At 36.9% G+C, this 121,896-nt stretch overlaps 1 long non-coding RNA gene across 1 annotated transcript; it reads right to left on the reverse strand.

Moving 5' to 3' along the window:
* Positions 1-64,242: 64,242 nt before the first annotated feature.
* LOC144456713 (uncharacterized) lies at positions 64,243-103,108 on the reverse strand. Its single transcript, XR_013485743.1, has 4 exons — positions 102,984-103,108; positions 97,134-97,197; positions 66,874-66,970; positions 64,243-64,284 (listed from the first exon to the last, which is right to left on the reverse strand). It is a non-coding gene; the product is annotated as an uncharacterized LOC144456713 (long non-coding RNA).
* Positions 103,109-121,896: the final 18,788 nt, after the last annotated feature.

The raw sequence follows: 121,896 nt of genomic DNA on the forward strand, positions 1-121,896 counted from the left end.
GACAACACTACAAATGATCATCTTTGTTTTGTTGTCATTGTTGTTGTTTCCATTTCTCTGTGCTATACAACAGTGAAAAGAATTGCTATGTATTTATAGAGGTTGCAGCATAGTGGAGGTTAAAGAGAACCTCAGAAACAAATTGAGATTAGAACTTAGTACTTGAATCTTCAACTAGTACTTAGTAGGCTAGAAATCAGACAGCCCCTCTTCTTTATTTTTAAATCAGGATTACCTGAGTGCTTTATAAACTCTGTGCTGTTTACAATTGGCTCCAGTGGAGATAAAGCTTCTAAATATTTTATTCTCTGGCAAATGATGTTGGGGGTCAGGGGAGACATTTTCCTTATGTCTCCATTTTTCAAAGGATGGCACCACTAATGTATTTATTAAAGTGAAGTCTCTATTTCCAGCTCACTTTCCAGAGCTTTGCTGGCAATGGCCTCCTTGTTGCATGAGTCTGGACTAATACATTTTACAGAATCAGAGATGGCAGGGTCTTGGCAGTGCTACTGTCTATTGTGGAAACTGCTGCCTGTGACGCAGCGATATTTCTGAACTTTCCATTTCACAAAAATACACACAAAATGTAAAATTGGCTGGGATGTCTGAGATAGCCACATGTTCTAGGTAAGAATCTAAAGGGTTTAAAGTTAATATCACCAAAAATCCTGGACTGCAGGGAAGCCACACTTTCTTTCCCTTTCACTTCCTTACACAGACACAAGGGAAATGAAAGCTATGCTTCTAAGGGTGGTTGTGAACATACTGTTTGACCCAGTGAACAAGACTCAGTGACAACCTACATACAAGATGTAGACACAAAAACAAAGGAATCAGTATATACTAGTCAAGAAAGAGTATGGGGGTAGTGGATATAGTTCTGGACTTGACATCAGAAGGTTCAAATCCCACCTGAGATACATAGTACCTATGTAACCCTGGGCAAGCCATTAACCTCTTTGGCCCTTAATTTTTTTACCTACAAAATGAAGGGGTTGGGCTCAGTAACCTCTTCCAACTCCAAATTATAATTAATATATTGCCTTAGGAAAAAAAGGATATATAATATCTATATAATAGTGAAGGTCCAATTGAAATTAAATAATATGTTGGGAATAGACCTGTTTGATTGCTCTACATGTTCCAGCAATACTTAGCAAGGCAAGAGTAGGAAAAGAAAAAGTCAATGGTCATCCAGAGTTGAGGTTTCCCAAGGTATAATTAGAACAAGGATAAAAGAGATAAGGATTTAAAGATAAAAAAGAGTATGTAGTTTAGCTGGTCAACCATAGGGTCAAGACTGGGATGAGATGAAAATGAAACCAGAGCAAGATGAATAGATGTAATAGTGAAAATGAAGAATAGGTTTGGGAGGTGTGAAGGAGAGGGAAAAATGGAGCTTGTGGTCGGATGGAATATAACATTCAGACTCAGGGAGGTCCAACAGACATGTGTTGACATAATCTAATATATGGCTATCCCTATAATATTACTGAGTTGGAGTGAAGACATAGGTTATTAGAGTTGAAGAAATTAACAAAGTAGGAAGCCAGGATGTTTGAGGTGACATCAATTTATATATTGACATCCTTGAATATAAGAGGACTGATTAGGGGTGAGAAGAAGACACTCAGGACTCCTTGAAAAGGGCCACCTACATTGCGGTATTAAGAGGAAAAAGAATCTGAATGCTGTGATATAATCTCACGGAGTGATGAATGATGGTATCAAATAGACAGTCTGGAAGCCATCACAGTACAATTTAAAGGCCTCAATCTTTGGAATTAGAGAAGTTGGGTTCAAATTCTGACTCTTCTATTTACAGTGTGACCTTGGACCAGACACTTACTCTCTCTGGGCTTCAGTTTCCGCAACTGTAAAATTTGGGTGGAAGTGAGAAGGGGATTGGTCAGCTGAGGTCCTTTTTAGATACTGAAACATTATCTTGTCAGTGAGGGATATATCTCCTCCTCCTCCCAATCTAGTGGGGCCTGTGACTGCAGAACCCGGTAATGGAGAGGGTAGTCACGGATGACATGTCTTCTAGAAACAACTCAGTTTCTCTAGTACCAGAAAATTGAAAAAGTCTGTTATGAAGAGATCTAGGAGGAAGTTTACAGTTTGTAAACAGTAGAATCTGTGTCCTAGAGGATATAACTGAGTTGTTGTTTGTCCCTCATTTTCAAAGTGGGTGAAGGACATCATAGGTGATGTCTTGACTTGTACATGAATTGGATTCAAGTGAGGCAAAGTTGCACAAAGTTGTAAGCCTCACTCTCTATTCCTGAGTCATCAAAGTCCAATGGCAGGACAAAAATAAATATAATTGGCCATAGCCCAAGATGTAATGGATGACCTTGGCATCTTTGATATCTGACCAACCTTTAAGCACTCTATAGTGCCTACTTCAGCCATCTTTATGGTCATTGGAACAAATTGTTCTCATCTGCCCTTTCTTTTGGGAAAGTCTTCACAGGCTTAGGGTAGATATCCCTCTCACTCACCAATGGGTTTGAGGCTTGTTGTTCACCCTCAGCCTGGTTTAACCAATCTGCCAAGATGGCTTGCCAGGGTATAGCCACTGCACATGCTACAGCTTCTTAGAGCCACAGGTGAGGGTTGAGTGAATCAAGTGGACACCAAAGTTAGATGAACAGCCCTGAAAAAGGCTTGTCCAGCCCTCATACCAAAGGTGCTAGTCCTCCTGCATACCCCATACACCCTACGCCACTGAGTGGGAATAAAGAGAAGGATATGTAGAATTGGAGATTAAAGCTGAGATCTCTAGAGAGAGGAGCATAGTGATGGGTGGCACACTGAAGGGGTGTGTGTGTGTGTGTGTGTGTGTGTGTGTGTGTGTGTGTGTGTGTGTATACTGACAGAAATGCAGAATCAAAGGAATATAGAGAATAGTTGTTAATAGTTTTTAGCCTTATATGAATGAAGAAAGAGCCAAGAGTTTAGGGCCACTAATACTCTGGACTACAGTGATGACTGAGTATGACAACAGTGAGGAGAATCAGGATGTCAGCTTATAAAACTGATAACTCTAGATGCAAGTGGTATTAGGAGTAGAAGAAACACAAAGCAATTGAACATGGTTTGATATTCATTTCATGATGCAGAATTAGTCACCAGAACTTAAGGTCAAAAATTTAAATGAGCCAATGAACCTAGATGGGAAAAAAGTCTGAACTTTACGTAATTATTCCAGTCTCTGACTTACCTGCTGAGATACAGTGAAGAACCAGTGAGGTCATTGTTACATGAATTGCTATTTAAACATTTCCTTTTAGGTAAACTCATTGGTTTTAGATAAGTTAATCAAAGCCTTAGAAGGTTAAACTGATGTTTCTTGTCTTTCTGTCTAAGATGGAAGATGGATGGGGAGTGAATGCCAACTGAGATTATCCTGAAGTGTAGTTAAGGCTTATATTAGAGGAGTCCCTCTCTCATACAGAATCACAAAATTACAGAATTTACAGAATGGAAGTATCCTTAAAGACTATCAGTTCAACTCATCCCTAACCAAGAATCCCTTCTATGACACTGCTAATAAGTGGTCATTTGGCCTCTTCTGAAGACCTCTTATGAGGAGGTCCTCCTGAGATAGTTCATTTCACTTCTTCACAACTCTAATTATTAGGAAGATTTTCCTTAGATCAAAACGAAATCTCTCTTTGCAATTTCCATCCATCATCCTTGTTATAATTAATCAATAAATAAACATTTATTAACCTATAGGGGAAGATGATACTTGCAACCCGTAAGAACTTTATCATTATAGGGCAGTTAGAAGGCATATACATAGACAGATGGCACAGGTGTGAGTTGACTATGATGGGATGATTTCAAAAAATAATATTGAGCAGTGAGAAAACAGGATGCACTGGGAGAAAGGAGAAGGGAAAGGAAGAATGGGAGAAAGTATCTCACATTGAAGAGACGTGAAAAGAAAAGTTTTTATAGTAAAGGAGAAAATAGGAGAGGAGGAAATGCTTGAACCTTAATCTCATTGGAACTGGCCCACTCATTTGGGTATAAAAATTGACTTTACCCTACAGAAAAGTAGGAGAGGAAAAGCATGGTGGAGAGGGGCAGGGAAGTGCTGATAGAAAGGAGGGTAGAATAAGAGAGGTGGTGCTCAGAATCAAAACAGACTTTTGAGGAGGGGTAGGGTAAAAAGAAAGAGAGAAAAGGATTAAAAGAAAAAATAGGATAGAGGGAAATACATAGTAATCATAACTGTGAATGTGAATGGTATAAACTCACCCATAAAACAGAAACGGATATCTGAATGGATTAAAAATCAGGATCCAGCAATATGCTGCTCACAAGAAACACACCTGAAATAGAAAAATATACAAATTTTTTAAAAAAGCAGGAGTAGGAATCATGGTCTCAGACAAAGCAAAAACAAAAATAGACCTAGTTAAAAGGGAAATTAAAAGGAATAATTTGGGAAACTACATTTTGCTAAAAGATATATATACAATGAAGTAATATCAGTACTAAACATATATGCAGCAAATGACATAGCATTCAAATTCTTAAAGGAAAATGAGTTAAAGGAGGAAATAGTAAAACTATACTACTTCAGGACATCAACTTTCCCCTCTAAGAATTAGATAAATCTAACCATAAAACAGACAAGAAGTTGAGGTGAATAGAATTTTAGAAAAGTTAGATATGATAGATCTCTGCAGAAAATTGAGAGAGAAGAGAAAGGAATATACCTTTTTTCTCAGTTGTACATGGCAATTTCACAAGAATTGACCATGTATTAGGGCATAAATACCTCACAACCAAATGCAGAGAACCAGAAATATTAAATGCACCCTTTTAAGACCATATTGTAATAAAAATTACATTACATTCAATAAAGGTCATGAAAACAGATTAAAAATTAATTGGAAACTAAATTATCTAACCCTAAAGAATGAGTGGGTCAAAGAACAAATCACAGAAACAATAAGTAATTTCATTAAAGAGAATGACAACAATGAGATAACATACCAAAATTTATGGGATGCAGCCAAAGAAGTACTTAAGGGAAAATTTATATCTCTAAATGCTTACATCAGTAAGATAGAGAAAGAGCATATCAATTAATTGGGCATGCAATTTTTAAAAAATCAGAAAAAGAACAAATTAAAAATCTACCAATTAAATACCAAATTAGAAATCCTGAAAATCAAAGAGAAATTAATGAAATTAAAAGCAAGAAAACCATTGAACTAATAAATAAAACTAGGAGCTGATTTTGTGAAAAAACTAACAAAATATGTAAAACAGTGATTAATTTGATTTTAGGAAGGAAGAAAGCCAAATTATTAGTATTAGAAATAAAAAGAATGAACTCAACATCAAGAAATTAAAGTAATTATTAGAAGCTATTTTGTCCAACTATATGCCAATGAATCTAACAATCTAAATGAAATGGATGAATATTTACAAAAATATGAATTGCCCAGATTAACAGAAGAAGAAATAGAAAACTTAAATAATCATATCTTAGAAAAAGAAATTGAACAAGCCATCAATGAGCTTCCTAAGAAAAAATCCCCAGGGTCAGATGGCTTTACAAGTCAATTTTACTGACCATTTAAAGAACAATTCATTCCAATACTATATATAAACTATTTGGGAAAATGACAAAGTTCAACCAAATTCCTTTTACAACATAAATATGGTGCTGATATCTAAACCAGGAAGAGCAAAAACAGAGAAATAAAGCTACAGACAAATTTCCCTAATGAATACTGATGGAAAATTTTTAAATAAAATACTAACAAGGAGATTACAACAATATGTCACCAAGATCAGACTTTATGTTCAGGTGGGATCTATATCAAGAATGCAGGGCTGGTGCAATAATAGGAAAACTAGCAACATAATTGACCATATCAATAACAATAGCAACAAAAATCATATGATTATCTCAATGCAGAAAATCTCTTTTTACAAAATACAATACTCATTCCTATAAAAATAACACTAGGAGTAAATGGAGCTTTCCTTAAAATGATAAGTAATATCTATCTAAAACCCTTAGCAAGCATTACCTATAATGGGGATAAGCTAAAAGCTTTCTCAATAAGATCAGAGGTGAAGGAAGGATGCCCATTATGACCACTAGTATTTAATATGTAGTAGAAATGCTGGGTAGTAGCAATAAGACAAGAAAAAGAAATGGAAGTAATTAGAATAGGCACTGAGGAAATACAATTATTACTTTTTGCAGATTATATGATAGTATACTCAAAGAACCCTAGAGAATCAACAAAAAAAAAACCAACCTAGTTGAAATAATTAACAACTTCAGCAAAGTTGCAAGCTATAAAAATAAATCCATATAAATCATCAGCATTTCTGTATATTGCCAAGAAAGTCCAACATCAAGAGATTAAAATAAATACAGACAATATAAAATATTTGGGAGTCTACCTGCCAAGACAAACCCAGGAACTATATGAACACAATTATAAAACAATTTTCACACAAATAAAGTCAGATTTAAACAGTTGGAGAAATATTAAGTGTTCATGGGTAAGCCAAGCCAATATAATAAAAATGACAATTCTACCTTAATTAATTTATTTATTCAGTGCCCTATCAAACTACCAAAAGTTATTTTATAGAGCTAGAAAAAAAAATAACAAAATATATCTGGAAGAATGAAAGATCAAGAATATCAAGGGCATTAAATGAAAAAAATGAAGGAAGGGGGCCTACCAGTACCAGATTTAAAATTGTATTATGAAGCAATAATCATCAAAACACTTTGGTACTGGCTAAGCTATAGAGTGGTGGAACAGTGGAATAGATTAGGTACACAATACACAGTAGTAAATGACCATAATAATCTATTCTTTGATAAACCCAGAGATCTAAGTTTTTTTGACAAAAATTGCTGGGATAACTGGAAAACAGTTTGGCAGAAACTAGATATAGACCAAAATCTCAAGATAAGTTCAAAATGGTTACATGATTTAGACATAAAGGGTGATATCATAAGCAAATTAGAGGAGCATGGAAAATTTTATCTGTCAGATGTATGGTTAAGGGAAGAATTTATGACCAAATAAGAAATAGATAGAATTATAGGATGTAAGATGGATGATTTTGATTACATTAAATTTAAAAAGGGTTTGCACAAATAAAGTCAATATAGCCAATATTAGAAGAAAGACAGGAAACTTGAAGGGGGAAGAATTTACAACATTTCTCTGATAAAGGCCTCATTTCTCAAATATATAGAGAGCTGAGTCAAATGCATAAGAACATGAGACATTGTCCAACTGATAAACAGTCAAAGGATATAAACAGGACAGTTTCAGACAGAGAAATTCAAGCTATTTATATTCATTAAAATGCTCTAAATCTTTTGTTGACTAGAGAAATGCACATCAAAACAACTCTGAGGTACCACCTCAAATCTATCAAATTGATTTATATGACAGAAAAGGAAAATGACAAACTCCAGAGGTGTGGGAAAATAGGGGTACTAATACTCTGCTGGTGGAGTTGTGAACTGATCCAACCATTTTGGACAACAATTTGGAACTATGCCTAAAGGGCTATAAAACTGCATATGCCCTTTAACCTAGCAATACCACTGTTAGATCTATATCACAATGAGATCAAAGGAAAAGAAAAAGGACTTATATGTACAAAAAATATTTATAGCTGCTCTTTTTTGTGGTGGCAAAGAATTGGAAATTAAGGAGCTGCCTATTAATTGGGAAATGGCTGAATATTGTGCTATATGATTGTGATAGAATACTATCATGCTATAAAAAATGATGAGTAGGATGGTTCCATAAAAAACCAGGGAATACTTATTTGAAGTGTTGCAAAGTGAAATAAGCAGAACCAAGAGAACATCATACATAATAATAGCAACATTGTACAATGATCAACTGTGGATGACTTAGCTATTCTCAGTAATACAATGATTTAAGACAATTCTGAAGTACCTAATGAGGGGAAAAAAACCCTCCAGTGAAAGACCTGATGGAGTCTTATAGCACAATAGTTTCTATCACAATCATATAGCACAAATACGTTTTGTAGAACTGCACATGTATAATCTATATCAAACTGTTTGCCTTCAAATGTTTTACATGATTGCACATCCTCATCTTTTACTAGAGAAGCTAAACTGCTGAACCCACACATCGAATTTTTTGTTTATACCTACCAGATTCAGTTAAGTTCGAGCTACTTAAGGTGTTTTTTTTTAATTCAAATTTTCTCTTCCACCATATTTGCTATCCTTCCCAGGTTCACAACATCTTAAAGCTATATAAGGATACCATTTCTGCTTTCACTCAAGTCACTGATTAGATATTAAACAGCATACCTGAGCACATCCCTAAAGATATCCCTTCAAGCTGACATGAACCAATTAAGACTACTCTTTGGATATGTCTAGTCAAACAGTTCTGAATCCACCCAGTTCTATCAGCTAGATTGCATCTTTCTCCCTTGATCACATGCATTAGCCATACTATCATCATTACCATTGCTATCTTCATATCATATAATAGTAAGGCTCACTTTGTTCTGCCAATCTAGATGCTTGAACCAACTCTGCTTTTAAAAAAAATGAAGCAAGATGAGCTGGTATGACCTGTTTTTAATGAAACAATACCAACCCTGAATCTTAACGATCACCTCTTCCTTCTATAAGTGCTGACAAATCATCCTTTTTATAATATATTCTAGAGTGTTGCCAATAATTGAGGGGAAGCTTATCAGCCTATACCATTTACCAACTCCAACCTCTCCCCTTTTCTGAAAATGTAGATATTTTCTTTTTTCTAGTCGTGGAACACATTTCTTGATTTTTATATTTCCAAGATCAGAGAACAGGTCAATGATCACTTATCCTTTCAACATCCTGGGTTGTAGTTCATTTTGTTGTAGTGACTGAGAGTCATTGAAGACAAATAGATTCTCTCTTGATGTCTCCTTATTTACCTCTGGTTTCAATTCCCTATTAACCACTTTTTATCTAGCCTTTCGAGTCCAAAGATCTATTGTTAGCATAGAAGCCAGCATCTAAATAAGAATTTCACAGAGTAGCCTTCACTTTATCCTGTTATTCCTATCCTATCTATTCCCAATTAGTGGCATTATCCCTTTCTTCCGTTTTTCTCTTGCTTACATAAGTGAAAAAGTCATTCTTCTTGTCCTCATTTATCATCAGTCTTAGCACATTCTAACCAATAGCACTTTCAGGTTTGCAAAGCATTGTAGATGGTATTTCATTTGATCCTCGCAACAATCCTGGAAGATATATATTCTCCTTATCCACATTTTAAGGATGAGTAATCTGAAGCTGAGAGAGATTAAATGACTTGCTCAGGATCACATAAATATGAAGTGTCTGAGTCAGGATTTGAACTCAGGTCTTTCAGACTCCATATTCAGGATTCTTATATGCTGCACCACGAGGAAAGAAAGAACAGGGCCAGAAAGATGCATGGTCCTTTTAATTGCTGTGCAGTCATTTCAGTCATGTCCAACTCTTTGTGACCCCAGTTGGCGTTTTCTTAGCAAATATACTGCGATGGTTTGCCATGGCCTTCTCTGGCTCATTTTACAGATGAGTAAACTGAGGCAAACAGGGTTAAATGACTTGCCTAGGGTCATATAACTAGTAAATGTCTAAGGTCAGATTTGAACTCAGGTCTTCCCAATCCCGGGCTCAGCACTCTAGCCACTATGCCACCTAGCTGCCCATAGAGTAGGACTATAGAGCCCCTTGAAGTGTAAGGGAACGAATTTGAACTTTATTGGCTAGACAATAGTAAACCACTGAAAATTTTTGAGCAAAAGAATGATTCAGAGGACTTTAAAAAAATCTGACATGGAAACAGGAAGACTGGAGTTCAAATCCAGCTTCAAACATTTATTAGCTGTGTGATCCTGGGAAAGTCATTTAACCTCTGTTTGACTCAGTTTCCTCATCTGTGAAATGGGAATCAGAAGAGCACCTACCCCCCCCAGGTTGTTTGAAGATCAAATGAGATAATATTCATAATGTGCTTAGCACAGTGCATATAGTAGGCACTATATAAATATTCATTATTGTTATTATTACTGCCACTATTACATACTGAAAGCAATAGAGAAGTTTAATCTAATGGAATCAGGAGGATATTGATAAACTGAAGAGTGTCCACAGGAGAACAACCAGGATGATAAAGACCCTGAGTCCATGGCAGATAAAGATCAGCTGAAAAAAATTAGGCATTTTTATCCTGAAGAAAAGAAGATGGGGGTTGGGGAGGTACCCAAAAAGGACAAAATAACCACCTTCAAAAATTTAAATGGCTGTCATATGCAAGAGAGATTAGGTTTGTTCTATCTGGCCCTAGAGAGCAAAACTAAGGATAACTGGTAGAAGTTGAAAGTGGCCAATTTCAAACTAAATCAGTAAAAACTTCCTAAGAATTCAAACTACCCAAAATTGAATTGGGCTGCCTCAAGAGGGAGTAGGTTCCTTCACCTTGGAGGTTTTGGGGACAAGGTTGGACAACCATTTGTAAGCATACTATAGTGGGGATTCCTATCGTTTACGAATCGGACAAGATGGCTGCCCACAGTACTTCAGGCTCTCAAAGTCTGTAATGCTGTGATTCTGTGAATAAGGTTATAATAAATGTATTGGAAGTATGTTAAGTGATAAGTTTTCTGAAAAAGAAATGGCCCTTGTACAGGATGCTTCACACTGGAAATTTATCACATTTTTGAATACTTTCTTTGTGACTCACCAGTAGAGTTTTTAATAAGGTCAGGGAGAAATCGTAGATGAGTAATGCTGTGAGTCAGAGGTTATTAAGTTATTTTTAAGAAAGGTGATATTAGATTGTAGAGTTTTGGAGGCCTTTAACATTTTTAATACCTGATACTCCAAAATTGCCGTGAGGAAATTAACAGGGTTTAAGAGAAGTTGGCTGCATCACATTAAGATTATTATTATGAAACAAAAGATGGCAGATGGTTTAGGTGTCTTAAAGAGACTTGCAACCATGAAAAGGTCAGAGCTTATCAGGATTTATTTTGCTAAGTTTAGGTCACTAAATTAATATTCTGAATAGAACTGCTTCTTAAAAGTGCTATGAGCATCTGGCATATGTTATCTCCCATGATTAACTGGGTCATAATACTCCTGTCTGAGGTTTAATCTATGTACTTTTTCTTTGTAAAACTCAATGTCTTACTTCAGGATAACTGTAAACAAAATGGTACATGTATAAATATGTATCTGTGGAAATATACATGCATACCTAAATTAACGAGAAGACCCTTTTTCCAATTGTGCTAGTGATTTTTGTTTTATTTGTTCTTTTTTAATATCTTTCCACATCTATTTTACTTTTTTTGAGCCAGGCTTATGATTTCATTGTGTAGGACACTCCCAGTAAGATGACTTCATGCACCAAAGTAGATAGGCAAATGTTTTGAAGCTTACAGACTTGGAGTTGCCTAGTTCAGAGTTCCAAAGACTTATTTAAGGTCACACAACCAGTACACTTCAGTTGTGGGACTGGAAATGAGGTATTTCTGACTCTTAGGTCCACTATGCCATACTTCCTCTGGCACTATGAATAATGATGCCCTCTACTAGAGAATGGGCAGCTAAGTGGCAAAGTGGATAGAGCGCCAGGCCTGGAGTCAAGAAGACTCATCTTCCTGAGTTCAAATCTGGCCTCAGACACTTAGCCAGTTGTATGACCCTGGGAAAGCCACTTAACACTGTTTGCCCCAGTTTCCTAATCTGTAAAATGAGCTAGAGGAGGAAACAGCATACCCCAAATGGTATTACAAAGAGTCAGACACTATTGAATATCTACCAAACAACAACTGAACTACTAGAGGATGTCCCAAAGGGTTATTATGGAATCCACACAAAGTAGAGACCACAATGGCCTAAGTGATGTTGGGATCCTCTTTTTTTAATTTTTTATTAATTTATTTTTAATTTATCAACAATCACTTCCATAAGTATTTGAGTTTTAAATTTTTCTCCCTCTCCCTCCCTACCTCCCTTTCTAAGACAGTGCACAACCTGATATAGGCTATACATATACATTCCTTTTAAACACATTTTCACATTAGTCATGTTGTCAGTAGGAATTAGAACCAATAGGAAGAACCACCAGAAGTAGGAAACAAAACAAAACAGAAGGGAGCAAATAGTATGCTTCAATCTGCATTCAAACTCCATAGTTCTTTCTTTGGATGTGGACCTTTGGAGAAGTCTTAGACCATTGCATTGCTGAGAAGGGTTAAGTCTATCAACATTAGTCATTGCACAACGTGGCTGTTACTGCGCACAAAGTTCTCCTGGTTCTGCTCACTTCACTCAGCATCACTCCATACAAGTCTTTCCAGGTTTTTCTGCCTGCTCATCATTTCTTATAGGACAATAGTATTCCATTACATTAATATACCTCAACTTGTTCAGCCATTCCCCAATTGATGGGCATTCCCACAATTTCCAGTTCTTTGCCACCACAAAAAGAGCTGCTATAAATATTTTTCTACATGTGGGTCCTTTTCCCATCTGTATGATCTCTTTGGGATACAGCCCTAGAAGTGCTATTGCTGAGTCAAAGGGTATGCACATTTTTATAGCCCTTTGGACATAGTTCCAAATTGCTCTCCAAAATGGCTGCATCATTTCACAACTCCACCCACAATGCATTAGTGTTCCAATTTTCCCACATCTTCTCCAACATTTATCATTTTCCTGTTTTGTCATGTTGATCCTCTTTTTTAAATTCATTGTTGTTGTTTTTAATTACACTCCTGCATATTCTGTATTTGTTACAAATCAGCAGAGATTTCAATTCTTTGTTTTCTTTGAAGACAGTTAATAGGATAAGGAATTTATTTGTATGTATTTGGCTCAGAACCGTAACCAGGAATTTTTGGGACCTGAGCCAAATTCAATTTAGTGGATCTGGTTCAAGAGGTAAAGGTTATTAATAATACTTTTTCTTTTATTGAAGAGCTGATAGTAAAGTGAGTGCCCATTAATTGGTAAATGACTGAATAAGTTAAAGTTTGTTACACGGAATATTACAGACACATAAATAAATTACAAAAGGGATTCATGGACATATATGAACAGATGCAGATTTAAGCAAGCACAACCAGTAGTACAATGGCTACAGCAGTGAAAAGGAAAACAACCCTAGAAGATTTAAGAACTCAGGTCGATAGAATAATTAATCATGACTCCAGAAGACTAATATTGAAGCATGCGTCCCACCCCTTTCCAGAGAGGTAACAGGCTAAAGGTGTAGAATGAGACATGCATTCTCAGACATGACCAATGTGTGTATTTGTTTGGAGGACAGGGGAAGGGACATGCATTTATTAAGTACCTACTATGTGCCAGTCATTACTAGGCATTATACAAATATCTCATTTGGACCTCACAACCATCCTAGGAAGCAGGTGCTATTTTTATTCTCAACTTACAGATGAGGAAACTGAGGCAAATAGGTTTTTTGAGTTACTATACTCATCTGTTATAAGGGAAGGCTTATCTTTGGTCAAGTGGAGTTATAGGCAGAGTGGGTAGTGATAGTAATACAAAAAAAAAAGACAGAAAGCATCAATAAAAAATTTTCTAAAAGAATGGAAAGAAACTCAAAAGGGAACATGCACACAAGCTGGGACATTTTATTGCTATTGTGTTAAACTTAAGATGTGTTTAAAAAAACTAAATTGGGGGATTTTGTATTTCATACAAAATCCTGTTTTTTGTACATCTTTGGTACACAGAAAATTTAATTTGTTTATGTTTGCTAATTTCAAAATAAAAAGTAACATTTAAATTTTTTTTAAAAAGAAAGTTGGGAGTTCAAGAGATTGAAGAACATATAGATCAATGTTTGAAGGGGTCAGGAGTTAGAGTTAAGATTGTGAGCCAGGTGCTTATTTTGCTGGGGGAGAAAGTACAGTCAGCTGAAGGTCTATAGATGATAGTAACAAGGATCACAATAGCATGGCAGATGGCAGGTGGCTTAGGTGTCTTAAGGAAAATTTTGAAGATAAGTTGAACTTTTCAGGAGGAGATGTGGTTGCTAAGTGATGGTGGAAGAGGGATGGTCTGATATTTACACTGAGAAATACAGTATGTCAACTCTTCCTCTTTTTCCCATATGCTGGGGAAATAAGGGGCAGCCAACTTTGGAAATGGGCCCAAGAGATGTGCTTTGGGAAGATGAGTTTTCAGTGAGTACCAGAAGATAAAAAGGAATGTAAGAGGAAGAGATCTAAGATAAAAGGGAGTCTGCTGAGTGTTCCAGAAGGTACAGTGGAAATGGGAGGCAAAGGAGGATCTGGAGTGTGGAAGGTGAGGATTGAGCTGGATGGGGATGAGAGTATGGGAAGACATTGCAGTGTAAAGAGATTTAGCTTAGGCACATGGCAGAACTGAACCACAGGAATGAAAATTTCCCATTTGGCATTTAAAGCTCTTCACAGCCTGGCCTCATCCCACCTTTCAAGTTTACTTATGCTTGATTCCCTACAATCTAGTGACACTGGCCTATTTGCTGTTTCTCACACACAGCACCCCATTTCCCATCTCTGTCCCGTCACATTGGCTATCCTCCGTGCCTGTAATGTTCTCCTCACCTTCACTTCCAACTCCTGGCTTCCTTCAAGACTAGCTCACATTACACATTCTGTGGCAGGCCTTTGGCAGGCCTCCTATTATTCCCACTTTAACTGATAACCTTCCACTTACACTTATTTATCTTGTAGGTGCACTTTTTTCTACCTTTGTTCCCCCATTAGATTGTGAGCTCCTTGAAGGCAAGTTCTGTGCCCCCTTTCTTTGTATTCCCAGAACTCATCGCAGTACCTGGTACATAGTAGATGCTTAATAATTGTTTGTTGAGTAACAAGAGGTAGGAGTTTACTAGCCAAATGGCTAGTAAGAAACTAAATCAACTCCAAGATGCCAATTAGAATTATATGACTGTGGATATTGACTCTGTAATGAATCTCCTTCATTTGATTTAAGCAAGATGGAGTGGTGGAGGTTGTTCATCACCCACTAACATTTATTCAGTATTTATTCTGTGCAAGGTACTGTGTCTGATACTTGAGAGACCAAGGAAGAAGTGTGAGATTCAGTGCCAGCTCTCGAAGAGGAAGTAACCTGTATATATAACAATCAATAAGCATTTTTAAATGCCTACTACAGCCAGATATGGGGCTAGGGACTGGCAGGTTGATCCAGTTTTAAAGCATTTCAGCACTTCAAAATGGATAGATTAATTTTAAATAATAATCATGTTGACTTGAAAAGCAATGTGTCAAATCAAATAATCAAGTTAATAAAGTAATCTCATTCCTTTTTAATTCAAAAGATTAATTAATGTCAGTATTTTATAACTCACTGGGTAATGATTCAATAAAGGTGTTTTTAATTACTTTTCATTGTATTCACCGTTTCTTAAGAGAATAAAAATGCTTTGAAATTCACCCATATCATGGAATAAGTCCTGCATAAAATCTAAATGAATTTTTTTTCCATTAGCAGCAGATTCTTCCTGCAGTCTCTTGGGACAGAGAAGACAACCCTTACCCTGTTAGAAGCGGAAAAAAACTAAAGGACAAGTGAGACTGAAGACAGTGAGTCAATGTCTCAGGTGGCCCTCCCATTCCCTCTCCAAGACAAGTCTGTTTCAGAGAGGTTAAATAACTTACTAAGGGTAAGGCAGCTGTTCTTGTCCCAGCACCTAATCTTCTCTTCATCACTATATGGTGCCCACAGTTATCATATGAGGAAAAAGAGCAATTTTAGCTTTCAGTCATCACCAAAATTCTAAGAATATGGGGGAGGGGAGTACCTTGAGCAAGGAGAAAAAAAACACTACTATTACTATAACATTGCTTCCTAGGCCTCAGCATTGATGAGGGATCCTCTCTGGTCCTCACTGATACTGTAACAGAGAGGGACATTGAAGTAACCTGACTGATTGAGTGCTACCTGGATCCAGAAGCCTCTCTTTCACTTTAAAACCTCCTTAGTCCCTCTTAAGGGTTGTGATGGAAATCAAAAGACAGAAAAAAGGTGTCTTAGCCATTTACTGCCAGGAATTAGATGCCCCTCTCACAACAGAACTTTCTAGACTACCATTGCCATCAGTGTTTAAGTCTCCAGCTCTGATAAGTTAAAAACCAATCAGTTGGCCCTGACCCTTTCTATGGCTAGAAACTCCCCACTGCTTGCTCCTCTAATCCTCACGAATTATAGCTAGTCTGTGAAGCAAAAACTCCTTTCCCCGCTACTTGTAGTCTCATCCTTACATCTGCCTTCTCTGCCTCTACCCATGCACTCTAAACTCTACTACAGAAAGCCACATAACTGTTCATATTGTCTAATCACAATTGGGCACTCACTGCTCTACAGCAATGCTTTTATTTTTCCCTGATTCACTAGCACACCATCTGCTTCAGCTGTTCCAAATCTTATTACTGTCTTCAAATATCCAACTGGAACCCCAATTCCTATCTCTTAGTGATGACCTCAGCTCCAAATTTACCAATGTAGGGATGCATAGATGTATAGACTCCATTTTCTCACAGTGATTGGGACCAAGAGAGGGTTTTCATTATGGAGGGGGAGGAGGAGGCAATGGAGAGATAGAAAGAATTCTCTAGAATACATTTCCCAGCGTATTCTATATAAGTTTGTATCACAGCAGCTTGAATTTTCAGTAAGGACCATTTAAAACAATACATGAAAGATGAAGATAGCAAGGTTAAAGGGGTTATGGGAACCCAGACATACTAATTTACCATTGGTGAAGTTGTGAGTTGGCCAGTCTAGAAAATAATTTTGAATTATGTTAAGAAAATTCATTAAATTGTTCATACCTTTTGACTCAGTGATCCTATTATTGGGCAGTCCCACCAAGGAGATCAGAGGAAAAGATCCCATTTAAACCACATTATTCATAATCCTCTGCAGCAGCAAAAAAAAAAACTACTGGGAAATGGGTGAGTGAATTACATTCAAAACAAGCAATACAGAATCCAGAGAACCATGAGAAGATTCCGATGAACTGATATAAAGTGAAGAAAGCAAAACCAAGAGGATAATATAAATGATGGCTGTAATAAGGTAAATGCAAACATTGCTAAAAGGTAATTAAGCTCAGATTAAAAGCAACAAACAATGTTGGTTCCAAAGCAGGAATCATAAAACATGACTCCTTCTGGGGAGGGGTGGGGGATAGACTGTGGATTGCAAAAATTAGTATCTATACTGTTACTGTGTTGACTGGTTTTATTTCAATGTTTTTTTATTTCTTATGAGTGAGGTTTCTACTGGACAGAGATGGCTGTGATGTAAAAACCACAAGGTATGAATAAACCTAAATTAAATAATCAAAAAGAAAATCAATTTAATTGATTAATTGAAAGAGACTGCAAGAGTTTCACCATGGTGGTAGTGAGATGCTGCTGCTGACAGTCAAAATGTTTGGTTGCAGGACAGAGTAAGACAAGAGAGAGATTAGAAGAAATGGAAGCCATATCTAGACCATGATGAGAGCAAACACTAAAGCTGTGGAGGCCAAGCTGGAGCAGGAGGAGATATCAGAGATATCTGACAGGCACCTGGGCTAAACATACTGAAGCTTCAGTTCCTGAACTCTCAAGGCTTTCAAGCTACTGAGCTTAGATAGAAAGAGGACAGTGACTAAACAGAGAATGGAATAGATACTAATTCCTAACACCTCCTCTGGGGTGATTTTGCTATGTCCCTTTGAAGGGGATGTTGACAAGTAGGGATGTTTAAGTACCACTAAATCATATAGATATAGATATAGATAATCATGTATATCTATATACATATAGATATATTATATATATATATATATATATATATGGCTGGGTGTGTATGGATATATGTGCATGTATGTGTATGTCTACATGTATGTGTGTGATGTGTGTATATTTATATATGCATATACACATTTATTTATATGCATATATGTGCATATACATATTAATGCATGCATATGTATGCATATATATCTTTTAGCAAGGTATATGTAACAGAAAAACTAATGATATGTTCTAGAATTGTCAGTAAATTGAAGTTAAGGTTTAGGAGTATTTTTTTCTGGCAGCTTCTATCATTTTCCATCTCTCAAAAAATCTTGAATAGCACTCGCCCTTCCCTGGTGCCAAGATACCTCTCCTATTCTCCATGATCTTTCCAATACTACTGACAGTGGTTCAATAATCACATCTACTAGATTCATTCGCTACCTGAGGATATAGTTCATCTGGGTCAGGCAACCCGAATTCATTAAGGCAGCCAGGGGCTCCACAGCAGTCTGAGCCCTGTTGAGATTAGATAACATGATTTTATAGTGGACCCAGTTGGCACAATGGTGCACCCACCCCCAGCATTTCAGGAATAGAACCACAGAAAGAAAACAGTGCTGGTAACCCAGTTCAGAGTGTTGGTAGGGCATGAACTGTAGTAGGACAAGGAGGAAAAGGATTCAAGGGAAAAGGATAGACTTATGATTCCTGTAGGGCCTGTGGAGACAATGGGGAAGGAAGGAGAGTGCATATAATAAGGGACTAATCAGCAATGGCCAAAGATAACTCGCTGGGCAGGCTCCTATCAAAACCTCCTAAATAGGAGTATGGAGGAGATGGTAACAAAGAGACTAAGTTCTGTCAATTCTACTTCTATCACTTTCCTGCAGCACCTCTCGCCCTTTCCTTTTTATTGCTATCATCTTCATCTCACTCATACCGAGACAGCTCCATTGCAGATGCCTATATGTTATATAAGTGGGAAAGCTGTCTGAGTTCTGTGTTGGAAACAGAACCTTCTCCCTGAGCTCTGGAACAGTTGCTACATAAGAGGGACTGAAAAATGTTTCTGCCAGATTTCAGGGAGGGGCAAGGGAAAGGGAAAAACATTTTTAAATACCATTTGCCAGGCACTGTCCTAAGCATTTTCTGAATTAGGGCCCCCAAAAAACATCATTTTCAGTGCATAAATGACATCTCCCTTCTATTTCTCAGTTCATATTTAGAAGATAGGAACAAAGGTATCTCACGTCAGTCACTCATACTAAGGTGATAATTGTTTTCTTCCTTCCATCTTCAGGGGGTCAGCTCTACAGAGGAAAAGCAGAGAGGAAGTTTGAGCAGTTTCCTTTTGAATTTAAATGGTATAAATAACCAAAGCCGGAAAAAGCCTCCACAAAAGTCCTGCTCTGATAATTCAAGCACATCATGGGGGTGACCCCAGGCTCTCAAAGGCCTTGCCAGGAAAGTTGTGACAAGATTTGCCAAGCTGGAAAGGCTTCATTCACCCAACACAGAGCAAAACATAGGGACTAGACCTATCATTTCATCATTGTAGTAAACTCCCAGATGAGAGACTTCCTTCTTCTAATGTAGCTGAGCACTTTCTCTACAATCTATAGTTGGTCAGTAAATATTTCTTAAGAGCCTACTCTGTGCCAGGCCCAGGGAATGCAAAAAGAAGTGAAAGACAGTCCTTGCCCTCAAGGAGATAATGAACAAATAAGTTACGTACAAACAAGCTATGTATAGGATAAATGGCAAATAACTAAAAGAGGGACCACACTAGAATTAAGAGAGGTTGGAGAAGGCTTTCTGTAGAAGATCAGATTTTAGTTGCAAATTAGGATTTTGATTATTATAAATGCCCAGATTAACTACAAAGGACCTATGAAGGAAGATGCTATCTGCATCTAGAGAAAGAACTGGTAAATAGAAGTATGTATAGAATGATTTTACATATATATATATATATATATATATATATATATATACATACATATATGTGTGTGTGTGTGTGTGTGTGTGTGTGTGTATACTTATTTGTATCTAATGGTAGCTATCCCTAGGGTGGAGAGTGGGGGGAGGGGAAAAAAAGGAAAAAATGTTACATAATAACTTTAATTATACATTTAACAAGAACAGCAAGTTCTACATAATAGATTTACAGTTTCATGTGCAATCTTTTTTTTTCATTCCACTGTTATAGAAATGCTTGTTTTATTCCTTAAGTTCAGAATAAAATTTTTAAAAACATGAAGGAAAGGAAACTTTCTTTTTTTCCCTAATAATATTTTATTTTTTTCCAATTACATATAAAGATAGTTTTCAACATTCATTTTTGTAAAATTTGGGTTCCAATTTTTTCTCCTTCCCTCCATCCCCTTCCCCCTCCCCAAGACAGCAAGCAATCTGATATAGGTTATACATGTACAATCATGTTAAACATATTTACACATTAGTCATGTTGTGAAAGAAGAATCAGAACAAAAGGGGAAAACCACAAGAAAGAAAAAAACAAAAAAAGTGAAAATATTATGCTTTAATCTGCATTCAAACTCCATAGTTCTCTCTCTAGATATGGTTAGCATTTCCCACCACAAGTCTTTGGAATTGTCTTGGATCTCTGTATGGAAAGGAAACTTTCAAAAAAGATTTTTTTAAGATTTACCGAGAGCACTGAGAGGTTAAGCAATTTGTCCAGGGTCACATAGCCAATATGAGTCAGAGGCAGAACTTAAACCAGGCCTTCCTGCTTTCAAGACCTGCTCTATCCATTATACCATGCTTTTGTTCATAATACATTAATGGCTCGTTGAATGATTAATCCATGTCATGGTCTCTTGTCCTAGACCCATCTAGCTAAGTTTAGGCTGTCTCCAGGGTGATAATAATTATGGCCACACCAGTTATCAAAAACCATCTACTAAACCACAGAGAAGCTGTGAACCACCTCAGTGGAGAGAGTAGTACAAATACCCAGTAAATGACAGATCCCTGAAGTAGTGAAATATTGAAACTGTCAGAAAGCTTGCATGTTCTTAACAAGGACTTTCCTATTGCTACCAGAAGTGTATGGTCTTGATCCACCTTCTTTTTCCCCTCTGTTTCAGAAGAAAATGCATTCCTCTGCTAGGCCAAGTCCACCCTCTTGATGTAAACAGTATGTCTTTGCTCTACCACCTGACACCTTCATCAAGGACCCAAACAGGTCTGCTTTGCTCCTGGGGCAAAACTGGCAGCAATGGGTAGAAGTAGCAGGGGTAAATTTAGGCCAGATATAGGGGAAAACTTCCCAAAACACGTTAGAGTTATCAAAAGACAGCATGGACAACCTCTGGAGGTGATAGATGTCCCCCTTCCTTGAGGTCTAAAAGCAGAGACTCAACGATGACTTGCTGGACATGCTATCTAGACCAGGGAGGGGTGAGGGTGGGGGGAACTAACCTGAGAGCCAAATCCAATGAGCTAAGAATGGTTTTTCAGCAATCCCCAAATCTGGCCCACCACCTGTTTTACATAAAAATTCAAAAACCATTCTTTGCTTGAAGGCCATAGCAAAACAAGTAGTATGCCAGATTTGGGCTGTAGTTTGGCAACCCCTAATCTAGATGATCCCAGACCAAGCTTCACATTCTCTCTATTCACCACCAGGATACAGGGATGCTGGGATATTTCCTTGTTGCCATGGGGTGTCTACTCTCTATCCCCCTACTGTATCTTGTGTCTCCACTCATAGTCCCTGAGACTGACTAGGCCAGCTCCTAGCCACTACTCCCCACATGAACCGATTATCCCTGTTAGAATCTTGAAGGCAGTGACTATCTCACCTTGGGATAGAATAATATATAGTATTATTAATAATTAATATATTATTGTTAATTAATATTAATAATTAATATAACAATAGCTAACACTTATATAGCACTTACTTATATTCCAGGCACTGGACAAAGTGCTTTACAATTATTATGTCATTTGCATAATCCTGGCAGGTAGGTGCTATTATCATCCCCATTTTACAGATGAGAAAACTGAGAAAATCAGAGGTGAATGACTTGAAAGGTCACACAGCTAATAAGTGTCTGAGACTAGATTTGAACATAGGTCTGTCCTGACTCCAGACCTGGCCCTCTAACCACTGGGCCACCTAACTGTCCCAAGTTCCTGCCTCAGACAAGCTTGCCAATTAATTGACATAAAGAGGCTCTTGTTTAGATTCAGGTTGAACAAGATGGCCTTCAAGGTCCTAACCAGCTCTCTAATTCACTGATGCTCTTCTGTTTTACCCCATGTGGAGTGACTAGAAACAAACTGGCCTTGGAATTAGATCTTAACTCAGATCCTACTTCAGCTATGTGACCTTGGACAAGTTCTGAGCTTCAATTTCTTCATCTTAAAAAAAAGATAATAGAGGCAGCTAGGTGGCACAGTGGATAGAGCACCGGCCCTGGAGTCAGTAGGACCTGAGTTCAAATCTGGCCTCAGACACATAACACTCACTAGCTGTGTGACTCTGGGCAAGTCACTTAACCTCAATTGCTTCACATGCAAAAAAAAAAAAAGATAATGACATCTTCCCTGACTCACTCTCAGATTGAGAATTAAATGGGCTAGTAGACATAAAAAATATTTTTTATTTTAAAATGCTATGTAAATATGAGGGATACCCAAGTTAGAGATATCCCTTACCAAGGTAGGTATAAAGGAGTAGTGGGGATGACTATTCTATGATTTTAACTCACAGAATAATTTTTTTTAATTTTATAATTAACAGCATCTCCTAAATTGTGTCATATCTATAATATTATTGCATTTTTCCTTCCATTTGCTATCAATTAAAAGAAGCATAGAGATATAAACAGACTAATAACTTATTACATAAATATCATTATATAGATACACAAATGCATGTATATATATATGTTTGTGTGTATGTGCGTGTATGTGACATTGTGTGTGTTTTGTTAGAGAAAACAAATCCTAAATCCACAGGGATTATTCTCATATGAAACCATAGTAACTTTATCCTAGTCCTCTAAACGTTTCCTGTAATTAAGACAACAAATTGTATCGCCAAAATTGGACAATGATGTTTTCACTTATTGGCATTTTTTCACCTGTGGTATGCCAGTAAAATTGGACTACCTCTGACAAGCAGCCACATAAATTCCTTGGCCTCTGAGCAGAACTTTTGATGGTGACAGACCAGTGTTGTCCTCTCCCACCATCTATAAAAAATGTTAAAAGTTCATAACACACCATAGTTGCCTTAGTGTCATGTTTTAGCAAGAGGTCTATTCTAGGTAGGAGTCAGAAGACCTGAGTTCTTGTCCTAGTTAGATTCATTTCTAGCTATGAACCTTGGGAAAGACACTTAACCTCTCAGAGCCTCATTCTTCTTATCTGTAAAATGGGGTTAAGGCTGAGTAATTTACAGGTGTGTTGTGAGTATCAAATCAGATAATGAATACAAAAATATTTTGGATGTTATACAGCACAATACAGATGTGAGGTGCTATCCACTTTACTTAATATGTGCTTAATGCAAGTTTTGTTGAATAATTCCATATTTCAGGGATTTATCATTTCACCAGTTTGATTTCACTCCTTCCAATACCAACCAACACAGATCACAACCCATCCAAAACTTAGGAAATTAACGTCAAATGTTGCCTTGCCTCAAGGAAGCTAGGTGGCACAATGGATGGGACAGCTAGGTGGTACAGTGGATAGAGCACCAGCCCTGGAGTCAGGAGGACCTGAGTTCAAATCCGACCTCAGACACATAATTCTTCCTAGCTATGTGACTCTGGGCAAGTCACTTAACCCCAACTGCCTCACTAAAACAAAAAAAAAGAAAAAGAAAAGAAAAAAAAAGTTGCCTTGCCTGGAAAACCCATCATTCTGCAGCCAGTCTGGTACAGAACCCTTCAAAACTCAGCTATGTTGGCCCTTGGATGACAGATACAATATGTCTTCACCAGGCCCACATTCTTTTCACTTTGTTGAAAGTGAAAGTATACTTCACTGGCATTGATGCCATAATGAGAGGCAATTAGGTGTTGATTTCAAAGTTACAAATTTTGAAAGTAATAAATTATATTTCTTATATCAAATTACTTTACGAAGTTTATACATATTACTTTACAAAGTTTATAAATATGAAACATGAAAAACATGAAAAGCAAGGATGATGAGATAAATGAGAAAGTGACTAAAGATGTGTTAATTTTATAAAACACAATAATCAAGCCAAGAAGCATTTATTAGGCACTACTTTGTGCCAGGTAATGTATAAAGAAAGGCAAAAAACAAAATCCCTGCCCTCAAGGAGGTCACAATCTAACAGGAAGAGACAACATGCAAACAACTATGTACAAACAGATATAGACAGGATAAACTGGAAATGACTAAGAGGGAAGATACCAGAATTAAGGGGGATCACAAAAGGTTTCTCAAAAAAGAGGTGATTTTAGCTGGGACTTGAAGGAAGCTAGGTAAGACAGAAGATGGAAATTAGAAGAGAAAATATTCCAGGCATGGAAGAGTTTCAATAAATAAAGAAATAGTCAAATCCCAAACTCTGGAAGTCACAATTTTAAGAAATCATGGCTGAAAAGGCTGTTGCACTTGGAACTGGGACTGTCCTCTATCAGAATTGAGCTAATTTATAAACGCGATCCTCTTCCTCTCCCTAGAGATTGAAGTGGTACAAAGAGCAGATTAAGCCTCTCAAATGATGGGTGTGGGAGGAGGGGAATAAATTTGTATATTTGTGTGTGCATTCTGAAGCAAATATTTATGTGTAAAAAGTAAAAATTAAGAATAAATAAATAAATTATGGCATTCTCCTAAAGTGTCAAGCTTAGTTTATACTAGAAAAACCAACACGGTTTGGTCTCTTGACCCCCTGTTTGAGGCATCCTTATTGCAAAGTTGTGATATGCTGGAGCATAGCACAGTTGAATCATTTGTTTCCTCGTTTTAATTTAGAAACGACAGTAATAGAAGCCTGGCTGCAAAACCCATTTGGAGATAATCGGACCTTGATTACAAGTACTTAAGGTCTCATATGCATGCAGGTTCATCAGAGATGCCACCAAATATTTCAGTGTCTGAAATTTATCATTCTGGGCCCAATTACTATTTCATCATAGTAGCACCAATGTCATAACAAAGGTGCTATATTTTACCTTCATCCGTGGAAAGCTCATGTGGGTACTGACACATAGTTTTCTTATCAATGTAAGCCTGAAGTTAACATCTTTCTTTTAAGAATTCATTATATATGTTTTGCATTTTTTCTCATGCATAACTGATTTATTGGTTGCCTTCTCAATGGGTGGAGGAGGGGCAGGAAAAAAGGAAAGAATTAGGAACTTAAAATTTCTGTAAAAATAAATGTTAAAATGAATTAGGAATTCTTAAAAATTATGTATCAGTGGTGACTTTGGTAATATTATAAGCTCTCCATGTTCCTCAGACCTTCTAAAACCTAATTTTGGCCCAAGAAAGAATGAGGATCATTATGGATATCCTTATCCCTTTTCTAGACCAAAATGTTATGCAATGAAATCTATCTTTCATAGTCAATTGGAGGAAGTTTGTTTGTTTATATGAGGGTTTGTTTGGTTTTTTCCCCATAGAAGTGACACTAACATATGACGTCTTCATTTTGAAATGAATTGACTTTTTTTTTAAGCATACCTGCGGGCAATAGCTATTTTCATCTTTTCCCATTACCTTGTGATTACGTAGTAATGAATACTGATCAGCTTAGTAAGCACCAAAAGAATTTTCTAAATTAAATCCCTCTGGGTAGATGAATCATATTTTGGTGGAAACATCAATCACGATCTGACCTTCTCCCACACTGCTGTTTATAGACTATATCCACCTTCCAAATATGCATAAAGAATAACTTATTCTTAAATTGTCTCATATCAGTGAAGTATGTGGAATGTATTTCTGCTCAGAGAGAGTCTATTTTGAAAGAATCCATGATGGATTATTAGTTTATAGAATCTATCTTTACAAATGAGAAGAATAACTCACAAGTGACATGACCATGAAGATAAATGCCATAATACTCCATTTTATATATATTAGGAACCTTGTATTAAATTTCAACATTCAGTTTTAGAATTCTTTCCTATTGAAAAATTTTCCATTTATGCACCAAGACAGTGAAACAAACAGGATCTGCCTAAGAGAGGACAGAATGCTGATGAAGGAAGGAAATAAAGGAAATAAACATGTGCTAGAGCCACCATCAACACTTTGCCTTCTTGTGTATAAAGCTGTCACAACTAAATTAATAGTCCTAGAGGTCAGTCATTTTATAGTCCGTGTGACCAGGTCTGCCAATTTGAGAACTTTGGAATTAGGTTCCATTAAAAAAAAAACAACTATTTTGCATATGATTTACCATAGATTGATTTCAAATGGATTTAGTACTTCAAAATAAAGCTCTGATTTTCAGGAAACGTGTTCATGGAAATGTGAGGGAAATGTCCCTTGCTAGCAGCTTCCTCATAAAACATTGTTTTTCTCCTGACAAAAACTTTGACCCATTGCATAGTATTGTGCTTTATTTTTCATAGGCTGTCAAGTATTTCCTGCCAAAAAATTACTAAGGATGAACTTAAAAGAGTAATTTTCCAAACAAAACCATCAGTTCTGCTCAGAACAGGGCATTATGTTCTCCTACTACTATACCTTAACCATTTCATGAGTCTGGAGTCCAAATTTTGACTATTTTTTTTTCAAAATCAAACCAATATATCTTGCAAAGTCATGATAGCACTACTGTCAAAGGTCCAGGACATGATGAAATAACCTCTTCATAAGATGATTTTGGAATTTAAATAACCAAACATTTTTGGATGGGGCCCATGGCAGGATCTCTTCACATCTAATTCTATTCTATAGCAAAGAGTATAACTAAGCTGCATATGACCAAGATAGAACCTAGTCCAGATGTTACAGGAGCTAAAATGTGGCCATTTGCAAACCTAGATATAAAGAAGCTTCTACTAACCAGAATCCTCCTACTGAATGCTCTCATTGAATGTTATATTTAATTATAAAAAATATTTTTGTTCCAACCTTTGTCAGAATTTTTCTGAAATTTATGGATACACTTCCTCTTCAAATCTTTTTCCTCCTTAATAAAATAAGGGGGTTATACTAGGTGTTTTAGCTCCATTCTTATTTTAAGATTCTAAGATTCCAAGAGTGACAAGATTGTTGAGCATAATTGACTAAGTCAGTTCTTGTAATCCCTATAAAGTACACTTCTGAAAATCAGTTTTCATCATACAGCATTATCTGCATATATATATATATATATGTATATATATATATATATGTATATATATATATATATATAATATGCATATATGTATGTAAGTATATGTATATATGAATATGTACACATATACAGATGCAGATAAAGATGAAGGTATAGGTATAGATGTGGATATGGAAGGTATAAGAGACTGCAATGACTACATATTAAGCAACAGGGCATTCTCAATTTCTAAACACTGAAGACCTAAACTAACTATAAATAACTGAGTTAATAAAGTTGGAAAGAGTGAAGTTCTTTGAGCAATTGAATGGAATCAGATCATCAGATATATTAGGATTGGTTGAAAGAATTAGACATATTTCTGAGCCTGCATGTACCAGATAAGGTGGTTCCAGCAGAAATACTTCCCCAAATGCTTTGGGAGAGTTTGAAGGAAACAAATCTTTGCACCTGTAATCAGAAGACAGTGGGGAAGGGAAGAAGAGAACCCAGAAGGAATGTCACACTCATCTTCCCTTTGTCATTGATCATATCATTGTAGATAATGGAACGGTAAGAAGCAATGTATCTAGAGACAGATCAAACTAGAAAAGCTGAAAAAAGGCAGCATCAGGTAGCATGACTTCTTCAGGGTAAAGATAACTGCAGCTTCAAGATTCTACAAGTGCCCCAACTCTAGGAACTCAGAAGAAAGCTACAACTTGGAGGACTTTCATTAGAACTTCAGAAAGGGAGAAATGAAATTCTATCCTTACAGGAGCTGATAGTTACCACTTGTGACGTGTTTTCTAATCTTAAACTCACTTTTTCCTGGATTCTGTATGTACTTATGACAGAATGACCAGCACTTGCAGGGAGGAGTGGAGTAGGTTGGAAGTGGAAAAAAGGAAATGTTTTATACCAACTATTCCTACTATACTACTTAAGTAAATTTGTTCAGCCATTTTGTCATGTGTGACTTTTTGTGACTCCATTTGGGGTTTTCTCGGCAACAATACTGGAGTGGCTTGCCATTTCCTTCTCCAGCTCATTTTACAGATAAGGAAACTGAGGCAAACAGAGTTAAGTGACTTGCCTAGGATCACATAGCTAGTAAGTGTCTGAGGCTAGATTTGAATTCAAGAAGATAAGTCTTACTGACTCCAGGCCTGTGCCCTCTATCCACTGTACCACCTAGCTGCCTCACCTAAGTAAATACCCCTAATTAAAAATAAACTCTGAATGGCTAATTGATATCCACTGAATATTGGAAAGCGCCTAGTGTGGGCTCATGAGCCCTAACATTTGAAACCATTCTCAGCCCCTCAAAATTATCTATAGAACATTGAGAAAAGAATTAGTTAGCCACCCTTTGTGATTTAACTTGTCAATTCACATGAGAGTTAGGAAAGTGAGAGGAGTACTGCACTGGAATGCATTCCCTTTTCATCTCCACCCCTCAGAATCCTCAACTTTCTTCAAGGTCCAGCTTATGCACCATATCCTTTATTAATCTTTCTCTGATTATCCAAATTTCAGTGCTTTCTTCTTCTTCTTCAATTTACCTTTTATTTTATTTATTTAAACATATGTTTTGTCACCTTCCCCAGTCATATATATGCTCCTTGAAGGACAAGAACCATTTCCATTCTGTATCCCTAGTATCTTTGAATGAATAACTTAAGGATGATGGGCATTTATTATATGTTTTTCTCTCTTGTTTTATTTATTTCTCAATTGAATATTAAAAAAATTTAACATCCACTTTTTAAAATTTTGAGTTCTAAATTGTCTTCATCTTTCCCTCCCTCTATTCATCCCTCCCTGAGAAAGCAAGCAATTTTATACAGATTATACATGTATTGTCCTGCAAAATATCTCCACACATTGGCCATGTTGCAAAAGAAAACACAGACCAAAACAACAACAACAAAAGTGGAAAAAAGTATGCTTTGTGATCTGCATTCGTATTCCATCAGCGCTTTCTCTGGAGGTGGATGACTCCTTTAGAACTGTCTTGGGTCATTGTATTGCTGAGAATAGCTACATCATTTACATGGATTGTCGTATACTATTGCTGTGACTGTGTACACTGTTCTCCTGGTTCTACTCACTTCACTTTGCATCAGTTCATATAAGTTTTCCCAAGTTTTTTCTGAAACCATCCTGTTTATTTCTAATAGCAAAATAGTATTCCATCACAATCATATACCACAACATATTCAGCCATTCCCCCAATTGATCCGCATCTCCTCAATTGCCAATTGTTGGCCACCACACAAAGAACAGCTATAAGTGTTTTTGTGCATATAGGTCTTTTCCTATTTCACCGATCTTTCTGAGATACAGATAGAGCAGTGGCATTGCTGGGTCAAAGGGTATGCACAGTTTTATAGCCCCTTGGGTATAGTTGCAAATTGTTCTCCAGAATAAGTTGGATCATTTCACAACTCCGTGTCCAGTTTTTCCATATCCCTTCCAACATTTGTCATTTTCTTTTTCTTCATATTAGCTAATCTGATAGGTGTGAGGTGGTACCTCAGAGCTGTTTGAATTTGTATTTCTCTAATTGATAGTGATTTGATGCATTTTTTCATATGACTGTAGATAGTTTTGATTTCTTCTTCTAAACACTGACTGTTCATATCCTTTGACCATTTATCAATTGGTGAATGACTTGTATTATAAATTTGACTCAGTTCTCTGTTAATTTGAGAAATGAGGCCTTTATCAGAGAAACTTGCTGTAAACATTTTCCCAGTTTTCAGCTTTCCTTCTAATCTTGGCTGCATTGATTTTGTTTGTGTAAAACCTTTTTTTAAATTTAATGTAATAAAAATTATACATTTTACATCCCATAATGGTCTCTATCTCTTGTTTAGCCACAAATTCTTCTTTTATTCATAGATCTGAAAAGTCAATTTTTTCATGGTCCTCTAAGTTGCCTATGATGTCACCCTTTATGTCTAAGTCATGAAACATTTTGACCTTATCTTGGTATATGGTATAAGATGTTGGTCTAAAACTAGTTTCTTCCAAATTGCTTTTCGGTTTTCTTTTTTTTTTTTGGGGGGGGGACTAGGCAATGGGGTTAAGTGACTTACCCAGGGTCACACAGTTGGTAAGTGTTATGTATTTGAACTTAGGTTCTCCTGAATCCAGGGTCGGTGCTCTTTATGCCACTTAGCTGCCCCTGCTTTCCAGTTTTCCTAGAAATATTTGTCAACTAGTGAGTTCTTTTCCCAAAAGCTTGGATCTTTATGTTTACTGAATACTATATTACTATGGTCATTTACTACTGTGTTATTACATGTTTTTCATGGAATTCTAAAATGATGCCCACTGGTATGCCATTTAGGCTACACTTATTTAACATTTTCCTCTTCTTTCACCTTGGTTTCACATAAAGAAGTGACTCTTTGATTTGCCAAGGCAAACCCATCTACATGCACCCTTGATTTCATTCTATACCATCTTCTCCAGCAGATTTCCCACTCAGTCATCCCTACTGTCTCATTAATCTTCAATCTATGTCTACTGGCAACTTTCCTGCTGTCTACAAACATGTCCTTGTCTCCCCAATCATTTAAAACTGCTCCCTTGATCTGTCCATTCCCAGTGGCAGTCATCTAATATCCCTCCCCCCTTTCATGAATAAAGTCTCCGAGCAAGCAGAACACTTCTACTTCCTCACCTCTCACCTCTCATTCTCTTATAAACTGGCTGCAAGGGACCTTAGAAGCCATTGAATCCAACCCTTTCCTTTTACAGATGAGGAAACTGACATCCAAAAAGGTTAAGTGACTTGCCAGAGTCAACCACCTAGCAGTGTCTAAGGCAGGATTTGAATTCAGATTTTCCTGACTCTCTCCCCCTCCCACCCAGTGTTCAAACCACTATACTATATTGACTCTCTGCTATGAGTTCAATTTAATAAAATTGTGAGAAGACACCAATTCCTCTGTCTTAACTTATTGCCATTTCTAACGGTCTTTTATCAACTCTAATCCTTTTTTTTTTACCTCTAGGCAGCTTTTGACACTACAAATCTTTTTTCTTCTCTTACTTCTTTAGGTTTTCACAACACTGCTCTTTCCTGGTTCTCCTCTTAACTGTCTGACTGATCCTACTCAGTCTCCTTCAATAGGTCTTCATCTAGATTGCCCTTTGGATGTTTCCCAGGCTCTATCTGGGCCCTTTCCTCTTTTTCTATATTATTTTGCTTGGTTATCTCATCAGCTGTCATACATTCAATTACCATCTGTATTAAGATGATTCTTAGATCCAACTATCCAGCCTTGACTTTCAGTATCATATCTCTAGCCACCTATTGGGCTTCTCTAACTGAATGTTCATCAGACATTTTAAATTTAGTAAGCCCAATTCTGAACTCATTACCTCTTCCCAAACCTTCTCCTCTACCAAACCTCTCTATTGTCATGGAGGACACCACCATACTCCCAATCAGGCTCACAATTTAGGTGTCATCCTTGACTCCTTATTCTCATCCCCTTATATCAAACCTGCTGCCAAGTACCATCATTTCTACCTTCATATCATTCTCACTGTGATAGCACTCACTTGTATTCTCTGACACAGCCAGAACCATTGAACCAGGCCCTCATCACTTCACAACTGAACTACTGTACTAGCCTGCAGGTTGATCTACCTGCCTCAAGGCTCCCATTCTAGTCCATTCTCCATTCAGTTGCCAAAATGATGATCCTAACACTCAGTTCTGACTGTCATTCCCCTACTCAATGAACTTTAATGGTTCCCTGTTGATTCCAGGATCAAATATAAAATCCTCTGTTTGGCTTTTAAAGTCCTTCACAGCCTAGCCCCTTCCTATATTTCCAATCTCCTTATACCCAACTCCTCTCCACATATGCTATGATCCAGCAATGCTAGCTTTCCTGTTCTTCCTGACCTCCTTCAAGTCTCCCCTCAAATGCTGCCTTCTGCAAGGAGTCTTTCCTGGTCCCTATCACTATTAATGCCTTTTCTCTGAGATAACCTCCAATTTGCCCTACACATCTCTGGTATGTGTGTAGGTTGTTTATATTTCTCCCCCATTACAATATGAGATCTTTGTGGGCAAAAACAGTTTGCCTTTCTTTGAATCCTCAGTACTTACACAGGGCCTTGCACATACTAACCACTTAATAAATGCTTGTTGACTTGAGAATCCTTCAGTTGTTTTTTTTAATATCACTCAAAATCTAATTCTCTCTATGTGATAGCACAGTTCAAGTATAATTCAATAATGCTGTAGTAATAACAAAACAAACCATTTTAATACATATTTAGGAATGTAATCAGGGCCTGAATTACTCCTTCTTTCATCCCTCAGTAAGAGAATGATCCAAGCTCTTATTACATTTCTTCTCCTATTTTAGATGTGGGTTGTTGGACAAAATCATAAATGATGAAATTTTTTCACCTTAGAAAATGTTATTGGGGCCAAAGATACAGCTCTTCATTAGATAGATAGGTAGATAGATAGATAGATAGATAGATAGATAGATAGATAGATATAGATAGATAGATATAGATATATAGATATGTGTGTGTGTGTACACACACACACACATACGTAGACATATATAGTTCTTTATATATATATACATATATAGTTCTTTATATATATATATATACATATATATATGTGTATGTGTGTATGTATACATGTATATATGGCCCTTTATTTAACATGTGATATGGGGCAGCTAGGGTAGAGCACTGGCCCTGGATTCAGGAGGACCTGAGTTCAAATTCGGCCTCAGACACATAACACTAGCTGTGTGACCCTGAGCAAGTCACTTAAACCCATTGCCTAACCAAAAAAAAAAAAAAGATTAACTATTTAAGGTATGATGTGCAGTGCTTCAGATAAGACTTAACTCATTGTGTTCTTCATTAGGAAGTGATAGAGTAATAAAAGAGCCAAAGTGCTTAATTATAAGGGATAGATTTAGTTGAGAGAGAAAATAGGCTACATTAAACCTGTAGTTATGACATAAAAACTTAGATCACTTTATCTTGTTTTTGTTTTTGTTCTGTTTTGTTTTTTTTCAGAATTGTCTCCGGTTAGTAAAACTTAACTTGGTGACCTGAAAAAAAAAAAAAAAACTCAACTGTCAATATGACAAATCCAAGTTCTCTGTTTTGTACTGAAAATTACTCATCTGTAATGGGAATAATGGCCAATGAAGGTCTGATCCTTGAAATATGAGTTTCATTATTCTGCCTCTTATCTATAGGGAGGCTTGGGAAGGCTGCTTCTGGAAATGTATAATGGTACTTAATGGTTGTCCCTCATCTCCACTGCACATGCAAGTATTAAGTGAATTTTTTTCTACCTGATTACTATGTGGTAATGAAAAAGCCTTTTATTTTTGGCTGCTGACCTAGAACTGAGGGCACATACAAAAGGAGGTACATACAATGGAGGAATTAAATATCTCTCTTCCTGGTGACTTGAGAGTGAGGAGGAAGAAATGCTGTAAGCCTCCAGATAGACACAGACCTTCTCCCACCTGGTCAGCAGTGGCCATGGACACATGACATGTGTTTCTTCTGTCTCTTTTGTTTATATTCATTCCTGGTCTTAGATGAATGTATATCAGAGATGGAACAAATCAGGCTATGTCCTTGTAAACTCTGAAAGGTCAGGAGAGGCACCAAAGATTCAGTGATGAGAGTACATAGTACTGAGTGCTTGGCAGCAGAAACTGGCAAGGCAGTGTAACACTGAGATGTGAAATGTTTGATCCGGACCAGCCTAGACACCATAAGTATAGGAAAAACTCATCCATCAGCTATGCTGAACCCAGAAGAGAACCCAGTGAGAGTCATACATCACAGTTACTACTTTGAGTCCATTCTCCTCAGGAATCAGTGTGGTCTAGGAGTGTGCCCCAATTTAGGGGGAATATTTTGAAGGCTCTACTTTGATGGCAGAGGGTGGGGGAGTGAGTAGAGGTAAGGGTGATACTTTCATTATATCTTTTCAGTAAATATTCCTTTGTAAGAAGGACAAAATTTAGTCACATTTTCAGTTATTTCAGTTACGTGAAAATCATCAACAGGTCTGAAAGTAAATGAACTAAAAATTCCTATTTATATATTGACATACATTTTTAAATGGTATTTTCCTGCCACAGAAGCTGAAGAATAAAGGTTTTCTCAAATAATTCTATGGTCCCTTCTGTTGTCTGTTGCTATTGGATTTTAAGAAGTCCTTCATTTGTAAATTTCACTAGCTTAGGGTCTAATTATTGTGCCTATTATTCCCACTAATTACTTTCCAGTTCTATGATCTGTAAATACTGAGATTGGTGTTCATCATTCAATACTATTGTCCCATGAGAAGAAATTCTAAGAGTTTGATGAATTATTTTTATTTATTTAACTAAGCCTAAATGTTTTAAAGGAAAAAAAGATCCTTGTTAATTTGGGATGTTTGAGTCTTTATTGGAGGGTATGGTTGTTTAAAGGATTAAGAATTAATAAAAATTTTAAATGACTTTTAAAATGTTAATGCTATGAGATGCTTTAGTTAGTTCTGATCCCTATATGATAATTTTGAATTATAATCACATTACCAAAGTAATCTTGTGATTTTTTTTACCTTTTTTTTTTTAATTTTCAGAAGACTATCTGTGGATCTTCATAAGGTGTTGAATTCTGGGGTCTAGCAAATTCCCAGATGCAAACACCAGACTGACATTTAAAAAGCACAATTGGCTAACTCTTGTTAAGTAAGTGATTTATTAGATCACTTGTTACATGCTGTAAGGATTTATTTCCCAAGTCTTTAATTAGTTGGACTATAAAGTGCCACACCACAGTCAGTTGAGTTATTCAATTGAATGGCCCCTGGGTTAATCACATAGCAGTGGTAGATTTGGATGGAAAGGGAAGAGAATAATGTATCAAGCCTCATGATGTGGTATGGAGCCCAGTGAAGGAACAAGATGGATCATTTGGACAGGTTGCAAAGTGAAAGGAGAATAAAGCAGGAGAAATGATGCTTACATTTTCTATCATTATTAAATCAAAAGGTAGAAGGGCAAGTGGTCAAAGAACATGAACAGACATTTCTCAAAAGAAGAATTTCAGACTATTAGCAATCACCAAAAAAAATGCTCAAAATCACTAATAATATGAGAAATGCAAATCAAAATAATTCTGAGTTTCCAGTTATCCCCAAGCCAATTGACAAGGATAGGAAACAATGGTAACAACCATGTTGGATAGGAAGCAGAAAGATAGACCCACTTATACATTGTCAGAGAAGCTGTAAGTCAGTCAAACCAACTAGACTGAAAAAAAAGTAACTAATTACGATGGACATAGAATGCTATCTCTATACCTACAAGGAGCTTAATTCAGAAAGACTCCACTTACACCAAATTTTCATAGTAGTTCTTTTTGTATGGAAAACCTAAAGGCAAAGTAGATGCCTTTTCATTATGGAATTAAGAAATTACAGCATATATATGTAATAGAATATTACCAAACCATAAGAAATTCTAGCAAATGTGAAAAATTCAAAAAAGCAATGGAATACTTGTAGTGACTGATACATAGGTTATTAAGCATAATCAGAAAAAAAATCATATATATTGACTACAACAATGTAAATGAAAAAGACCCCCAAAAAAATGAATTAAACTCTTTAACTGTAATGGCCAAGCATTAGCCTTGAAAAGGCTTCACTTCTGTGCAGAGTTGAAGAACCATCGATTTGAAATACACATGCATCGAATGCATAGCAGCACATACAAAAGGAAGGAAACAAGAATTTATTAAGTACCTACTATGTACCAGACACTGTTCTAAGAGCTTTATCAGAGGGTAGGTGCTATTGTTATTCCTATTTTTGCATATTGAAAAAAAATGAGGGAAAATAGATATTAAGTTAGTTACCCAAGGTCACGCAGTTAGTAAGTGTCTGAGACCAGACTTGAACTTAGGTCTTCCTGAGTCCAGACCTAGTATCCCCTTCACTGTGCCATCTAGCTGACTTTGTCTATAAGAGGTGGTTGATCATGGGATCATAGATAGAGTCTTGGAAGGCTGTTTAACACAACTGCATTACTTCATAGGCAAAGAAATTAAGTCTGAGGGAAGTTAATTGACTGATCCAAGATCCATGGGTAGTAAAGAGCAAAGGTGGGATCCAAAGCTATTATTCTTTCCACTATACCACACTGCCTTTCGTGTGATGGTTGGTTTTGTTCAATTGCTTTTTTTCTTTTCTTTTTTTCTTCTTATAGTGTGTGTCTTTCTCAATAGCAGAGGGAAGAGGTATATATTTGCAAGTGAATATGATTTAAAAACAAAAGGAATCCATAAAATAAGACTTAAAGAATAGGTAAACCACTTGGTGGGGAATGAATAAAATCAAATTGAATTGCATTTTATTTAAAAAAATCAGAAGATGGGCATTGAAGTATTCTTTGTGGTGTATAAATGCACACAAACACATACAAAAAAAATGTATTATACACATATAAATGTACACACATTTGAACCCATCAGGGACACGGAACTATTTAATTTAAACTTTTTAAAAGAAAAAGTGGGGCCACCAGTAAGAAGGGAGAGAAAAATAAAAGGGAGAAAAGAAGGGAAATAAACAAAGAAGCATGTATATATGGGGGGAGAGGGAGAGAGAGACAGAGACAGAGAGAGAGACAGAGAATTTTTTCTAACCTACTGATTAGAGAATGAATGCCTTTTGCTAAATTTAAACACATTCAGTGCCTGAAGGTTCTCACAGGTTGATGAGCACCTAGCAACAGCGTAGGGTAATTCATCAATGTTACAGAGCACAAGTCACAAGCCAGGCAAACAGCTGTTAACAAATGTGCTGCATTTTAAACCACCATTTGGGTTCTAGTCTTATTTCTTATGGCATGTCACTTAATCTTCTTTTGGGTTTTTGTTCCTTTCAGCCAACAAAAGCCCATAATGTTTCAGAAAGTGGAAATCAAAATAGAGAATTTTCTGTTTAATAAAGCCTGCCACCTGAGAAAGAGAGAGAGAGAGAGAGAGAGAGAGAGAGAGAGAGAGAGAGAGAATGCAGTAGCAGGAGAAAAGTGTTGAGAGTTCATAGAATACTGGAAAGGTTAATGTTAAAAAGCTCAAAACAAAATTAAGTTCTGAGATGCCTGTGACTGGTCATGACACAAGGCACACCGATAACACAATCATACTCTATATCTTAGATCAAATTGCTCTATTAGTGTTCTTTTTTTCCCATTCCTTCATTCAACTATTTTTAAGTGCTTACTCTGTATATATAAAGCACTGTGCTAGGTACTGGGGGAGATTCAGAAATTAAGGACAAGTTTGCAAAATGACATTGTATTTGGGTGTCAATGGCTGAATTTAATTATTGTGCAACTATTTTGAGTAAAATACCTAGAAAATCTTTAAAGTACACAATTAAAGGTACTCAAAAGGATTGTTAAAATCAAGATTTATGGGGGAGTAGCAACTTATATCGAATCTTAGTGCTCCTTGAAGTGTGCAAATCACATACTTCTCCATTTGCTAACATCAATTTTTGACCAGCAGAAGGATACCCTTTGCTGAAATGGTCTCAGTGTTATCCTCGTGATATAGAAATAGCAGATGACCTTGAATTCAAAATTGATGGGGTTTTTTTAAACATGGAACAAACATCACTAAAGATTGGGGGTGGGGTGGGATTTGGGACTCAGAGCACCATAAGGCCACCATTGGTTAGGCTACAAGGGCTGAGGCCTGGAAGGATAGAGAAAAACTCACCTGAAGTGCAGTTGCTGGGAAGGAATTAATATTTTTGAGGCGACCTGCTGAGGAGAGCCCCCCCCCCCCAGGAGGCCACTGGGAATATATTCATTTGAAGTATGACCACAAGGGAGAGGAGGTTCCTGGTGTTTTCCATTTTAGTTATTATTGCTAACTAAATGCTAAGCTTAGCTGTTTCTATGCTGCTGGACAGCTAGCCAGTGTTGCCAGCATCCTCTAAATCTTAGCACCATGGGACAAAGACCCCTGTCATTCTCTGTTTATAGCTCTGGGCAACTTCATTTCAGCCTTTGTAATGGCAAGAGAAGAATGTTTGGCAACTTCACATTCTAGCTCTGGTGGGCCCACCTCTTCCCCCAAAAACAAAGAAATCAAAAACCCCACTCAAAGTTGTTCATTTTTACAGCTTTGTTGTCAGAGTATAAATTGATCTCAAGATCAATTCAATAAACCACCATGAATCTAGGGGACTGATGCTGAAGAATGCTACCTACCTATCTTGTACAGAGACAGAGGTATTGATTGGCTCAAGATGCTGACTGAGACACACATTTTTGGACATGACCAATGTGGGAATTTGTTTTCTTTACCTGTGCATATTTGTTTCAAGGGTTTTTGTTTTTCTTCTCTTTTTTTCCAATGGTATAGGGAAAGTTGGAGAGGGAGAAAAAGAAATCAAAACTAACCCTAGATGGTTCCAATAATGTTAAATCACCCGTGGGAAGGTCATTTCCATATTTCATTGACATGTCAATATCACTTGTCCATCCATGCCCTAGAGATCTTTTATTTCCTATCCTGCCTCTGATATCGACTTAACAATGATTCTGAAAGAGTCACAACTTCTCAGAGCCTCAGTTACCTCGTGTATAAAATGGAGATTATAATACCAGCCTTTCATAATTGTTGTGAGGATGACATGGTATAATGTAGATAAAGTGCTTTGTAAAACTTTAAAGCACTGTATACATTTCAAATGCCATTGCTGCTGAGTACAAGCTTTGTTGGCTGAATTATACTAACTGGAAGGCTACTTCTATTATAACCTCAGGTTTAGCTCCATAATTACTTATGAAGACTACTGTAATTCATAGTAAAAATTAGCAAATAATTGATGTAGACAGAGAGATATTCAGAATATCTTTTTGTTTGTTTTCTCTATATATGCCTAGAAGAATACAGTCAATGAGTTTGCCTCAGTAGTAATTTACCAGGAGTGGTTCCCATTGTTGAAAAGAAATTTGCTTGTTAAGGAATGAGGATACTGATATGTCTCATGGGCCAGTCTCCTTTGACAATCTTCTTCAGGGCATCCTTTGTAATCTGACTCACCCTTTGAGTCACACCATTTTATTGAGGGCAATGTGGCACAACAGTGACAGTTTGGATAACTATAATACCCACAAATTCCTTAAGCTCAACGGACACAACAGTAGTCAGAAATAAGTCACTAATCATCTCCGACAATCCATCTGTATCAAATATCTGGTGTAGAACACTGAACATAGCAAAGGAGATTTAAGGTGGAAGAAGGAGCATTTCTTGTCACTTTGAGAAATCTAATATAATTATAAGTTCCTCCCCCAGAACTATCCAGTAAAACCAATATGGATTTTTTATCAAGGCTCTTAGATCCCATGGAAACTCATGCCTTCATCATGGCTCAACTTGCCTGCTACAAAATTACTCTAGGCAAAACCTTATCTTAGAAAAAAAACTAACCCTATAGCAATACAAAATGAACAGGAAAGTAAAGAATTCAAAGGAAAACTGATTTTGTATGATAGTGCACCCTAGCATAAATATGTAAGTTATAAATCCTGTTTCTTGCTGAGACCAATAGAAGTTACAGGCCCAGAGAATTTCTCAAGTATTCATAAACTTATAAATTATTTGTTCATTGTTCTTATAGCTACAGGGAAATTTTAATTGTGAGCAAAATCAGTTAAATTTTTACTTTAAATTTTTTTAATTTTTTTTTAAAGTACAGATTTTTCTTAATTCCTTTTTTAGTTTCAAATTGTCTCTCTTCTCATACCCCCTCCCCCACCCGATGATAAAGCAAAGAAAAACAAAGCCTATTACAGATATGTATAATTGTACAAAAAAAGTTTCCACATTAGCTATGTTAAGGAACAAAAGAAGGAAGACAGAAAGAGAGAAAAGGGGAGGGAGGGAGGGAGGGAGGGAGGGGGAGAGAGGGAGAGAGAGAGAGAGAGAGAGAGAGAGAGAGAGAGAGAGAGAAGAGAGAGAGAGAGATATTGAGAGAAGGAAAGAAGGAAGGAAGGAAGGAAGGAAGGAAGGAAGGAAGGAAGGAAGGAAGGAAGGAAGGAAGGAAGGAAGGAAGGAAGGAAGGAAGGAAGGAAGGAAGGAAGGAAGGAAGGAAGGAAGGAAGGAAGGAAGGAAAGAAGGAAGGAAGGAAGGAAGGAGGGAGTGAGGGAGGGAGGGAGTGAGGGAGGGAGGGAGGGAGGGAGGGAGGAAGGGAGGAAGGAAGGGAGGAAGGGAGGGAGGAAGGGAGGGAGGAAGGGAGGGAGGAAGGAAGGGAGGGAGGGAGGGAGGGAGGAAGGAAGGGATGGAGGGAGGGAGGAAGGAACGGATGGAGGGAAGGAGGGAAGGAGGAAGGGAGGGAAGGAGGGAAGGAGGGAAGGAGGGAAGGAGGGAAGGAGGAAAGGAGGGAAGGAGGGAAGGAGGGAAGGAGGGAAGGAGGGAAGGAGGGAAGGAGGGAAGGAGGGAAGGAAGAAGGGAAGAAGGGAAGGAGGGAAGGAGGGAAGGAGGGAAGGAGGGAAGGAGGGAAGGAAGGAAGGAGGGAAGGAGGAAGGAAGGAGGGAAGGAAGGAGGGAAGGAAGGAGGGAAGGAAGGGAGAGGAAGGAGGGAAGGAAGGAAGGAAGGAAGGAAGGAAGGAAGGAAGGAGGAAGGAAGGAAGGAAGGAAGGAAGGGGAAGGAAGGAAGGAAGGAAGGAAGGAAAGAAATTAGACAAATTTTCAATCTGAATCAGTTCTCTGTCTGGTGGTTGATAGTATATTTCATCATGAGTCCTTTGGAATTGTGCTGGGTTATTTTATTGATGAGAATTACTGTCTTTCAATGTTGATTATCTTGACAATGTTGCTGTTACTGTATAGATTATTCTGTTTCTGTTCACTTGACTTTGCATCAATTTACATAGGTATTCCCAGGTGTTTTTTTTTCCGAAACCACCCCCTTAATCTTTTCTTAAATCATAACAGTATTCCTTCAATTTATATACTTCTCAAATATTCCACAATTGATGAGCATCCACTCAGTTTCCAATTCTTTGCCACCACAAACAAAAAGAAGCTTGCTAAAAATATTTTTGTACATCAGGTCCCTTTCCTCTTTCTTTGATCTCCTTGGGATAGAGCTCTAATAGGAGCATTGCTGGGTCAACAAGTATGCACAGTTCAATATCCTTTTAGACATAATTCTAAATAGTCTTCCAGAAAGTCCAGACTAATTCACAGTTCCACCAACAGTGTAGCTTTTTTTCACATCCCTTCTAGCATTTTTCATTTTCCTTTTTTGTTATCTTAGCCAATCTGATGGTTATGGTATCATTTGAATTTGTATTTGCCTATTTATTAGTGATTTAGAGCATTTTTCATATGGCTATTGATAGCTTTGATGTTCCTCTGAAAACTGCCTATTCATATCCTTTCTTTGACCACTTATCAGTTGGGGAAAATCAGTTAATTTCAGAAGACAATACTTATAAAAGCCATGCCTGAGTTTAGTGTTAATGTAGAAGGAGAACAGTTTCTAAAGGTTAACACATTTCCTGATAAGGTGACACTTTCACACAATTTCAAGAGTTGGAATCACAAGAAGAATTCTGAAATGATTCAAGTGATATTTTACATTTATATATTGCTTTCCTTCCCATAGGATCCTGAGCCATTTAAAATGAACTCAACACATTAATATGTAGCTATACAACTAAAAGAGGGAGAAACGGCATCTTAGGTCCAAGTATTTTGAAGACTTGCAGGAAGAGAGATATTAAGTGTTATGTGAATTCAAATAACCTTCAAAAGAATATGAATAATCAGGTAATGCAAATCATTAAAATGCATTCAGACTTTTATTTAAGAGGGTAATGGTATCCTTTCTAAGGATTTCAGAAGCATGAGAAGTTCAGTTTGAAATAAGTTTTTGAAAACTCCCCTGATCATCAAAGATTTCCATTTCTCCTACCTTTATACCTTTATCTTACTTTTTCTAAACCATCAACATCAGCATCAGCATCTTCATCAACATCTTTATTTTTTTAAGAACACTAAAGACAAAAAGGCACAACTTTATTTTGGTGGACATCTCTTTTATTTGCTAGATTATTAAATACGCACTTAGCTGTGTTTAATTTCCTAGCTTAAGAACAGAAGCAATGTAAAATATAAATTTAGCACATTGATAAATTATAATTAAGAGTTGCAAAACTATGTCATAATTACATGGAGACTTTCATTGCATAATTTTTCATCTTAAATATGAAAATACCTGAATATCTTATTATTTTATAAATAATGCTGTTTTTTAGGGCTTATCCTACACTTTCATTGTAGTTACAATAAGGTCTTCTCAAAGAGAGTGTTTCCAAATGATTCTGTGTAGTTTGTTCTAAATGGATTTTCTCTTATACTGCATGTCTAAACATATATAATAAGTATTTTTATATAATCCACATATAAGTCCCTTGAAGGAAAAAAATCATGCATTATTTTATTCATCTTTTGTAATTGGCAGTACCTAATAAGAGACTTTCATGATATAGGAGTTTAATCAATGATTGCTGAATTGAACAGAAAATAAAGCAAAATGGAAACCTGACCCATTCATCAATAATTAGAAGGTTTTCCTCAACTTCCTCCCTTGGAATCAGCTGAAAAATGTGTAGAATTCCTTCCCATTTTTCTGTTCTTGAGAGATAATGTTATAGTGCCCAGTCATTGAAAGCAAGTCTCAGTTTGCTCCTCTAAAAAATGAAGGGGTTGGAGTAAATTATCTCTAAGGTCCCTCCTAGCTCTAAATCTACAATCTTAGGATTTCAAAATATGTTCATTAAAAATAAAAATCTTTCTTGTTTACTCAGTTATCCTAAATCTCCTTTAAAGGCTAGATTATAGAGATTAGTTGTCAACTTTACTTAATTCATTAGGTGATCTGTCCTGTGCATCTATGTATTTTTTTTTAAAAGATAGCTAGGTGGCACAGTAGAGTGCCAGGCCTGGAGTTAGGAACACTTGAGTTCAAATCCTGCCTCAGACACTTACTAGCTGTGTGACCCTGGGCAAGTCACTTAACTCAGTCTGCTTCAGATTCCTCATCTGTAAAATGAGGTGGAGAAGGAAATGACAAATACTCCAATACCTTTGCCAAGAAATATACAAAATGGGGTCACAAAGAGTTGCACATGACTGAACAAGGATGTTAAAAATTAAAATGGGATTTCCCAAAAGCTAAAACACGGGCTTTCATGCAGAAGGAGATTTAAACTTTGTTCTCAGATCCAGAAAAAACTATAACCAATTCAATTCAACAAGCATTTATGTGGCATCTGCTATGTACAAAGCACTGTGGTAGGCACTGAGGGAGATCCAAAATTTAAATAAGACAAGGCCCTTGCCATCATAGAGTCTCCCTTCTTGTGGACCCTTCAGTGGAAGATAAAAAGAGGAAGATTTCAGTTTGAAATATGAAAAACTTCTTTAAAACTATCCAAAACTAAAAGCAGCCTCAAGGTTCAATGAATTCCCCATCACTGGAGTTCTTTTAGTCGGGGATGGATGACCACTCACTCTTCAAAGGGTTTCAGATGGGTTTCCTTCTAACAGCAAGAGTTAGATGAAATGGCCTTCAAAATCTTATCTAGAACTGGGATTCTATGTTCTCTGAAATTTATTTAAAATCTTATCACAGACTTATTTTACAGATCAAATTATAATATTCAAAGAAGTGAATCTTCAAACCTGATAAACTAATTCATATTATCAATAATGCTTGATTGCCATAGAAGTATTGCAAAAGAGATGAAATTTCAATTTCCATAATAACATCATTGCCATGAACCAGCCTCCAAAGGTTTCATTCATTAGGTCAGCATTTTAAAAGTTGTATCTTTAAAGAAAGAAGCAGTTTTTGTCTAGTTATCCTTATTTCTCGTTACTGAGTACATATGCATATTTTAACCAGTGATAGTTCACTATTTATCTGCCTGGATTTTTGTGTTCCTTCTTAAAAATCATTGAGTTCTTTCCCCATATGTCAGTGGGACATTTCACAGTCCTTCTGCTTTGAGGTAAAATTATTTCCTTCTCAAAAATACTTTGGGTAATAGCCATCATTTTTGGATAAGTTTCAGCAGGATGCACTTCTCATGGTTTCTGTTCTCAGATTAATTACTGAAATATTAATTAAACTTCCTGTAGTGGGTGCTTGCTGTGTTATTGTTAGTTTACTGTTAAATTAATCTGCCAGAGTGACATGCAAGTCCAGAAAACATAATTTCATGTATTATTATGTTTCCTGATTTCATATTTTCAGAAAGCAATATACTGACTGATTAGGAATTTAGTCAGGTAATTGGAAAATTATTTCTTTTTAAAATAGACTTGTTAACATGCTTATGGGAGGCAATGCTCTTGAGACTAAAGAGTTGTGTTATAGGAACATGTAATTATTACATTTTTATCTAGGGTCTTCCCATGCTTCATAACTAGAGGAGGGCATGTTGCTTTAATTGAGACATTTCTTGATATATCTCAGTGAAACTCCAAATTAAGAAATCTCTTCAATGTCAAATGTAAGTTGAGGTCAAAGATTCTTAATCTTCTAAAAAGAGCCCATAGACAATTTGATTCTGACAAGTGCAAACATAGTGAACAGGTTGGGATGGTGGTCATTAGAGCAGATAAATTCCATGATAGTTGTGTTCTCCCCAAACCCTCCTTTCCATCCCCCTCTAACAGAAAAGCATTACTTTCCCTGGTAGAAAGGGGTTTTGCTTCTTTTAGTCTGTTCTTTCACAAGTATAGTGGCCATGTCTCTCCTTTAAACAAGAGTATTTCTTGTAGACACAAAGAAAGGGTCTTGACAACCTGTTCCTGAACTAAGGAAAAATGAAAGAAAAAAGAAAGCATTTATGCAAAACTAATGCTTCAACCAACTCTGATAGTATATTCAATGTTCTACTCTCATATTCCCCTGCCTCTGCAAAGAAGAAAAAGATGTACATTTTCTTAACTTTCTCTTGAGTTAAGGTTGGTCATCATAATTATAAAACATTCAGTTTCCTTTTTTGCTCTTTTCATGTACACTGTTGTAGTCACAGACTCATTAGTTTTCTGTTTCCTCTTATTTCATTCTGACTTGGTTCACAGAAGTCTTCCAATGCTTGTCTCAATTCTTTGTATGCCTCATTTCTTATGGTGCAGTATAATTACATTACAGTCAAGTACCCCAATTTGTTTAGCTATTTCCAGTTGGCAAGGACAATGCCCTCACTTTTGCCTGAGGTTGCATAATCCCTTCTAACCCATGTATCTAAGCTCTGATGTAGTAGATCTAAAATGAAAAGATCTGATGACCAAATGGAGTTTACAAAAACCTACAAGTATCATTTTAAAGTTCTGATAGACAAGAGCCTTAATATTTATTTTTTCTCAAAGCATCCATACAACCAAATGGCAAATACAAATCTCTAATATACACGTGGAACATTTTAAAACACTCATGACTCTCTGACTGTGGTCATCCAGAAAAGAACAATATATTCAGTTATTAAACCAGACATCCTGGCAATGCCTGAGAAGTGATTTCCTAAATTATAAAATTACCAGCTGTCATTTTACTTTTTTATTAGCCTTCCAAACAAAAAGAAAAATATGGTTCATAATCTTAGGTATCTCATGGCCTTGTCTAGACTAAATATTTTGAGGGCATGGGGATAAAAAAAATTGAAGTCAAATACAATGATCTAAATATCTTTCATCTGTACTCTCATAACCGACGAACGAATAAACTGACCTTGGGCAAAAAGACCACCAGAAGAGGAAAAAAACTGTCAGTTTTCCAAAACCAATTAAAAGGTTAAAAGGGAACAGAAATTAGATAGATAGATAGATAGATAGATAGATGATAGATAGATAGATAGATGATAGATATTCACAAATCACCTACCAACATAAGTAGACTTTAAGTTCATCATAAAATTTGTGAATTCACATTATGTTAAAAAAAAAAAAGTACTCTCTATTTGCTATGGAGAATTTCACGGAGACCATCATATGAATGTAGGCATTACTTTATTCTTTTTATTATAGAAGCCTAAGTTCAAGCCAGTTCAACAAAAATTTAATGAACACCTACTATATGTTATATACTTACACTAGACGCTTAATAAATGGTCATTAAATTATTTGCCTAAAAGACTCAAATAAAAGTTTAGCCCTATGCTGAGCTGTTGGTATATTGAGACACTTATCGGTACTAGATATTAGAACTCTGTGAGAAGCCATTTTTATTTGGTCCTACAAGGACAGAATGTACCCAGCATGCCCATTTGTGCTTCATCTTAACACTTACATCTTTCAAATACCCAATAGTAAAACATACTTTGGAAATAATTGATGTGTTCAGAGCATCATCCAAGGGCCATTTACTTTTATCGATATAAAATCTTTCCCTGACCCCACTAAAAATGTAGTCACCAGGACTTACTCTGAAATCCAAATATGTACTTTAAAAGCATGTTATTTCTCCATCAAACTGCCTTATGAAATATCTTCCATTTTGCACTCTGGTAACTCAAAATGAATAAGCTGACCTCGGGACAAATAGTCACCAAAGGGAAAAAAATATATTTATGTCTGAAGTTGTCAGTCTCCCATAACCAGTTAAAAGAGATCTAATGGGGGGGGGGGGAATATGCAAGTTCACCTACCAAAATAAGAAGACTGGAAGTTCATTATAAATTTTGTGAATTTACATTTTATGGCACATCTTAAAAGCTCTTTACTAATTAAAGCAAAGTGATTGCAGAATTGAAATTCATTTGCATTACTAAAACTGTTAGCCAGGAAAAAAAGCATTTCAAAAGCTTTTCTATTCCCCTTTGCTCAAGCCATTGTTAGGAAAGCAGCACAGTTTATTTACTATAAGCAATCATGACTAATAGTGTACGCACTTGTTTCGTTATTTTGTTCTCTTCCACATTCTGCAAATTTATCAGTCACTCTCACACCTCATTACCTGGAAAGATACACGTTGGAATACATAATAAAGTATCTCTCAAAGGTCCCTGACTTTGACAGAAAGCAAGGTGCTGTTTTTCTATTTCAAATGGAAATCAGCACTATGTTAAGTGACGCCGGACAACATTGTCACTTGTCATCATTCTTGACAACATTCTAGACCAAATGAGAATTTGTCCTTGCCTGGGTAGACTTGTCTTGATTCTGAAAGTACTGTTTGAAGAAATGGTGCTTGTGTGGGCTTTTTGGTTAATGCTTTCTCTCTCCCTTTTGAGCATCAGGTACCTGTTGGCCCTGTGTTATAAAAGAATATACTAAACGGAATCATAATGCTCAGGCTTGCCCCCAAGAAGACTTTTATCCCTTCTCATTCATCATGAAATCCTTCTTCCCACATTTACCTCCTTTAGCAATTGCTTGGGTAATCTGACCTTTCGGGAAGTCCTTGGTATTAATTTACTGAAGACATCTGTCATCCACATTCATTTCAGTTTGGAATAGATAGTCTTTCTCAAGTCTCTCATTTATCTTTGAGAAGGGAAATTGCCTTGTCTTTAAAAACTATGAATTATCAAATAAAGATTTCTATATATATTTTGGAGGTGCCATTCGCTTTTGTAGAAGTGAGCCTGGTACTAAAGTTTAACCGAAGATTTAGCTCTCCTTCATTTATTCATGCATTTCCTAATTTCCTAAATTTGATCTTAACCCTAGAGAAGGATATCTCCTTGTGCTTTGAAGTAAAGAAAATCAATGTGCATTAGTGTGTACTAGAGCAGGAGTGAAAGGGACCTAGTGCCTTAGGTTTTTTCTATTATTATTGGTTGATTTATGCCTTTTGTTTTTTGCATCACATTCGTTTCCAAGTATATCCCTCTCCCCCTCCCTCCTCCACCCAATACAACCTTCCCTTGTAACAAAGATTAAAAAAGAAATAACACTTCAGCAAAACTGCCAGGGTCTGACAGCCTATGTAACCTTTCATTCCTGTAGTTCCCTACCTTTACATTAAAATGATATAGTGCATTTTCTCATCTCTTCTTCAGGCTCAGCTCAGTCATTATAATTATACAGAGTTCAGCTTTGTTTTCTTTTTTTCCTGTGTGCTTTGTTGTAATCATTCTATGCTTTTGTTTTCTCAGCTCAGCTTAAATTGTCTCCTAGAGTTCCCTAGTTTTTAAACCTTTAGACTATTTTTTTTAATAACAGGGACTCAGAAAGTAAACTGACTCATTGAGGAGGAGTTGGAAGAAGGTACTGAATTACATTTTTCCTTTTATCAGGAAACAGGGTAGAGGTTTTGTTTTTTTTTTAAGTGAGTAGTTTCAAAAAGTTTCATAGGATAGGGAGATAGAGTAGGGAGGGTGAACAGACCATACAAATGGCCACATAAAATTTCTGCAAAAGGAAATGTACTACAGTCAAAAGGCATTAATATTTTTTAAAGGATGAAATACGCCAATTTGCTAGTCTATAAGATAAAGATAAATTCTGTCTTTCAACCTTAAACAATCAATTAACAGGCATGTATTAAGCACTTAAGAAGTGCCCAGCATTGTAATTGGTGTTGGGGATATGAGACCTCTCCAAAAAAAATAGTTGCTGCTCTCAAGGAGTCTATATTCTCCCAAAGGAGACAACAGCCATGCTGTCTACTCAGTTCATCATCTCCACCAGAGCATTGGACTCTGCCCTTGGAACCACCTGAGGCCTTGATAGGCCAGCTTTGACTTTATCTTGCCCATATCTAGGCTTCCACAGCACTTCTCTGTCATCTCCATGCCATGCCTCAGGATGTGTCCCTCTCCCCAGTTTGGTTTTCCGACTCACTTTTATGTACTGCCTTTTCCTAATAGAATGTAAACTCCTTGAGGACAGGAACTGTCTTGCTTACTTGTATTTGTATCCCTGCACTTAGTAAAGTCCCTGGAACATGATAAGAACTTTATAAGTAATTTCCTACCTATTTATCCACGTATAAATAAATGTAAAATAAATACAGTACAGTTAGAGAGGGCACTAGCCATTGAAGGGGATCAGGAAAGGCTTCTTTTAGAGGGTTGTGTTCAAACTGAGTCCTGAAAGAAATGAGGGATTCAATGAGGCCGAGGGAAGGAGGGGGCATATTTGCAGCATGAGGAAAGGTCAATGCCACTGTGATGCAGCCAAATTAATTGATTAACCATTTGTTGCTGCTGTTGTTACTAAGAATGCCTTAGATTTGCATTGCACTTTACAAAAGCACTTTTCATGCACATTATTTCTTTTGAACCTCACTGCAACTCTGTGAGATATCATCAATTCCTCCACCCCTACCTAATTTGTCAGTTAACTTGTTTAAAAGGGCATTTTGGAGCTGTTGGCACTTCATTCAAGCATCTTCTCATCTTTACCTTTTCTTCTAATTTGTAGTGATATTGACCTTTGCTTTAAGTAGTCACAGTCTAACTGCACACAGAGAGCTGATTATGAAAGAGTCCTACAATAGTCACCAGCTTCTTTTTTTCCCACATACAGTGATATAATATAGAGAATACAAGCTACTTCTAGGGAATTTATTGTTTATTAATTTTTTTAAGTATTTGATTAAGAAGAGCAAAATTAACCCTCAAAGACTCTCCTTCAATGAGATGTCTTCTAACCAAATATTAAGAACTTAAATGATTCCTAGATAGATGAAACTGCAAAGCTAACTTTGTTCAATGATCCTCTGAGAATATAGATATCTAGAAAAGCATAAAATTGGGAGCTATTTGCTAAGTAAAGGTGTTCTCTTGGCATGGAAAATGCCCTATTCAAAATCCAAACAGTAAAGGGAATTCCCTATGGATGAGGTTCTCTAGATGTTCTCATTTGCAAATGACAATACGAATTATATGTAGCCCTGGAACACTGCAGGGTCCTCTTAATGGAATCCATGATGCAGCCACTCAGAAGGAATTGATCTAACAACCCATACAAGAAAAATCAAATAGATAAAAGAGTGCATTTGCCCAGCTTATGAAATATAGACAGATGGGCAGTTCATCAAATTAGTCTCACATTCTAAATAGGATCATAACTGTAGAAAGACAATGGGCTGGGACCAGAATTGAATAGAAAATTATGCAACGATCCTAAGCTCCTCCCTGCTACAATAGCCCATCTTTTTAACCTAAATATTCTCCCAGATTTTATATAGTAAATCACGGAGTATCACCACCTTAGAAAAGTAAAAATTTAAGGTGACTCAAGGAATAGAAAGACATATGGCAGGTACAAGGAGGATGCAGTATGTTACCAATTAGCATACACTAAAAGCATATCACGAAGATCAAGTAGGATAGGAAACAATAAGCAGCAGTCATGGAGTGAATGATGGACAAAAGATAGCACCTCAAATGTTGAACATGTAATGTTAGAAGACCAAAAGAAGGTTGGACTAGTCCAAGTACAAGTCTCAATCACTCAATTAGATCTCTTTAGACTAAGTACAAAATGTCCTTAGAATAACTAGAATAACATCAGTGAGTGTTCAGACTGGAAACTTAGCTATGTCCTGTAGGCCATTTATAAGTCAGAAGAAAAGTTCAAAATCTGATTATCTGGGCTATTTTAGCATGTGGCAGACATTCAGATTCTAGGGAGCAGCAAACTTAGGAAGAACATTCCAACCAAATCCCTTGAAGTATCACTTGGGGAGAGGAGGAGAACACTTCAGCTTGGTCTCTTTCTCCTGTCTCCTCCCACCACCACCCTCCAAGACTTTGTAAACTCCAAAGGATCTAAAGGATTTTGGATTCTCGTCATCTTCCCATTGGGTCCTAGCATCATGCCCTAGTCTTGACTTGTACAGTGATAGCACTGGGAATCAATAGCAGGCTGGATGCAGAGTCTCATCTCTACAAAGAACCCAGCAAATAAGGTTAATGCCGAATATAAACTTCTTGAGCATGCCATACATACTATTCTTTTTTATATGACTTCCTAAATAAGTAGGGTTTTTTTTCTTTCACCCTTCCTCCTCTGGTTTTAGTATAAATGCACATCAAATCTTCATCAATAGATATAATCCTTGTTGAATAGAATACAAAATAATTTGTCTTCAATATAAATGTAATATATATATATGCACAGAAAGATAGATAATTACATTAATCTTCATCAAATCCACAAGTCTCCTGGCAAATGTAATATTGAGAGAGCCTTCACTAGATGTCTCCCATCCCTGGCCAAAAGCCCATATTGCTACATCTTCTGACTCAAATCATGGTCCAGAAATCCAAATTTCATTCTCAGACACCAAGAGGCAGTGAGGTCAAACTCAAATAAATACAAATCCCTGCTGGCTGCATACTTAATTAGAAAACCTCAAATTAACTTTATCTATGTCATCTTGTATTTTCATTTATTTTGTCAAATATCTCCTAACTGCATTTTAATTTGGTTCTGGCTATACTCAGGAGTTTTACAGGCTGCTACAAATTTGATTCCTCTGGCCTAGTGGAAAGTGAACTTGGACATCTGAGTTCAAATCCTGCCCCTGAAACTTACTAGTTACTCAAAGGTAAGCAAGAAATGTCACCTCTCTGAATCTCAGGTTCTTCACATGCAAAATAATAATAATAAACCCCAAAGTAATAAGAATTAACTGAGAAAGTGTAAAATACCCTGCAAATCTTAAAGTGTGTACATGTAATCTATTGTTACTGTTCACAAATTTTCCTTTATTTTCTGAAGCCATCACCTGTAAATAGGCAACAGCGATCAAAATAATCAAAATAATCAATAATCAAAATCTATGCCTAGATTACTGAAATAGACTTCTTATAGGCCCCCTGCCTCTAATCTCTTTCTGTGGGGTATTCTTTACACTGTTGTCAAAAAGTTCTCCTAAATATATAGTTCTAAGTGTGTCACTACTCTGCTTTACTAGAAACTCATTGACTATGAATAAAATGGAAAATCTTTACCATGGAATTGTAGATTTAAGGATAGAAGGCACATTAAAGTCAACCTAGTCCCACCCACTCATTCTATTGATGAAAGGAAGGGAATAAGCATTTATATAGTGCCAATTATGTACCAGGGCACTTTAAAAATATTATCTGATTTGATCTTCACAATAATCTGGGAGATAGGTACTATTATTATCCCCTTTTTAAAGTTGAAGAAACTAAGGCAAACAGAAGTTAAGTGACTAACACAGGATCATACAGTTCCTAAGTGTCTGAGGCTGGTTTTGAACTCAGGTATTCCTGACTGCAGGCCCAGAGCTCCATCTACTGGGCTACTTAGCTGCTGATAGGATCTAGAGATAGATCTAGAGAGACTGACAAATGACTTGTTCAAGATCATATAAGTAGCAAGTAAGAAAATCAGGATTCAAACTCAAATCCTCTAACCCCTAATTTAACAGTCTTTCCACTGCACCATGTTGCTTATGACTTAATCCCTTATAAAACGTGGTTCTAATTTACACATGCAATCCTTTTTCCTTCTACCATGAAATATGACTAATACACTTAACAGTACACAGCACATTGTAAGCATCTAATAAATGTTTGGTGGCTTGGGGCAGCTAGGTGGTACAGTGAATAGGCTCTGGCCTTGAAGTCAGAAGGATCTGAGTTCAAATCCAGCTTCAGACACAACACTTACTAGCTGTGTGACCCTGGGCAAGTCATTTAACTCCAATTGCCTCACCAAAAAGAAAAAAGAAGTTTGGTGGCTTGGTGACAACTCATGTATGTGAACAAGATCCCTAGGAAGTGGTTGTCCAGCCTTTGGTCAAAGGCCTCAGGTAAGGGAGAAGTGTATTACTTTCCTTAGGTTGGTCTGAAATCTGTCTTCCTGTAACCTCTACCTATTATTGCTCCTAGTTCTGCCCTGTAGGGCAAAACAGAACAAACCTCTTCTCTCTTCCACACAGTAGCCCTCCAAATACTTGAAGACAACTATTGATCACCTCCTTCTGCCAAGTCTTCTCTTTGCCATCTCTAATCTTTCTAACAATCTTCATGTGACACAGATTTCCACCCTTGGGACTTCGGTTGCTCCCTTTTTCAACACTTCCATATATATATATATATCAATGCCCATCCTAAACTACATAATCTAAATGTGATACAACAAGAATAAAATGACAATGATCAATCACCTCCCTTCTGGATGCTATGCCTCTTTTAACGTAGTCTAACATCACGTTTACTTTTTTTTTTACCTACCATTTTGTTCAGTTCAACTTTTTTGAATTTAAAGTCCACTAAGACCAACAGATCATTTTCAGATAATTTATCTGTCCACATCTTCTGTATCTTGTACTTGTGAAGTAATTCTTGTTAAGACAAATGCAGGACTGAATATTAATTCTTTTTAAAAGCAAATGTAGAACTTAAATTCAACACAAATGAAGGACTGAATTTCATTTTATTATATATCTATCATATCATTCTAAGTAGTTAAGATCTCTATTGATCCTGACAATGTAACCCAATATATTAGCTATTCCTCCCTTCTTTGTGTCAACAGCAAATTTGATAATTATGTCAGCTATGCCTTCAAGACATTGATTAAAAAAAATTAAACAATACAGTAAAGTATATATCCCTGTTTGAGGATCAAAGGAGGCAATGTGTGTAAAATGTTTTGTAAGCTTTAAAGGGCTCTATAAATGTTGTTATTGTTGTTCTACACTAGTGAATACTCTCCTTTTTGAAAATGAGTCATTAATAACTACCTTTCGGGGCAGATCATTTGGTCAGTTCTTAATTCACCTTATTAAATGACTACCTAACCTGTATTTCTCCATCCTGTTCACACAGAAAACAAAGAACCACAGGATCATAAACAAAGAAATTTAATCCAATCCACTCATTTTCCAATTGAGAAATCTGAGACTCATGGAAGTTAAGCAACTTGTTCAAGGTTACACAGGGAATAAATGTCAAAGGCAGAATTTGAACCCATTTTTCTAGTGTACGTGTTTCATGAGAGACTTTTTTCCCATGAAACATGTTATATTTCCCCTCACTTTTGCTCTAACCAAACTTAACTATTTACCACTTCCTGTTATTCTGCTCTGTCTTTCCTACAAGTATTTGCATATTTCATCCTTCATGTCTGGAATGGATCTCTCACATTTCTTTTTGCTGAAATCTCTATTCTTCCTCAAGGTTCAGCTCATGTATTACCTCCCTAAATCGTCCTCCCTCCCCCATATAGTCTCTCCTTCATTAAATCTCTCCTGGTACTGTTTGACCTTTCTTATTCTCTTATTCATACTAATTTGTATTATAATCATTTGCTTATTTGTCTAATGTCCCCATTAGGTCTTAAGCTCCTGGAGAGCAAGGTCAATGTCATTTTCCATTTTTGTATGTCTAGAATGCAAGCATTGCACATCACATAATAAATGTTTGTTAAATTGAACTGTTCATCAAGCTTTAACTTGAAGACCTCCAGTGCTAGGGAATTTGCTATCACGTGCAGCTATCCATTCTACTTGATGGTTCTAATTGTTCAGAAGGACTTTTTTTTCCTTGTATTGAGATCATGATCATCGTCTATATAGTACTTTAATATAAAACACTTCACAAATCTTCCTCCGCATAACCAATTCCTACTATTCTGAAATCTGCCTTCTGGGACCAAGCAAAATAAATCTAATCCTTTTTGCTTTCCAGTGATATGCTTAGAAATTACTTTTTTTAGATAAGGCTTTTCTGTCTGTATGTGAGAATTGGTCTACTCTCCAATATAGCAGTAGGTGGCTGAAATTTAGGATCACAGAGACTTTGAAGGACTTCCTCAGCATCATAAAATATCCTTGGGATAGAGAGTTCCCAAGGGAGTGTGTGATGGGTAGTTTAGGAACCACCAAGTTTGGGGGCTCCAGACAGGGAAGGCTAGAATAAGGCAGAGCCAACAACAAGAGAGAAGACAGGAGTATGGCAGAAGTAGGCTGGAGTTGAGAGCAAGCCAAGACAGTAGCTGTGGCAGCTGAGTAAGAGGGAAATCCTGCCAACAGCTCCTTTTCAGTCTCCTGTTTCCCCAGAGCACAGAGATGGGGAAATTTTCATCCAAAGTTTAAATCTACACTTCACCCATCACTAATTTCCTATCCATACACTTAGGGTGGGGTGGGGAATTGTGATTCTACCCTTGAGACTGATCACAGCTTTCTCTATCTTGTTTGAAGAGGTATTTGTGTTCACATAGCTAGTAAAGTACATAGACATCAGTGGTGCTTTTGTTAAAGCCTTTAAGTACATGGTTTGAGATTAAGAAAAGGGACACTAGCCCATGATATCAACAACAAGAATAACTAACATTTATATATCACTTTAAGTGATATATAAATAATATATAGAAATATAAATAATACATAAATAAATATGTATAAAAAATAACACTATATATGTGTGTGTATATATGTATATGTGTTTATATACGTATATATGTGTATCTGTGGTGGGTATGTGTATGTGTGTATATATGTGTGTATATATGTATAGTATGTATATAGATATAGATATATATTCCCCTTTGATCCTGTGAGATAGGTGCTATCATTATCCCTATCTTGTAGATGGAGAAACTGAGCCTGAGAATAGTTAAGTGATTTATCCAACCAGTATGCGAGGTGAGAATTGGACTCATGTCTTCTAATTCCAGAGCACTATCCATGGTGCCACCTAACAGCCCAATCGCCCTGGTTCTCTCTTAGGTAGTAGTTGAGCAGTATAGTTTTGACAATTTTGGTAATTCACTGAGAATATTCCAGAGCATATTCACCAGATTGCCTTTGAACCTGAAGGAGAATTAACAAGCAGACGAGCACAGTGGTGGAGAGGGGTGGGGGTTTGTCCCTAAGTCTCCTGAATCACAATTGTTATCACTCCACAGAGCTTATGTCACTAATTCACTCTCAGTCTGTGTTGTTTGTGGCAGTCATGGTTTGTGCAGCACCATCAACATTTCCCAGCAGCATAATGGGATGCAGAGGGCTGGAATTGGAGCCCAGAAAATTTGTGATTTGAAAATCCTGCCTCAAACATCTACTAGCTGTAGGACCCGGGAAAAATCACCTTAATTAACATCTATCAGTGCCAGTTTCCTCTTCAGTAAAATGAGGATAATAATAGCACTTACATCACATGGTTGTTGTAAGGATCAAATGAAATAATGACTATATGAAATAATACATGCAAAGTATTTTGTTAACCTCATATTCTTGCATAAATGTACTCTCATTGAAAGTAAGTTGCAAAAAGTAATTTCCATGAATAGTGTTAGTAGCTTCCACATGGAACTCAATATTACATGATTGTTTAGGCTTGGGGTACCAAAATATAACATTTGTAGCTTTTGCTGTAAGTCTTTTCTCTCTTTCTACCAACTAGCTGAGATCCCAACCAGTTTTTTGATAGTCTAAGGAGAGTCATAAGAGAAATTTAAAATAAAAACTGAAGTCCTCTTAAAAATGTAAAATATTGAATCATCTTTCACTTCTAAGAAGGTTCCAGTTACCAGTTAGTCGTCCTCTTCATGCCCTCTTCAAGGAAACAGAATTTTCTTGAGTGCTTTCAGAATGGATCTAATAGCAGCACCATTTAACACCTACATTTCTCCCCTTGCTTTGGTACATAGTCTGCATGAAACTGCTTTGAAAGCTTAGAAAACTTTGTACTCCTTGTACTCTAATTAAAGTACACGACACATCAGGCCCTCCAGTCACGAGTGTGGGCACACCAAATTGCTATTTGATCTCAGGCACTGAGTACTTGGGTGTCAGAATGAGTGCTTCTAGTATTAAACAGCACAGTATATATGTGAAGGAGTTAAGAAAAAAAGGTCAGGGCTCAACAAAGTACATGTCGGGAATGAAGAAAAGTCTGACAGTGTCAGAGAAATAAACGTCACTGAAGGATTATTTTTAAGACTATTGACTGCCGGTTCCAACACACCTGCATGCCTGTCCAGAGATGCTTTGGAAGGTTCATCCTACGCTTTACTTTGTCCTATAAGAATGGAAGAATACATGTCTTAATTATGCTATCCTCCTGCTGTGCATAGCCCTAATGCAAATTCATAAGTCTTGAGGTCCCTTCAAAGCAATTGGCATTTCAACCTTCAGCATGTTTGCTGATATCACCATGTCCCTTGAAGGAGAACAAAATTAAACTTAGAGTTCCTGATCTAAATAGGATTGCCAGAGAGTTCTGATTCTGGAGCACATTCAGAAGGAACCCTCTTGCAATTTCTTAAATTAAATCCCCATGAAGAACATGCCAAAGCTCACTGCCGGAAGAGCTTTGCCTTTCTGTGCAGCTCAGCAAGCCAGAAAACTGTTGCTAGGCACAAATTGTTTTGTGCATGAATAAAAAGCAAGAAATTTATCCAGAAGCAATGAACCTACTCAGTTAGCAGGGTCCCAAAGCAGACACCACCAAGAGCAAGATAAGGAAATGGTACATATGGGCCCCATCTTTCCTTCTTTGATCTCCTTGGAATAGTCAATCCTAGTAGGACTTGGCCAAGGCTACAGACAGTTTAATAACTTTGTTCACATAGTTCCAAATTTTTTTCTTGCTGTTGAACCAATTCATAACTTCACCAGAAACGCACTTTTGTGCACACTACTGTGCCACAAGGCAAAGGAAGCACTTAAGAGAATGTGAGCTCACCTTACCGGATCAACCAGCCTAAAGACCCTAGAATGTAATCATAATTCTTGGGACATTAAAAACATAAAATAGTGCTAGAAGAGAATTTTAAAATCAACTAGTTAACTCTCTGGCTTTATTTATAAATTATTATTGATGCTTTATGTCTTAGATCAGTTATTTACAAAAAAAAACCATACTCCCACCCATAAACACATACACACACACAACTGACTTCTCAGGTACAATTTTAAAATTGAAGCAAAACAAACCAATACACAACATTTTGTGCCACCCCCACCCCCACCCCTGTCACCTCTCCATCAAAAGAAGGGAGACATATTTCATCATCTCTTATCCCAAACCAAGACTGGTCATTACAGTTGTTCAAAGTTGGAAATGACCTTTTAATTTACATGACCATAGTCCTTGTGAATATTGATCTCTTGGTTTGACTTAATTCGCTCTCCAACAAATCATATGTCATTCAGCTTTTCTCTGAATTCATTATATTTATTTTTTTCTTACAGTGAAACAATATTATATTATATCCACATACCACAGTTTAGTCATCTGTTCCCTAATTGACAGGCACTCAATTTGTCTCTAATTATTTGCTATGACAAAGATGGCTGCTATGAATATCTTGGCATATGTTAGGCTTTTTTCTTTCTGTCTTTCATCTCCTTGTACTATAAATTCTATAATGGGATCACTGAGTCAAAGAAGCTTAATGACTCTTCTCATATAGTTCTCAATTTTTTGGAATGGTTAAATCAATTCACAATTCTACCAACAATGCATTTGTGAGCCCATCTGACTATAGCATTATCTTGCCTCTAACTCAATATTTCTATTCTTCCATCATTTCGGTCAATCTGTGAAATGTTGGTTATTTTAGCATGCTTTTTTCTTTATATTAATTAGTTGGAGCACTTTTTCATGTAATTGTTGATTGCAATTCTTTTAAAAACCATTCATGTCCTTTGCCCATGCATCTGATTGGCAACCCTCTCTTTTTATTAGATGAGGACACTGAAAAGGCAAGTGACTTTTCTGAGCTCACAGAGAGTAACTGGCAGAATCAGATTTTGATTCCCTCCAAGTCGAATTCCAAATGTTTTTAAGGCAAATTTTCCTTCACAACTCAAAATACCAGCATTGAGATTTAGAAGAATGAAATGTCAACCATAAGCGTTTTCATAAACTAAGACTAAAAATATAATTCCTTCTCCTTTCATCTACCTGTAATTTAATGTAGTCAAGTATAACAAAGGTATTAGTAAAGCATTTCACAAATAAACATTGACCTATACATCCTTAGAAACACTCATTATGTGTAAGATGTTAGAAAAAAACACATCCTTTCTATTTTTGTTTGGGAAAATGAGGCACAGCGAGGAAAAATGAAGGCATAGAAGAGTTGCTTTACAACCAGAGCTAGTAGTGACAAAAAGCATTACAATCTGCCCCCTTTGCCTTCTTTCCCCACTTCTGTGTCTATGTGTTATTTCTATGCTATGTTTTATGCCTTATACCAGCTCAAAACAAAATCTGGAAGTTATTCCATCTTTACAAGTCCTAGCTACATTTCTCTCCTTCACATTTAACATTATATTCCTTTTTACCCTCTAAATCTTCCCTGACCTGATCATGGCCTTCCAGTTTAATGCCTCTATCATGAATACTATTTCACTATGTGCTTGGGGTCCTGTGCTAAGACTTCTAGTGTTTTTTTCCTGTTTAATTCTGATTCTTGCATTTGATACTAATGTAAACATTACAGGAATTCATTGGTAATCCTTTCTTTTTTCTGATCCTTGTTATCTAATAACATACATCAGCATTTCTATTTCTCTTCCTCTCTCAATATCAATGCAAACTCTACCTACCTCTAGCTATTATGCCTCCCTTACAAGGGCAAGAATTATGCAAGGAAAAGCAAGAAGTAACATATATGGAATTATTTGGTGTTCTCAGGCAGGGTATTTTGTCCCATAGCATCACCCCTCTGTCGTTTTATATCTGTATAACCTTGGACAAATTACTGAACTTAAGTCTCAGTTTTCTCATCTCTAAAATGAAACAGTTACAACTAGATGGCCCCCTGAAGTATCTTCTAGGTCTAAAGGCCTCAAGATCTGAAATTCCACCATCAGAAATACATTCCTTCAGATATCTCTTCTTAAAACATCTCCCAAAGGGGAGAACTTTGACTAATTACCATAGAAGTGGCAATGACTTCTTTCTTTCTGAAAGGAAGGCAGGGCACTGACTGAAAACGTGAAAGAGAGATCGAGAGACACAGAGAGGGTCAAGGTTCACAGATAAAGGGTATAGAAAGATCTGTAGAAGACCACCAGAGAATATTTGCCTCTTCACAGTTTTCCTCGGATTGGTCCTGAAAGTTATCAAACCCAGTTTTTTAAGTCTTCCACTCTCTAGTTTATGTATTGTATATGTGCTACAGTAAAGGTTACATTTCTGTCTGCCCTTTCAGTCTCTTACGTCCCAAATGCCACATCCACATGCTAATCATCTCATGCCAGTAAGGCAGTAAACAATTTCTAATTGGCCTCTAAAGACACCATCCTCCAGCTACCTCAAACAGTTCTACTGACAACTGCCATTTTTTTTTCTTCCCCAAGCCTTCAGTATTGACAGTTTCAGTCATGGACTCAACACCTTTTGTTGGGACTCCATGATATGCTAGGTCACATATAAACTTCTGAACTTTGCTTTCAAAGCAGTCCTTCAAGGTTAGCCCTATCAGTTCTGTCTCCTTTCCTCTTCCACTATTATATAGTGGATAGGTTCTCCCTTATCAGAGTGTGATCTTACTTGCAGGGCCCTGCCTCCTACCTATGCCATTCTGATTAGTTTGAAAAGTCTTCTTCCTGTTTGCTAAACACTGCAATATTTCTCCCTTTTTAGCAAAAATACATAACAGTTTTGCTTCTTATAAGAGTTTTTCCTCCATTAATCTAGCCAATATGTCTTGTTCCTTGTGTTACTTTGTAGGAATATTGCAGAACATTTTTGAAATTATTCCATCTTTCCATATTCTAAGTACATTTCCCTCCTCCACAAATAACATTGCATTGGTTTTTTTTTCGTCCTCTGAATCTTTGCTGACCAGGTGATGACCTTCCAGTTTAATACCTTCACCACAATATAGATGAAGTCTTTTCATCTATATTATCTAATTTGATTGTTATAATGACCCTGGGAAGTAGGTATGGAAGCCATTATTATCCTCATTTTAAAGAGGAAGAACTGAGGCCCTAAATGGTTGTGATTTACCCCAAGTCACACAACTGTTAAGTGTCACAGGAAGCCATTGCACCAAGATCTTGGGATTCTAAGTCTAGTGACCCTTCCATGTACCATGTGGTTAAAATGTAGGGAATAAATTGATCTGTCAATCCACCAGTATAATCCACAATATATCTCTTAATGTCTTCTTGTGGAGATTAGGTTAAGCATCCATACCTATGCTAAAAACATGATTTTTCTCTTGTTTCTACCTCTTAGATGGGCCCTTGAGGGTTGAAACTTTACCAAGGTATATAGAAGAGCTCATTTTATTTCATATTTGTTAAATTCAGAATAAAACATAAAATGTTAAATAGAAATATAAAAAATAAGCTAAAAATAAAAGTATTTTGTCTGGGGCACTGAGCTGTTAAGTGGCTTGCCTGGGGTCACATAGCCATTCAAATCAAATTTAACTTCAGGACCTGCTCCCTAAGCACATCTCCATACTGCCTCTCATGAGTCTGTGCTGTACATGTGAAAAAGGGTAAAGGGTTTTAGTGGGCTACAAACTCAATTTGAGTCAACAGTATGATATGGCTGTCAAAAATAGCTTACGCTTTCCCTAGGTTGTATTAAGAGAAGCATAGCATCCAGAAGAGAAATGTGATAGCTGTTACACTCTGCCTTAATCAAACCGTGATAGGAAAACTGTATTGATTCCCAGGTACCACATTTCTGGAATGACACTGACAAGCTTATAGTGCATCCAATCCAGGGATCCTTGACATTGCTGATATAGTGGATAGAGCCCTGACTCAGCCCTGGGACTGGAGTAAGGAAAACCTGAGCTCATATCCAGCCTCAGATACTTACTAGCTGTGTGCCCCTAGGGAAGTCAATTCACTTCTGTTTGCCTCAGTTTCCTCATCTGTAAAATGGGTATGATAATACTAGCACTTACCTTACAGGGTAGTTGTAAGGCTCAAATGGGATAATAATTGCATAACATTTAGAATGGTGCCTAACACATACTAAGTGCTATATAAGTTTAGTTATCATTATTTTTATTTCTATTATTATGCCAGCTGGTGAAATCCATGAACACCTACGAATGTTTCTAAGTACATAAAATCAAAATAAGACTACAAAAGAAACCAACTATATTGAAGTGGAATTATCAAAATGTATTGTTTAAAGTTCATCCCAGGTGACGAACACTTAAACATAGGTTACCAGGATCACAGGGACCAGAAGAATAGATTCTACAAGTACCATCTCAACGAAATGATATTGTCAGCCAGAAGAGAAGGCTTAGAGACTCTCAGATAGCAGTCTTCAATATTTGAAAGATTGTCATGTAAAAAAGGGATGCCTTGTTCTACTTTTGGGGGAAGGAGGAGGAAGTATTAGGAGCAACGGGTGGAAAAAAGGGTAGAGAAGCAGTTTTAGGATTTGTAAAGGGGAAATTATCTTTATAGCAATAAGATCTGAGCCAAAGTAGAATGGGTAGTCTTGGGAGGTTCTGAGTTTCCTCTCACTAGACACCTTTAAGGGAAAGTAAAATGACAATTTGTTGTGAATGATATGGAAGGGATTCTTGTTCAGGTACAGGTTGAAATAGATAGTATTCTGGGGCAGGACCAAAGTAGGCCAGCCGAATAGTTCAGGCTGGATGTTTAAAATTCAGTAACATTCTTGGGCCATAAAAATTCAATTAAAAAACATTTTACTAATTAGACATTAAAATAACACACTTCAAAGTTAAAAGTATACAAAAATGTCATTCCTCTTCTGCAGAATCAACACAAAGATCAAGAATGGTTTACTTAGGGGCAGCTAGGTGGTGCAGTGGATAGAGCACAGGCTCTGGGTTCAGGAGGACCTGAGTTCAAATCCGGCCTCAGACATATAACACTTACTAGCTGTGTGACCCTGGGCAAGTCACTTAACCCCGTTGCCAGGAGGAGGAGGAAGAGGAGGATGCTTTACCTCAGGTCAGCAAAAGTTCAGGTGATGCCTTTGATACTATCTCCTCAAAGGCTAAGCATTTTATACTTCAAGTAGCTGGAACACTTCCTGCCCCCCCCCATCCTCCAAACACCACTTCTTAAAGGGTTGGATAGTATATGGAAAATGCTAGGCAGGGCTACCCATAGAGAAAGAGGCTGGTAGAGTGAGGAAAAGGAGAAGATAGGGAGAGGATTTGCCCATGTCTGAGACAATCTCATCCTTAAGAGTTCCACAAGCACAGAAGCTTTGGCCACCCATCCTCTGCAATATCCTCTAGTATGCAAAAGCACAGACACCACCTGATATTCCTTCCATTTCAGAGGTTCTGTGATTCTGTGAGTGAGTATTCCATCCATATTTGTTGGCTTACTAACAAGTACAGTGATGATACCTGATTGCATAGAAAAAAAAGATAGAACAAAGTCACAGAATGCCCCGGCCCATAGTTGTTTGTTCAAATGCAAGAAGACCCCTTCAGCTCCTTGGGCACAACAAAAAGGCAAACTACTATAACATGAGTATAACAAGGGCCAGCTTTATGAGTAGACCAAGTAGGAAGTCAAGTACATGGTGTAACATGAGGGCACTTCTTCCTAAAATCTTTCCCACTGGCTCGCTGTGGCTCCAGAGACTCCACCATAAAAGATTTGTTCAGTTCTAAAAGACTCTTAGTCTTCAAGCATGCCCTTTCCAAATGAAAATGCTTCTGGGAAAATGCTAATAGCCCTTTGGAAGACTTTGGTTCAAATCCTAGATGATCTGCTAATGTCATTAACAGAGCTGTTCTTTTAGATAGCCTAGACCTCTGTAGGAGAAGACGACCCTATAGATATAGGTCAGCTACCAGGAGCAGGAAATAAGATGTTATACATAGAAATGAAAAATGAAACAGAGAGTAGGTCACAAAGGTAAAAATTAACTAATTTCTACTTCTACCCAAGGCTGGCCTTGATGGGTTTGTAATCTCCCTGTGAACTGGCTTCCTGTTACTTATGTCTTTCAACACAACATTCAACATGTTGAGGGGCCTTTACTGGATAGTCTCATTCCATTCCTTACTCTTATCCAGGATATACTTACTTCCTTGCTCCATGAACCCAAGTTCCTCTTCTAAAACTCCCTGAATGAATGAAAACAATTATGATTACTTCTTAAGTCTCTCCCACAAGATGATTCTCATGGGGGGCAATCTCTGTATTCTTTAAGTTAAATCTCTATTACCTTTGGAGCAGCCCCACTTTTCTTTGGGGAATTAAGTATGGATTGCTTTGCCAATCTGTCTCCATAGAACTATCACTTGTCTATTAGTAGCCATGAGTCAGAGAGTGATTCATTTTGGAGTGAATGGTGATGTACCACCAGTTAGCTGTAGCTACCAATTAAAAGTGACCTTTGCTTGTGTGCCAGTGGCTGCCTTGGCCTTTGGCTGAATACTTTCAAATTAGCAACAGGAAAGAAGGCATGACATAGCTCATGAGGAGGCAATATAACTGTTGAGACAAGGCCCTATTATACCAGTGATAAGGAGAAATAGCAAGAATTGAGTACTGGCTAAAGTTGTAAGCATAAAGAAGCCTTTAATTTGGCTTGTTAGCTTGTTCAACTCAGCTCTGCAGGGAATTAGGTTATTCTACATCTGAACATTGTAAATGCTCCTGAAAAGAATCAAGTCATTTCTCTCCCACTCTCTTGTGTTGGTTTTTCATTGTTTCATGACCCATATAGTTCCGAAATTTAATCTTCTGTATTGATCTACAGTAGCATGTAAGCTCCTTAAAGGAAGGCATTGTTTTTTGTTTGGTTTTGTGTGTTTTTTTTTTTATTGCTGATGTTGTACACCCAGCACCTAGCAAATTATTGGACCTTAATAAATGTTTTTAAATTAACTGAATGCTATCTTTGGCTTAAACTATCTGTCTTATCTTAGACAAATTACTTAACTTCTTTGGACCTCAGTTTTTTTATCTGTAGAATGAAGGCATTAGACTAGATGGACTCCAATGAACCTTCCAACTCTAAATTTATGCTCCTATGAATCCCCAAATTTGAAAAGAGTAAGACCTAAAGACTCTTTTTTAGAACAAAAGCCTGGTTGGATGCTTTTTACAAAAGTGACTTAGGGACAAGCTAGTGCATAATGCCATTCCACATAACAAACATTTATTAAGTAGCTTGGAAGTGCTAGGTACTTTCCTATGTGCTAGGGATACAAAAGAAAACCAATGAAAATAAGAATTTCCTTTCTTAAAGGAGTTTATATTGGCAGGGGCCAGGGGAGAGGGGAAACACATGGGAATGAGAAGAGAAGGTAGGAAGGGCAGGGGATAGATGAGAAAGAGGAGGTATGATATGTACACAGGTAAGTACAATACATGATGAGTAGTAAGGACAAAGGAGAGATCTGTTTCACTTCTTTAGTACAATGAGAAAAAAATAGTTGATTAAGGGTTAGAAGACCTAGATTTGAATGCTGACTATAAAACTTACTAATTGCATGACTCCAGACAAGTCATCTAATCTTTGTTCCTTAGTTTCTTTATCTGTACTTATCTACCTCACAGAGTAGCATTGAAGAAAACATTCTGTGAACTATAAAATATCATATAAATATCAATGTTATTATTATTAATTATCATCATAATTATTATGGGCTTTTTCTTTATGACAATAAGTTTGTGGTCTCACTTTATTGCGATCTTTAAAGGAAATAGAAATTATCTACCAAATTTCTTTCTACTGAATGTGCTAAGTTTTCTAAGAAGATAACCTTTTCCATTGGGAGAAAATGCCAGCTGGCTCTGATAAGTACTTCTGAAAGTCATGTCTTTTCTTGAAAATTGACAAATCCTAACCAAAAAAAAGTGCTGGAGGAGATTATTTTACAAATCATGCTATCTTGCTCTCTCATTTTGTGGATGAAAAAGTGAGTCCAAGGACATTAAATGATTTCATCAAGGTCACCAACAGTCTCTAATATAATATTTTGCCTATGTACAAAAATATCTAAGAACAGTTCTGAGGGGTTAGGGACAAAAGTATTTTCCCAAGTCATTAACTTGGTCTCATTCTAGACTCATTCTTACCTGTTCCTTCTATGCTTATGTAAGTAGCATATAAAAGTATGTTTTACTTATGTGTGTTTTCTCTCTTAAGTATAACACCTCAAGATCTGAGACCACATTTTCTGCTTCCATTGTATGTTTTCATGACACAGAACTTAGCTGTGTGCATACGTTATGTCAATCAATCAACAAATATTTATTGCATCTCTTGCACAAAGCACTGTGAGGAATGCAAACACACGTGATTGGTATTCAGTAACTATTTGCTGAATGAATGAATATAGTCCCTGACTTTAAACAACTTAAAATCTCATTGGATAGACAAGAAAAAGATACATGAAAAGTTAGATAACATAAGAGAAATAATAGCTTAGTAATAGTACAAGAAAGGTAACAAGGTAGTACACAATTTCCAAATGAGTAGCATAGATAATGAATTTGATAGGAAATAAGAAGAGGGAACATTCACTATGTGTTGGCATGATCTGGAAAACTTCACAGCTCAATTAAATGCTTTATAAATTTAAGTTGTTGTAAATGCTTAGTGAATGAACAATCCACTCACATACCATTAGCTAAGAATTTCTAGTGAAAAGAATCAATTCAATTTTCTCACATGTAGAAAAGAAGACTTAGAGAAAACTTACCAAGACATGATATGTCTTCAAGAATTTGAAGAGCCACCACTGAGGACAAGGGTTTGATGTGTTCTTCCTAGCCCCATAATATAGACCTAGGAGTAGCCTGTGGAAGTAGCAAAGAGAAAAATTTAGCTTGACACACGGAAAAAAACTTGCAAACAATTGAAATTATCCAAAAGTGCCTCAGAAGGTGGTAGGTTTCCTCTCCTTGGCTGTCATTAAGCAGAGCCTAGATGCTGTATGGATTCTGTATGCTGTATGCTGTAAATGGGATTCCGGTCAGGGGCAGGTTAGAAAAGATGGCTTCTGAGGTCCTTTCCAACACTGAGGTTCTGAGATTCTGTAACATAAACATATCACTCATATGATCATTCTGAACTTCTGAAGGACAGTGCATTCCTAGAAGGGAATATAGCTCAGAGGTAGGGGAGTTCTCCCCCAATACTTCTCTGTTTCTCTACATACTTCCGGAGAAAAGTTTTCACTAGAAGTATCACTACTATGATACAAAAGGGAGTTAAGCGGAACAAGGGATAGAACACTGGGCCTGAAGTCAGGAAGACTCATCTTCCTGAGTTCAAATCTGGCCTCAGACACTTACTAGCTGTGTGAATCTGGGCAAGTCATTTAACCCTGTTTGCTTCAATTTTCTTATCTGTAAAATGAGCTGAAGAAGGAAATGGCAAACCCCTCCAATATCTTCACCAAGAAAACCCCAAATGGGATCACAAAGAGTTGATAATTAAAAATAATTGAAAAAAATTCAATTGATAATTGAAAAATTGAAATCACTGCTATAGCAGCACCAGATTCATGATAGAGCAAAAAGCAAGAAAAGCTTTTCTTTTCCCTTGCAATGGAAAAAGTATAAAATTTGGAGTCCGAAGACATGGTTTCAAATGCCAGCTCTGCTATTTATTACATGTTTGACCTTGGGCAAGTCACTTAATTTCAGTACCTTTGTCAGTAAAATGAGGGTGTTAGACCAGACAAATTCTAAGGTCTCTTCTGGCTTTAAATGTATGATACCTCATTCACCAAGGGGGACTGTTTATTAGTTCTCTCCGTCCAGAAATAAGAAGATTTTACCTGGAGAACATTAAAATTATAGTTTCCCTAAGTACTCTGTATTTATTTGACAGTATAGAATTAACTCAACTTGGAAGAGCTAAGTGACGTACTTTTACAGAAAAATATCTGGAAAGCACTAGAATCAGAGTCAAAAAATAAAAAATTTAGAACAATAACAATAAAAATAGCTAACATTGATATCATACACTATGTGCCAGGCACTATGCTAAGTGCTTTACAGATATTATTTCACTTAATCCTCACAACAACCCTGAGAGATAAATGCTATTATTATTCCCACTTTACAGATGAGAAAACTGTGGTAAACAGAGGTTAAATGATTTGCCCAAGGTCATACAGCTAGTAAGTGTCTGAGGTTATAGTTGAGCTCAGGTCTTCCTGATTCCAGGCCCAGCACTCTATCCCCTGCAGTCACTACCTCCTCCTTGATGACCAAGAAAAAACACATAGGAAGGGTAAAAAGAATTGACTTATTAATAAAGACAAGAAACCTATGGAGATTTCATTACAGTTTTTGAGCTTCTGAAGGACTCACAGTGAGAACAAGCATTAGTAAATAAGAATATCTTTCATTTATATGGCATTTTACAATTACAATTACTCTTTTATGTATTGTTGTTGAGTTGTTTTTCAGTCATGTCCAACTCTTCATGACCCTTTTTGGAGTTTTCTTGGTAAAGATACTGGAGGGGCTTGCCATTTTCTTTTTAGTTCATTTTACAGACGAGGAACCAAGGCAAACAGGATTAAGTGACTTGCCCGGGGTTACACAGCTAGTAGGTGTCTGAAGTCAGATTTGAACTTACAAAGAGGAGTCTTCCTGACCCTAGGCCTGGCACTCTATTCACTGTGCCACCTAGTTGCCCACTCTTCTTTGTAGGTTATCCCAATTACTCTTGTTAAAAAATTATTTAGCATGAATTTAATACCAAATATAAGTACAACTAAGTAAATTTGCTTTTCAACTATTTATATTCCAATGTATGAATTTCAATGGATAAAATGTCATTACATTCCATTGTTCTCTCTGAGTCTCCATCAAGATTCTTTAGCCATTCGTTCCCTTTCACTTTTCATACATATATACACAATGCATACATGTATAATTGTACATTGTTCTTCTAGTTTTGCTTTTTTGCTTTGCATTATTCCACATTTACTTCCATATTTCTTCATACTTCTCAAATACATCTACCTCAATTACATCACATTTAATGTACACAATTGCATTAATTTACCACCATTTATTTAACTATTCTATTATTGTTAGCATTTAGATTGCTTCCCATTTTTGCCATTAAAAATAATGCTGCTAGAAGAATCCTTAAAGGGATAGCTCTTTGTTTTTTGCTCTTTTTTAAATAATACTTTCAATGACTATTCCCTACAATGGAATTTTGGGGTCAAAGATTATTATTATTTTTCTAACTTTTATTGCTCAATGTCAGATTACTCTGCAAAAAATTTCAACTGCTTTAAATTCCACAAGAAATGAATGTGTACTTGTTTCTCCAAAATCCAAACTGCATTGAGATTCAGTCCTGGGCTCATTTAAAATAAAGTTGTTTCATACTGCATCTCTGATTAGTAATGAGGTTGAGCATTTTTTCAGGTGATTAATAGCAACTAATAGTTCATCCTTTGAAAACTGTTATACCCTAAAACAGTATCTTTAATTCAAACTGAATTTATGTTTTCTAGGCCTACCGCTTCTACCACAGCTATGCCTGAACAAGAATGTGAGTGATGGTTTAAAAATTTTAACACAATAAAGGGATTCTGTAACATAAAAAGCCTAAGAGAAAATTCACACAGCAAAGGAAAGACTAAAAGACAGCATGGAAGAAATACAAAAGAAAACATGAAATTGTATAATAAATATATTCAATTAATTAAAGTTTAAAACATACATGGTGGGGGGGAACGGTGAAGGAAAGATGGCAAAGAAAGTCAAGGACTTGCCTGAACTCTCCCAAATTCCCCTCCAAATAACTTTAAATAAAGCCTCAAAATGAATTCTAGAGCAAAAGAACCCACAGAAGGATGAGGTGAAATAATATTCCAGCCCAAGTTAATTTACAGAAAGTTGGCAGTAAAGTCTGTCTCACCCTGGGTGAAAGTAGAGCACAAGCCCCAGCAAACCAGCAGCAGGCCTTAGAGTAGTAACTAAAATAGCAGCAGAGGCTTCTGGAGCTCTCAGCCTACAGACAACAAGGGGTGGGATAACTGTTCAGAAGGAGATTACAAAAGTCCTTTTGCTGTCACTGTCACAAAGTACAGGACTCTGTTGCATCACCCATACTCAGATCTATGTCATAGTCTGGAGTTGGTCACAGCTCTAGGACAAAGAGGAGCACTGTAACACCAGAGCTTGTGGCCAAAAGGGAGTGGGAAACTTGGTCACAGTTCCAGGGTAGAAAAGAGTGTTTGTGGCCACTCACAGGCCAGAACACAGTCCAGGAGAGCAGTAAATACACTCTCCTTAGATCATACTACCTTGGAAGAACTGAAAACTCACAGACCCCCAGTACTAATTCTAAAAACAACTGCATAGAAAACCTGAAGCTTAGAACAGTGTCCCCTCCACCTAGAGAGCAGAGCCCAACTTTCACAAAGAACTTGTCTGGAAAAAGAGCAAACAACAAAAAAAGAATCTGAGTATAGAAAGTTGCTATGGTGACAGGGAAGCTCAAAACACAAACTCAGAAGAAGACAACAAAGTTAAAACTGCTACATCTAACACCTCAAAAAAAAAAAAAGAATTTGTCTTAAGCCCAGAAATAATTCTTGGAAAAGCTCAAAAAGGATTTTAAAAATTGAATAAGAAAGATAAAGGAAAAATCAAGAAAAGAAATGAGAATGATGCAAGAATATCATGAAAATGAGTCAATAGCTTGGTAAAGGAAGCAGAAAAGACACTGAAGAAAATAAAATATTAAAAAACAGAATTGGCCAAATGGTAAAAAGAAGGATTGGCCACAGGGAAAAGGAGGTACAAAAAGCTTACTGAAGATCATAATTCCTTAAAAATTAAAATTGGACAAGTGGGAGCTGATGATTCCATGAGACATCAAGAAACAATAAAACAAAAATAAAAGTATGGAAAAAATAGAAGAAAATGTAAAATATCTCACTGGAAAAATAACTGACTTGGAAAACAGATTGAGGGGAGGTTATTTAAGAATTCTTATACTATCAGAAAGCCATGATCAGAAAAGGGCCTAGAAATCATATTTCAAGAAATTGTCAATGAAAACTGCCCTAATATCCTAGAAACAGAGGGTAAAATAGATACTGAAAAAATCACAAAATGAAAACTCCCAGGAATATTGTAGCCAAATTCTAACACTCTCAGATCAAGGAGAAAATATTGCAAGCAGCCAGAAAGGAGCAATTCAAATATCTTGGAACTACAGTCAAGATAACACTGGCAAGGTAAGCATTGGATATGATGAGATGATATCTAAAAAAAAAAAATAAAAATAAGGGGTGAGAATACACTGGGAGAAGAAAAAAGGGAGAATATAATGGGGTAAATTATTTCACAGAGAAGAGGTAGGCAAAATCTTTTACAATGAAGGGGAAAATGGGGAAATTGGTTGGGGGGTTGCTTGAACCTTGCTGTCATTGGAATTGGCTCAAAGAAGAACAACACATTCAGTAGGGCATAGAAATCTCTTTAACCTTACAGGAAAGTAGAAGAGGAATGGGGATAAGAGAAGTCGGAGTGCTGAGAGAAGGGAGGGAGGATTTGAGGAGATGGAGGCCAGAAGCAAAACACTTTTGAGGATGGCTAGGGTGAAAGCAGAAAGAAAGAGTACAATAAACTGGACTAAAAATTAGGACATAAAGAAATGCACAAAAATCGTAACTGTGAAAAAAATTTTACAGCAAGTTTCTCTGATAAAGGCCTCATTTCTCAAATACACAGAGAACTGGGTCAAGTTTACAAAAAATAAGAGCCATTCCCCAATTGATAAATGGTCAAAGAATATGAATAGGCAATTTTCAGATGAAGTAATCAAAGCTATCTATAGACATATGAAAAAAAATTCTCTAAATCACTATTGATTAGAGAAATGCCAATTAAAACAACTCTGAGATATCATTCCATACCTATTCAGCTGGTTAACATGACAGAAAAAGAAAATTACAAATGTTGGAGGAACTGTGGGAAAATTGAGGCACTAATGCACTGTTGGTGGGGTTGGGAACTGATTCAACCATTTTGAAGAGAAATTTGGAACTATACCCGAAGGGCTATAGAACCATGTATACTCTTTGACACAGTAATGCCACTACTAGGTCTCTATCCCAAAAGAGATTAAAAAAAAAAAAAGGAAAAGAACCTATATGTACAGAAATATTTATACGAGCTCTTTCAGGGGTGGCAAAGAATTGGAAATTGAGGGAATGCCCATCAGTTGGAGAGCAGCTGAACAAGTACAGTTTAGGATTGTGATGGAATACTACTTTACTATAAGAAATGATGGGGGGGATGCTCTCAGAAAAACCTAGACTTACATGAACTGATGCAAAGTGAAATGGGCAGAGCCAGAAGAATATTGTACACAGTAACAGCAATGTTGTATAATGATCAGCTGTGAATGACAGCTATTCTCAGCAATACAATGATTCAAGACAATTCTGAAGGACTTACAGTGAAAAAATATATCCATTTCCAGAGAAAGAATGGATGAAGTCTGAATACAGATTGAAGCATGTATTTTTTTACTTTATTATTTTTTGGTGTCTCTGCATTTTCTTTCACCACATGACTAATATGGAAATATGTTTTGTATGACTACATGAAAAAAAAGAGAGAGAAAGAATATTTGGAACTCAAAATTTTTTAAAATGAATGTTCAAAAATTGCTTTTACATGTAATTGGGGAAGAAATAAAATATTAAATAAATGTAAAGCAAAAAAAAGAAAAACACATGAGAAAAACTGAGTGAATTATAGAAATTTTAAAAATCATATCCATAAACTAAAAATATTTGCAGAGGTAGCAAATAATAGAATCCATGAATCTGAGAAAAGATCAATAGGTAAAAATGAAACTGATAAACAAGCTTGGAATTTTGTTAAATGGATTGAAAAAAATCAGCTAATGGATTAGAACAAAATAGCAGATTTTGAAAACAAAGCAAGAAGCAAGAGTTTATTAGCATCCCAAAAGATAGCAAAAAATAAAACATTGTAGTCAAGGAGCTACTTAAAGAAAATTTTCCAAAATAGACAATGTCAGGCAATAATACCCTACAAGAAAAGAAAGTACACAGGACTCCAGCGTGGAAAAAATGGATTGCGATCTCAGAAGACATAAAAAATTATATAGTATATTTTTGTTTCTACTTGGAGAAAACTTTGCAGAGTAAAGAAAAATCAAACAACAAACACCATGCAGTAAGAGAGAATATACAAAACCTCAACATGGAGAAATCCAAACTACAGTTCACCAAGACCTAATTAATAAGCTATAGAATTACAAAGACAAAGAAACATTTTTCCAACCATCATGAAAAAATTAATAAATTATGTTTTAATGTTTAATTTATTCTCCTCAAACCTTTTAAAAATGTGTTAAGAAATGAAAAATGCCAAAGCTAGCAAAATGTACAAAAGTCTTTTTAAGATTAGATCCCAAAATTATATATTCTAAAATATAACCTTATTGTTTATAAGTAAGTAAATAATTTGCTTTGAAGGCAGATAAAATCTGGAGGAATTTATTATCAAAATTCCACATTTAATCTTCACAATATCCCCACTGACTTAAGTAGAAAAAGTATTATTATCCCTATTTTCCAGATAAATGAGGGTTCATGTTTAAGTAGCTAAAATAATCAAACAAAACAATAATAACAATAGCTAGTATTTAGATAGCACTAAGATTTGTAAAGCATTTTACATTCATTATCTCATTTGATCTTCATGAAAACCTTGGTAGTAAGTTCTATCATGCCCGTTTTACAGATGAAGAAACTGAGGCTAAGAAACATTAATTGAATTGCCCAGGGCCACACACCTATTAAGTATATAGATCAGGATTCTTAACTCAGATCTTCCTGACTCCAAGGCCAGTGCCCAAGCCACTACACCACCTAGTTATCTCTATCCTTACCCTGTAAGTAAAAGTTGGTACTGGAGCCCCTCTTCTAGCACAAAGTTCTTTTGGAATAGGATAGGAATGTCCAATCTCATTGTATTAGGCTATGAGAAAGAGAGTCTGATTTAAATTACAATAGAAGGATTTTAAATTTGAGATGCAGAATGACTCTAAGGGTAATAAAGAGTTAAAACAAAATTCCTATGAAGGACATAAATCTGCTATCCAAAGATGATTTAGATAAAGACATGTTGGCTTAGACCTCCCTCACAACACATTGCGGGACGGACACACTGAGATTTGAGTATTACTTTCAAGCCATAATTCTATACTTTCTCCTTTTGTCTTCAACAGTAAAATTTTCTCCAAAATATTTAAGTTAGTTTCTTTTGGCTCTAGTGACATCTACTGCTGTTGACGATATTTTCTTTTCTAGTAATAAATATTCCCACAAATGGACACCAACAAGCCCCATGAGAATGTTGTCAATTACAAAGGCCTTTTATTTCAGTGAATTGAGTTGTCAATAGTTACAAAATATGGACGTAAATTAGAAACTAAATGTGTATGTTTGTAAATTATTGAAAACCAATATATCAAGAGAACAAAGTATCGGCATGGCATTTGCTACTCATAAAACAAGATGTCAAGTTTGAATGGAAACTGAAGAATCTTGCTCAGTTATTGACATAGTAAAATAGCAACTGCAATCATTGTTCCATTTTAATAAATAATTTATAAAACTGGAAGGCATGTGGGAGAAAAATGTTTTTAATACTTAACCAAAGAAATATTTCACATTTGTTAAGCTAAATATACTCTTCCCTCCTCTCCCCAGAAGGACTGGAAGAGTAGGGATTTCAAATGGTTAAGTTCAATTTAATTTAATTAATAAGAAGTTTAATTGTGAAGGTGGGTGTGGTTTTGTTTTTTTAAATAATAATAAGTAGAGACAACTAGGCAGTACAGTGGCTAGAGTGCTGGTTTTGGGCCCTCAGAAAGACCTAGGTTCAAATCTGATCTCATATACTTATCTAGATGTTTGATCCTGGGCAAGTCACTTAACTTCATCTGTAAAACAAGAATAATATTAGCACATACCTCCTAGGGTTGCTTCCTCATATGTTAAATGAGAATAATACTAGGACTTACTACCTATGGTTGTTAGGAAGATAAAATGGATCACACCTTTAAAGCACTATATAAATGCTACCTACTATTAATGTTACATATTATAGTTATGATGTGTTTGTGTTTTATCCTCCTCCTAAATCGTAACCTCTCTGAAGGCAGGGATCTATAACTACATATATATATATATATATATATATAAAAAACTTATAAGTTATATATCCTATGGAAGTTAACACAGTTGTAATAAGGCCTCCCCCAGTCTATTATAATTGTCAATATTACAGTTAGAAATTGAAACTTTCTAATGGTTTCAATGGCATGAGGGCATAAAAAAAAATCCCTCCTCTACTTAGTTCCAACTAGTACAGTGAAGATCACTAGTTATTGGAAAGCAACTTTCTTATATAAATAGAGCGGGGCCACCTTTATTCAAGACCATCATCCACTAATGGCTTACATAGTTTGGATTGGTAGGTAGTTTTCTATTAAGAATTCAGTTAGGTAACCTCAATTCAATAAAGGTCACTTTAAAAGCAGTTGGTGGAGTAAAAGTGTAGAACATTGGGCCTCAGTGAGAATTTGGCCTCAGACACTCATTAGCTGTGTGACCCTGGGGAAGTTACTTAACCTCTCTGTCTACCTCAGCTTCCTTAACTATAAAATGGAAGTCATAATAGCACCTTCTTCCCAGGGTTGTTGTGAGGATCAAATGAGATAACATTTATAAAGCATTTATCATAGTTCCTGGCAGAGTAGCCATTTAATTAATGCTTATTTCCTTCCCATCCCTCCACTGGCAGAGTCAGAAATATTGCTCTAGTCGTAGAGGAAGTTGCTGACGAAGAACATTGGGTCTTAGCCAGAAAGCCCATGACTACAGTGAGCTGTGGGAACATTCCCTTCTGGGGTCTTTGCCTTTGATTCTGTCCTCTCTTCCCCTTTGGTTGACTATTAGAAAGAGCAGACCTTTTGCTTTTGTTCTGACCGAGTTTTCTGGCCTGCTTTTTTCTCTTACAGAGAAGGTAGATTTTGGAATGAAACATAGGAGCACTCTGTGGACAGAAATGGAGAGAGAACTCCCTTTCCAGAGGCCAGAGAAACAACCAGCAGCCTTTCATTTCTTTTTACCCTCATTCAGCTAGATATATTAGAATGTGAGCTCTTTGAGAGCAGGGCCTATCTCACTTTTCTATATGTATCCTTTTAAAGCATATAATAACCACCCAGTAAATTCTTTATCCATTCATTCCTAGAACGTCATTTTAAAAACAAGAAGATTAAAAAACATAAAGCCACTGGTGCTATATACTCCAAGATTCCCTGCCTGGCAGGGTTACTATTAGTAGACTCAGAAATCTTCTTTCTGTGTTTTATGAAGTTCAAGTATGAACAAAGGGAATCCAGGAAGGGAAGAAATACCATGGCAGATGCATGAGGAACAGCTGGACACTGAATATTTAATTATTGTGTGTTTAAAGGCAGGAATAGTTTTCCTTTTTTCCATTTAGCAAAAAATTAATGTATAAACATTGGAAAATACAGAAATCGGGGTAGGTAGGTGGTGCAGTGGACAGAGCACTGGCCCTGGGATCTGAGTTCAAATATGGCTTCATATACATGATACTCACTAGCCATGTGACCCCGGGCAAGTCACTTTATACCGATTGCCTTGCAAAAAATAAAAATTTAAAAAAAAATATATATATATATATATAAAATCATTGGCATACTATTCATTATGGCAACATATAAATATAGTTCAAAATACTCTCAAAGATCACTAAACAAGGGCTTTTTAAGAACAGAAAAGGAAAAGAATTTTAACAATGATACAGCAATGAAGTTTCAAGATCATGATCTGAAATGCATGAGAGCTCTACCTGAAAATGCAGAGTTCCAAGCTGATCCATTCCATTGGTATTCATATAAATATATAAAAGAGTGGAATTCCTTAAAATATAAGTACTCTGCTTATGATAACTAACATTTATATATTAAGGTCAGCAAAGTATTTTATGGATATTATTTCACTGGAGCCAAAGAGCCTTGTAAAGTAGATGCTGCAGGTATAACAGGCTTAGTTCTACATCTCATAGTTAATAAGGCTTTTATTATCCACCTGTAGGGATCCCTGTGTAGGTATGGTGTAATTCTCAGGTTGATATAAATTGAGGGCAAACAAATCAAATCCTTCATCCCTCAGCTTATCATTTGATTTTTACCCTATTAAGTTTCTGATGTCAGGTTCAAAAACAAGCAAGGAGTATATTTTGATATTGTCTTATAATTTTTTAAAATGTAAAATATCTCAATTAATTAGCTGAGACTGTACCCTATTTCATAAAACAACTGGGAAAATCTCTTTTCTCAAATGCTTTCGGTCTCAAATCTCAGCCTCATGGGTTTAGATAAAATCAATGTTACTGTCTACGTAATTTAACAGTGACAAATAACACAAAGAAATATATTAATATTTTAACAAGGTACAGCAACAAGAAAAGTCACAACCAGTCACCCCTAAACATCAGCTATAACTGATGATCCTTCTAAAACATAGGAATCGGAGAGCAACAATTTAATTTTCTCAGGATGGAAGTTAAAGTCTATCCGAATGTCTTCTTGTCAGCATGAGAATTAAATTCAGTTTTCTCAGATTGTCTCTCCAGACTCTCTAAAAGGTGACAGTTAACTCTCATAATCCCCCAGGCTCTTTCTCGATGGAAGTTAACTCTCCAAATCTCCTCAAGAAGGTATTTCCCTTTGTCTTCTTTCAGCCCTGAAATACTCTCAGCTATGTAGTTATACTGTCAGTCCCCCAATATTCCATGCCCTTTCTCTCTTGTACAAGAACAATATTAAAGTCTCTGTGGGAAAGCTATTTAAGTTGGGGCCACCCAAATATTATCATTCTCATTTTATGTGAGGAAACCCAGGATCACAAGGGTGAAGTAACTTGCCTACAGGCATATAAACAGTAAACACCAAAGGTGGGAAGTAAGAGTAGGCCTTCCTGGTTCCAAGTCCAATACTCTATCCACCATGCCCTACTGCACAAAAAGGAAACGTGGACAAATAGGTGTAGTAACAAAATAAACAATAACAATATAGTAACTATAGCTGTATAGTGTAGTGTGACCACTAAAATACTACTTTAATAAAGAGTGCTTACGTTTAGAGAAGAATCCTTTGTAAACTCCAAATGTGAATTATCATTGTTATGGAATGAGCAGAGATTTAACAGTAGAGCCATAAGCCACATTCACACATTTAATTCAATTCCATTCAACAATAAAGGTGAGTTGTAGATTGAAGGGTTTTATTCAAATTGATCTCATTTTCCACTCTTGGAAAATAAAAGTCCTCATGTAATTTCTAACAATGTATTATTAAGTAAAGACTACATTTTAGAAAGTGAATCACCATCATATTTGTTAACAAATGTTGATCAACCATCTGCTAATTATTGAGTGGGGGACCACCATAGATAACTGTTCCCAAATATTGACAATATATTGTAGTTACAAAGTAATTCTCTGAAACATGAGAATACTTGTATGAATTGATGCTGAGTGAAATGAATGGAACCACAGCAAAGTATGCAACAACAACAATAATATAAAAACAAACAGCTTTGCAAGACATAGAAACTCTAACCAAGGCAATGATCAACCACGATTCCAGAGGACTCAAGATGAACAGAGGTGAGAAACTCAGACTACATATTGAGATATTATTTTGGACATGGCCAATGTAAGAATTTGTTTTCCTTGACTCACTCTCTCTCTCTCTCTCTCTCTCTCTCTCTCTCTCTCTCTCTCTCTCTCTCTCTCTCTCTCTCTCTTTCTCTCTCCATATTATACTACATATACATGTAGTATAATATATGTGCATATATGTTGTTTATATATGTTTATGATGGGTGTTCCATTTTCTTATTTTCTCATTTGGGGATGGGGAGATGGAAGGAAGAGAATGCTGATCTGAAAACATTTTGCTAAAGAAAGTAAGTCTCTGAATGCAAAGTTTATGGAAACCTGCATCTACAAAAAAGTCAGACAGGACTGATTATGGATGACTTAACAGAAAACAACACTTTTCAAAAAACATAACGATACAGTGTTACATTTGATGACATTTACATATACATGTATGTATACAACAGCAGTGGTCAGCATTGAATTCATTTTTCTGTTGAAGGGTCCAAGATCCTGATACCTCTATGGAATCTCTATCATCTTCTTTATATCCTAGATATAAAGAAGACTAAACATTAGTACCTGTCCTCAAGAAGGCATCTCTAGTTTGTTTGTTTATTGTTTAATTAGATAAGGATGTTGAAATCATACCCATTGCTACTCAGAGTTAAGCCATAAGCAATAATATGTAAAAGTCTCTGAATGTCTAGATTTGAATATAATCAAGAGGCACCTGGGTGGTGCAGTGTATAGCAGTCAGTCATGTACTATGGAAGACCTGAGTCTGGGAAATAAAGATCTTTAGAGATGTTTCTAATAACAAAACTTTAAAATACAATTTTAGCAGTTGACAGATTACATTTAAGTTAACTGAGAATCTCACTTCTCTACAATCTCCAACATTGAATAAGTGACTCGCCACAAGACTTCTCCAGTGGGTTGCTGAGCTAGGGCTGAATCTCCTGCTCCCTAGTTCAGCGTTCACAAGGGTATACTTGTATTAAACTTAAAGAAATGATATCAGAAGCTTACAAATCTTAATAGGATTAATACAATTACTAGACAAGGCAAATACGTAAGACACAACATATATTATCAATGTAAGTGAAAAGCATAGATCTTCCCCCCACAAAAAAAAAAAACCCAAAAATCTAAGATCCTTGAAAAGAGGACTTGTTTGATTTTTTTTTGTACTTGTACCTCCAGTGCCTGGCATAGCATGTGGCACATAGTAGGCACTTAATGAAGGTGAGTTAATTGACTGGCTGATTGAAAAACCAAATAGAACAGACCAGCTTTAGCTGGAACACGGGGCCTTCATCATGCTCATAGTGCCCAGCTCCACTGCCTCGTGGTTGAAGAATGGTATAAATGTGAGAATGTCAGGGGATAAGAAAGTATGCTCTGTTAAAGCAATCCAATACATTACTTTTCAAGCTTCTGGTTAGTTTTCAGCAAACCTCTACAAGATTTGACAACACATTAGATACGTGAAGTAAATGCAAGGGGTTGAAGATAACACTACCATGCCTCCAGGCATCCAAGTTTGAATCCTTGGAGTCATCCTCAACTTCCTGAAGGAAGATCCAACCAAGGAGACTGAGAAGGAACAGTCTGACAAATAACAGAAAAACTAGGAGGATGAACAAGAGTGCCATAGGCTACACAGAGGTCAAGAGCAACGAGGACTGAAAAAAGCCCATTAGATTTGGCAATTAGGAAATCACTGGGGAAAACAGTCACATTGCAGAGAGTTTAGAATCAAGTGAGAGGAGTGGAAATGGAGACATAGATTGCAGACAGCTTTATGAATAAGGTTAACCACAAAAGGGAAGAAGATATAGGATGACAGTTAATGGGGATGGTTGGAGTAAGGAGTTTTTTGGTTATTTTTTAAGGATGAGTGAGACATGGTCATGTTTGTAGGCAGTAGGAAGCAGTAAGTAGATAGGGAGAGACTGAAGATTAGGGAAAGAGTGGAGATAATTAAGGTGAGATGGCAATCTACAGGAGAAAAGAGGATGGAATGAGATTAGGAGTGTACACAGAGGGGTTTCCCTCATCAAGGAGAAGAGCTACCTCTTCATATGAGACAGAGTTGAAGGAGGATATAGGAGACAGTAGAGGAAGAACTCTGACATATGAGATGAAGAGGAGAGAAGAAGAGAAACCTCTCAGCAAATGGCCTCAATATTTTTCAGGGAAATATGTGGCAAGGTCCTCAACTGAGATGGTGAGTGAAAGGGTAGTCACTGGAGGACTGTATAGAAGTGAAAGTATTTAGAATATCACCGGGGTGAATGTGGGATTTGGGGCAATTAGGGATATGAAAAAAAAAATTACCTTGCTGCAGCAAACGCCTAGTTGAGATTATGTGACATAAATATGCAGTGGACCCCCAACCAATTTTTTCACTACATACAAGCTGAATAAAATTAAAGTAATAGATGTATAAGGCTTTAAACCCTTAGTGAGGGGAATGGCATGGAATGAGCTTTAATTTAAACCATTCTCTTATGTTCTCACACTTAAAAAGACTGACTTCTTTACCAAGAAAAAAAAGGAAGAAAAGAGCATAAATAAAACATTTTAATACAAAGAAGAAAATTAAATGTAGTTCAGATGATCAGAGCAATTTTGTTGCTAACTCATTAAATTTGATACCCACTTTTTGAAAACAAACTGTACTCAACAGTTCATGGTATATTTATAATCTTTTTTTGTTCTTTGTATCTTATTTGTGTCTATTCATGATTAAGTTCATAATTTTAAAAAAATGTAAAGGTCAACACAAATTGGGCTTGAGCCACAGGTTCAAATTGGGTATGGCCTGAAGAAACCAATGTGGCTCCAGATCATTCCCACTCCAAAAGAGGCCATAGCAATCTTTGAAATACTCTGGGCACTCATCCTCCCAGAGCATGTGGAAGAAGGGACTATTGGTTTGTCTGTTGAAGCTTTCCTGCCTCCCAGGTGCCATCTGGACAAGGGATGACCACAGATGCCTCACGATTAGAACAGAGCCTTGAAATCTTCCCCAGTCCATACCAACTAGCCTGAAACTAGGACAAGGCTTTATTCTGGAAGGCATAGGCCAATATATTTGTTCCAAAATTCAATGCACTGTCAGTGGCCTACAAAGTCAAATAAGTCAACCAGGCAGAAGAGTCATGAGGAAGGAATTATAATGGCCACCACAGGCCTTTAATGCTACTGCGGAATAGTGGAGAGAGTGCTAGATGTGAATTCAAGAAGTACTGGGTTTGAAACCTGCCAAACTTACTATACATATGACCAAAAAGAATTCCCTTAACTTCCCTTAACTTTAATTTCTTCATTTGTTCAATGACTTATGTAATATCCTTCATAGCACCTATCTCACAGGACATTTGTAAGCACCTGTGTGATAATGTGTATAAAGCAATATGTAATAAATATTAACTCTCATTAAGATGAATTATTGCAACAAAAGTATCCTCAGATTTTGAGAATTTTCTTTTAGATCCAAGAAAATGATAGCGTACACTTAAGCTTGCTTGCTGCTGCTACGACAATTGTATAGAGACCATTGAATCATTGTAAATCTTCCTTGTTCTTATTGTAAGCTTTTAGAAAATGATTGCTCTAATCTGTATTTTAAGTCAAACATACATTTGGATAGCAGTTTACATCTCCAAGTTCAAAAATCATTGACTTCTAACAGCCCTGTGAGGTAGGCAGAGCAGGTCTTACTATTTTCATACCCAGATGGAGATATTGAAGCCAAAAGGTTAAACAACTTTCCCCAGGGTCAGTCAGCAGAACCAGCATTAGATCCTAAGATAAATCTAGTTTCTTTCTCACCACCATGCTGACCACTGTAGAATTAGAATCTTTCCCTGATGCTGAAATCTCGTAAATATCAATGCAGAGGCAGTGACTGTATATTTAGAACTAAGATTAAATTATCAGAATGTGTCTGGCACTGCCAAGTACTGACATCCTTGTCACTGTTCATTCAACACCTCTGCCGTCAGTTAAGCACGGGAAAGGCAAAAAATACAGCAGCCCAGGAATGGCATGTAGTACAAAGCAACTGTAAGAGTGACAGAGACTTGAAGCATAGTCTCATGTGATATGACAGAGCATGTAATGGAACTGAAATTGGCCCCATCGTTGTAAGTAAGAGCTTCAATTTTGTAAGTTTTATGGAATTCTGCATTCTGTTTGACAGTCTGGTTTCACATAATGGCTGATTCCATAATGCTAATGGAATAAGATGAGAAAACATCAGTAAGAAAGGCAAACGTGCAGGATTCAACCTGATTTCCTATGCGGAAATGATCTTTTTCACATTGTTACGAAATTTTAGGGGTCATCCTGACTGCAACTTTTTCAGCTCTATTTCCAAAACATATTTGGAGGGCTCTGTGGGAGTATGTTTTGGGGCAGGGAAGTGTTAGAGCGGACCAGTGCCAAAGAATACAGCACTAAAGAAACTATGTCATTGTCTTTCAATACTTGGCTGTCTCTTTCAACAAAACAACAAACATTTATTAAGCCTTTGCTTTTTTTCTTTTCCTACATCCTGTCTCTTGCCAAAGCAGGTATTTCTTTTTTTGGGAGGATAGGGGGGGACTAAACAATGGGGTTAAGTGACTTGCCCAGGGTCACACAGCTAGTAAGTGTCAAGTGTCTGAAGCCAGATTTGAACTCAGGTCCTCCTGAATCCAGGGCCAGTGCTCTATCAAAGCAGGTATTTCTACCCAGTGAAATTTGCCACAGAGGAGGATTGCTTGTTTTCCCTAACCACCATATGACCATGACAGTAGCTATCATAAGCTATTGTAAGATTTTTTTTTAAACGATTGTAATTAAAACACTTATAGCAGCTCTCTTTGTAGTGGCAAAGAACTGGAAATTTCAGGGATGTCCATCAGTTGAGGAATGGCTGAACAAGTTGTGGTATGTGATTGTGGTGGAATACTACTGTGCTATAAGAAATGATGAGCTCAATGATTTTAGAAAAACGTGGATAGACTTGCACAAAATAGTGAAGAGCAAAATGAGCAGAACTAAGATATTATATACAGTAACAGTGATATCATTTTAAAAACAACTTAGAGTGTCTAAGTCATTTTGGCTATTATAAATACCTAAATTAACTACAAAGGATATATGAAGGAAGATGCTATCTACATCCAGAGAAAGAACTGATAAATAGATGCATGTATAGAATGATTGTACATATATATACATATTTGTGTCATATTTTTTGCCATCTCTAAGGTGGGGTAGGGGAAAGGAGGAAGGGGAGGAAAAAAGGAAAAAAAGAAACACATTATAACTTTATTATATATTTAAAAGGAGTAGCAAGTTGCACATAATAAATTTTTCATTTCATGTACAATCATTTTTTCTACTGTTATGGAAATGTTTGTTCTATTTCATAAATTAAAAATTGTTAAATGTTTTAAGTTATTGTAAACTTTTAAAAATGATTCTCCTAATCCATATTTTAAGTAAAAAATACATTTGTATAACAGCTTGCATCTACAAGTTTCAGAACGATTGACACTGACTATCTCATTGGAGATAATCATATCGACATTTTCCATTTTTCAACTTTCCAACTGTATCATTCAGAACCCCACTCCCTTATGCAGGAGTGGGCTTGGCCCTGAATTCTGGTCCTAACTGCATGTCATTTTGCAAGAATGCAAGAGGAATTACGATACAGTGGAAAGACCAGTGAACTTGGAGTGAGAGGCTTTAAGTTCAATATGATTTTACCATTTACTGGTCGGGTGATCTTGGGCAAGTCAAAACTTCTGAGTCTATTTCTTTATCTTTGAAAAATGGATAAGAAGTACTGGTACCACCTTACAGGTAGGGTTCAAATGAGATGATGTGGGTAAAGTGCTTTATTAACTGCAAAATCTTTTACGTGTAAAACAGTTGCTCGAGCCACTCCACCAACCCTCCTCACACTGGCAGCTTAGGTCCCCAGAAGGTAGCTACTACATCCTCTCTAGGTTCTGAAGGACTCTAAACGGCTGGGGGTGGTTCTCTAATAATGGCTTATAAGCCCCATACCAGTGTGCTTCCCCACATGATTATCCGTTGATATCAGTTAATCAGCTACAAAATTGGCATTTAGAAGGTGATATTTATTATTATTATAGGAAGAACAATAGGCATAAAGCCTCCTCCCAAAAGTATGTGACATACTCTCCCACAAAAATATACAGAGTCCAGAAGGAAGCAGGTTCAATCTGAGATGGTACAGGATGGTAAAAGGAGAATGCACAGCTCTTAATTGCTGGAAATCTTTGCCTCCCCTTAATGGAGGATTCACGATATTCCCCTTTGCCATACTACAGCTTTTCTGCTGGGCTCCTTATAGAATACTGAAGTTGTTTTTCTTCTGTACATCTAGTTTGTATTTGACAACTGATGCAAATGTTGCCCCCAGTGACTGATGTTCCAGGGAAACTGTGAGGGCACTCTATGAAAAAGTCCAAACCTCCAGCTGTCTGAAATCAACAATGTCCACTTTTGGTCACGGGGAAAGGAGCAGAGACCAAGACAAAGGCTCTTCTCTTCTCTCCTCCATTCACATGACTTCCTCTCAGGGGTTTGGCTTGAACCACATCCATCACTAAGCTGCCTGATGCTCATGTACTTGATTCCAGACTAGCTTATTCAAGAACATGACCAAGACTTCCCAATGAATCTATCACTCCATTTAGTGCAATATCACTCCATTTCATCCAACAGCTTTCAAGGATTTCTAAATTGAGAAAGGACTAAAGCCCTTGATTGATTAATTGATTCTTTGATTCAAGAGATGCTCTCACCTGGTTAAGGCAATCAATTTTAAATCGAGTGGGGCAATTGATTCAATAGACACTCCTTGCCATTATATATAAATATAAGCTATTATTAGAAAGCAAAGGTACAACCTACATAATTTGAAATTCATTAGTGACTATTTCCACAGAATCTGTGATTTCATACCTGAAACAGCCCCTCATCGCTCAGGTCTTTATGACTGCTTTCTTCCTTCAAGGATCACCTTATATTCCACCTCCTATTAGAGGTTTGGCAGTTTTTTTTCTGATGCCTTCCTAGTTGTTAATGCTTTCCAAATTATCACATATTAACTTACTGATCAAATTATCAATATTAACTTATCATTGTGAATATTATATTCCCCCTAAAACCCTTTTAGAATATAAACTTTCTGAGGACAGGAACCATTTCATTTTTGTCTTTGTATCAACAGCACTAGCAAGCCCAGTACCTTGAATGCATTAAATGCTTAATAAAAGCTTGTCAAATTGTCCAATCCCTTTCAATCTCTCTGGGATTCAGTTTCATCATTTAAAAGACAAGGGACCAGAAATGATCCCCAAGATCCCTTCCATCTCTAAATCCAAAGGTCCTATAAAAACAGTATTGCCCGCTTTCTTTTCAGAATAGTTTGGTCAGGTGTCCTTGTTGTTGTTGTTGTTCAGGACCTATGACTTCATTAGCGTAGGGAAATTTCTGGTGTTGAAATTCCCTCCACCAATGGAGTAAATAAAATAAGTTAACAGCATTTTACAAAACTCAAACATAACAGACAAATGAAATGCAGTATAATTATATAAAGTGGAGAATTAAGCTAGCTCAGTTTTCAAGAGTTGTTCATTCTCTCCTCCATAGATACACACACACACACACACACACACACACACACACACACACACAAATTTTTTCCAGCTCCACCCAAAGTGGAGTTATCCTTCCACCTGGGCAAGCAGATTCTTCCTCTTTGCCCCTTCTCCTCTTTCCTCTGCTTTGCCCTTGTTCTCTGCACCCTTCCACGCATCTATGAAATCTATAGGGCCAAAGGCTGTTACTTGTTTTTCTGCTGCCCTGAGCTCATCCTGTGGCAATAGAACCACATACTATCTGCCATATTTTTATCCTTGTGATTGAAAGGTTCAATGCAACTCAAAGGAAAGAAAGGTAGAAGAAAAATTGGGAAAAGAAATGAGAGGTATGCAAGAGAAAGTCAATAGCTTGGAAAAGTAAGGACAAAACTTGAATGTAGAAAGCTTAGATGGTCCAACTGAAAACAACAACAACAACAAATTACCTGTTGTTTCAGAAACTTAAAGTGATCATATATACTTCTATATAAAAACAGAGGATAAATGGTGCAGAGGACAGAGCTCGAGGCTGGAATCAGGAAGATATCATTTTAAATGCAACTTCGCTAATAACTAGCTGTGTGACTCTGAACAAGTCACCCTTTCTCTGCCTCAGTTTCCTCACCTATAAAATGGACACTATAATAACATCTACCTTGGAGAGTTGTTTTGAATATCCCATAAGGTAATATTTATAAAAAGGGCTTAGCACAGTGCCTGTCACATAGTAGGTGCTATATAATTGTTTATTACCTTACCCATTTCTGTCTTTGGCAGTGGTCACCATACAGAGATAATGTGCCCAGGAATCATGCATGGTGTACCATGTTTATAGAATCTGGATTAGGAGTTAGCTGGGTTTGGGTTCAACACCACCTCCCCCACTCTTCTCCCTCTACCTCTGATACTGTCTAGCTTTGTGATCATGATCACTTAACTTCTCAGAGGTCTACTTACCAGTCTATAAAATAAGAATAACTCCCTTCCACAATTACTAACCTCACAAACATGTTGTGAGGATCAAATGAGATAATAAGCCAAGCAATTTGAAAACCACTAATCACTTTATAAGTATTATTGATGGAGGCAGTGTGGTATAGTATAGGTAGTGGAGCTAGTTAGCCTCAAAGACAGAAGTTCAGGGTTTGAGTTCTGCCTCTGATACAATATGGCTGTGTGACCTGAGCAAGTTGTATATCCTCTCCTTGCTATAGGAAGCTCTCTGATAAGGGAAGGGAACAAATATTTATTAAGCACGGCGCTAAGAGCTGGAACAACCTTGGGAGGCAGGTATTATTATTACCCCCATCTTATAAATGAGGAAACTGAGGCAGACAGAGGTTAAGTGATTTGCCTAGTATCACAGATAGTAAGTGTCTAAGGCTGGGTTATTGAGCTAAGGTTCTCATTACTCCAAGTCCAGCACTTTACCCACTGAACCACCTAGCTTCATCTAAGACTATGAGTTGCAGAGAAAGTACTTACCTGCATTGGCTGAGAGCTCCCACAGCTGGGAGGTCCCTAAACAAATAAAAGCACAGGTCTAATTTATTGTTATTATTTTTATTTCTATGCTGAGATGTTATTTGCAGAGGTACTTTTTAGACTGCAGGTTTTTCTCAGAATAAGTAAATTCGTTACAGTAGTTGTAAAGTTATCTACCACATTTGGGGATCAGTTTAGAAAATGGCACTTTCAGACTTCCATCCCTACAACAAATCATTGAAAATATTATTTTTTTTCTTTTTGATTGGACTCATAAAATCACAATAGCATTAGTACTAAATTAATCTATTACAAATTAGCATTATAAATTTTGAATTTCATTAGGAACAACTTAAATGACCTCAACATTTAATGAAACATTTGATGAGAAATATTTACAGAATATTGTTAATGGACTTCCAGATTACTAGGAACAGTCAAGTTAAAAATAATTTTGAATAACTAGAAGTGAAGATTAAAAGAAATAATTGTAAACCATTAAGGTAAAAAAGGAGAAACAAAAATAATCTATAAACTCAGATGTTATATATGAAAGCCAGATGAACCAATGAAATTAAAGGATAAGGTCATTAACCCATCTGCCCAGCATATTTATGGTTCAGAAAAAATTGAATTGAATTTGAATTGTTGAGTACAGTTGTGTGGAAATTTACCTGAATTGAATTGCTGACTTAAGTAAAGATAACTTGCTCCAAATAATTGACACAAGAAAAGTAAAATTACTATATGTTTGAAGCAATTATAGAAAGATAAAAGTCAGACAGATTAAAAACATAAATAAATGCTTCCAGGACAACCCAAAGAAATTCTCTTTGGGTTTCCAATGGCTAATAGACCACAGAAAGCATCTTGGATATACATCACAACAATTGTGTAATGATGTATTGTTAGCCCAGTCTTGGATTTCCACATTCAGTGTCTCTGTCTGTACTACATTTCAAACCAGATGCGTGTGGTAAAAAGTTACATCCATAATTAAAATATTGATCAACTGGATTTTGCTTAAATGACATTTTCTCTTATCAAAGTTGTTAGAGTTCCACAGGTTCCAGAAATACTGCTCAACCCTCAGTCCTATTCTTCAGTACAAGTCACATTTTCCATTACAAATATCCCAAAAGAGAATGTCCTATTTAATTTGTTTTTGTCATATCTGAGATAAAGTCAGAACTGATTTATCCAGCATTCAATCAATTCTGGCTTGTACATTCACCCTCTCTTCTATTATTAGACTCAAATTTTTTTTTCTTTTCCCTTTCCCTAACTTCTCCCACCCAATAATTTGCCAACTCCTGCTAATTCCATTTCTGTAGCATCCCTCATACTTGTCCCTTGTTCTCTAGTTTCACTGAACCAGTAGATATCTTCATTATGACCCATCTCTACTATTTTAATAGCATTCTAACAGGTTTTCCCAGTTCTACTATTAACCCTCTAGAATCCATCCTTCATAAAACTGCCAAAATATTCTATTTACACATAGATGTGGTCATGACACTTCTCTGCTAAAAATCTTCAGTGATATTCTCTTGCTTCCTGAGTAATGACCAAACGCTTTTGCCACGCAAATTCCTTCACAATATGATGCCAGCTACCTTTCCAGGCTTATCTCAAAATAAAATCTTTTATCCACTCTAGGCTTTCACTAAAGTGTCTATAGCACTTTGTAAAGTGCTTTACATGTGTTAATTCATTTGATCCTCTCAATAACCCTGTGATGGAGGTATCAGTATTATTCCCATTTTACAGATGAAGAAACTGAGGCAGACAGCAGTTAAGCGACTTGCCCTACGTATCCAGTAAATAGCTAAGAAAGGATTTGAACTCGTGGTCCTGACTCTATATGCAATATTCTCTCTACTATGCCACCTAGCTGCTACCAACTGCTCTCTTCCTCTGTACTCTCTCTGCACTGTACTTTCTCACTTCCATGCCTTTCCTGAGGCTGTTATTTTGTCTGTAATGTTCTTCATATGTTGTCTTCCTATTCAACCTTCCCAAATTCACAAAATCTTGGATTTGAAAAAGATCTGAAAGGTGATCTAATCTAATACTGATATAAAAATGAATCACCTTTAAAATATCTCTGACAAGTACACAAACAGAAAAGATTGGGAAGGAGGGGGGGAAGGAGGAAAATGATAGAAAGAGAACGGCTTCTCCCCTGATCTCTGAGACCCAGTGGAATGGAGGATATTTACATAAGAAAAAGATGCCCTTTCAAGATGCTAGAGGACAAAGATGGTAGACAGCAATGCCTTATGATAATTACTATTACTACCATTACAATCCCATGAGGGATCAGTGACAGACTGACTTGAAAAACTAAAGAAATGTGAGTCCCCATAGCCTTAAGGCATAAGAGTCCAGTAAGTATGATCCTTGAAGATGCAGAGGACATGCCCAAAATAAGATTTAATAGTAATGGAAGAATAAAGGGGTTGAGGGTTGGTTGGGTGGTTGGATGGTTTTGTGAGCTGTGAAAAAAAAACACCCAACAAAATCCCTTTATTGAGACTGGCCCAAGAAAGACAAGTCAGTGAGTTTGTTCCCTGGGAAAAGGGAAGAATGATATCTGCTGGAAGAGAGCTACATGACAGAGGGCAGTGAAGTTGGGTTTCCAAGAGACACTGTTAGGAAGAAGAGAGTTAAATCAGAGAGGTAGAACAGGGAATGAGAATACCAGTAGGAAGCAAAAACAGGTGACACCTGAGAACAGAAGAGAGCTGAAGAATAAAAGCAAGAAAATGCAATTAGAACATCTATGGAGATGAACTGCCATTCAAAGGATTACCCTAACCCCTCTTGATCAGAACCCCGAACCAGGTCAGTACTGTAAGTCCAAGACTATGCAGGTCTTTGAGGAGAGTTGCTCTACAGTTGGGGGGGGGGAGAAGGAAGGGAGGCCTTGTAGCTTCCACTGGCTCAGATGTCAGTCTTAAGTGTTTCTACTATCTACCTTGTCATTAAACTTTCCATATTTTGAGACTTGTGAGCTTGTGTGTCTATCAAAGGAGCCTTGATCAACCTTCAAGGAATGCCAGGTCCTGAAATTCCCAGATCACATTGGTGGCAGCAACACATCAAAGAATCAAAAGTTCCCCAAATTATGCCCAAGCCCTTCCTGTTGGGTGGAAGCCACTGATAAAAGGGATGTGGCATAATGCAGCAGGATTTTGATTTGGAAACAGAAGGCCTAGGTTCAAATCCTACGATATGTGACCATGACCAAATCACTTCATCTCCTCTACACCTCAATTTTTTTTTTATCTATAAAATATGGAGGTTAGACTACAGGCCTTCTTAGGCCTCTTCCAGATCTGAATCTACAAACCTGACATCCTTGTAATGGATTAAAGTCTTAGTGGCCTTTACTGTACTATCACGCCTGAGAAGGGCCTAGAGGGGAAATGGAAGAGGAGCTCCCAAAACTTCAGTGGCCCCAACATCAGAAGAAGAAAAGGGTGCCAAAGCTCACCATCATGCCAGGAATGAGATCAAAAATAAGGGAGGAAGAGGAAAGTGCTAGGTCATTAAGAACTCTAAACAGAGGACCAAGACTCATTACTCCAATGTCAATGCCCACAGAGAGGGTGCCCCCTCTGATTTTGTTGCCATAATGAAAAAATCAGCCAATGATAAGGTCATGGGGGACCCATGACTTCTTTATACTGTTACAGCATGAACTTTTGGCTAGAAAAGAGAAAATTGCTTCCCTACAATTTGCATATTAAGTAGAATTCTCTGACTTCCTTAAAGTTCAATGAAAATTCCCAAAAGAAAATTTTCTAACACCATAGTTTCCATTAACTCTAATGTCAAAGGCCATTTCAACTGACAGAATAGACAACTGGTAGTAGGGGGAAAAAAATTTGAACTCACAATCAGGAAGACCTCTGACTTTTGCTAGCTATTAATTCCACAAGCTACTAAACTCACAGGGATGTAGTGAGGCTCAATTAAGTAATATATATAAAGCGCTTTGAAAACCTCAAAACTCTATATAACTGTCAGTTGCTATTATTATTGTTATTATATACAGGTTATATTCCAAAAGTTAATTTGCAATTTGGTTATTTGAAATTATAAACTTGTTTTGTGGTATAATACAAAGAATATCGTGGGTGGCACCAAATGAAATCTGGATTCAAATCCTGTCTAACTTGCTGGCTCTGAAACCCCAGGTAAATTGCTTAACCTCTATGAATCCCAGTTTCCATCTCTGTAAAATGGGGATAATAAAACCTGCAGTTCTTGCCACTTCGAGTTGTGAGGATCCAATGAGAATGACGTAAATAGGATGCCCTTTGCAAAACTTTTGTAAAGTCCTATATGTATGAATGTCAGTTGTTATTGAATATAAACAATGTTCTAAAGGGAATTCAGTTTCCAAGGCTGCCCAGAGAAGCCTCCTAACCACTGATATAATGGCACTCTGGTATTCAAAAGGATTTTGGCAGAAATAAAGTCAAGGTCCTCAAAACTAATGGCCAATTTGCAAGCAATGAGATGCTTGTCATTTAAGGCTCTTTGCAACCTGGACCCTTCCTGAGTTTCCACTCTTCTTACCTTTGATTGTTCTCCTCATACTCTCTGGTCAAGCTAAACTGACTTACTTGCTGTTTCTTACTTGCACCATTCCGTTTCCCTTGTTCATGACTTTGCCCTGGGTGTCCCCCATGCCTAGAATGAGTTTCCTCCTCACCTCCACTTCTCAGTTGGCTTCCTCCAAGACTCAGTTTAAATCCCATCTTTTGTAGGGAGCTTTTTCCAGTCCCAACAGCTGCCGTCAAGAGGCAATCACAACATCAGGAGACTTATGTGAAAACCAGGTTCATTACAAGAGAAATTAACATGCATGTAGAACCCAAAAGGTTCACAGTCCTTATGGAAGTTTACATTTTTATAATAGTAGGACAAAGAGAGGAGGGGATACCAGGAAGGGGCATGACATGGGACAGGGGATGGTGCAGCAAAGTGGGAAAAAAGATAAGACCACTCCCCACAGGGAGGAGCAAGGTGATGGCAAAAGCTTCATTCTTTTCCCTTGGGAACTGCAATACTACGAAAATAGGAGGGCCTGCTTCTCTGCAAAGGACCCCAGCTTTATCCCAGCCTGGCAAGGACTGGCTGGTGCCTGGATTTCCTCTCAGGAATACACAGGGAGTCCAGCTCAGGGTTCAACAGCAAATTATGTCAGCTCAAGGGAAGCTTCGTCCTTGACACATTCAGGGCCTCCTGCATGCTCTGGGTCTACTGTTTCTGGAAAATGTGGCAATTCAAAAAAACATCCTTAACATCCTTTTACACTGCTAGCTACAGTTTTCCCCTCTGAGATCGCCTTCATCTACTCCTTCTATAGTTTATGTTCTTAGTCGTTCACATGTTCTCTCACCCCTTGGAATGTGAACCTCTTAGCAACTAGGTGGCACAATGGATAAAGGATTAGCCCTGAAGTCAGGAACACCTGAGTTCAAATCGGCCTGATATATGTACTGTGTGACCTGGGCAAGTCATCTAATCTCTGTTTGCCTCAGTTTCCTCAGTTATAAAATAGAGGTGATAATAGCACTTACATCCCAGGGTAGTTGTGAGGATCAAATGAAATAATATAGGTAAGTGCTTAGCACAGTGCCTTGCCTATAGTAAGAGCTTAATAAAACCTCGTTTCCATCTTTCATTGGGAGCAATGATAGTGTTTTTTGCTTTCTTTGTTTCCCCAGTACTTAGTACAATGCCTAATAAATGCTTAGTAAATTCTTGTTGAATAACTAATTGATCAAAGAGCAGGAATAAATCTCAAGGACAGTACTGGGAAACTCCCTGGGGTTGGCCATTAAAAACAGGGCAAGAGTTCCAACAGAAGGGGATGTTTGGAATGCATAAACAAGGGACTCTAAAAATATTTACCTCCCAAACCAGAGTAAGACATCAGACCTGAGTGAGAGAAAAATATCTGAAAAAAAAAATGTTGATACTTAACAGCAAATTTTCTATCCATTCTTACCCCCTCACCTTTTCAATCTACTGTTTAGGTGAAATCAGGCAAAAGAAATACATAATAACTCATAGAAATATGTGTGACAGACTTTAGTGGATTAAAAAAAGAAGGCAAAGAAATAAATGAGTATTTTTTTCTTTTAAAACTCTGTATTTACTACCTGCGGAGAAGCAAAATGAAAGGAAAATCAAAGAAAGGTATGCCACATGATCTAGAAATCTTATTTAGCATACATTTATTAACCTTGATGTGCTTTATTTATAGGGATAAAGAAATAAAACAGTGAGATCTTACTAACATGCATCAATAACTAAGAAACCAGCTTCAAATTACCTAATTTTGTGGATTTGTCCATACAGAAACAAACTCGGGTTTAAAATTAAGAGTATTATATTAATACCTCATACAAGGAAAACGTTCATGTCAGTTCTCCTTTCTCAATTCCAGAATGAACCACAACAGTGCCTTTCTGGAAGTTTTAAGGGAATATATTGTTCCCCTTACATGCCTGCATGAATCTCTCCTGGTGAGGACTCAAAATTGATTGGAGAGGATTCACCTGCAGTCAGCAGCTTCGACAAAGCTTTGGCTTAACTGTTCCCCAGCAGGTGAGGAAGCTGATAGGATGGGCACTCTCGCTGAATACTTGGAACCATACCCAAAGCCACACACATCACCATGGCTACAGATCTCACTTATGCCAAATATTACACAATCACAAAATCTTAAAGTTGGAAGTAACCTCAAAAGCCATTTGGCTCAATCTATATCTGAACAGGAATCCAGCCATCATTATTGAAGAGGAACCTACTTCCTCCCAGTATGTCTCAAATACTTTTTACCTTTTCATACCATATATATATATACAGATACATATATACACACACATACACATATATACATATATACATATATATGTGTGTATATATATATATATATATATATATATATATATATATATATATATAAACTTGAGCTTAAATCCTCCAATAACTGAATAGTATAAGCTTCCTGAAGGATCTGACAATTGAGTTTAACTTTGAAGGAAGTTAGAAATTCTACAAGGTGGAGATGAAGAATTGTATTCCAGGTATGGAGGGCCAGAGATGGGAGATGGAATGTCATGTACCAGAAATTGCAAGAGGGCCAATTTGACTGCACTAAAGCATGTATGAAAGGGAATAATATGTAATATGCATGAAAAGACAGCGTTGAGCCAGATTTCAGAAAGGTGTTAAATGTCAGGCATGCACATTGATACTGGAAAGGTATTAGAGAATCTCAGAACTGGAAGAGAGCTCAGAAGCCATCTATCATAACTTCCACTTGAATATGAATCTACACAATATCCCAAAAGGTTGTGTAACAAATGAATGAATGAAATGAATTTTCAAAAGCATTTCAGAAGTACTTACTATGTGCACAGCATGGTGCTATACACTGAAGATACACATAGAAAAACAAGACAATGCCAGCTCTAAAGACGCCTACATTCTAAGGAGGGAGGGAGATCTTTTGAGAACCCAACCTGACAGTGTTAGTTGGGAAGAAATCTATAGGGGGTGCTACAAAATCACCCCACAAATTCTACATCTAGAATATTTTAAGTAGCAAGTCAGGAAAAGTCACTATAAACCATGTAGATGGCTAAATTTATTTTCTCTGGGAAGGCAAAAAATCAAAAGGTTTAAAAAATTTTTTTTCCAAACCAAAGAATGAATTAATGCTTTAATTTTCTCAGGTACTGTGAGGCTTATAGGAAATGAGCAACATCCATGGCAAGGTTTGTGAACAACTCTTATGGGAAAACTCCCTTTGAAACCTGCCTATTTGTGGGCCCAGCCCATTTTTCTTAGCTGTTCACTTACTTAACACTTTTTCTTTCTCTATGTTGAACCTAAAGCTTCTTTGAAAGCATTTTAAATTATCTTCTTCTGGGCAAGATAAGGGACAGCTAGGTGGCGCAGTGGATAGAGAGCCAGGCCTGGAGTCAGGAAGACCCATGTTCAAATATGACTTCAGATACTAACTAGCTGTGTGACCCTGGGCAAGTCACTTAACCCTATTTGTCTCAGTTTCCTCACCTGTAGAATGAGCTCAAGAAGGAAATGGCAAATCACTCCAGAACTTTTGCCAAGAAAACACTGAAAGGGGTCATAAAGAGTCAAACACTACTGAAAAGGACTAAACAAAAACAAGGTATGATGGGGACAACCTAGCAGTAACTTAGGAATTTTAAGATAACAGGAATTAACTGATAATAATATTGTGTGGTATTTATATGATACTTTAAGTTTTGCAAAATGCTTTATATATATGTATATAAAATCTCATTTGAGATTCATGCTTCCTCTCTAATTTTTGAGCTCTTAACAGCAGGATTTCTATGTACCAATAGCCTTCCCTTGATTCTTAAAATATCTTTTGGGTAACAATGCAGCACTTGGGCTATGCATCAGAGTTATTCTGAGTCTTACTGTATGATGAGCCTGCCCTCACACAAGTCTCATTCCAACGCTTCATTGTGATGTGCAGTTTACCCAGGGTTCTCAAAGGCTACACTAACTTGCAACAATCTCTGGAGGTTCTAGCTAGCTGGAAAGACTCCAAACATAGACCAAGATCAACATGATGAGACTCATTACCAGAAGTTTAGCAACATCTAGGTGGTACAATGGTTAAAATGTTGGACTTAAAGTTAGAAAGATCTAAATTCAAATTCTGCCTCAAACATTTACGAGCTATATGACCCTGGGCAAGTCCCATTCCCCTCCTCAGACTCAGTTCCTTATCTGCAAAGTGGGGCTAATAATAGCACCTACCTTCCAGTTTCAGACAAAATAATATTTGTAAAGCACTTTGCAAATCTTAAAGAGCTAGGGTGACCACAAACATTCGCAGGATTGATGATAGCCAATGAGGACAGTTCTCAAAAAGTGACATCATGGATATCACTAAGAAAATAGCGAATCCAAAAGGGAAGTTGGCCAGTCATAGGAGAAGAATGAAGGACAAAAGATAGACAGCCAACGTGTTCTTTTTGTACCTGCAAAAGGTGAAAAGACCTTGAAGAAAGCTCTGACGTGCTAAGTGGATCCTCTGAGGAGAACCTATAGAAAATAGAAAAGAAATACACAGGATAAGAGGGAATGTACAGATGAGTGACAAGTCATCCTGGGAATCTTTACATCATCAAGAAAAACACACTCATTGAAGCGTGGAAATAATTGGGGATAAAATGATGTAGGCTATTAGAATCCACAGGCAATCAAAGGACTTTATTTTGACTAGTTGTTTTAATCATTTATGAGAAGCAGCATGACACAATGGAAAGAGTGTTAGTTTTGGAATCAGAAAAGACATAGGTTCAAATCCCAAATCTCTACTTAATAATGCTTAATAACGTTGTGGCTATGAACAAGTCCTTTGACCCTTCCCGCCTCAGTTCCTTCATGTGTAAAATAGGAATACTATTTTCTATAACACCTACTTCACAGTGTTGTTTTGAGAATCAAAAAAGGTGAGTCATTCACTTTGTAAAATTTTTAAAAGAACTATGTAAATGTCAGACATTACTGGTATTAAACTTTTACCCCAATGACCTTTCGTTGTTGTCTTTCTTTTTTAACCACAACTCTCATTAGGGCCTAAAATCCTAGAGCTAGAAGGAGTCTTAGAAGTCATATGATCCTACTACATTATATTGGCAATGAGAAAACTAAGGCCTAGAGAAGTTAGATATTTTTCCTAAGATCACACATCTTTTTTAATGATAGAGTTAGGACTAAACCGCCAGGCTACTAAGTCCATTTCACCATACTGCCTAAATTGTTCTGGGGTGGTCCAAACCTGCTATTTATCAAAGTGGGGAATTCCTAGTATAGAAACTCCTTCTACCAATGCAGATTGCCAAGTTGACTGTGACTTAGTCTCACAGAGTGACTGAATGAATATCCATCCATAGTCACATAGCTACAATGTGTTAGAGGTAAGTCTTGAACCTGGGTCTTCTCACCTGGAAAACTGGCCCTTTATCCTTATGTCACACTGTTCCTCACTGCCTAGATTAAATTGTTGTTATTATTCAGTCATTTTCAGTCATGTGCATCTCTCTGTGACCCTACTTAGGGTTTTCTTGGCAAAGATACTGTAGCAGTTTGTCATTTCCTTCTCCAGCTCATTTTACAGATGAGGCAACTGAAGCAAACAGGGTTAAGTGACTTACCCGAGGTCACACAGCTAGTAAGAGTCTGAGGCTGGATTTGAACTCAGACCTTCCTGACCCCACACCCAAAGCTCTATCCACTGTGCCACCTAGCTGACTTCCTAGATAAAGAGCAAGATTAAATATCTGAATTTTTACTTTCTCCCTCTGACCCCGCCTTACAGAATGTGTTTTGTTTTCTTCTCTGATGTTTTTAAGGTTTGGTTTTGTTTTTACTGGTTCTGTTGTTTCTCTATAGGAGTACTCCTGATGGGGAAATTGTCCTCAACCACCGCAGATTTGTACCTATTCTGCAATTTATTGTCTTAAAATGTTGCAGGGGCCACTGAAAGATTAAGTCACTTGCCTATGGTCAAATAGCCAGCATGCCAGAGGCAAAACTTGAATCTAGGGTTTCTAGTCTCCAAGTCCATCTAACTCTCTATCCATTCCTCCGAGCTACCTCTAAAGAAGAATATATCATTGCAGGGGGTGGGAAACATTTAGCAAGTACTTACTATGTGCCAGGCACTGTAATAATCATTTACAGGTATTATCTCATTTGATCCTCACAACTACTGTGGGAAGTAGGTGCTTTTTATTATCCCCATTTTACAGTTGAGAAAACTGAGGCAGACAGAGGTTAAAAGACTTGCTCAGGGTCACAGCTAGTAAGTGTCTGAGACCTAATTTAAAATCAGGTGTTCTTGACCACCCACTACACCATTTAGCTGCTTATTGTACCATGAAATAACCCAGAGGAAAAGAATTAGGAAGAAAAAGACAAAAGATAGGAGAGAGCTAATCTATACACCGGAAATTATCTCCTAAAAGATCTCTAAGAAACTATAAAATTGTCTATGTAGGACACATATAAAAGAACAAATAAAACTTGAGAATTTAGTCAATGCAGCTGACCTTCAACAAATGAAATGCTTCCCTTGCAAAATGGAAAACAGGACTTATTTGATCAAATAATTAAGGAAAAAACTAATAGAATTTTGGATTTAAATGAAAGCAGAAAGATTCTGAAAATAACATTGGATTAATGAAAGCAACTGTGACCTTCTCTCAAGATTCATCCACACTTCAGAGAAGCAATTAAAAGAACCCACAAAACGTAGAAAATGCAGCTACCGCCACACAGAGTATAAGTCTGACGAATTTACAGGGTAATAATAAAAATCTCTAATAAGTTGCTACACTTGAAAAGTAAAAAGACGATCAATGGGGTTAATCTTAAGACTGCACAGTATAAAGAATTATGCTAAAACTAAAACTAATTAAACCCATAAAGCTTTTGGAAAAGGCAATTATGATAGAGTTCAACAAAGTAGAACACTGTACATAAAATGGCCAATCTGATGTTTGCCTCCCTTCTGGCTTCTCTGTCAAGGAGTCCACAAGCTAAGAGAAGGCCATGGTGGGCAGGTCAGCCTGTGTTCTCTCAGGAAGACCTTCACCACTAGGGTTTCTGGGGGTCACCCCACCTTGACCTTGATACTCCAGACTCCATTTCCAAGAGCACAAATTGTGTGTGACCTGAGAGTCACTCTGCCACATAATGCCTTGTGTACACCCTGTACACAGAGAGAGATTGCAGGATTGAGAGTTGGCAGGAAACTTTGAGAAGGTTTAACCCAATCCTCTCATTTTCAAGAAGAGAAAAAGGAATCCCAGAGAGAGTAAATAAGGAACCCAGCCACCAAACTTCAAAAACAGAGGGGTTTTTTTCCTTTTTTTTTTTTTGACGTTAGAGCATGCTGTTCCATCCCTACCTGTTAGGCACTATTTCTTTTTTTCTTTTAAATCAAATGTTTATTTAATGGTCAAAACCAAAAAAAATGCAATGGGATATATTCTTTATATTTTTCAGTAAATTATATGCCTTTAAGATACAGTCTGTTGCAGAGAATCATTTGTGAAAGCCTGCCTGTTCCCTTCTCATACTTTCATCAAAGATGTCCTCATTACATGTGCAAATTATGCTCATAAAATTTTGCATCAATGGAAAAATAGGCAGATGGATCAATGTAGTTATCAATAATCAATTGGCCCCCTCTTTTGTTAACAATGAGAGAAATCTGCCTAAGCCTTGGCATGCTCACCCTATTTCTGATATCTTGAGAGTCAGTCCTTCATTGCCCTCAAAATTGTGCCACCTCTAACATGGACCTTTGATGAGTATGTCTGATCTAGTCAAGGGCAGTATTTCTTTATATGAATCATGAGGATGAACAAATTAATATAATAATTTTTAAGCATTTACTATATCTGTAAGCACTATGCTAAGCACTGGGGCTAAAAAAATAAAGACAGTCCCTGCTCTCAAAGAACTTACATTCTAATAAAGGGAGAAAGGAAGGATAGGGAAGCTAGTGGATAGAGCGCCAGGCCTGGAGTCAGGAAGAGTCATCTTTCTAAGTTCAAATCTGGCCTCAGACACTTACTTGCTGTATGACTCTGAGCAAGTCACTTGAGCCTGTTTGCCTCAGTTTCCTCTTCTGTAAATGAACTGGAGAAGGAAATGGCAAATCACTCTAGTGTCTTTGCCAAGAAAATCCTAGCTAGGGGTCACAAAGAATTGGACAACATTGGACAACAACACAGTAGGATGGAGATTGGATCAGTGATTTCCTCAATATAGGGACCTCCTACTGGGTAACTTTCTCTACCAGTGTAGGTTGGCACCTTATAGTCTTAGAGAGTTGCCTAGAGCACCAGAGGTGAATAGACTTGCCCAGGGTCACAAAGCTAGTATGTGTAGGCTGAGGATGGGAGGGTGCCAGACAGAGGCAGGGTGGGAAGGAAGAGGAGAAGGAAGAGGTAACAAGCATAGAGGGGAATATCGCCTAGAGAGAAAGATGATACCAAACAACATTCCCCAAAAAACAAGAGACAATCAGGTTTATGAACCTAATATTTCACCTTACAAATCAGTTACTAGTCTCAGATATATCTCTAGACACACACACACACACACACACACACACACACACACACACACACACACACACACACACACACAAAACTTTCCATGAAGCTTTGCTGGGATGTAGGCAGAGACCAACAAACCTGGAATGCAGACCTAAGACTGATGAGTTCTATCAAGTCAGATATGGTCTAGATCAAAGCTGGCCAGTTTCACAAAGAATGCCAATACCATGCCTTGGAGAGATATGAGTCCACTGCACCTACTTATCTCCCATAACAGCCACCCTCCCTGACCAAAAAGAGTCCAGTTTGGACTGGCAAGCACACAATGGGAAACAAAATTTTAAACTATTATTATGGGTTAAAATTCCCCTGAATAGAGAAAAGTTAATATAAGGAGAGAATTTAAATGGCACAATGGCTTGAAAGTAAGGAGTTCTTGGGGATAAAAGATCTTGCATAGCGATAGGATGATTTTTCATGTTGTGTTAATATAACACTTTTGATTCCTGTGACTGTGCCTATGTGAAAGTCATTGTACTAGGCAGAAGACATAAATACAAGGGACAAAATAATCCTTCCTTGTAAGAACCTCAAATTCTAATGGGGAAATAACACAGACATACACAAACACAAACATCATGAATATAAAGTAAATAAATACAAATAAATGCAAAGTACAAGATGATTTGGGAAGGTGAGCACTAGTAGCTGGGAATTCAGGAAAGGATTCATGTAGAAGATGCTTCTTGAACTGCTTCTTAAAAGGAAAACAGGACTCTATGAGGTGGAGGTGAGGAGAGTAGTATTCTAGACATAAGACAGTCAGTATTCAATTCATATGAATCCACATAAACCTCACTCTCTATGGAATGTAGTAGAAAGAGCTTCAAAGCCCAGGCTACCAGCACTCTCAACCTTGTTTGGTCCAGGGATTTGGCAATCTGATAGACTCATTCTCAAAGTAATGTTTGTAAATGCATAAAATATATGATTACAAAGGAAATCGATTTCACAGAAATAGAGTTGTCAAAAAAAGTTTTTAAACAAGTTCAAGGACACTAGGTTAAGAACCCCTGAGTTACTAAAGAGTTCTTAGAGTAATTGGCAGGATTCAGACTTGTTCATGTTCAAGAACTAATAGACCTCACAGATATTCCCCAGCATTCTCCTGTTTCTATTTTCAGAAAAGTAGAGTAATGTGTTGGTTTTTATGCATGTCAGAAGCTGCCAATAAAAGTGTGGAGGCAGGTAATACTCCCAGCAAAGAATGTATAATCTCCAAAACATAGAGGGGTACTTTCAGCTAAATTCAAAGGAGATAAAATATTTTTGGCAAGAACTATATAGTGCCACAGGGATAGATGTGTGGTTTCATTGGTGTAAGGAACTCTATCAAAACAAGATGGTACCTTCTCTGCAACTTAGAGTCTTAGAAAGCTATCCAACTCACTAAGCAGTATATGACTTGTCCAGGATCCACACAGACAGTATGTGTCAGAAGTTTTGAACTCACTAAGTTCAACACTTAGTTTAACATTAAGGCCACATCTCTAGCCACTATCCCAAACTGCCTCTTGTAGTTCAAAACAGTGGAATGTAAATAAAATGTTAATAAGACACCTCTATTTCATTGTCAAGCACCTTTTTAACAATAACTTTAAAAGTTCTTATTACAATGCAATATACAATTTATCACTAACACAAGGTCATTTACTGGTTCTAACAATCCTACATTTCATGCTCATTTTTGCTTACCAAGTTTGTATTGGAAGGTCAAGTAACAGTGGATAGATGACCACCCTCAGAATCAGGGAGATCTGGGTTCAAGTATTGCTTCTGACATGTACTGTCCCAGTAACACCCAGAAAGTCACAATCACTCAGTGCATTAACAAAGAGAGATTGTTTTCTTGGAGTTCTCCTACATTTATAAGGTAACAGATTCAGATCAAAATTTTTTCATAGTGTTACTTGTTTATAGTATCACATCCATATCATATACATACATCACATATCATATACATAAACTATAGCAAGTTAATATATATAGATTTATGCAACGTTATAATGTTAAGGAAAATGTGCTACCATACAAAATCATATTTTGAACTGTTCCTGTGAAAAATATCTACTTGAGCTGTCTATTCCATAAATATTACATAATTAGAAAAGGAAAATAATTCTGTTTTACATTATTTTGTTTTACTTTTATCAAATGAAATGCATCCAATTCTAGATCTCTGAGCTCTACTTAGAAACACATTCAAATATTTTATAAAATGTTCGTTTTATAAATAATTCTGCTGAGATGAACTCATCTCTGTACTTTAAACTATTTGTTATTTGTTTCCACATGCAAGAAAGATAGAATCACAGAAATCCCAGAGTTGGAAGTCACCTAATCCAAGGCATCTATACCCAAGGGACAGTAGTGTTCATTTCTTAAGCAATTTAAGGGTTATGTAATCTCCAGTGGTACAGACTGAAATCCATCCATACCTTCTTCACCCTATGGAAGTCCTTTCCATATCCACCCAGTCTGCTGTGGCCTATTCTTTTTTTTTTTTAGGCAATTGGGGTTAGTGACTTGCCCAGGGTCACACAGCTAGTAAGTGTTAAGTGTTTGGCCTGAGGCCGGCTTTGAACTCAGGTCCTCCTGACTTCAGGGCCGGTGCTCTATCCACTGTACCACCTAGCTGCCCCTGTGGCTATTCTTTAGATATTTTGGCTTTATATGACTAACAGTGGAGCACACAGACCACTATTTTTTTATTGTCTACTCCCATTGAATGAGGTCTACCTCATCTTATAACTCTTATGTTACATCCTTAAGGATGCTCTGGTGCTCAGTTCTTTATTAGTAATAAGATGTAACTGATTTATCCTTACCATGGGTCTCTCCCTTGCCCTTTGGTTAGCCAATAACCTTAATTTTTCAAAGTATTCCATGATTAACAGCCATGTAGTTTATCTAGAAAATTTTTTTTAAAGATAGGCCTTTGTTTTAAGGAGAAACCTAGAGTTATTAAGCACTATACTGTGTCTAAAAACGTAAGGCCCACTCTCCTCCTCCCATTAAATTTCAGTCTCTATATCACAGGTCTAGTCTCATTGTATTAGATAGAGAAATAGACAAATAAATAGATGATGGATGGATAAATAGATGATAGATGAAATAGATGGATATGATAGATTGATAGATATGTATGCATTCAGATATGTATGTATACATATACATGCATGTACATATGTATACACACATATATTGAGCCAGTTATGATGAAGTAGATAGAAACAAGAAAACATGAGTTTAAATTCTGCCTCAGATACTAGCTGTGTAACCCTGAGGAAATTACTTAACCTTTCTATGCCTCAACTTCCTCATCTGTAAAATGATAGTAGGAATAATAGCCCCAGACTCAGAGTTGTCATAAGGCTTAAATAAGATAACATATGTAAATACCTTTGCAAAACATAAAGCTCTATATAAATGCTAGCTATCATTAGCAGTAATAATATATGTACAATTTATTTGTATACACATATATATATACATACATACATATACCGATGATTCTACATGTACATAAATATATTTATACAGGGATTTTCTAAAAATATTAGTGCAGTGGTAAATTACTAAATCTTGAAACTTGACTTAGGTTTTTGAGACACTCTGTATATACCATATGTGTGCAGTGTGACCCATGATTACACATAAAATATTGGCCTAACAATCAATATAGGCATAATAAGATCATAGATTCAGGTCTGGAAGGGACCTCAGAAGTCATCAAGACAAATTTTCTTGAAAACAGAGCCCAGGGAGATGAAGTGACTTTGTCCAGAGCCAGCACTTTTCAATCATACCGTGTTGACTCCCTAAGATGGATGACCATCTTCAAGGAATGTTCTAATAAAGAAAGAGAGAAAGTGTGAAGGAGAGAAAGAAGAAGGGAGAAGAAGGTGCTATCAAAAGCTTCTAAATTCTGGTATACTGGTACACAATGATGAAAAATGTAGAGAATACTGCTTTGGGGAGCCAGTCAGTTATTTAACTGAGTGTCTGCGATGTGCTCACCACTATGCTAAGTCCTTTGGGGAGAAACATAGGAAAAGTCTAAAATATGGTCCCTGTTCTCAGGGAGCTTAACATGACTGAAGTAGCATAATTCAGAGATGAGCTGTAGAAAAGACAAAATCATATAAAATTAGGTGCTAAGTTTTGTAGTATCAATTATAAATCTCCTAAAAGAGTCTGAGGCCATATTTCAGAGGATCTCAAATACCCACCTAGTGAATTTGAACTTTATTTGCTAGGGAGTGAATAAAGGAATTTGAAAAGAGCAGTGATATAAACCAGTATAAAAAGATTACTTTGACAGAAATGTGAAGGATAAAAAAGAGTAAAGACCTTAAAACCAGAATTGACACCATAGCAATACTACAAAAGCCTAGTAATAAGGACCTGAACCAGGGTGGTAGCAGTGAGAAGTCAGAATAGGGGACAAATATGGAAAACATTGTGAATTAAACTTGGGAGTCAGTAAACATCATATCAGTGCTAGCAGAGTGAATGAATTCCAGGTTCTCAGAATTGATCCTGTTTTAACACATGGTGCTTACAGTGATACAGATAATGCTACTCAAAAAGCAAGATATGGCCTCTAGAATAATTTAAGCCTTGTATCCACATAAAATATTGAACATGAACATGCTTTTCAAAGTTTGTGTCAAATGCAAAGCTTGATGTCATATTGATGTCACACTCCCACTCAGTTTTCCTAATGATGTGATGCCTCTTTGATTCATGTTTCTTTATCAATCAGTGCTCACAGGATTGGACTCTCCAGGCAGCAGAGTCAGTGACCACTCCTTTGGGTTGCCAATCAAAAGTTTTCATCTGTGCATTTCCCCAAGGTAAGTTATTGACATCATCCTCTAGAAACTTCCTCCAATGCCTCATTGGAATGCAGAGGTGAGAATGGGTTCTCAAAGGCTACCAGGGAAATGTAAAGCTCTGATAAGTCACAACGAGCAGGAAATACTACAAGTGCAGACCTAGCATCAGATTGTGTGGCTTCTTAGGAGCAATACAGAAAAATACAGAGAAATTCATGACCAGAAGTCTGGCCAGGGTATGATAATTGCTTTCTGCCACAGTAAGTCATAAAGAAGGAGACTATGAGATAACTGTGATCTTTATCAAATATTTCTATCAGCACCATAGAAACTGTATATATAGTAAGTGAATAAGCATTGTTTCTTGGTATATATTAAAAATTCAAGTATAATCTGTTAATAGTTCATTAATCTGTTAAGTACTTCAAGTGATGCCCATTGATAGGTTTTCCATCTTTCTTTTTCTTTATTCTGTGAAATCCATTAAACTTTGCCAAAATTTTCAGTTCAACCTTGGTTTCTATTAGCATGTTTCATTAAATATCATGCTCTACTTCATATGTCTGCTTTTTTCTGAAGTATTTGGATTTTCATCATATAAAATCTTTTACTGTTGTTTTTGGTTGTATATTTGAGACACCACTGCCCCACCTCCATGCTATTTCCCACTGAACCCTTCCTGGTAATTTAAAACATGTCAGCAAAGCCTGACAACAAAACAGCTGTGTTGACACTATCTTATTCCAACATCCATATTCCCACCCCTGTACTGAGAGAAGAAAAAGGTGTTTCCTTTTCAGTTCCCCAGAACTAGGCTTGTTCATTAAAATCAATCAGTTTGACTTCTTTTTAGTGCTGTCATCATTTATATTATTGAATATATTTTTCTCTTGATTTGGCTTTCTTTATTCTTTATCACTTCATGTAAGCCTTCTTGTATTACTGTGAATTCTACATGGCTATCATTTTTTAAGACAGAGTCATATACCACCACATTCACACACCACTATTTGTTCAATCATGTCCCAGTTACTGTGCATCTCATTTCTAGTTTTTGCTACCAAAAGAATACTGCTATGAATATATATATACACACATATATAGGATATGTTGTTTTATGTGTGTGTGTGTGTGTGTGTGTGTGTGTGTGTATGATCTTTCTTTCTTTTGACTGCCACAGAGTATATGCAGTATTGGATGATTGGGTCAGAAGAAGAGATTAGGGACTTTTCTCACATAATTTCACGCTGATGTTTAGACTTATTTATAACTCTACCAACAATACACTAGTACTCTTGACATCTAGTAATTCCTTTAGCAGTAACTATTTCCATTTTTCATCAGCCTTGTCAATAAGTTGGGTATGAAATAATGTTCATACAGTGTTGAGATTAAAATGTTGCACAGACACTGTGAACATTAAACAGATTGAGAGAATTTCATTCCATTGATGATTAAAAATGAAAACAAACTCCAATGAAACCAGCTAGCATAGGACTTGATGTTAATAGAAACTTACATTCAAATCCTATGTCCGATACTCACTAACTCTGTGACTATGGGCAAGTCACTTAACCTCTAAGCCTCAATTCTTTCACCTATAAAATTAGGATAATAATATCTTACAGGATGATATGAAAATTTTTAAAAGACAATATTCATAAGGTACTTTATACTCTTAAGGCACAATACAAATATCAATAATTATTAATGTTATCATTCTGTCATTCTCATATTTTGATGGGGTTCAGACAAAAACTGTCCAGGAACAAGACATCATATCCTTTCATACTTTTATATTTATATTCATATATATATTTATATTTAACATTGTACAGAGTAGGCATATACAGATATTACCTGTATATAATGTTATATTGCACAAGTAGATAAAATAACTGCTAAATGTAGTTGAATAAGTATATTCAGTTGTAAATATCCTTTCTTGGCTCACTGAAAGCATCTTCAAGAGAATTCCAGGAGCACAAAGGAAGACAAAGATGACCTGTACCTCACCCTACTTCCACTTAATTTTGGCGTTCTTTGCCATGTCTTTATTTTTTTCCTAAATTTCATTCCATGCAGTTTGGAAATGATGAGGGTTTTATACAAGTACAAGTATTTAAATATTATGTCTGTTATTAGTAGTATTATGATTGTTGTTGTTGACAATATTTTAGGATCTCAGTAAGCTGCTCAACAAATTAACCCATCAAATCAATCTTAAAATGAGCTGGGCACTATGATAGGCACTGGGGATACAAAAACAAAAATAAGAGGGTCCCTACCCACAAGAAGCTTATCTTCTAGTAGGAAAATAAACATGACCACAGCTAAGTAAATATAAGATATACATATGTTTATATACATACACACAGAGTTATAAATATGTGTATGTATATATGTACAAATCACATAAGAAATATCTTATTACTATATTACATATATAATATAGTTATGTTTTATAAAATAATATATAACAATATAGTATATAAGGTATCTATATACTATATATCTGTATTGTATACATTGTATATAATAGAATATATATAATATTATGTGTACATATACACATATGTATGTATGCATATGTGTGTATACATATACATGGTGTGTTAATAGCATTAACAATCTGATGAACCCATAAAAATGGGGCGGCTAGGTGGCACAGTAGATAAAGCACTGGACCTGGAGTCAGAAAGACCTGAGTTCATATCTGGTTTTAGGTCTTTACTAGCTGTACAACCCTTGGTAAGCCATTTAACCTCTGTTGCCTCAGTTTCCTCAGCTGTAAAATGAGGATAATAATAGCACCTACTTCCCAGAGTTGTTGTGAAGTCAAATGAGATGATAGAAGTAAAGTACTTAGCACATGCTTGGTGCATAATAGATTCTAGTTATTGTTATTATATTATTAAATGCTTGTTTTAATAAATGACATGAGCTGATCCTGGAAGGGAGCTAGAAGTTCCAAAAGGCAAGATGAGGAGACAAAGCATTTCAAAAATGAGGAGAAGCTTGTGCAATGCCAACGAAATGGACAACAGAATATTCTATCTGTAAAAGAGCAAGTAGGCTGGTTTGGCTGAGATGCAAAATGGAGGAGAAAGAAAGAACAACAGAAAATCCACCTGGAAAGACAGACTGGCATGATATTGTGAAAGGCTTTAAATGACAAACAAAAGAGGTTTCCTTTTTTAATCCAAAAGGCAATGGGGATCTATGGAAGATTCTTGAGCAGGGGAACAATCTGGTCAACCTTGTATTTCAGGAATATAAATTTGATATGTATGTGGAAGACGTATTGGAGAGGGGATAGACTAGATATGGTGAGACCAATTATGAATCTATTGCAATGATCCAGGAGAGAGGTGACAAAGACTTGGACTATGAGTGGGAAAATGATGAATATGAGGTATACTGTGAAGATGGATTGATAATATTTAGCAACTAATTCAATATGGAAGGCATGTGAAAATGATGACTTCTACGTTTCAAACTTGAGTGACTTGAAGGATAGTAGTTCCCTCAACAGAAAAAGGCAAGTTAGGCATAAGGAGATGGGGGAAATTATTTTTTCTATGTTGTGTATATTGAATTTGAGATACCAAGGGGACATCCAAGTGGAAATGCCAAGCAGGCAGGAGATATAATTGGAGCTCAGGGGAGCAAAGAGGGCTGAGTATGTAGGCTTTGTAGTCATCTGCAAAAAGATGATAGCTGAGTACACACAAGCTATTGAGATCCCTAGAAGAGAGACCCTAGACAAAGAAAAAGAGAGGGTGTGGAATGGGGCCATGGGGTACACCTATGGAAATTTGTTCCTTTAATACCTCACTTAAATCCAATTCATATACAAGTCAAGACTTACTGTGATGTTATTGGACCTCTTCGAAAACAAAAAGCAAACAACAAAACAAAAACCAAATATATGAAATCATGAGAAAAAAATACCTTCAGTCTTTGATGCCATCCCTCTAGTTATTTGGTAGGAAATGTTGATTTTTTTCAGCTTATTTACCCAGTGGAATTTATTTTTTATTTATTTTCTAAAATAAGTTTTTATTGATGGTTTTTTTACATCAGCAAAGGATAGCATGTATTTAGAGGATGAAGTTTATATTCTAGTATATTTCCCTGAGGATCTTCCCACCCCTAAACAGTCACTCCAATAGTGCTTTTTTTTAAGATTAAAGAAAGGCACTTAGCCCCAATTGCCTCAATAAATAAATAAATAGATAGATAAACAAATAAATGAATGAATAAATAAATAAATAAATAAAAATTTTAGAAATTTAAAAAATTAAAAAATAAAAGTGTGTCAATACATATATTAAATAAATTTTTAAAGTAAGATTAAAGAAAGGAAAAGGAAAAGAAAGGATAACCAACAAATATTTTTTAAAAGTCTGAAAATGGGTACAATACGCAACACTTACGGATCCTCCACCTCTGCAAAGAGTTGAGATAGGGATATCTTCTCATGTTTCTTCTTTCAAGCCATCTATTATTTTTGTGATTTTGCCCATGAAGTGGGTACATGGATTCAAATTCTCACTATTTGAAGTTAAAATTATATAAAATATGGTAATTGATTCCAGCCCAATGGAAACTATACTAATTTAAATAATGTGACCACTTTACTGGATTCCTTATTTGCACTAATTGGGACCTACTTAATTGATGGGCATCCCTTTAGTTTACAGTTATTTGCCAATATACACACACACAAAAAAAAAGCTTATGAGAAAAATGGGAAGCAGTCTGAAAATTAAATTTAAACCAATACCTCACACATTATGCCAAGATAAACTCCAAAGAGATATGTGGGCTATATATAAAAAGCCACATTAAAAACAAATTAGAGAGACATAGGGGGGAAAATCATCTATCATATATCTATGGATAGAAGAAAATTTCACGACTAAGCATGTGATACCAAGGATAACAAAATACAAAATAAATAATCTTGATTAGATAAAATTTTAAAAGTTTTGCCAAAACAAATACAATAAAGCTAAGATTTTTAGAAAAAACTTAACTGGTGAAAAATTCTTTGCATCAATTTTCTTTAATAGCAGTCTCTTTTCCAAAAGATATAAGTAACTGATTCAAATTTATTATTCTTTTTACAAATTATCTAAGGATATGAGCAGGCACTTCTCAAAGAAAGAAACCCAAGCTATTTATTTTTTTTAAAATGTGCTAAATCATTACTAATTAGAGCAATATAAATTGAAGCAATTCTGAGATTCTGCCTCACACTCATCAAATTGATAAAGATGACAAAAAATAAAAATGGCAAATGTTGGAGAGGCTACCCATGGGAGGGGCAAATGTTGGAGGGAGAAAAGTCATGCTGATGTACTGTTGGTGGACCTGTGAATGGATCCAACTATTCTGCAACGTAGTTTGAATTATATACAACTAGTTACTAAACAATACATGTCCTTTGATCCAGCTATATCCCTGCTAGGTCTATACCCAAAAGAGATCAAAGGAAAAGGAAAAAGTCCTATGCATGCAAAAATATTTATAGCAGCTCTTGCTGTGATGGCAAAAAAAAAATGGAAACCAATTTGAAATTATGTAAGAAATGATATTAAAATGACCATGACTCTGACCCAGCAATCTTATTACTAGTCATGTCCCCAAGGAAGTCAAAGACAGAAACAAAGGTCCATTGTGTACCAAAAAACTATGCATAGAAGTTCTCTTTGCAATACCAAAGAATTATAAACAAAGTAGATGCCCATCAATTAGCAAATGTGTAACATATACACGTATATGAATGTAATGAAATGTTATTATACAACAAGAGAATTAATATATAGAATTTAGAGGAAGATTGGAAGATATATATATGAACTGACAGAATTTGCAATAAGCAGAACCAAGAGAATAATATACAAAAGGACTACAACACTATAAATAAAAATATTTCTAAAAGGAAGCCCAAATGAGAGTAATTGGAAAAAAAATTATGTCATCTAGATTTGATGAGCATGGTATTCACACTTTCATCCAAGTAATCAACAAAAAATATTAAACAACATGGGGCCAGAGACATTTTATCAAATGATTATTAAAATCTAGATAAATTATATCGACATTATTCCCTTAATTTACACATTTAATAACCCTTTCTAAAATTGAAATAAATTTAAACCTGTTTTTAATGAAGCCATATTGGTTCTTTATAATCACCACTTACTTCTTTAGGTATTTATTAACCATCTCTCTAATGATCTTGGACAAGTACATTAAATGGACAATGAATTGGACCTAAAATAGAATGACAGGGGAACTTCAAGCTGCATCACATTGGAAAATTGTGCTGTGCTTTCAAAGACCTCAAGGTATTTAACATCAGAAAATCCCATCTTTTTAACATCAATATTCTCCCAGTGATGCCATGCATCAAGGAATATCAGGTTCTCAGAAGAACCAAACTTGCAAATGACTCAAAGAATGACCCAAAGAACAACAGAAAAACATTGTCTTCCAGGGTATAATTAGAGTACAAACTAGGGCAGTGAAAGGAATCGTGGTACAATGGGGAAAGCACTGAACTTGGAAGGCTAAACTTAGACCTTAAACCTGAGGGCTTATCTTGCCTTTACTATTTTAGTGTAACCTTGGAAAAATTATTTAATGTCTCTGGATCTCAATTTCCTCACCTGAGGAAGGAAGGAAGGGAGGAAGGAAGGAAAAAAGGGAAGGAGGGAGAGAGAAAGGAAGGAAGGAAGGAAGGAAGGAAGGAAGGAAGGAAGGAAGGAAGGAAGGAAGGAAGGAAGGAAGGAAGGAAGGAAGGAAGGAAGGAAGGAAGGAAGGAAGGAAGGAGGGGAGAGGGATGGAGGGATGGAGGGAGGGAGGGAGAGAGCGATGGAGGGAGGGAGGAAAGAGGGAAGGAAAGAAGAGAGGGAGGAAGGAAGGGAAAGAGGAAAGGAAGGAAGGAAGGAAGGAAGGAAGGAAGGAAGGAAGAGAAAAGAAAGAAAGAAGAAAGAAAGAAAGAAGAAGAAAGAAAGAAAGAAAGAAAGAAAGAAAGAAAGAAAGAAAGAAAGAAAGAAAGAAAGAAAGAAAGAAAGAGAAAGAAGAAGAAAGAAAGAAAGAAAGAAAGAAAGAAAGGAGAGAGGGAGGGAGGGAGGAAAGAGGGAAGGAAAGAAGAGAGGGAGGGAGGGAGGGAAGGAAGGAAGGAGGGAGGGAAGGGAGGAGGAAGGAAGGAAGGAAGGAAGGAAGGAGGAAGAAGGAAGGAAGGAAGAAAGGAAAGGAAGAGAAGGAAGGAAGGAAGGAAGAAAGAAAGAAAGAAGAAGAAAGAAAGAAAGAAAGAAAGAAAGAAAGAAAGAAAGAAGAAAGAAAGAAAGAAAGAAAGAAGAAAGAAAGAAAGAAAAAAGAAGAAGAAAGAAAGAAAGAAGAAAGAAGAAAGAAAGAAAGAAAGAAGAAAGAAAGAAAAAGGAAGAAAAGAAAGAGAAGGAAGAAAGGGAAAAAGGAAGGAAGGAAGGGAGGAAGAAAGAAGGAAGGGAAGGAAGGAAGGAAGGAAGGAAGGAAGGAAGGAAGGAAAGGAAGGAAGGAAGGAAGGAAGGAAGGAAGGAAGGAAAGGAAAGGAAGAGGAGGAAAGGAAGGAAGGAAGGAAGGAAGAAAGAAAGAAAGAAAGAAAGAAAGAAAGAAAGAAAGAAAGAAAGAAAGAAAGAAAGAAAGAAAGAAAGAAAGAAAGAAAGAAAGAAAAGAAAAAGGAAGAAAGAAAGAGAAAAAGGAAGAAAGAGAAAAAGGAAGGAAGGAAGGGAGGAAGGAAGGAAGGAAGGGAGGAAGGAAGGAAGGAAGGGAGGAAGGAAGGAAGGAAGGAAGGAAGGAAGGAAGGAAGGAAGGAAGGAAGGAAGGAAGGAAGGAAGGAAGGAAGGAAGGAAGGAAGGAAGGAAGGAAGGAAGGAAATAAGCATTTATTAAGCACATATGTACCATTTAATGAGCATTATCTCATTTGATCCTTACGACAACCCTGAGAAGGAGAGGCTAATATTATCCTCTTTTTACAACTGAGAAAACTGAAGCGGACAAGGGTTAAGTGACTTGCCTGTGGTCACACAGCTAGTAAGTGTCTCAGGCAGGATTCAAACTCAGGTCTTCCTGACTTCAGGCCCAGGTGCGTTCTATTCACTTCTCTACCTAGCTGCCTCTAAATGAAGAGGCTGGCCTAATCGGCCTTTGACATCCCTACTAGTTTCTGAACTCCCTCTCTCCGTAAATTGCCCCAAGGGGCTATTCCAGTGTCTCTAAAATTGCATCTCATCAGCAATCCTTCTTCATAAGCCTGGTGCTGCCAGCTAGCTATCTGCTACCTCTCACTGGTTAATTGAGAGCCACAACACTACGCACCAGTCTGAAGAGCAACAAACAAAAATTTAAAAACGGTGCGACTTTTTGCAAAAGTGTCAGGTGGCTGGGCAGAGATAAAACAGTCAGGCTCTGAAAATAGTCACTGCAGGCCAGAAACTAAAGGAACTGGCCTTGTGTGTGCATGGTGTAGAAGCAGCTGACAGCCCTGTATCAGTCTTTTCAGGAACATGCACTCAGAGGAAAAGCTAATCAACATCAGCAACAGAATCTTCAAGCAGAAAGAATTAGCCTATTACTTATTCTAAGGCCCATTCAGAAAACAAGGTGGAGAAAAATGCGAGATCTTGCTCACAAATTGGCTCTTTGGCCAGGCCATTTGGTTACTCTCGCTACAGTTGCATCACAAAGGTGCTGTTATTTTAACCACAATTTTAAACACATAAAATGTCACAGCAGAGGCTATAATGCTGCAATAAATCATTCTGAAAGTACAATTCATAAAAAGTTGCTTACATGAGCATTATTTCAATAATTTAGCTGTGGATCTTCTTTTTGACATGCAGAAAATAATGTATGCGTGATTCAAAGGTGAAAAACAAAGCCTTGCTCTGTGTGACGCTGCCTAAACCTGTTAGACACAGAGAAGAATGATGGGGAACATTAAGAATGTGGTTATCACAAGGGAGCCAAGTATTTCGCTGCCTATTAATGCAAATTATCTAAATCCCGAACCATAGAAATGAGCATTCCTATTTTGCATTTTACTGTAATGAAGAAGCTGCATGACATATTGAATAACATGACATCATAGAGATTCGTTTCTGTACCAGAAAGACCTGGACTGAAGTCTCACCTCTTACACATATTGGTTGTATGACCCTAACCTGACTGTAAGTCCCTTAATCTCTCACTGCTTTAAGCAATTCCCTAAAACTCTAAGTTGTAAGGAATGTTCTGACCAATATTAGAAGAGGGAATTTCCTCATGGGGGAAGAATAAACTCTAGGGGCTCTCTATTACTCCCAACTTCAAAGATAAAATCCTCTGCTAGGGCAGCTAGGTGAGGCAGTAGCTGGGCCTGGAGTCAGGAAGACTCATCTTCCTAAATTCAAATCTGGCTTCAGATACTTAATAGCTGTGTGATTCTGAGCAAGTCACTTAACCTTGTTTGCCTCAGTTTCCACATCTGCAAAATAAGTGGGAGAAAAAAATGGCAAACCACTATAGCATCTTTGCCAAGAAAACACTAAATGGAGTCAAAAAGTCAAACATGACTGAAAAATGACTCAACAAGGTTGACTTTAAAGCTTTTCAGAACATGATCACTTCTTACCATTCTGGTCTTCGGACACCTTATCACACCCTTCATGCAATCTACAATCCTGTGACCTTGGTCAGTTTCTCTTGGCTGTCCCCCTGACTGGAATTCTCTCCTTCCACATTTCTACCTCCTGGCTTTTCTGTCCTCTTTCAAGTCCCAGTCAAAAACCTGCCTTTTAGAAAAAGGCTTTCCTCATCCCCCTTAATGTTAATGCCTTCCTTTTGCTGATTTTCTCTAGTTTATCCTGTTCGTATCTTGTCTGCCACCTAATTGTTTGAAAGTTATCTCACCCCACTAGACTGAAAGCTCTTTGATGATAGAAACTGGTTTTGCCTTTCTTTGAATCCCCAGTGCTTATAATTGTGCTTGGCAGTCAGCAGGTGATTAATAAGTAATTGTTAAGTTAACTGGAGAGTTCTCTTTCCCTCTGAAATCATAGGTCCAGTCCCTAGTCTTATAATAATAAAGTCTAAAACAAAATTCATCATGGTGTTCTGATAAGCATATAGTTTAGGTGACCTTTGTATGTTAATAATTATATAATATTCTAAGGCAAATTATAATAATAATTAATGTTTATATAGTATTTACTATATTCCAGGTCCAGTGCTACATGCTTTTCAATTGTTATCTTACTTGATCCTCACAACAACTCTAGAAGGTAGTGCTATTATTTTCCCTATTTTACAGATGAAGAAACTGAGACAAACAAGGGTTAAGCCATTTGCCCTAGTTCACACAACTAATACGTGTCTGAGGCCAGATTTGAACTCAGGTCTTCCTGACTTCAGCATGCTATCCACCAGAAAAGGCGGGGATCTAAATGGTTTTTCAACAACCACCTACAATTTATCATCATGAATTGAATGGCAATAGTTCCTGGGAACTCCCACCACCCAGGCAATAACACATAGCCTTAGAAAGTTCCCCAGGGGCAGCTAGGTAGCACAGTAGATAGAGCTCTGGCCTTGGAGTCAGGAGGACCTGAGTTCAAATCTGGCCTCAGACACTTGAAACTTACTATGTGTGACCTGGGGCAAGTCACTTAACCTCAATTGCCTCACCAAAAAGCAAAAAAAAAAAAAAAGTTCCCCACGGCCCAGAAAAATTAAGTGACTGGTCAATAGTCACATACCTAATCTTTGAACCCATGTCCTTCTGACTTCATATCCAGTGCTCTATCTGCTCTAGCAGAATTCCTTTCCAATAAATATTTTAAATAACATTCTTAAACAGTTAAATAGGAACTTCATATTATCATGAAAACCCTTAACCACATCACCAGTACTCTGCCAACACAAGATACACTACGTCTTTCCAAATCTTACATGTAGTACAGATGATAGTTTATATCAATTTGAAACATAATTTTCTCAAAGCAAGTAGCATTCTTTCAAAAAATACAATTCGTATTCTACAATTCCTCGGCCATCATCATTATCATCATCAATTCATTCAATTAAAAAAGCCGGGCTTCTAGACAGAGGAAACTCCTGGGAAAATATTTACCTCCAAAGATGAATTAGAAGTATTCTGCTCAGATAGTTTCAGAAAAAACCTGGGAAAACTTACATGAACTGACACAAAGTGAAGTGAGCAGAATCAAGAGAGCACTGTGCACAGTAAACAGCAATAACGAATGAATATCCACTCTGACTTACCTATTTCTCAGCAATACAATGATAAAAGACAATTCCAAAGGACTTATGTTGAAAAATGTCATCTACCTCCAAAGAAAGAACTGACGGGAGTCTGAATGCAGATCAAAGCATACTTTTTCCCTTTCTTTATTTTCTTGATTTTTTTTTCTTTTTTGGTCTGTGTTCTCTTGCAAAAGGGCTGATATGGGAATATGTTTTGCATGACTGCACATTTATAATCTATATCAAAGTTCTTGCCTTCTCAAGGAGTGGAATTGGGAGGAGGAAGGGAGAAATTTTGGAACTCAAAAATTTATAAAAAATGAGTGTTAAAAATTGTTTTTACATGTAATTGAGGAAAATAAAATAAAAACATTCTTTGAAAAAAATAATTCTGCTCAATGTTAACCTGTGAGGAAAAATTCAATAAATCCAAACAAAATGAAAGAAGAATTAACCCCAAAAGGATTCCTGTTAAAGTGGCTTCTGAGTTCCATTTTCCCCCTGTGAGCTCTGCCCTCTTTTGCTCACTCCATCTCCACCGAGAAGTGGTCGGAGGGGGCAGCTAGGTGGCACAGTGAATAGAGCTCTGGCCTTACAGTCAGGAGGACCTCTGCTCAAACCCAGCCTCAGACACTTAACACTTACTAGCTGTGTGACCCTGGCCAAGTCACTTAACCAGGATCGCCTCACAAAAAAAGGAAAAAAAAGAAGTGATGAGAGATCAACCAGATGAAGAGATCAGTGCCATCTTAATCAGAGTTTGGAACTTCATTCCATGGATACACTAATGAATGAAAAGACATTTAACACAAGCAAAGTAAGAAAACAAATTTATATCCAGCTAAACTGTCCCATACCAACTTGGCAAGGGGGGAGATTTCTACTGTCTCAACACAGTTTTCTGTGCTATTCAACATCTTTATCAATTATTTGGATAAAAAAGTGTTGCACAATGCTCAAATGTTCAACTTACACAAACCTGACATAGCATAAAGAAGATATATCCAATATGATAGATGACAAAATTAAGACTTCAAAAAAATATTGAACAGGCTTGGAAATTGGGCCAAAACTAACAAGATGAAACTCAGCAAAAAAAAAAAGTGTAAAGGATTTCATTTAGACCCTATAGAGGGTCATATCCTTAATCTTGCCATCACCCACAAGCGCATTATTTCCATGTTCATGAATTCTAAAATTTCCTTATCTGATCACAATCTATTGTCATTCTACTTCTATCTCCCCCTTGTGCTCCCAAACTCTATCCTTCATGAATCTCTGATGTTTCTCCATGACCTCTAATCTTTTAAAGCCCCCAGCTTTTTCACAGTCTATCACCCCCTGCCTTAGTTACACTATCTTCCCTTCCGCATCCTGACACCTTGGTGAACCATTCAACTTCCTTTGAGTCCCTTGCCCCGTTATCATCTTGCTAGTCTTGCCCAGCTAAGCCTCAGCTTTAGATCACTCCTACAATCCAATGCCTTTGCTCCTACACATGTGTTGCTGAATAAAGTCTGAGAAAATGATGAAACCATGCTGAGTTCATTACAAATGTATGGTACAGAATCTCAACTGAGCCATCATTAAGGCGATGCTTTTACACCTCCCTAATTAGTTGATTGTGAGGCATCCAGGTAACTCAGTGGATAGAGTACTGGAAGACCTGAATTCAAATCTGACCTGAGATATTTGCTAGCTATGGGACCTGGGTAAGTCACTTAACCTCTGTTTGCCTTAATCCAGACAAGGAAATGGCAAACAGCTCCAATATCTTTGCCAGTATGGTCTATGGGATCATGAAAAGTGAGACACAACTGAATGACTGAACAACAACAACAAATTAATTCACTATATCACTCACTACAGCGCTCTTCCAGACTTTTAACTCTGCTCATCTCTCTCATGGCTCCACCTTGAACCTGAGAAACTTCCCTCATATTTTAATTGAAAAAAAAATTGAGGTCACATATTGAGAAATATCTCTTCTCCCCTCCTCCTCATCTCCCATCACACAGACAACTCTTGTGCTCCTGCCTCCTCCTTCACCTTTGTCTCATATAATGAGACGGCCCTTCTCTTTGACAAGGAAAATTCCTCTACATGCACAAGTGATCACATTCCATTCCTTCTTCTCTAGCAGATTGCCCACCCCGCTCATTCCCGCTGTCTTCTCCCTCTATACTACTTCACTTGTTATCTCATCAGTTCCTATGTATTCAATTATGTCCATCCTAACAATTCTTAAATCTACTTATCTAGCCCTGACTGTGCTACTGACCACTGATATAGCATCTCCAACTGCCTATTGAACATCTCAAAGTAGATTCCAGTATACAACTTAAATTTAAAATGTCTAAAATGGAATTCACTATCTACCCATCTTCCTTTCCTGTTCTTCACCATACTCCATGTCAAGGGGTTCATAACCTAGCTGTTATCCTCAATTCACTCTCTCTCACACCCTGTATTCAATCAGTTGCCATGTTCTGTCCATTTTACCTTCATAGCATCTCTTACACATGCCCTTTTCTATCTTGCCAGTGCTTCTGCCCCGGAGCAGGCCCTCATCATCTCACATGCTGGCCATGGCAATAGCCTGCTGACTGATCTGTCCATCCTCCACTCAGCTATCAGGTCTGACCATGCTACTCCTCTACTCAAACTCCAGTGGCTCCCTAGCACCTCCAGGACCAAAGATGAAATCCTGTTTGGCGTTCAAAGACCTTTATAACGTGCCCTTCACCCCTCTCCTCACCTCTCCAGTCATCTTATACCTTAAATACTCCCACTTACTCTGTTATCCAGTGACACTGGCCCCCTTGCTGTCCCTCAAACAAGATACTCCATCCAAGACTGGAACTTTCTCTGAATTTCCTGCATTCCTGGACAACTTTTCCCCCTCCTCTCTACTTCTTGGTCTCACTGGCTTCCTACAAGACTCAATTAAAACCTTAACTTCTTTAAGAAGCTGCACCTGATTCCCCTTAATGTTAGCGTCTCCCCTCTGGTGATTGTCTTCAATTTATCTTGTATGTACCTTGTGTGTACATAGTTGTTTGCATGTTGACTCCCCATCACACTGTGAGCTCCTAGAAGGCAAAGAATGTCTTTTACTTTTACTTTTTTTTTGTATCCCCAGCACTTCAAACAGTGCCTAGCACATAACAGGGGCTTAATAAATGTTTATTGACTAAGAGGATGGAAGATATGACAAGTTCATATAAAAAAAGTTGTGGGAAATTTTAGTTGGCATTATCTTAGGATATGTGAATAACTACATGGTGTCCAGATTAATAGGCAAAAAAAAAAATAGTTCCATAGTCTGACTAGATCATACTAAAAGCATTATGTTCAATTCTGTGGACACCACATTTTCAAGAGAAACTTAGACAACTTGGCTTGCATACAGAAGAGAATGAAAGGATATGAAATTGAGTCATATGAAGAGCAGGGTTTTTTTAAATCACCTGTGTTTATTTTGGAGAAAAAAAGACTTTGAGAGAAGTGCAATGTAATGAAAAAAGCAGCAAATTTGTAGTCAGAGGAACTATACTAAAATCTGAGCTTTGCTGCCACCTTTATGGCCTTGGGCAAGTATTAAACATCTCTTGGCCTTAATTTCCTCATATACAAAAAGAAGGGATTATCTTTAAGATCCCTCCAGCTCTAAATCCCATTAATATCTGGACCATGATAATACATTCTGGCTATAACAAGATTGGTCAAAAATAGAATTCTAATCTATAAAACCATTTTTATCAAAACTAGCATGATTCTTTGAGGGGTAGTTATTTTGAAAATAAGGAAGAAGGGTCTGGACTTCCATAGACCAACCTAACAGAGCCCACCATGTAATGTAAGTTAATGAGAGGTAAGAGCCAGACTCAATGACTTTGTATTTTCCAGAGTTGGGTCAGTCAGGGAGCCCCAGGTTGGGAGAGGAAAGAGAATGGAGAAATCCTAGGCCATGGCATGACTATGATCCAGCTGGGGGGAAATAATCAGAGGCAGCACGGGCTTTTGAAGAACTGAAGAGATGGATGGGGGAGGAGAGGAAGAAGCCAGGTGATGGTGCCTGAGGACAAGCTAGAAAAATCATAGAAGAAGAAATCCAATCCAATCCAATTAAGTAAGAGTTCTGTAAATTCTGGGAGACTAAAAGGAGGGTTGAGGGAGGAGGGAGGCAAGTGAGAGTTCCTCAGAGTGAGCCAAGAAAACCACAGTCAGGGACCTAAGCCAAGTCCAATCCAAGGAAGAGAGCATGCAGAAACCAGAGCCAAGGAAGAGGAGCAGAATCTAAGATTCTGTAGGACAGTTACTTTGCTCCGAAATATACTGTCAACTATTTCCTTTTTTTTTTTTTTGTATGCATTGCCAAGCCCTGGCACAAACCTTAAAGCCTCAGGCTAGTGGGTGGTCGTCTCACACTTACATACAAATTTGTCAGTTGTGATAATTCTGCATCAA

The sequence above is a fragment of the Phascolarctos cinereus genome, unplaced genomic scaffold (genome assembly GCF_003287225.1).
Source record: "Phascolarctos cinereus isolate Bilbo 61053 unplaced genomic scaffold, phaCin_HiC Scaffold_4;HRSCAF=312, whole genome shotgun sequence".
NCBI classification, from domain to species: domain Eukaryota; kingdom Metazoa; phylum Chordata; class Mammalia; order Diprotodontia; family Phascolarctidae; genus Phascolarctos; species Phascolarctos cinereus.